Source organism: Saccostrea cucullata, unplaced genomic scaffold, assembly GCF_032062105.1.
Source record: "Saccostrea cucullata isolate Sc308-1 unplaced genomic scaffold, CSIRO_AGI_Scuc_v1 ctg1393, whole genome shotgun sequence".
In the NCBI taxonomy this organism is placed as follows: Eukaryota; Metazoa; Mollusca; class Bivalvia; order Ostreida; family Ostreidae; genus Saccostrea; species Saccostrea cuccullata.
Genome location: NW_026920387.1, coordinates 21485 through 165663, shown reverse-complemented (window position 1 = coordinate 165663; position 144179 = coordinate 21485). Strand labels below are relative to the sequence as shown.

At 34.3% G+C, this 144179-nt stretch overlaps 4 protein-coding genes, 1 non-coding gene and 1 pseudogene across 5 annotated transcripts; 4 read left to right on the top strand and 2 right to left on the bottom strand.

Moving 5' to 3' along the window:
- The first annotated feature begins 6989 nt into the window (after window positions 1-6989).
- Window positions 6990-18835, top strand: LOC134248046 (toll-like receptor 3). Its single transcript, XM_062730471.1, has 2 exons — window positions 6990-7099; window positions 16673-18835. The coding sequence occupies exons 1-2, from the start codon at window positions 7085-7087 to the stop codon at window positions 18758-18760; spliced, it is 2103 nt and encodes a 700-aa protein (XP_062586455.1). The 5' UTR covers window positions 6990-7084; the 3' UTR covers window positions 18761-18835.
- Window positions 18836-28909: 10074 nt separating this feature from the next.
- LOC134248035 (zinc finger protein 521-like) lies at window positions 28910-51188 on the bottom strand. Its single transcript, XM_062730459.1, has 13 exons — window positions 50638-51188; window positions 49981-50076; window positions 48308-48487; window positions 39566-39813; window positions 35311-35450; window positions 33813-35084; window positions 33497-33676; window positions 32459-32699; window positions 32061-32283; window positions 30008-31558; window positions 29609-29734; window positions 29334-29395; window positions 28910-29210 (listed from the first exon to the last, which is right to left on the bottom strand). Exons 1-13 carry the CDS (start codon window positions 50675-50677, stop codon window positions 29103-29105), a joined length of 4467 nt encoding a protein of 1488 aa, XP_062586443.1. The 5' UTR covers window positions 50678-51188; the 3' UTR covers window positions 28910-29102.
- LOC134248028 (uncharacterized) lies at window positions 51105-117504 on the top strand. The gene is made up of 49 exons (XM_062730445.1): window positions 51105-51168; window positions 52381-52434; window positions 55140-55271; window positions 55454-55539; window positions 56036-56196; window positions 56486-56589; window positions 58172-58224; window positions 59027-59224; window positions 60344-60482; window positions 60756-60969; window positions 61091-61452; window positions 61636-61814; window positions 62221-62348; window positions 63816-63985; window positions 66169-66296; window positions 67027-67140; window positions 67232-67325; window positions 68095-68205; window positions 68556-68754; window positions 68824-69024; window positions 70436-70497; window positions 74071-74147; window positions 74764-74902; window positions 83788-83956; window positions 87325-87462; window positions 87813-88096; window positions 88257-88388; window positions 88477-88613; window positions 88791-88899; window positions 89986-90166; window positions 98532-98751; window positions 99313-99472; window positions 99556-99687; window positions 100097-100271; window positions 100401-100637; window positions 100777-100964; window positions 101194-101406; window positions 101783-101949; window positions 104644-104794; window positions 104892-104915; window positions 105021-105272; window positions 105475-105720; window positions 107967-108158; window positions 108537-108753; window positions 109785-109984; window positions 110156-110302; window positions 110746-111002; window positions 112219-112368; window positions 116866-117504. Exons 1-49 carry the CDS (start codon window positions 51105-51107, stop codon window positions 116923-116925), a joined length of 7707 nt encoding a protein of 2568 aa, XP_062586429.1. The 3' UTR covers window positions 116926-117504.
- On the top strand, window positions 63007-63079 carry Trnas-cga (transfer RNA serine (anticodon CGA)). The gene has a single exon. It is a non-coding gene; the product is annotated as a tRNA-Ser (tRNA).
- Window positions 117505-119914: 2410 nt separating the features above from the next.
- On the bottom strand, window positions 119915-127247 carry LOC134248017 (uncharacterized). Its single transcript, XM_062730437.1, has 6 exons — window positions 127106-127247; window positions 125929-125948; window positions 122776-123028; window positions 122442-122642; window positions 122109-122282; window positions 119915-120120 (listed from the first exon to the last, which is right to left on the bottom strand). The coding sequence occupies exons 1-6, from the start codon at window positions 127245-127247 to the stop codon at window positions 119915-119917; spliced, it is 996 nt and encodes a 331-aa protein (XP_062586421.1).
- Window positions 127248-141660: 14413 nt separating this feature from the next.
- Window positions 141661-142800, top strand: LOC134248006 (uncharacterized; annotated as a pseudogene).
- The last annotated feature ends 1379 nt before the right edge of the window (window positions 142801-144179 follow it).

The following is a 144179-nucleotide window of genomic DNA, read 5'->3' as shown; positions in this document are numbered from 1 at the left end:
AGTCTTCTCACATGGGGGCCAATCTGGGCAGAAGAATAATGAGGGGCAGTGTAGAGTCTTGTTTTCAAGTGGGTATGGCGGTAACCCGTTGAGATTTTCCCCCGGCCAAAGTGTTGGTCAGGGGAATGGGGGTAGTCACCCTTTAATCATTTGGACTCAGTCACACACCAGTAAGGGGGCAGTGTCCTGGGGGAGCCCCTATATAGTTTTCAAGGTCCATTAACTCTGGTTAGGTCAGATTACACTATGCCTCAGGAGGCATATAGAAATACAAATAGGGAATCTCCCGGGACTCTGAGTCACTCATGCTCTGCATCGGGGTAGATGTGTGTTAGGGGTCAGACAGGCACGGAGGCTGTGCCAGTTGTTTGTTTGGCGAGTCCAGCTGTGGAGTTTAGGCCAATAGATAGTTATATTTCGGGTGCATCATGCGGTAGGGAAAATACTTTTCTTGAAACTCCCATAAGACTCCAGGGGCCATCTCCCAGTGATTCCTCAAGGGCAAGCCGAAATATCCCAGCTGAGGCCAAGAGTCTCAAGTACACTGGTGACTTTGAGTGGGGTCTGTTCTATGCAAAATTTAGAATGTTAGCTCGATATTATAGGTGGGATGATGATGATAGTCTATTGGCTCTGAGTGTCTCCGTAGAGGGACCAGCACTAAGGTATTTCTACCTGCTCTCCTCACGGGGTGAGCATATGACTTTTCAGGAGATAGCATCTCGATTCGAGCAACGGTTCGGAAAGGGTGCATCGCAGGCCGCGTCGCAAGTGGAGTTTAACTCCATGACTCAAGGGACTGAGGAGAGTCTAGAGCAGTGGGGTGACCGGGTCATGGAAACCGCGCAACGTGCTTTAGGGGCAAGGGTCCCAGGACAAGTGCTCCAGGAGCAAGCAGTCCTGCGGTTTGCGATGGGCTGTCTGGATGTGCGCGCAGGCAGACGGCTAATCGACAGCCCCCCTGTTAATTTAGATGAGGCTGTGAGGCGAGTAAAGACTTACCAGTTAAGCCGTCAAGCCCTTACTCCTCAGCACAGAGCAGTGCGCTCTGTCTCATTAGGCAGTACACCGTCAGGTGTGGAGAAAAAGTCTCCCCCACAAGCTCCATGTAAGGGGTCCTCGGAGACCAGAAATTGGAAGCCACGGAGGGAAAATTCTGGTGTCACATCGAGATGTAGTCGTGACCAAAGGGTCCCCCAAGGCAGGGGACAGGATTTCCCCTGGCAACGCAGGCAAAAACGCCAGAGAGGTCGTTGCTCTAAATGCCATCAGCCTGGGCATTTCCGTCGTGAGTGCCCTGAACGACTTATAGGGAGTGGTAAGGACAAGTCAGAGCCGCCGAATAGATCCCAGGCCTCTACAGGCCAGGGGCAAACAATGTGCACAAGGTATCACTGTACAGTGCTGGAGAAACCAATTCCACCAGACTAGTTAGATGCTAGGTTTATGCCCCTTACTCTTAGAGCGGGGGTATTATCAGGCGACTCTTTGCCTTATTTTTAAGTTTATGCTTGCTGTTCTAGTCCAGATTGTCTGATGGTGTCCTGTGTTCAGAGCCCGGGGAGGATCCATGCAGGCGTGTTCGCGAACACCGCCTGCTGCAGCCATTCTAGAGGATCCAGAATTTATGTTCATTTGGACTTGTTTTAAAGCTATCTGTTATTTGGACATTTTATATTGAAACGATTTATTGTGGATTATATTAAATAATTCATTTGTGTTGTAAATTATAGGATGTTAACTGTAATTATCTTTTGTGTAAAAGTGTTATTTTATATTGTAAATGGCACTCCACTTTGTCGGATTGGGACATTCCTCCACAAAATAGGGGGAGGATGCAGTGTGTTTGGGGGGGGGGGGTGTTTTTTAATTGTAATTGGGGGCTCGAAAGTCTATCGATCTCTCTCTTCCCGCGTTTCCGCCAAGCCAGGTGCAGGTCATGATTTGAAAGCTCCCTGATTTTGTTATATTTTCTAATCAATTGTTCTTAATTAATATATTATTTTTATTCAAAGTGATTTAGTTGTTTAATACTATTAGGAAATCACTTTAATCTCCAATAATGACGATGGAGAGTCTTGTCGGATCAAGTCCATCCATGAATAGGGACAGTAATGACTTTGGATGGTGCTTAGAAGTCTTTCAGACGGCATGTGAAATTTGTGTTTACCAGCCTCTTGAATCGAAATCCGAACCATAAAAATGTGCAAACGTGATGAGTTGGGTAGAAGATAAAGGTCGTATTGTCTTTGCTACATGGAACCTGTCACAGATGATCGAAAAAGGCTTAGTTTACACTTGTCTACAAGAAGTTTAAGTTCAGGAGTATGGAAAGCCGCAAACTAATGTGATCTATAACACGTACAGATTTCAAACCAGAGTTCAGATTGACACAGAAACATTTGATCAGTTCGTTACAATACAATGTATTAAAATTACTTGTTCGTTATTGCAACTATGAGAAAAATGATGAAATGGTCCTTGGCCTTTCCGGGACGAGATTACCTGCAACGATGGTTTAATGTTCAAAGGTCATATAATCACAGTACCGACCACAATGCGAAAAGAAATGCTAGACCGCGTCCACAGCTCTCATCTTAGAATTGTCAAATGCAAGAGCCGAGCTCGTGAAACCTCATTCTGGCCATGGATGATTTCTTCTATTCAAGAAGTGGTGGAAAACTTCCCCATCTGTGCAGTAAAAAAAGCAAATAGAATCCTAAGGAACCTCTTGTGGAATCTAAAACTCCTCTTCTCCATGGTCCATTGTATCAGTTGAATTGTTTGATTTTTAAGGACACTCGTACTTGCTTTGCGTTGATCACTTCTTAAGGTAACACCATCTTACATTTGAGAAGCATATTTTCACGTTTTTGGATATCGTACAAATTCATATCGGACAACAGTCCTCAATTTTCCAGCGAATCCTTCAGACAATTTTCAAGGAATTATAGCTTCATTCACTTGACAACTAAAAGCCCACACTTTCCGCAAGCAAATGGACAGATTGAGCGCACTGTACTAACAGTTGAACAACCTCTAAGCAAGTGTTCTGATCCATAAAAAGCCATACTTACTTACAGAAACACTGCAAATGACATTCTAGGAATGTCCCCTGCACAAATATTCTTTGGCAGACGTCTCAAGACGGACCTATAGCATCAAAACTTTTTGAATCTACAACAGTTGGCATGCAGGATATTCAAGAACGCTTTAAAACCCGCAAATACCAACGAAAGCTGAACTTTGATGCACATGCTGGAAAGAAGTTGCGTTATCTTTATCCTGGGGAAACTACTATCATGCGCCATGAAAACAAAAGGACAGTTGTTGTGCAACAACACAGTTCTCCAAGATACTACTGTCTTGAAACACAGTCCTGGAAACACTATCGCCGAAACAGACGCCACATCCGTCCCAATTCCGCAACAACTTCTGGCGAATGCTTCAATTTTATGAAGAACCTCTTGATCTAGCTACAGAGAGTATGGATACCCCACACAATCCGAACAACAAAATATTTGACTTTAGAGCTTGGCCCACTTTTAACAAACTTAACTTTGACCATAATTTTGGACCGTTAGTACTGGGGTTTTCATATTCCACAGGTGTATTTCTTGTGACATCCTTTTTCTGGATACCGAAAATTTTGACCTTTTCACCTTGACCTTAGAATTTGACTCACATTTATAGAAATATTTAACCTTGACCCTAACTTTTCGTTCCTCTCACAGACACCTCTGCTATGGGCTTACGTCAAGATTTTTGACATAACGTATAAAACGTGATATTTGCAGGATTATTTCAGATATGAAATTAATATAGTTCTGGATTGATTTAATAAATATCTATCTTAAAACTCAAACATAAGCATAGAAATTGAATTATAGCGAGGCGAAGCGCTGCTAGCGTTGCGAGCTCCTTAGACAACGTGTACTAACGGAGGAAATTCGGGTTGAAATCTGCACATTGTTCCAAGAAATTTTTTTCAGTCCACTTGAAAAATTTCAAACTCCAAATAATCCTTTGCGATGCATAGCAACAGGGTGGTTTAAAAATAGTAACAACTTACTTAAAAAAAATACAAACAACGATTTAATGCAGTTTCCATGTCACAAACACTTTCGTTTGCGTCCTAAGTCACAGGATTTTGACTGTGATTAGACGATGATAAGAGCCGATGGTAGAGAATGATACACATATAGCTCATATAGTTATTATCTTGGTTCTCCTGGCGGCAGAACAACTCTGACTCGCACCTTTCATTAAAATAATTACCTATTGAATAGCACGGATGAGATCTGCAGGTCATATCTAGCAATATATATTTTATACGCATGCAATTAATTCTTATGTGACGTGTACCAGTTGGTATTGTACGATTGTCTAGCCGTTTGTTGTTAAGAGACTCTTCAGAATACCACATATCACACGTTCTCCGGTCCTTAACTTTTTCAAAGTTTTAGTGTTTCACAGGATATTCTTCAAGTGTTTGCTTAATTGAGTTCCAAGTGTAGTACACATTATCACGGAAGCTGGTGTATGCATTTGTGATATCAACTATGAACCTGATAAGGGTATACCGGTAATATATACCATGTCTATGACTGTTTCATTTGCATGTAAACGTACAGCAAAAGACAAGAAGGGTATGGAATTCAGATATATATAAGATGCTTTCAAAAGCGGTTATTATAGAGAGCGCATCGAGCTAAATAGACTAACGTGTAAGAACAGGGGAAATCCAGAATGAAATCTGTACATATACGTCATGCAGATTTATATGTGCAACATTCCCAGAATTCATTTGCTATTAGGTTTCCATGCGAAATTGTTTTAAAATTTGCGTTGATCGTTACTTTTCCTATTTGCACAAAGCTTAAAAGTGACACAAAATATTTTCAATACTCTACAACGTAATTCGTTGAATATTGCACAAGACTTGTAGTCTCGTTCAACCAAACACTCGGCTGCTTCCGTAAATTCGGACTTCACAGTTTAGTCTTTGTCTCATGCAGTTTGATTGATTGTGTATTGTTGAGCGTCCCTCTCGAGATTTTTCACTCATATGGATACGCAAATTTTGTCCTTTATTCGGCACTCAGGGCCATTAAGCAGGGAGGGATCTTTTTCGTGCCAGCACCTACTGCGACACGGGACCTCGGTTCATACGGTCTCGTCCCAAGGACCGGTCTCAAACGTCCCATAGTGGGATTCGAACCTTTGAAGTAAGGATTAACTCTTACTTCTCGACTCTAGAGCAGACGCTCTGACCACTGCGCCACGCGGGCGATTGCAGTTTGACGTTTGAAGAGGAATATCAACCAGAGATCTAATGTTATGTCTCTGCATCAACGATATAATTGTAAACTTTGTATAGAACTGCGCTCGCCCCAACGGTCACACCGTACATGTAAAATATATTAGCGGAATGTTTGAATTCATTTTTAGAATTAAACGGTTGGGAGGGGACCGAAACTTTACAATAGCCAAACTATTGCCGATTCCTGCTCACTTAAAGAAAGCCGCGTAACTTTATGCTTAAAAGCATGAGTTTCGCCCAGAAAAAAATGTATTAAAATATCAACCGTACTTGAAATTTTTTTTTTAATTTGCGTGGACACTGAAATTCACGTAGAAAGAATATAAGTAAGATTAAGCCAATGGATAAAGATAGGCAGCGGGTACAGAAATGCTTGTTAATTATATAAGTCATGCATAATGCAGCTCGTTCCTATGATAGTTCAAATCTGCCAAGTAGAGACATTGCCCCACCTTCGAATTCTCAGACATTGAAACATTCCCATATATATGATACATAGATGACTCCTTTTATGCTGAAATAAGTTCAAGGCTCCATTCAATGCTAACTGTTTTGATAAGTTTTAATAATTTTAAACTAGATTAGGAATGCTTTACGACAGTTTTTTTTGTATTCAATTTTAAGATATCTCTTTTGATATGCAGTTTCAATGAATGCCATTTTGTTTTCTCCAAAAAAATATAAATTTTAAAATAAAAATTGTTTAATTTATTTGCATGTAAAGTACATGGAGATATTTGCTATTTATTACCACATAATACTGTATAATCATCATTGTTCGCTCGGGACTAATGTTCATGGATTTCGTGGGTCAACCTTGCCCACGAATTAACATCCCCTCGAATGTTTATTTAATTTTGTTAACATATTGATTCATTGAACCATCGTATTTACAAAAAACCACGAAATTACGTTCCCACGAACAGGTAAAATGTTGCTAACCCACGAACATTGACCCCCACGAATTAAAATGATTCCTTATTATGAAGTAATAAATAGTAATTATCATTGTAGATTTTTAAACAGGTAAAAAGGAATCAGATTTACGTTTGAAATTTTAATAAAGGGAAATTAATGAATATTTTGAAAAATATATAATTCTATTACATATTTTAAATCTGTGGTTAAATTTTAGAAAAAAAAATTATCCGTAAAAAAATGGGTACTTTATGAAGAAATATTTATATAATAAAAAAAAGTTTAATTTATATCTGAATCAAGTGCAACGCATGTGAAGGGTTTATATTTATAAGAGATAAGAGATTGGAAAATGAATTAGTGTACACTTATAGGAGTCATGTTCAACTTTAAAAATCACTTAAAATAAACCTAAGTATACTTTGAGTGAATTCATATTTTGTGATAAAAATATGATGAGTAAAAGAAAAAAATATTACACATGTTTTCATATAAACCCAGATAAAAAAAAAATCTGTCGATACATGGGCCTTTTGTTTTCTTATTGCAGTCTTTTTTAAAAAAACAGCAACTTAGGTTTTAATTATCATCATAGATTATAATTACATGTACATGCATACCATATATGAAATCCATGCATCCAGATTAATAAAACTGAAACCAAAATTAAATGCAATTTAACAAGGAAGGTTGTAAGCATGCTTCAGGTTTGTGTGCGAGTTTTACGTACATGTATATGAATCATTCTCTCAGTCTGAGAAGTACGCTCGATCTTTCCTCTGCTGAAAAAAATTACACAAACTTTGCTCCCATTTAATTCAACGACAATTCCAAACTGGAGCAATGACAAGCAAATGGGTACGTACACGCTTTAACTTAAAAAAATTGTTTGAATTCGTTTCAATTCAAAATACAATTAAACCCCATTATCAATGCACATTGATAAATTTAGTTTAACTACATGTAAAACCTGGAATTCTTAAAAAAAAATAAATCAATAAAATAGTTTAATAAAATCTTCGATCAGAGAGAGAGTTTAAAAACTTCAGCTCTGCTACTTTACTTAGAAATTCCTCATTTGGCTAAATAAATTCTTAGCGCAGATTAAAATTAGGATTTATGCGTCTTGCCTTCGAGTTCAAATTCCTTGGTCGTCCAATCATATGTACAATGAGATTTTATCTCTTTTTAGGAGTGATAAAAATATCTAGTTGAATAACGGAATGTAAAAGACTTCAAACAGGGTTTTTCTCAGTAGGGTTTTTTTTTCATTTTAATTATTTTTATGCCCTTCGAAAAAAGGAGGGCATATTGCTTTGCTTCTGTCCATAGGTTGGTCCACTAAGTTTACGTTCGTTTTCTTCACAACCGTTGCACATACTGAAATGAAATTTAATATACAGATTTATCAAATGAAAATCAAGGTCAAGTTCTGTTTTTGGTACGATCGCGCCATTGCCACACAGGTACCCCTTCATCGAAGATTCGGAGGTATAGTTTTTGCCCTTTTCGTCCGTTGTCTGTCTGCAAAAACTAGAAGCTTGCCCATAACTTTTGATAGATATACGACATTCATATTTCACATGTGTATTCCTTGTGATAAGGTCTTTCTTTGGGTACCGATATAATTGACCTCTTGATCTTCAACTTGGAGCTTGATCCACTTTTGTCATAGCACTGTTTGTCAGCGAATCGTAAGAAAGATTGGATGGAGCTATGACTCTCATATTTCCCATTGTAATCCTTGTGATAAAACCTTCCTTAAATGTATCAAACTTTAACCCTGGCCATAACTTTCAAACAGTTGATGCTAGGGCTGTCATATCTCACATGTGCATGTATTTATCGTGATAAGAGACTTTTCCAAGCCAGGGCTTTTGAAATTATTTTTGACCTTGAACCTATACATGTAGTTTGACCAACTTTTAAAATCCTCCGACTTTTTCCATTACCTTTGAACAGTTTTTTTTGTTTTTGAATATGGTTTAATGTCCCTCTCGAGAATTTTTTACTTGTATGGAAACGCCACCACTTGCCGGTAGAGAGCTGCAATTTTTTCCCTATACTCCACACTTATGACCATGGGACAGCGAGGGATCTTTTTCATACCAGTGCCTACTGCGACACGGGACCTCGGTGAGGCAAGGATCGATTCCTTAAATCGCGATCCTAAAACAGACTATCTAACAACTGCGCCACGCGGGCGACCTTTTGAACAGTTAGCAGAAGGGCATTGCAATTTCACTGGTATATTTTTGTGACAAAACCTTCCTAAAGATACCAAAATTTTGACAATTTGAACTTGACCTTGGAGTTTGACTTACTTGTGAAAAACACACTATAACTCTTGTCGCTTGGGTATTTTGCATGTGCAATTCGTATGACAAGATCTTAGAAAACATTAACTTTGACGATAACTTTTGAATGGTTAATGCTTTGGCTTTCAGTGTATCGATTGACGCTTTTGTATAACGATATTTATCTCTTGACCATGTCCTTGCATTTTCGCCTTAAGGTGCAATACGGGACATCAGTATTTCACTCATACATCTTTTTTTTCTTTTGCGAATATTACTGGGTAGTTATTTTGAATGTATTGTAAATTAAAAATTTTCCAGTTTTTTTCATATATTGAAGTATAGTCATATAAAGATGCAAAGTGAAGCAAGCACCAAAAGATTTATACTTAGGAAAGAAAAGAATTTTTTTCTTATTCTTACTAATATCCGTTCCTAGATTGAAAGCTTTCGAGAGCTATAATCTTGTATATGACTAAATGTGTGCCAAATTTCATCTTGATTTAAACAGAGGTTATTCTGATACAGACAAAGTTCTCGAACTTTTTGATCATCCCTGATCATCTTTATAGAGGATCGTGGAGAAACGATAGACAATAGATTTAGACTGTTTGGCAGAAATAATATTAAAAGAAATTCTGTATTTTAGTACTAAGGATCAGTAAAATTTTGATTTTTTCCCTTGTACAGATGTAATCTTGTATATAATTTAGGGGAAACAAAAGCGGAAGTTTATACAAAATGTGCAATATTTATTCAATATGATTTCACTTCTAACGAGTTATACAGGAAACAAGACTTCAAGTTACTTTCCTTAACCAAACTGAGTAATTTTAATGAAAAATACATGTTTAATCAACAAATAAAATGCCGTATAAGCAGAATTTTTAGCGAGGATTTAATTTCGGCATTAATAGCGAGGGTCCTGAGATCGTTAAAAATTAATTGTGTTGTAGTTATTTTAGCTACTACATAAGTGAACATTTTAAAATCGCTAAATTGCTTCTCGATTAAATTAAAATACGTATTTTTATGGTCAAATCGCTAAATTTGCGTCTCGCTAAAATGTCCACTTATACGGTATAAAGAGAATGGAGGGGGTGGGGTTCACGGATGAGAAATGTATTATCAATCAGTATTTATATTTATAGCCGCATGGACTATTTGAAGTGTTAGAATGTGCACATGGGAATTGATTCGTTATTTTGTCATTGCCTCGATGAACTAATTCATTTTAAATAAGAACTACATGTACTGAGAGCAGTTAGCTCACAAAATGATACCCCCGCCTCTTATAATGACAGAGTCCCTGTTTTGCTCTTAAAGACCCGAAATAAGTGTCAGATCAAAAAGTAAAATATGTGTACAATGACATTTTGTAATGAAAGAAAAAGTGAGCTAGCTCACATACCCCACGCTCCCCCATAACTTGACGGTGAAACATATAATGAAAGGCACAGTGCAATTTAAAAACATAGTATAGATCAAAAAGGGCAATAATTGCAAAAAATCTTCACATCAAAATGTCTTGCATATGAGGACATTTAAATGTGGAATGAAGTTTCAAGAGAAAAAATGGAATCAAAATTTCTTGGCAATATACAAATCCACACATTAATTTGAAGTGGTTGGGAGGGGGGGGGGGAGAGAAAATTTCTTGAATAATAGGCAAAACTCTTTGGGATAAAGTAATGGAATATGTCCTAAATATCTGCATAGGTTGACGAAACTATGTACAACAGTTTAAGAGGAGTGGTGCTGACAAACTGTCCATCTCTTTATTCAAAATATAGCCAAAAAGTCTAAGTTGGAAAGTGTGGAAATTCCAGGAAAAATAAAGGAATCGGAATTTCCTGGTAATATGCACATCTACATATTGTGTCCTAAATATCTGCAAAGTTTAACGAAATTCTGTGCAGCGGTTTATGAGGAGTTGCGCTGACAAACTGTTCATCTCTATGTAAAAGGTACAGCCAAAAACCTAAGTTTTTAGAGCGGAAAGTCCCGGAAAAAAATAAAGGAATCGGAATTTCCTGGTAATAGGCACATCAACATATTGTGTCCTAAATATCTGCAAAGTTTGACGAAATTCTGTGCAGCGGTTTATGAGGATTTGCGCTGACAAACTGTTCATCTTTATGTAAAAGGTATGGCCAAAAACCTAAGTTTTTAGTGCGGAAAGTCTCGGAAAAATAATGGAATCGGAATTTCCTGGCAATATGCACATCTACATATTGTGTCCTAAATATCTGCAAAGTTTGACGAAATTCTGTGCAGCGGTTTATGAGGATTTGCGCTGACAAACTGTTCATCTCTATGTAAAAGGTATGGCCAAAAACCTAAGTTTTTAGTGCAGAAAGTCCCGGAAAAAATAAAGGAAACGGAATTTCCTAGCAATATGCAAATCTACATATTGTGTCCTAAATATCTGCAGAGTTTGACAAAATTCTATGCAGCGGTTTATGAGGAGTTGCGCTGACAAACTGTTCATCTCTATATTCAAGGTATGGTCAAATGCCTAAGTTAAAAAGTGCGAAAATTCCCGAAAAAAATAATGGAATCGGAATTTCCTGGCAATATGCACATCTACATATTGTGTCCTAAATATCTGCAAAGTTTGACGAAATTCTGTGCAGTGGTTTATGAGGATTTGCGCTGACAAACTGTTCATCTCTATGTAAAAGGTATGGCCAAAAACCTAAGTTTTTAGTGCGGAAAGTCCCGGAAAAAATTAAGGAAACGGAATTTCCTGGCAATATGCACATCTACATATTGTGTCCTAAATATCTGCAAAGTTTGACGAAATTCTGTGCAGCGGTTTATGAGGATTTGCGCTGACAAACTGTTCATCTTTATGTAAAAGGTATGGCCAAAAACCTAAGTTTTTAGTGCGGAAAGTCTCGGAAAAATAATGGAATCGGAATTTCCTGGCAATATGCACATCTACATATTGTGTCCTAAATATCTGCAAAGTTTGACGAAATTCTGTGCAGCGGTTTATGAGGATTTGCGCTGACAAACTGTTCATCTCTATGTAAAAGGTATGGCCAAAAACCTAAGTTTTTAGTGCAGAAAGTCCCGGAAAAAATAAAGGAAACGGAATTTCCTAGCAATATGCAAATCTACATATTGTGTCCTAAATATCTGCAGAGTTTGACAAAATTCTATGCAGCGGTTTATGAGGAGTTGCGCTGACAAACTGTTCATCTCTATATTCAAGGTATGGTCAAATGCCTAAGTTAAAAAGTGCGAAAATTCCCGGAAAAAATAATGGAATTGGCATTTCTTGGGAATATGCACATCTACATATTGTGTCCTAAATATCTGCAAAGTTTGACGAAATTCTGTGCAGTGGTTTATGAGGATTTGCGCTGACAAACTGTTCATCTCTATGTAAAAGGTATGGCCAAAAACCTAAGTTTTTAGTGCGGAAAGTCCCGGAAAAAATTAAGGAAACGGAATTTCCTGGCAATATGCACATCTACATATTGTGTCCTAAATATCTGCAAAGTTTGACGAAATTCTGTGCAGCGGTTTATGAGGAGTTGCGCTGACAAACTGTTCATCTCTATATTCAAGGTATTGCCAAATGCCTAAGTTAAAAAGTGCGGAAAGTCCCAGAAAAAATAATGGAATCGGAATTTCCTGGTAATATGCACATCTACACATTGTGTCCTAAATACCTGCAAAGTTTGACGAAATTCTGTGCAGCGGTTTATGAGGAGTTGCGCTGACAAACTGTTCATCTCTATATTCAAGGTATGGCCAAATGCCTAAGTTAATGAAAGAAAAAGTGAGCTAGCTCACATACCCCACACTCCCCAAAAACTTGACTGTGAATGAAAGGCACAGCTAGTGCACTTCAAATACATAGTATAGATCAAAAATGGCAATAATTGCAAAAAAATCTTCACATCAAAATGTCTTGCATATGAGGACATTTAAATGTGGAATGAAGTTTCTAGATAAATAATGGAATCAAAATTTCTTGGCATTATACAAATCCAAACATTAATTTGAAGTGGTTGGGGGGGGGGGGGGGGGAGAAATTTTCTTGAATAATAGGCAAAACTCTTTGGGATAAAATAATGGAATATGTCCTAAATATCTGCATAGGTTGATGAAACTATGTACAAAAGTTTAAGAGGAGTAGTGCTGACAATCTCTATATTCAAAATATGGCCAAAAAGTCTAAGTTGGAAAGTGTGGAAATTCCCGGAAAAATAAAGGAATCGGAATTTCCTGGTAATATGCACATCCACATATTGTGTCCTAAATAACTGCAAAGTTTGACGAAATTCTGTGTAGCGGTTTATGAAGAGTTGCGCTGACAAACTGTTCATCTCTATATAAAAGGTATGGCCAAATGCCTAAGTTAAAAAGTGTGGAAAGTCCCGGAAAAAATTTCTTGGAAATATGCACATCTACATATTGTGTCCTAAATACCTGCAAAGTTTGACGAAATTCTGTGCAGCAGTTTATGAGGAGTTGCGCTGACAAACTGTTCATCTTTATATTCAAGGTATGGCCAAATGCCTAAGTTAAAAAGTGCGGAAATTCCCGGAAAAAATAATGGAATCGAAATTTCCTGGTAATATGCACATCTACACATTGTGTTTTAAATATCTGCAAAGTTCGACGAAATTCTGTGCAGCAGTTTATGAGGAGTTGCGCTGACAAACTGTTCATCTCTATATTCAAGGTATGGCCAAATGCCTAAGTTAAAAAGTGCGGAAATTCCCGGAAAAAATAATGGAATCGGAATTTCCTGGTAATATGCTCATCTACACAATGTGTCCTAAATACCTGCAAAGTTTGACGAAATTCTGTGCAGCGGTTTATGAGGAGTTGCGCTGACAAAAAAAAGAGGACTGACTGACTGACGGACTGACTGACGGACGGGTCAAAAACATTATACCTCCCGCAACTAGTTGCGTGGGGTATAATAACGAATGTGGTAAAGTATTAAATTTTATTGGGTGGTATAGGAAAATTTGCGGATAAGAGATGTGTACCTTTCAATATAACAGAAAGTAGAGGTACTGTGAACAATGAGCTCTCTAAATGATACCCCCGCCTCCCATATGGTTATAATGGCAAAGTCCATGTTTTGCTGTGGCCGGGAACCCCAAAATATGTGTCGGATCAGAAAGTAAAATAGGAGGTGGCAATATGTAATAAAGTTTATTTGAAAGTTTCATTAATTTTCACTCAGTGGTATAAGAGGAGTTGCGGACAAGAGATGGGTACACCAAAGCGTAACAGACAGACGGACGGACGTACGGACATACCGATTACAGTATACCCTTCCACTTTTCAAGCTGGGGGTATAAAAATGGCAATGACAATGTTTTGCTCCTAGACCCTTAAATATGTGTCCGATCGAATAGTAAAATAGGAGGTGCACAATGGCACTATACAACAAATATTCTGTGAAAGTCTAATTAAAATTCATTCAGTGCTAAAAGGGGAGTCGCGGATAATCTTGAGATAGGTACCCCTAAGCGTAACAGGCGGACGGACGGACGGGTGTATCATATATTGAGCTCATTGCTTACAGTAGCTGCAGTTCTGTAGCGTTATGGTTTTATATATTTATCTTTGACCATGTTAAAGACAAATAAAACCACAACGCTACAGATCTGCAGCTACTCTAGTTACATATTGCCATTGTGCACCTCCTATTTTACATTTTGATCCGACACCTATTTTGGGTTCCCAATAGCAAAACATGGACACTGCCATTATATTCATATGGGAGGCGGGGGTATCATTTAGTGAGCTCATTGCTCACAGAACCTCTATAGTTTTATAAAGCATATAATATTGCAAGAACAGTTCCCCAATCTGGCCGTGCATAAGATATAGAAATAAAATGTATTGAGTTTTCGGATATGAATTACAGTACTGTAACAAATTGTAAACGTTTTTATGAAGATGTAAATTTTGGTTTTATTACATTTGTAAATGTTACAATGATTTTTGACTTCACATATTTTTAACTCTAGTTTTTAACTGCCATAATTGATTTAGCTGGTGTCTCGATAGTCTTTAAGACCCTTTGAGTATATAGACGGATTTCTTTTAACCAATCTGTTAGGGCTACTTTATTTTTGTTCCGACAACAGAATGAAGCTTTTCTTTTCTTTGTAGGGACCTCTTCGTCACTGAGGTGAAGAGAGGGGTGGTTCTCTACCGTTTTCAACCATATTTCTTGACTCGGTAATTGTACACTCAGCCTCATGATCAGTCCCTGTAATGCTTTCAACAAGAGGAAGTCTTCTTTTGTTATAACCCCATCCCCTCCCCCTAGTTGAAACGCGGGAGGGTATATAGTAATCGGGATGTCCGTCCGTTCGTCTGTCACGCTTTGGGGTTTCCATCTCTTATCCGCAACTCCTCTCATACCACTGAATGAAATTTGATGAGACTGTCACAGAATCTTTATTATACATATTGCCATTGTGCACCTTCTATTTACATTTTAATCCGACACATAATTTGGGTTTCCCATAGCAAAATATGGAAAATGCCATTATATTCATATGGAAGGCGGGGGTATCATTTAGTTTTTTTTTTTATTTCTTCTCCTGAGTGGCATCTTTACTACTGACTTAACAATGTGTTGATGCTGAAGCATTACGATCAAGTGGTTTTCCAAATTCCTTGCAAGAGTTTTCGCTATTCTTCGCCTGTCCCTACGTCTTCCGTGAAAGTCGTAGGTTGACCGTGTGAATGGCTTGGTCGTCCTTGTTGTGACCGATGAATTGTACGATTTCAACATGAGCACACCGTTTATCCGTGACGGTTTACGTAGAGAGCGAACCATATTCCTGAATGAAACCGTGTTGAGACCTTCATGAACCGTTGTGTTATCTTAAAAGAACCGTATGCATTATTTTTGCGCCAGAAAAATGTCAGCATCACAATTTCATACGGTCTTGAAAATCGTGGTGAAACATTGCAATCCGTGCCTACTAATGTGATAGTGTGACCTACTCTTGATAGAAGAAATCTAAAGGTACTGTGAGCACAGAGCTCACTAAATGATACCTTCCGCCTCCCATATGATTGTAATGTCAAAGTCCATGCTCTGGGAGACCCGAAAAAAGTGTCAGATCAGAAAGTAAAATAAGAGGTGCGCAATGGCGTTATGTTATAAAGAATCTGTGAAAGTAAATTTTATTCAGTGGTATAGGGGGAGTTGCGGATAAGAGATGGGTACCCTTCAATATTGTATTCAGTGGCATAGGAGGAGTTGCGGATAAGAGATAGGTACCCTTCAATAAAAGAATGGCAGTGTCCATTTTTTGCTATTTGAAACCCAAAATATCTGTCCGATCAAAAAGTAAAATGAGAGGTGTACAATGACAATATGTAACAAAGATTCTGTGAAAGTTTCATTCTATTTCAATCAGCGGTTGAAGAGGAGTTGCGGATAAGAAATGGGAACCTTAAAGCGTAACGGACGACGAACTTACCGACACTATATACCCTCCCGCTTTTCAAGCTGGAGGGGGTGTTTATAACAAGCATGCAATATATGGTTGGGTAGATAATTAGAAAACAATGGTAATAAACAGTTTGTCTTCGCCTTTCTTCTGAAAGTGTAAATGAGTGCGATTTTTAAGGAGGGGTACTGTACTTCATGTATAATTTGGAGTTTGATACCTTGTGTTATTATTTTATGGCATGGATAAACAATTATTACCGAATCAGGTACCCGTGTCAGGAGAGAAAAAGTTTGAAAATCCTCTGAGAAAGACTTTTATGACATAAATCTACCTTATGTTAATATATTCAACTAATTCGCAAAATTATTATCAATTTCAGTTAAGTGTGCAGTTTTGCATTATGTCACGATCTTTTTCGACAGATACATCAAGCGTAAACAATTCACGCCCCACTGTGTGATTGGTCAACTCAAATTATCAACATTGACACGGAAATAGTCTGTTGCACGAGCAAACAATCAGGGATTAAAAGAAATTTCCAGTCGTAAAGCTTGCGGTTAGGAGGCGTGTATTTACCTTTGGCGCAGCTGTCATCATAGGTTGTGACGTAATGCAAAACTGCACACTTAACTGAAATTGATAAACATTGATCACCCCTCCTGATTTTTATTATTTTTCAGATTGTCATGATGCGGTTTTTGTTCGCAGTCATTGTTGTGCAGATGGCGATGGGGGCTCGTTTGAAAATGAAGTCTTTCTGTCCCCACACTAAATGTTTCTGTCCTGTTAGAAACGTAGCTGATTGTTCATACAAAAACATTTCTGTTATTCCAAGAGGTCTGCCGATTACAATTCAAAGAATTCTTCTGTCGGGAAATAATTTTCTAGAACTCAGGGACCACACCTTTAACCATATAATGGACATGAATATTAAATATCTAGCATTAGATCATTGTAACATTCGCAAAATATCGCCATTAGCCTTTATTAATCTCAAAGATCTCCGCTTTTTAGATTTATCTTATAATGAATTAACATTCAAATGCATGGAAGAGGGTTTTATTCGCCTAGGAATATCGGAAGTCAAAATCTTAAATATTTCTGGAAACCTACGCGAACCAAGATCTCTGAAAAGTTTGTTCAAAGTTGCATGGCTTAGGGAATTGAAAGAACTTGTTATTCAAAAAAATAAGATATTGACAATAAATTTCAGTTCCTTTTCCGATTTACGGAAATTAAGAAGATTGGACCTCAGTGACAATGGAATGGTAACGGCTGGGTTCTCAAATATGTCAAGTTTGCGAGAAATTGACCTGTCCCATAATGTGTTAGAACAAACGCCCATTAACTTCTGTGATGAATTATATGGAAAATCCTTTTTCCCGAACTTGGCTAAGCTACATTTAAGGCATAATCGTCTTACCGAGACGTTCAGTTTTCTTCTTCACTGTCGATGCTTGCCTAGTTTAGTTTACCTCGATATTTCTTACAATCCATTTAACATAATTTTGTCGAACTCTTTTGTAACATGCCGTAAGCTAAGCGTTCTCATCATAGACTACATTCTGGAGTTAGGTGTTAATTTGGAAAATACATCCCTGACCTCTAATGTTTTGGAGACTCTATTCATAGGAAGCAATGATATTAGTAATGTAGATTACAGATTTCGATTTGTTTTCAACTACTGTACATCATTGAAACGATTACAAATTATGAATGTAAATTTTTCATCTTTTGAAAAATTCGATTTCTCGCTTATGTTTCATCCTCTAAGAAAGTTGAGGTCTATTTCCTTCATCAGATGTGAGTTGTACCAAGTTCCAAACATGAGGAATATATCAGGAATAAAGAAATTGAATTTGAATTTTAACAAAATAAATGTACTATATGCAGAGGAATTTGAAAATTTAAGAAAACTTGAAAAAGTATCCTTTACTGGCAATCAGCTTATTACCATCCAAAAGGCATTTCTCCCTGATTTTGTCTGGAGAAAGAAGGAAATCTCTATCGACTTTTCAGCTAATCCTTTTAGTTGCGACTGTAAAATTGAATGGTTTAAAACATGGTTAGAAAGCAACAGTGTGAAGATGAAAAGGTATCCTAATGACTACATATGTCAAAGTCCACAAAAATGGAAAGGGCGTAGTCTAGCTGAGTTTCAACTACGGGACTGCCATTTGCCTAACCAGTATGTGATCTTGTCCTTCATTTTATGTGGAATTCTCTTCATCTTTATATTTTCTGTTGTAATAATCAGAAAACTTCGATGGGATATTAAATATTACATCCATATATGTTCACACAGAAAGTCAAAGTACAAAAAGCTTAGTGAAGATGAAGCAGACTTTGATGGTTTCGTTGCGTATAGTTCAAGGGATCGAAGATGGATAATGGCCGAACTTGTCGAACACTTGGAAAAGGAGCATAATTACAGTCTGTTTCTTTATGAACGAAATTTACTTCCAGGAGGAGTTTTTATTGAAGACATACATGACAGCATCGACTACAGTAGAAAACTAATCCTCGTTTTGTCAAATAATTTCATGACTGATCACTGGTGTCAGTATGAAGCGGCTATAGCAAAGCACACAATCGCCGATGGAAAAGGTGACAAAATCGTCGTTATTTTGCTGGAAAACCTAAATTCAAAACACATTACCAGTTCCTTCAAAACCCTTTTAAAATCAACGCAAAATGCAGAATGGACAAATAGTGTAAATGGACAAAAACTTTTTTGGAAGAGAATTATCGAAATCATGTCGAAGTGATTTTATAGATGGAATTGTTGATCAATATAAACATGTATATTTTTTGAATAAAATACACTACTTTTTATACGAAGCAAATATGTACACATGTACACAGTAATATAGTTCGAAGTTATTTTTTTAATAACGCTATTGTACAGCTACAAGCTGTACAGTGAAATTACTATATTGAGATAACGAAAAGTATTCAAGCTCAAAAGTTTTTTTTTCTTCAAACAATAAAGATCCAAAGAAATCCGTATAAATTACGAATAAATAACAAGAGGCCCAAGGGCCTTTTAGGTCACATGAGTATCATGCAAATAACAAGAGGCCCAAGGGCCTTTTAGGTCACATGAGTATCATGCAACAACTTTTAAACCATTGAACATGTTGAATTTGGTTCATGTTTTCAAGCAGAGGCCATGATATTCACAATTGCACCATTGTTTATCATAATTATACACTTAGAAAGCTTACTTTACTTACTTAATACCCAGATGTAGATCAGAGTAACAAAGAAAAAAATGCATTTCCACTTTATAACTAGTTTTGCACCTACCTCACAGGAACCACTGACCCTGGGGCCATATGCCAGTACGTGTATTTCACAAATTTCGAAAAGGCACCTTCGCTCATCATAAATGGTTGATTAATACCGAAGAGCAGATTTCGAAGCATTAATTCATTTTCAGAATATGTAACCCCCTCCCCCCCCCCCCATTAAATAATCATTTCGGAAGAGGCACCTTTCCTCGTCATAAATAAGTACAAGATCATTGGCATATTTTACACAGGAGCAATGGAAAAGATTTTCAAAGAATTCATCCATTTTCACTATATAATCAATAGAAACTTGCTCTAACACTAAAACCCCTGAAGTATGGGCCATTATATTCATAAATTTGGAAGAGGCACCCTTCATCATCATAACAAGGTACATAGTTCATTGGTTAAATATCCGAGAGCAGAGGGGAAGATTTTTAAAGAAGTTGCGATTGCCGTAAACTTTGACTGGCCGAGAGCTTTCGGTAAACCTCGGCTGATTCCATTCCCTTCTTCAAACAAGAAAGGGGAAAAGAATAATAAATTGTAAAGCATGCAAGCAATAACATCAAATTTTACTTATAATGAATCTAAAGAGATCTTTTTATTTATTGCTATACAAAAAATCATGTTATTAGGAATTAATTACTGCTGATTTTGTTGTTCGTTTTGTTATTTTAGCTCTACTGGTCAGAGACCAGAAGAGCTTATGCGATAGTAATGCGTCCGTCGGTCTGTTTGTCTGTCCGCCTGTCTGTCTGTCTGTAAACAATTTTTCAAAATGCTACTCCTCCTACAGTTTTGGTCCGATTTCAATATAACTTGGCACACAAGTAGACTACACTAAGATACATAATTCTGTGCATCGGTTTTTGATTTCAATGAATGGTGTTGCCATGGTTACTATAAATAGAAATTTCTGTAAAATTCTTTCAAAATGCTACTTCTCCTACAGTTTTGGTCCGATTTCAATATAACTTGGCACACAAGTAGACTACACTAAGATAAATAATTCTGTGCATCGGTTTTTGATTTTGATGAACGGTGTTGCCATGTTTACTAAAAATAGAAATTTCTGTGAAATTAGTTCATGCTATCGGATTGACTCTGCATATCGTAAGAATCCCACAAATATCTCCTTAAACAGCATTCCAGTTAGAAAGTTAAAATTTCTTAGGTACTCGCAACGGAAGTGCATAGAGAATGTTTCACTTATTAGGATAACATCCTAGAGAGTTTTGGCCTGACGTGACCTCTATTGATTTTGAGGTCAAAAGGTCAAAGTTCAAGGTCATAAATATATACATTATGTTTGTGTGTAACACTATCGTTTTCGGGCGATATTTCAAGAGGATTTTGAGCTTTTGCAATGTAATTTTATACCAAAACTGTCCCGCCCCGTTTGTTTTATTAGTATTTATTGTATTACATGTCGCTTATTTGTAGCACAGGGGCATGAAGGAGAGTTATTACGTATAAAACAGGTTCTCGGCGGACTTTATATTCTTATCACATCTATTAGAACTGTTTAATGAAGGTTAAGTTAGACACCATGCATTGTGTAAACTTTTGACAATATCGAACGGGAATATATACATGTATGTGTCTTCATCTTTGCATATAATTTTCGATAGAGTACAGCAGTTCCGTGGTGTAGTGGTATGTCTCCCGCTTCACATGTGAGAGGTCCCGGGTTCGATTCCAGGACGATCCAAATTTTTTTTCCGAAATATTTTTTTTTACTAAATGATAGTATTAAGCATGTGAAATGAAAATTCAATTGTTGGAAAGTTGTTACATGATACTCAGGTGACCTATAAGGCCCGTGGGCCTCTTGTTTTGGTCCGCTCTACCCTCGGGGGTCATGGTTTGAACAGTTTAAAATCTACATTACCCTAGGATGCTTTCACATATGTTTCAGCTTTTCTGAACCAGTGTTTCTTGAGAAGAAGATTTTTAAAGATTTTCCTATATATCTAAATGTGAAACTTGGGTTCCTTATTGTGGCTTCGCCCTACCCCCAGGGGTCATGATCTGAACAATTTAGAATCTACAGTACCCCGCACATTTCAGTGCAGTCGATTCCGTGCTTGTGACAAGTACATATCCTAGAGGTGCAATCTCCTTTACAGTTTCAGTGGATTATCTGTAAAAGTTTTTCTGGAGCAGGGGAGAGATGAGTTTTGACTGCCTCTTTTTCCACCACTGGACAGTTCCCAACGCCACTCCAAGGGATTTAGTCTATCTGCTTTATTCATTCATTCCATTGCCTGATAATAAGAACGGAAACTGTGGTAGTTAGCAGTGCAGCCAATGTAGGTGGTAATATATTGATATGCAATAAAGAAATGCTGTTTGAAATAGCCCTTCGAGCAAATCGTCGATAACGCAGTGTCCAGGTTTTGTATTGTGATCCACCATAGAGAAAATAAATGTTTCCTTCTCAATCTTTTCTATTTAGGCATGTCATATAACATTGGCTTACTGAAAACTGAAACACCCCTACTAATGTTATTGTGATTTAAATTCAAGACACGTGGTTTAGGTTGATCTATTCAAAGGTTATAGGGTAGAACCGGTTTTATAAATAAAATCGGCAGTAAACATGTTATTGCTATAGCCTGTTTCTTTTGAAAAGATGTCCTGTAATAAATTTTTCCAGCCCTTTCTGAAAGACTTTCATGATTTTCAACAGAAAAAGGGTGACTGAAGGAGGCCCGGGTGTTTAAATAACAATATATCATACTTTTCGGCGAAAATTAGAGCTCACTAGTGACCGATTCGCTGGTAAAAGATGTGCATTATCATCTACACTGACAAACCTTTGTTTGCCTTATATGGCTATTGTCACAATATAAATTCGCACAGGGGATCTCACCACGAGCAACTGACCAATCGTTGAATGAATAGCAACGTTTACGCCAAATACATGTTTACATTGTACTTCGAACACGTAGTTCATGTCAATCTATGATCATGTTAATGGGCTGCAATATAAAAGAAATGAACAAAATACAAAGATAAAAAACTATGAAAGATGTTACGGTCGTTTTTAATTTGTTGTTAAATGGGAAAAAGAAGTTTAATAAAATGTACAATGAAGCGCATTGAAGTGGTAAAATTTTCCGTTCGAATGGAACGTTTTGAGCTATCTTTAGAACGTTTTTTGTCATCTTGTACCATAGTTAGGTGTGATTTCTTTTGTTAAAAGTGTGGGTTTTCTGTACATAACCCACACTTTTCTATAACTCCGCCCATCGAGTCGGGACAAAAGAACTATTTATAAAACGATCATGCACGGTTTTTAAATGAAACAATCATACGGGCTTGTTATACCAAATTTAGGAGAGTAAAAAGGAGTACAAAATTTTCAATTGTATACAACATTTTGTAATAAATAACAGTTAAAAACGGTCATTAATACTTTAACTTGTTAGAAGTGAAGAAAAAAAAACTTCAGAAATCGCTTGATTTTTTAAACATTTTTTTTAAAATAGTGTAATGACCAGGGTGACGTTAGCTTAGTAGATTTCAATATATCGTTCTTTTGATAACCAACAAAGGAAACACGGAACATACTTGACATAAAAACAAGTGTACATTACTGTACTTAAATAACCTTTTCGATTGCGGATCTAGCTGATCAAAGATCTAATTTTCATTAAATTGAAATATACATAACCTCTAACAAACATTTCAATCAACGTACCACTGTGCACGGCAAAGTTTGTATCAGGTTTACAAAAATTTGAGTTAAACCAAGTTCATAATAAATTCAAATTACTAGTATGTAATTTTGACGATTGAAATTTACGAGAGAAAAAAATCACATCAATTTATCATTGAAAACAAACTCGTTATTTTTTCAGTTATATAAATCAAACTTTTTAAACGGGCCTAGATATGTTTAATTTTTATGTCGCTTGCGTGGCCCAGTGGTTAAAGCGCCTGCCCTAGTCACGAAGTAAGGAGTTGAATCCCACTCTGGGACGTGGAGACCTATAAAGTATAAACAGAGGTCCCGTGTCGCAGAAGGTGTTGACAGGAAGAAGATCCCTCACTGTTCAATGTCCTTGAGTGCCAAGTATAGGGCAAAATTTGTAGCAAAATTTGAAAACTATTGTATACAAATCACTTACCCTATATTCAATGAAGGAGCGTAAAATCATATAAAATCCAAATGCATCTTTGAAATCAAACACTTAATGTTTCAATCACGCGAACCAGTCCGACCGATTCCTAAGCTGACTTACATATGAATGATTTTTGAAAACTATGGTACAAGTCATTTACCCAATATCACACTGTTGATTATGTGTAGATACCCGATGGGCGTAGTCATAATGACAACTCGGGAGCTACGCTCCCTCGTGTCATTATGACCACGCCCATCGGGTATCTACACATAACCAACAGTATGATATGGGGTAACTACTACTTATGATACGCCCATTTCTCTAGAAATGGATAAAACGGTCAACTTGTTTATTCGAATACCCGTGGAACAGGTTTTCCATAAATATAATAGCCAATCAAATTGACGGTCTAAATAAACACCGAGTAAACACGTGTTCGACCGAAACATGTGTTATGGTAACTTCAATAGACATGATAAGTTCAAAAATATGTACATATTCGTTGCAATTTGAGTTTTACAGAAGCGGGGAGTCTTTAATTCTTTCTTCTAATTTTTTTTAAAGCTCTATTTCGGTGTAACTCATATTGCTTGACACGAAGAGCGGGGTGTCCTTGGACATAACGATGAATATTTCTTTTTCGTTTCTAAAGAAATGGGCGTGTCATTATGTTATAATTGACGTTCAAAACATGACTCAGAACTTTTCATCGAAACAGAAAATTTTACCACTTCAATGCGCTTCATTGTAGTTTGTGTCTAGTTCAGAACACAAGCGCTTCAAGGGTAAGGAAAACGAGAAGCATCTCTTATGCATTTAAATGGACAAAACTTTTTTACGTTCGTGATCACGTGTTCGGCCAGGGAATTCACCTGGCAATTGTATTCACCGAAAGTACAACGAAGGAATTAATACAGACGCAAATCACTTTTGCAGTATGACTTCAGAAACCTAGATTTCCGCCGTTTATTTAACAAATGAATTGTTTGTTATTATAAGCATGAGAATAATATTTTTAAAAATGCTTTTCATTTACCATGAGATTTTCCTTTTTTTCAAACGTAAAATTCCTGTAGTATTCGTAGTAACCCATAATGCAATACTCATTCAGCTGATTGGTCAGTTAAAATCGTGCCGGTGCCTCATTTGCTAATCTGACGCCAAAAAATATAGTCCAGGTTCCCATGAAAAAATATTTGTCCAAAAAGAAATTTGAATTCATGACTGCAGAAAATTGTAGTATAGAGAATACTTATATAAGTTTGAATGAATATAAAAGAGATCGATTGACTGAAGTACATTTCAACAGACATTATCAGCTGATTCTAGGGTGGTGAAAACTGAAACGCAACATAACTTTTCTGTTTACCATGCCTCCACGTGCTAGTCACTTCCTAGCCACATTTCCGTGAATAATTTACCCTATCTCGCTGAAATCTCGCTAACTCTCGCCAGAGCCACTGCCAGAGCTACTCTGAACTCATCGGGTTTTATAATTTGCAGAATACCGAAAAATAAAAGGTTCCGAACACATTAGTAGGGGTGTGAAAGTAGATATTGAAATCGACAACTTTCTCTAGGTTTTTTAATGCATTACTTTTTCCGAGGCCCAAAAATCGAGAGGTATCGATCACAAGCTGTAAGTGAATGCATGGATGGCAGAAGATGGCAAAAAATTTCTCTTAGAACATTTCTTGTTTTGTAAATATTCCACACTTTTTGAGGAGTAGATTGTCGACATTGGTCTAATCGGAATTGTATGGGCTGACATGTTGGATCTGTCATGTATATCAATAAAACTAGGATATCTGTGTCTTCACCAATAGTGTGTGTTTTGATGCAGCTTTAATTGCAGCCTCTGCTATGCTGACATCAACATCATTTTTTCGCTTGCGAAGTCTTAATATGCCCGTTCTTAAGATTGAAATTGCGTTTGCAGACTAATAAAAATGTATTTTAGTACCGACAAGTCCTTTTGTAAATGCATCGAGTACTTTGTGCTTGGTGCATCATAACCATGAAAGACTACAATGGGGTTAGAAAATTTCTGGACCACACTAGTATACATATAATATGGCATGCCAAATTCACAAAAAATGAGCTAAAGTTGATAATCTAGGCTTATCGACTGTAAACTATAGTTTACAAACCGTGAACAATTCGTTAACTGTAGTATTCATCAGAACTATGTTTAACGGTTGTTAACTATAGTTTACGAATGATAATCTAAGTTTTTATGTCTGTAATAAAATGATAACAATAGATTTTGTTGATAATCCTAGATTCACTTCTGTAAACTATAATTTACAATCAAGAACTATAGTTAAGACTTGTTAATCATAGTTTCACAAAGCCTGACCGCTTTATTGTCACGGGTATCGGCGTGGAATGGCGATCGTGTTCGTGCTGGGTATTATGAACTACCTTTGTTTACATTTTATTGCAGTTATGCGTATCTCTATTTGTTTGTATACTGCACTGACCTGTACAACTATAATTGTAAGTTTCGTCAACTTGGTATCTTACTTTCCTGCATTAGACTTAGTATTACGTTATTATTGTCGCTACCGAGTGCTGTATAGCATACGTCCGTCTACACCAGTGTCGACTGATTACACTGAACTGTGACTAAGTCCTGCCCTTTATATATGGGTCTGCAGATATAGCGAAGATCGGAACAAAAATGGCGGACACATTTCTTTTACGAATCGTGTTCAGCTTTAACTATGGTTTACAGATGTAAAATATAGATTAACGTTGTTAACTATAATTTACAGTTCGTAAACTATAGTTAACAACCGATAAACATAGTTTTGACTGTGAAACTATGTTTAGCTCATTTTTGTGAATTTGGCGTGCCATATACATATCTAGAATTTCCTGAAATGTACTGTCCTTTGACCAAGGAATTCTGTGCAGCAGCGACCCACCGTCAAATATTTTCATTTCCAATTGTTTTCCCTATGATAAGCACTACAAAAGTGAATCTTGTTAATTTCTCCGTGATTCCTGTGGCATGTAAGTTTATCTATATTGAAATACTACTGAAAGTCAAATGTCAACCTGCATGTATACGTTTGGTATATGACTGAAGAAAAAATAGATGTTTTGTTTAATTGTTTACTAAGTAATTAGATATGATATACATATTTACAAACAAAATAATTAATGAATTATCTCTGGATCAAAAGCAAGTCACCAGTCCACTATCACTGAGGCCTCGCGAGACCGAGAACTCCACTTCCGTAAACATGGTAAACAGCCCATCTGAACCATGGCATCGCCACATAGATCTGCACTTCATCATCTGATACATACATCGTCCCTCGGTCATTACCATCCGACTTATAAAGCAACTCAACTTCCTCTGTTATTTTAACATCCACACAAATCTGTTTCCTGACCTTGCTGACCAACTCCCGTTCCATCAACGGCAACAATGCATTTGGACCTATACACGTGTTCGTGCTTCCGACAACCTAAATCTAGGTCACATATATAATTAAAGTTAACAAGATTGCTTTGATCATAATTTAAAATTCTTTTGTTGTTTATTCTATAAATGTTGATATTTGGCTACAGTAAGTAAATAATCATAAAATTTGGTTCGTGTTTTATGGGACTATTCTTTTTATAGTAAAATTTGACGTCATGGAGCGGGGCTATGGAAAATAACGTGGAATGCCTCGTGTATTTCAAATCTACTAAACTAGACGGTTTCCGATTTATTTTAAGATTGTTATTTCAAGTAAAAATGGAAATATAAGGAATCACTGTCTAGTTAGGAGGATATGCCAGGGACATCAACAATAGTGGGAATCATGGGATATAGTGGGAATCATGGGATTATTTTAGCATAACGGCTTCGCCCGTTATGAAAATTATCCCATGTTTCCCACTATTGTTGATGCCCTGGCATAGCCTCCTAACTAGACAGTGATTCCTTAAATATATGACTGATGTCCATCAGCATTGTTCAAAATATCACCAGGGCAATCACCACGGGTCTAAATAAAGTCAGCTAACTGCTACTTCTGTGTACTTCTCATGAGACCCGACAGCTCAAACATTGACGAAGGACTTCCACTTTACTCATAAGTAAACAGCTCTGAATTGTCCGGGAGTAGGTTTTCACCGAGAAGCAGCAACTAGTCGTTGTAAGAGTAATTGTGGATCAACATGGATATCGTTTTCGTTGACTTTGTCTGTACTCTTGCAGTTTAGAGTTACAACTTGATTTTTTTTTCTTGAATACATAATCATATACGTTTGATCCATTCATTGATTGCAAGAATTTCGCTCCGGCTAAATTAGCTTCATACACATTTACCCTGTTCACTCCCTGTTGTTGCCCCTGTCTACTCCCTGACATTATCTGATCTCCCTGACCTTGTCCCTGCCTACCCTGACTTCCCCTGATATTTATTTTGGTAAGGAAAAGGAGTTTAAAATATATTCTTGTTGCTAATGAAGAGTGAAAAATGCTATAATCTTGAAAATTCTTAATGGTTTTTTTTGTTGAGAAATATAGACTTAGTAATAAATGCCTTAACTAAATCCTCTGTATAAAGTTTCTATGATTTGTATTGATTTTAAGTTTGGTAGCATTTCGGAAACAAAACGGCAAGAAATGCATTGATTCTTAAGAAAAATTTATTTTATCTTTTGAAGTCAGACGGCTGTACATTATAAACCTTTTATCTATTTTATGCCCCCGTAAACGAAGTTTCGGGGGGTACCCTAAACAATACTATAGTTAACTATAGTTATAACTTTGACACTTTGAAAACTTTGGTTTGCTATAGTGATCACTTTGACATTTTTTCCTATATACTTCTATGTAAAACTTTGCTCAAACATAGTGGCCCCACTCCACCCTCAGGGGTCATGATTTGAACAAACTACCAAACATGCCACCAAATTTTCAATCATTCTGAATTCCTAGCATCTTCCCAGAATGCGGGTGTGACCCTTTATTTGAAGAAACTTGAATCCCCTTCACCCATGGATGCTTAGTGGCAATTTTGGTTGAGATTGGCCCAGTGGTTCTGGAAAAGTCAAAAATGTGAAAAGTTCATAGATGAAGGGACGGACAGACAGACGAACAAAATGTGATCTGAAAAGCTCGAGATTTCAGCTCAGGTGAAGTAAAAATGAAGATAGTCAAACAAAAATTTGACAGTCACAGTTTTTTTAATCTTGGAAAAAAGAAATGTATTAATATTACCCACTTCATTTTCTTTGTGTAAATTGAAACATGCGTTGATAAAATGATTTGAATTGACACTTTTTTCAATAAGAAATACAAAAGACATGACATTTATTTTTAATCAATACTGTTTTTCCTTCTTTATTTGCTCAAACTTTTTCTTACATAAAATAGACTGATTATGTAACATTTTCATCTACAAAACAAAAAAATAAATTTTATCATCAAATGCATTTACATGTATATGCCTTCATACATAAGTACATATATCCTAAAACAAAGTAAATTAATTCAATAAACATTAAATAAAAACATACTTAATAGCTTTGTCAGTACTTAAAACTGTATATGAAATGGAATATATCTGGTAATATGAATATTGTACATTTATATGTATATATTGGATTGGTTTATACATGTGAATCACAACAATATCAAAATATAGCACTATTATAATCATAACAATAACAAACTATTCAACACCATTCAAAGCCAATAACTCTGACTCTGATGCCAGCTCTGTAATTTCATTTTGTGTACTCAACATTTTTACAGGTTTTTCATTTCCCTCGGCCAAACACTGTGGAAAAAGTAAAAAAAAAATTACATTGACAAGAAAGGTAAAGTAGATTTTAAAATTACACATTTTATTTAAAAGAAAAGATTCCTTCTTTACAAATTTAGACAAGCAATAAAAATCTACCTGATATAATGTAGATTTCAGCCCTTTGTGTGTTTTCATGTGAGCCTTACGGTTTTCTTTTCCTAAATTGAGAAAAATAAAGAAAACTCAAAATACCTTAAAGGAAAAACTTAACTATAATCTGCACAAATTGATGTTCTAGAAATCTGTCTGACCTTAAAGAAAAATATGTTCCTTTTTAATTAAACCCTTAAAAAAAAAAGATATTTTGACTTAATATCTTAAAAGTACTGCAAGAAGACAAGTCTACAGAATATATAATTATTTTGACTTACTTGTGAACCTTTTGTGACAGATAGTACACTCATATCCCTTACTGGCACTGTGTAAACGCATGTGAAGTTTGAGTGTCTTGGAGTGAGTAAAAGTCTTCTTACAAATACTACAGATTAATTTTGTGTCTGAAAAAATACAATAAATTCCGTGGCATATATACATGTACTGTTGTTTTGTTTGAATGGTTATATAATATGATCTCTTTTTATTTTTTTAATCTATAGTGAGTTGTCAGTTAGAGGTGATTTCATTTGAAATCATTGGCCCCAAATTTGCTGAGAAACGTCAGCAAATCTTTGGCTCTAAATTTACTATAATTCCTACGACAACCAGTCTTTACCATTACAACAAAATAAAACAAATTATCTCCCTTATGTCAGTCTTGCATTGAAACTTACCGCTGTGATCCGTTTTTAAATGTTCTTGAAGATCTGTCAAGTTTGTGAACTGACTCTCACAGGCAGGACAACTCTTGAAATCTCCATTAGGGCTGCTGTCTGACTCCCCTCTCCCTGATTGTTCACAATGCTCTTGGATATGATTTGTCAATTCTGATAACTTGAGGAATATTTGTGGGCAGGCTGGGCAACATAGTTCTGTTGATTTACCATTTAGCTTTATATGTGAAGCATCATGTAACAGAGGAACGTTGTACAGGTTTTCTTTCTTAATTTTTATCTCATTTCCATTCTTTAATGGCTGTTTATTAACTATCTTATTGTCTCCATGTTGACTGATCTGATGATTCTCCAACTCTGCACTGAAAAAGAACTTTTGGCAGCAGTTTGAACAAGCATATCTCCTGGCACCTAGTCCATGCTCCACAGCATGCTGCTGTATATCAGCAGCAGTGGTGAAAACCAGACAGCATACGCTACATCTGTACTCCGAGTTCTGGTAAGTGTGCTCAATAAGGTGACACTGCAACTTAGCAGGCGATGTGAAGCTGAGGAAACAAAGCTTACACTCATGAACATTGCCCTCTTTCATGACATGGGTTGCCACATGCAGCTGAATTTCTTGTTCAGAGTCAAAAGATTCCTGACACTTGATGCAGGTGTAAGATTTTTTGTGTGTTTGAAGATGAGATTCCAGCTGAGAATGGGTGGAAAAAGAGGCTGGACACTGAGTGCAAGAAAACTCAGTGGTGGATTCAGAAGAGTGTTGGGATAAGTTGTGAGCCTTCAGTAGCAGACTTGACTGGAATGTAGCCTGACATTTGTGACAGGTGTACTCCTGTTTGTTGCCATGGTGAGTGACAACATGTGCTTCGAGCTGGAGTGGGTTCACAAAGCTATCTCCACACGTGTCACAATGGTACAATGACTTACTACCATGATAACACATCTTACAGACAAAGTAGTTACGACCACTACTGTTCACTTTGGACACCATGTTCTCCTTGGATTTGAATGCCTCAAGACAGACACAACAAGTGAAGGAGCTGTTGGTAGACTGAAAATGATGTCTGCCATGCATCTGCAGTTCCACCATTGACACCAGTGTTTGGCGACAAATGAGGCACTGTATGTAGGTGCTCTGGAAGCCATGTTCTTGAGTATGGATGTAAAACTGTTCCTCAGACTTCAAAGCTACCTTGCAGAGGACACAGACATTGCCCTCCTTTATCTTACAGTGAGTGAGCTTATGTTCTGCCAGGATGCTAGGTGTTGGGAACACCCTGTCACAAATATTGCACTTTTCATCTCCATTATTGAGGTGTATCTTCATGTGTTTGTCCATTTCATGTCTGTTTTTAAATGTCTGACTACAATACATGCAGGAGATGGAAATCCTCTCTGGGGAGATGAAGACTGACAGGGACTTAGATATGGGAGGGGATGTTTCAGCAGGGGACACTGATACCCTATCCTTACTGAGAAGGGGACCTGGGCTTTTATCTTTTTCATGGTTCAGGCAATTCTCTTGCAGAGGTTGGGGTTTGGTATCTGTAAAAAAAAAAAAGAAGAAATTTTCTGTGAAAAATCTGCATCCAATTTTTTCTTTGAAACACAAGTTATACCGTAAATCTGGAAATTTTTATGTCGATTTTATTTTGCGAATTCGGGTCAAAATGCTGTTGATTAATTTTTACGTTTCAAAATTTTGCGAATGACCATTGCTTTGTTTACATTTTCTTATTGGTGATTTATTTTTAAGAAAAATATTTTTGTGAATGCAATGAACTCGCAAATTTGCTAAAAATTTATCTACAGCAAAAATTTCCAGATTTACGGTATTGTTTTAACACTGAAAGATTGAATTTTTTTTTGGCTGCATTAAAGTAACCAAATTCACTGTAAATAACTTTTTGTTACCTTATTTATGCACTCATACATATAAAAGTGCTTTTTATAATAGTCCACAAAGTTTTTATTTTTTCTTCAAATGTAATTTGAAAGTCACATCCCAATAACAGGTTTTGAGACACCCTTTATCTCTTTCAGTTACCTTGATCCCCACTGACTGCCTTAAGAATGGCTGACAGACCATGGTCATGAGCTTTGTGACTTAACAGAGCGGGGTGATGAGAAAACTTCATGTCACAGATATTACAGGTGAAGGTTAAATCTGATGACTTCCATATCCCTGGACTAGCTCGGGGAGAAAAGAAACTCTCAGATAAAGGATCCTTACTTCCACCGTAGTTCAGGTCCATTATGTCCTTTTCAGTCTAGGCATTACACAAAATCAAACAATGAAATCTTACCCTAGAAGTATGATTGAAGAATGATAGCTTAAATATATCTTTATTTAAATAAAATACATATTTTTAATATTGGGTATACTAAAGTCAAACAATTAATAAATTAAAGATATATAACATTTGTAAGAAAAATATATTAAACCTTGATCTTGACAGATGGTGACTGCTGTGATTTGGGTGTGGCCCTTTCTGAGCTGTGCTGGGAGGAAGTCTGAGTTCTGTCCCCTTCCTCTGTTGAGTGGACACTTTGTACATGCTTATCTAATAGGTACTCGACATGGAATGACTCAGAACACATGGAACATTTAAATGGTCGACTGTGAGTGGTCAGGTGACACTGAAGCTCCATCTCCGATGAAAAGCTGTCCTTGCAGAACAAGCACCTGTCAACGGAAGTCAGTATTTAAGGAATGACTTTAATTCTTGGCCATATTATCGAGTATAATCTGGTTTGGGTCAGTTTACGCTTTATAATCCGCGAAGCGGATTATAAAAAAGCGTAAACTGACATACTTGATAATATGGCCAAGAATTAAAGTCATTCCTTATAATTTAATTTTAGAATAATTAAACAACTTTTGATGTAAAATTGTGTTGCTTTTTATAAGTTCAAATTTACCGCGCAATAATACAACCGTAGTAACGGAAGTGATTTAAAGCGAGGGGAGGTAATGACTGATACATAGATCTAGCAGCCATGATGTTTGTTAACATGAGGTAAGAACGAGTAATTGTTTAAAGTTGAAGGTACATTTATTAAATCTGGAATTTTCCATGGATTCCGAGGACTGAAAATGAGGGGATTGCATGGATATGATGATTAAGCTGGTCGTCAAGGGGGTGTGTCCCCATACCAAACCAGATTATACAAAATGTTATGCGTTCCTTTATGGAAATCAACCAATGAGAGGCGAGAATACAAATTAAATTATATAGCACAAACTATGAAACATTACAAGTACCTGTCAAAGAAATTCAAGTATAAAGGACAAATTACTAAACAATTCTTATTTTATTCTAAGTAAAATCATTGAATACATTTTATCTATTCTTTAGGAAAATGTACAGCCAATCACAATCAATCTGTGATAATTCAATCGCCAAGGTTACAGTCATTTTACTTCTCTTTAATTAATTAAAGTTGCAATCATGGTTATTTTTTCCCCTCATTTACATTTACCTGTAAGGTTTAGCTATCTGCAGATGATTGACTCGTAGATGGACACTCCATTCCACCTCTGTTCTAAACACTGCATCACACTTTGTACACCTGTACAGTTTACACTCATTGCTGTGTTTAATAGCAAAATGGACTTGAATATTAACCTTGGAATCAAAAATCTCCTTACACAAAGCACACCTAAAAATTAGAGGGAGAAAACATGTTGGAAAGATATCAATGAACTTCTAGAATTGTTACACTTTTTTTCAACTCTATGCAGCTTTAGATTTTGTTTCTGCAAAAAACTATCAAGTATTTCATTTCAACAGTTTACCTGTATAGGTGATGGGCATGTATGTCCATTAAATGTTTCTGAAGCTCGTCAGGCTTGGAGAACAGCTTCACACAGGTTGTACAGCCATACTCAGTGGACACACTCAGGTAGTGAGTAACACTATGTTTCTCCAGTTGTTCTTCATTTGGAAATCGGAGGTTGCAGTTTTTACATGGAATACCAGAGACACCTGGTGACAAAGCTGATGACACCGGTGACACACCAGAGGGCAGCACTGGAGAGGAGAGAACTTCCTGTAGCTTCACTGGAACCTTTGTTTCCAAGTGCATCTTCATGTGATTCTGATAATGGATATAATCATGAAATCTAGCATTACACTGCTCACAAGTTATTTCCTCTTTCCTCTGTTCAGATACTCTGTAGTTTAAGTTTGAAAAGTTTGTCTTTCTTGGAGTTGGTATTTTAAGGTTTGTTTGCTGGTGAGCTTTCTTTTGTTTTCCTATTGGCTCAGGTCTACACTGTTCCAACATAGCATGCTTCAGAAGCTCTGCCTTTGATTTGCGATGCTCATTTGGGTGTAGAGCTCTCTTGTGTTGTATGAGTGTCTCTATGCTACCAAACTGCCTTGAGCAGAGGGAACATGGATACTTGATGTCTAGACAAGGTTGATTCTGATGGACAGCCCTCATATGTTCATGTAAACTATACAAGTTCTTATAAGGAGCATTGCAGTAGTTACAAGTGTAAACCTCTGCAGGTTTAACAGAGTGAACACTTTGCATGTGAATCTCTAGGACTTCAAGGGTATCAAAGTCACTGCAGAAGCAATACGGACACACCAAAACCTCTCCTTGTAATGAGGATCCTGGCAATGGTTTCACTTGTCCTGTTCCTTGACTTTTGATTTCACTCCCATGAGAACTCATATGAGCATACAAGTCAAAAAGATTTAAAAAGACCTCTGAACATAATGGACATTTATTTCTTGATTCATCCAAATGTACTTTTTCCACATGGTTATCCAAGTCTTCTTGAGATGGAAATACACTGCCACAGAGAGAACAGAGGCAATTCTGACTAGGTAGCTTTTCATGGTCCATCAGATGATGTCTGAAGTCAGACAGCGTGGTGAATACAAGAGGGCAGTACATGCATTTCAGGTCCATGCCTTTCCTTTCTGGTGACTGCTCATGGGTGGCCATGTGTGACATCATGAGGTCAAGGCTAGGGAAGGTCAACTGGCAGACTTCACACTGGAAACTGACTTTGGTAGATTCATGAGTTTTCATGTGGCTTTTCAGATGGTCACTCCTGAAAATCAGTAAAAACACAAACTTTTTTATTAGATAGTAATTGTATGCTCAATAATATTCCTTCTTTTCAAAATGCTCTTTCAATTGTTGCACTTACAGCAAAAAGCTGCAATCAAAATTTATTCATGAAGGTATCTCATTAGAAGGTGTTTAACTTTATAGATCACAGGATAGCTTAATATGTTTTTTTTTATTTTGTAAGTCTATTCTAAATAAATATGTACCTAACAAAAGCTGCCTGACACTGGTTACATTTATATTTTTTTTCTCCGGTATGTAGTTTTACATGACGATCTCTGCTGCGTTTGTGTCGGAATCTTCGCCTACACACTGAACACTTGAAAGGCAGCTGATCACCGTGTATCTGTGATGAAGATAAATAAAATGCACATGTTAAAAAAATTATTCTATATTAACTTTGATCTTCTTTTCAACAAATACTTCCTCCTCTTTTGAAAAAAAGATGGATAAATTAAAAAAGAATTAAAATTTTAATGTACCATTAAATTTCTTAAAGAGTAACCAATAAAGTAAAAATTTAAATTGGATTCTTTTTATTGTTACACAGTTGACCAATTATTAGTGATTTATTGAATACCTCGGAAATGTTAACATGAGTGGCTTTTGTTCTGAATTTGAACCTTATATATTACTTAAGGTCTTTCCACCCTCACAATTCTAATGGTTCAAAGTAAAAAAACTGCATTTATTATCATTAAATATACTTTAAATTTTTCAATTATTGCAAAAAAAATGTAAAGGTCGCCATATTATTTAAGATTGGAGACACAATTAAACAGAAGTATATGTCAACAAAAAAAAATTGCATATTTTTTGTAAACAGTATTATGAAATATATGTAAAACTGGTTAAAATGCATAATTCTGATGCTGAATGTTTCTAATTACTTCCTACTTACAATATGCTTTTGAATTGTGAACATCGGGGAAGATATTTTACATTTGAAGTACAATAAAGCAAATGCCTGAATGAAAAGGCCTGAGAAGGAGTTATTGCCCTTGTCAACATTTTTAAAGATTGAATAATTGATTAAATAAAGAAAATATGCATTTTTCAAATTCTTTTACTTAACAATATTTATCAGTACACCTATTGAAAAACATTTCTCCAAGAGATATTGTTCTCTCAGATATAAATTTAAACTAAAAACAATTTTTTGCAAAAACCTATGACATCATAGGAGTGAGGAATTACCTTAATTTTGTGTCTCAAATCCTTGTTTTAATCTCATATTTAAACTCTTTGTTAATTTTTCACTGTTCGACTGTTCTATGACGCTGACAAGTAAACCAAATGGAGATGAATCCCCCCCCCCCAAAAAAAAACCCAGCTGTTCACATTTTATTAAATGAAGATTTACTTAAGAAAAAAAAATTCTGACACACTTTTTGAAGTACATGTATAGAATGACTTCTTTAAGAACTGTACTGAAATCGCCATGAACAGTAATGTTCCAGAAGTTACAACCACAGAATTGGGGATAGACTGATTGGAATAAGCGTTTTCCCAAGACAATTGATAGTGTAGCGTCTAATTGGATATATACTTCTGGGGGATGCTATGTGAATTGATTTTACACCTCTGGGAGAAGGTTAGACCTCTGTATGGTCCATGTGATAGCCATTAATGACACTCACAGTGTGCATTACTCAGAAAATGCTCCCCATGTCTGTGAATGTGTACAACACTGTACCTCCGGTAATCATTAAACAAAGACTTTTAATAAAGATAACTTAGTAATTATCTTTTTTATAATTATGTTCAATAACTTGGTAATTATCTTTTTTATAATTATGTTCAAAGAAAATATAATGTACTTTAACTGCATAAAAATTTAGTGTCTCAGGTTTGTGAAGGTATAATAGCTAAAGTTGCACATGACTTATAATCATGCAATTTTGATCTGAAAGGGCTTGCAGTTACTTGGGAATAGACTTTTCCAAAAACTTCGAACTATTGACCCATCAAGAAAATGCAATTCAAATCCAGCATATGAAGCAAGTTTGAAAGTGTTCTTCTCTTGATGCATCAGACCCACGCAAGTTTGGTTAAGATAGGCCTTATATTTTCTTGGTAAAAAGACCTGCATGCACCCGTAACTCTAACTTGGTACATTATCTGGAAAATGTATGTTGGATCCATTATCCGACACAAGCCTGGTAGTGACTGCATCCTTAGATTTGTCATCCATGCAAGTTTGCTCAACATAGGGCTTACAGTTTCTTAGAAATAAGACCTGCACCATAAACTTTGACCTGTTCACTTGTCTTGAAAATTCAAGTCAGATCCAATTTCTAAACCAAACTTGGTAGCATGCATCCTTAGATGCATCATTTATGCAAGTTTGGTCTCAAAGTTTGCTCTTATAGTTACTTGGAAATGAGACCAGTACCAAAAACATTAACTTAGCTGTTCAAAAAGTTAACCTGGTCATTCATTTGCTGAAATTACAGCATCTGAAACCTTATCTGGTACAATGAAACACACTAGAGGCCTTTCCCATGCATGTTTGATCAACGTAGGGTAATTAAGTACTTAAAGACAACTTCAACAGAAACCTTAACCTGGGACATCGACGCCAAGGGTACTTCATAAGCTCCCCAAACTTTGTTGAGGTGAGCTAAGAATTGCAAGCAATTTATACTGGTAAATAATTCATTACTTAGTATATTTGACAATTATTTTGAAAGGTAATAGGTAAAAACTAGAAAACTGACCAGTCAGCAAGGGCCCCGTCATGTGGGTTCTTAAAAAATGTACGAAGAATAAGCAACAGCAACTGTATTCTTAAAATTTCATATATTCAAAAACCCATTTACATTAGCAGCAAAGAACAACTTAACATTGATGTATTAAACAATTATGAAGCTTGTGTTATATAGAATGCCAGCCTTCAATGAATGAAAATATCATGAAGGCTTGACCTTCACTTCAATAAACAGCAGTTGCAGACAAAGGTTTTCATTAATCTTAAAGATAAAGAAAAGCCTACTAAATTTTCTGCAGCAGGCTAGATAATTGTACCCAAAGGATTAATTGTACCTCTCTCATCATTTTCTTCTAAAGTTACAATAAAAACTTTTTCAGTATTAATGATAGAATGGGGTTTTTATAAAAACTACCTTAAAAATTAACGTAAAGTGAAAAAAGTAAATCAAAAAATCCCTTAATCTATTTCGATTCAATGTTATAACATCAAAAATAAATTATAAAAAATTATATCTAAATCCACATTTCACAGTGTTCATAGTTCCAAATTGACTTAACTTCAAAACAAACTTCATTTGCAGACAGAGGTGGTAATTCATCTCAATGTGACAGATTTCTTTTCTTCAGAAATAAGACCATAGCCAGCATTCATTTTACAATGGGAACATCTTGACCAGTTATCTCTCTTTGCCAATTCAAGTTAAGGAATCTACCCCACCACCCCAGCTCCAAACCAGGGGACATCTAAACCAAACTTGGCATCAAAATATGTATTTCTGCCTAGCAACTACCATCCAAATTTGCATGCACATCATTCATGCAAGTTTGGAATCTACCCCACCACCCCAGCTCCAAACCAGAAGACATTGAGAACCAAACTTGGCATCAAAATATGTATTTCTTTTATAGAACTGGATTGGGCAACTAAAAAAAGTTATTAGAAAAAAACAGAAAATTTGTGGACGGAAATGATTACTACCTGTACCAAAAAAATTAACTGTTTGTTAAACACTTACCTTGGAATCTTTCCGCTCCAAAAAGTTAAAAATGGCGCGATTGTACCCAAAACAGAATTTGACCTACATATTCATCTGATAAATCTGTATACTAAATTTCATCTCAGCATGTGCGACGGTTGTGAAGAAAATGAAAGGAAACTGCAAATAATTGGAATTTTTGTTACATAACTGTCAAACACACAGAACTTGACCTAGATATTAATGTGATATATCCAAAATTTCTCCAGCATGTTTTGCAAAGAAAATGAACAAATAATTGGAATTTTTCTAAGTCCAAGGGTAACTTAAGGTGTGACTTAAAGACCTAACTTCAACAGATAACCTTAAAATTTCATCTCAGTATGTGCAACGGTTGTAAAGAAAATGAACGGAAACTGCAAATAATTGGAATTTTTCTAAGTCCAAAGGGCATAACTCTGTCAAAAATGGTGCGAGCTCCCAAACCAAAACTTTGATTTCATGTGATATATCTGTATACTAAATTTCATTGCAAGCAATTTATACTGGTAAATAATTCATTACTTAGTATATTTGACAATTATTTTTAAAAGATTATTGGTAAAAAATATTGCAGAAAAAAAAATTAATACTGGTAAATAATTTTTTTCAAATATTCTTGTATTTTACCGATTAAAAACTAGCTAGAGCTGTTAAATTTTGTGCTTCAATAAATTTTGTGCTTCAATAATGTTCACAATTCTCTTTAAAAACTAATTTCCTTAATTCAAACCTGTTCGTGAATCTTTAAGTAGCTCTGTCTGGGAAAAGCCTTGTCGCAGAAGTGGCACCCATAAGGATTGGTCTGTGATACACCTACCACTCCAGGTATCTCCTCGGGGGTGAGGTTCTCTAGCCCCGGGGACAGGGGCATTTCCAGACCCAGTCCCTCGTCCCCAGAATCCCAGGACAAAGGAGAATCCGGTTGTGCCATGTTCAGCGCCAAATTCTCAATGGTCCACTGAGCTTCACTCCCAGTTCCTTCAAAAACAAAATAACCTAATGAATTTGTGTGAATATTGAACCGTAAATTAATTTCTAATGTACATTAATAAATTCCACATCTACAAATCATTCACACATGTATTAATTTATGATACATCCTTGAAATAACTTTTTTTAGCTTTACGAGTACAACCTACAGAAAAATATTAATATTAGAGATTAAATTGCTGTCTGGTAGTCTCATATGTGTTGCAAAATATTTTTTTTAAATTCAATGAGAATTATTTATATTCTCAATTATCTAATATGCATCCAACTTTTTTGAAGGGTGCAATCAGGAAAGTAGAAAGCCATTACGATTACTACCAGGAATTAATTGTGTTGACAGGTATTACTGTTTTCAATGCAACATTCACCTGGGAAATAATATAGTTATTGTTCTATGCTTTCTGATTATTTTTGCTTCTTTCCTTAATTGTCTTTCAAAAATGATAATCAAAGTATACACTACATAAAGCTTAAAACAGATACCTTCAAAGAATATTTAACCTATATAGAACTAAAGTAAATCTGAGAGCATTCAACATATATATCCCTAAGGTAAAACTTCCAAAATCCTTTAATTAATTTTTGCAATAAATTTTTGGTCACCGATGCAAATTAAAGCTACATGTAATAAAAAAAAATATTACTGGATTTCACAACTTTTGACCATAGACCTAGGTCATGGTCATAATAAAGAAACCATAAGCTAGGTAATGCACAGAATGCAAAGAATGAAGATTTGGACAATTTATTCTGTCAAAGTTGTTAACCCTAAATTATCTACACTAGCTTTTTTTCGCAATCAATAAAATGACCTTAATTGTTTTGTTTGTTTCTTTTCTCAGAGGTGACCTTGTTAAGATGAAATTAAATGGATTATTTAATCCTTAAGTTTAACAACAAGCATCCCATTAAAGAACTATATGCGGTATATTGCATATATTTGCCCCCACAAAAGTCAAATTTTGAAAACTTCCTGAAATGTGCTGAATTCAATAAATTGTATGAAAAATATAAATCAACAGAAAATATTATAGTATCAAAGCAGTGTATTCACAATTTTTGTTTCTATGACGTCACAAACTAGTCCGATTTTATGTCCTTTTTCAGAAAGAGGACAAAATGGATAAAATTTCAACAATTTTAGCTTTAAAATTTTAAATTTGTTCAGGAACAATATTGACATATTTCATTGATATTATCATTCTACACATTATATCAAAATATTGATCCTGAACACACATGCGCTCAGTGACTTTTACTCAAAATAACGACAAAATATGTACATTTTTCTGTAAAATTCATAAAAAACTGAAATTTATGTTTGTGATCTTGATTACGTATGAAAATATTCAGTGCTTTGAAGTCAGCATATACTCCCCTGTTTAAGAACTCTCCATCAAAGTTTGATTTGGGGGGCAAATATTGGTTATTACTGAATAAAGTTCTTTGAAATTGATAGAATTACTGTTAGAATATTAAAATCTGAACTCATATTTTAAATTTATTTTTCGGCCAGTGGACCTGATTTTTCTAAATTTCTTTAAGTCAAGGTCATGATATCTGTGTCATATACAACAAGGAAGACAATAGATTAATGGCTTAAATTCATTTTTCAATTTAATAAAAAATATGGGACATCATTTGCCAAGAATAAAATGTTTCATCATAAAATCAACCAGAGCCACTGAAAATGCAATCTTCGTAAAATTGACACTGTGAAAAAAAAATCACTGCCAAATACCACACAATTTTACAGAGACTGTATGACTTTAAACCTAATTTTCTTGTGTTACTTTGCGAGCTGTATTTTATGAATCTGTGGATCTACAGCCCACAGTCAGCTACTGAAGCAGTCAGACTTCAGAATCAGGTTTATTCTATGGGGTAAAATATAATACTCAGTTTGTTGATGAAGAGAAAGGAGAGTGCCCATGGGGACATATCAATACTTGATTGGAGCTGCAACCAAGGTAGGCAGCAGGACCATAATTATTGCAAAAGGTCTCCTGAGAAATATGAAATAGTTCCTAGAAATTACTAGATCCTGTTTAGATACCCAAGAGATTTGTTAGATGTATTTTGTTCAAATTGCAAGAATTCAGAAAATGAGAGTTATTTAGCAGCAGGGGTACACAGTGGGTTGTAGGAAAATATCTCTAAGAGGCGAAAGAATAAGAAATAGCTATAGGAGGGAAACAAAAGGGCACTAATTCTGTCTGTGTTATATATCTGACTGAAGTTGCCTCCCTTTAACTATATGGAGATAAATCATTGATATGATGACAAAAAAGATGTGTACATTTAAAAAAAAAAAACTTGACAAAGAAAAATGCAAGGTGCACTGTAGTTCATCAAATATAATTTAAAGCATAAAAAATGACCAAACTGGACATCTAACTCTGCTAATTCAATATTTTTTTTAATCATGTAGAAAAACAAAACTTGCTAGCCTGCTGTGCTGCATTCACCACAGAATTAAAAAAAATTGACAATTGAATTTTTCCTATGAGGGACACCATGCTGAGTCTGTAATGGTGCACAGCAGGCACAGGGGAATTCAGATTGTTTGTTTTGGCACAGTGCTCAGTGTAGCATGCTGAGAGTTAAAGAGTGCTGGGTTCTAATCTTTCAGAATCAGGCACTTCTGTTTTACACACCCTTCCACAGATTAACTGAACTAAAGGTTGAGAATTCCTTGTATGACAGCATCATAAAGTTTCACTGATCCCTGATTTATCCCTAAATGGGGCCTCCATCGGCATTTGTAAGCTTGCTTGGATACAGAAACCACCAGGGAATAGCTTGTGAGTGGTGAAATCCCGCATTAATCTAACATAACAAAGAAATCCCATCAGTAAAATTTCACCTCCACTGCCTTCATCTCTCCTGGGACAGGACTGCAGAATATCTATTGATTTTTACAAAGTCTGGATCCCTAGGGAGACCTCCCAGTCTCCATCAATCACTTGTGAGATACTGTCCTTCTTAGGTTTTAAAACTTTTACAACACAGCTTTTTGTTAGATATCAGTACTTATACATGTATTATACTGTGGTAAAAAAAATCAAATGAATACTGACATGTTATCAGACTTTCTATACATTAGATTTCTCAATACATGTAGCAATAAATATGGAATATACAGGTGATATCGGTATTCTCAATATATAGAAGAAAAATTAAGAATAAAGAAACTCATTTCTTTCAGCCAGAATTATTTTACATCATTTTACATACAGTGCACTGAAAATAAGAGGGAAAGGGAATTTGAGGAACTAATGAGACCAATGAGCAATATTGCTAATCTTAACCATCATCTCAAATAAAAGTCCATGATCATGTTATTTTTCAATGATTGTAAATTTATTGTGTCTTTATGCTTATATTAGTGTGTGACTAAACTAGTTTAAATTTAAAATGTCACCAATGACTTTACTGTCTGACAGTGTATAAGTGCATGAATGGTCACAAATGACGTCACTTTCTAACATACGAGGGGTGATCAAAAAGTTCGCGAATTATCTCTATATTCACAAAACCACAATTCAGATTAGAATGAAATTTGGCACACCTAAAGTCATACACATGTTCTATAAAAAGCATATGTAATGGAACGTTTTTCCCCGTGCTTGTGACGTCACAATGTAAAAATGACGTCATAAGGTAGGCCACTCGTGACAAAAAATGGTTGACACAGGCTTATTCAAGAAACGAACGGCTGTTAAGTTAAACGTATATCTTGAAAATTCCTTTGTAGAAGTTTATAATAATTTGTATAAGGTTTATGAAGACAAAAGACTTGCCAGAAGTTTTGTCATTAATTGGATTGATTGTTTAAGTGAAGGTAGGGAGATGTTTAAAAATTATGTTTGTTCTGTTGCCCAGTGAAAGCAAACTGGAAGAGAGACGTGTCTTTTGTGAAGCAATTTGATATGAAAGATCGCCAACTTACAGTTAGAAAAATTGATGAATATCTTTACAATAATATGATGATAAAATCCCTAAAATATCGTTTACTTTAGACTTTAAACATATCAGATATGATAAAGTGAAGGCACTAATACTTTATCCAAGTGAAATAAATGACGCTCAAAAGATAGAGGACTTCGGTTTTGATGGTCACCATGCTCATTCTGCAAAAGGATATCATTATCCATCCATACTATTGCCGAAATTAGGCCATTTCTAACAAATAGACCGATTTTGATGCAAAAAACGACTTGCATGGTAAGAAATATAAGAGTTGGAAACATTTTGAAGGTTCTGTGACAGAACGCTAAGGAGCATGTCACGTGACCGCCAATATCACGTGATCCGCGCATGGGCAGAATTATTGCAGATGCGCATTACAATCAGACAGGACTACTTTAAAACATTTTCAACACAGAAACCCTATATCATTTCTTTTTTGGAAGTAATTCAATTAGTTCGCGAACTTTTTGATCACCCCTCGTATATTACTGTACATATATAAATGGTCACCAATGACTTTACTGTCTGAAAGTGTATAAGTGCATGAATGGTCACCAATGACTTGACTGTCTAACAGTGTATAAGTGTATGAATGGTCACCAATGACTTTACTTTCTAACAATAGATAAGTGTATGAATGGTTTCAAGTGACTTTACTGTCTAACAGTGGATAAGTGTATTGAATGGTCTAACAGTGTATAAGTGTATTGAATGGTCTAACAGTGTATAAGTGTATTGAATGGTCACCAATGACTTTACTGTCTAACAGTGGATAAGTGTATTGAATGGTCAACAATGACTTGACTGTCTAACAGTGGATAAATGTATGAATGGCTTACAATGACTTTACTGTTTAGCAACATCAATAATGAAAATCAAAAATGATAAAGCCAATTATGTATTTTAATGTAGTCTACTTTTATGACAAGTTATTTTAAAATCAGACTAAACTGTTGGAGAAATAGTGATATGAAAATATTTCACAGAAATTTTTACTTTGATGAACCATGAAAACATTGTTCATCAAAATCAAAAACTGATTTACAGAATTATGTATATTGGTGTTGTCTACATGTGTGCCAAGTTTTTCTGAAATCATACTAAACTGTAGATGACTAGCATTTTTATTTTTAGTAACCATGGCAACCCCACTCATCAAAATAAAAAAAAAGACAAAAAGAATAATATATCATAGAATGGTTTACTTATGGGTAAAAGTCAGACCAAAACAAATAGTAGGAGAAGAAGCATTATGAAAGTATTTCACTGAGATTTCTATTTTATGTGACAATGCCAACACAATTCATCCAAATCAAAAACTGATAAAAAGAATTACAGTAAAACTCAGTTATAACGAAGTCACTGGGACCTACGAAATTACTTCGCTATATCCGTAATTCGTTATATCCATAAAAGAATTCGTTCAAATTATATAGCTGAGGATCCAAAATACCTTCGCCATAACTGTGAATTCACTATATATATATCTGTGTTCGTACTAAACGAGTTTTGCTTTATGTATCAAAGTGTTGACTACTTGTGTGTCATGTTATATTAAAAAGGGACTAAAAATATAGGAGGTGAAGTGTTTTAAAGTATTTCACAAAAAATTCATACTTTTGTAACCATGGTGATACCATGCATTGAAATCAAAACAACTGAATTTACAGAATTAAGTAAATTAAATTAGTTTTGTCTACTAGTGTGCCATTTTATATTGAAATCAGAAGAAATCTGTAGTAGGATTAGCATTTTCTATGTAATTCACAGAATTTTCTATTTTTTGTAATTATGGCAATACCATTTAACAACTAAAAAATTGATAAACGGAATTATGTAGCCCCATTTAGTCTACATGTACTTGTGTGTCAAATTATATTGAAATTAGACCAAAACTTTGGGAGAAGTAGCAATAGCATTTTGATAATTGCTAACAGATGAACACACAGACAGCTGGATGGACCACAGACACCTTACTAACACATGTATACAGGTAAAGGTCTTCTGGTCTCTGACTAGTAGAGCCAAAATATGGTTCTCCAATGACTGACCATGTTTTTCAGTAAGAATAAAGAATTACATTATCAGGATTATACAAAGTAAAGTTTATCCTATTGCTTATGGAACTATAATATTTTGAATGCACAATTTACAGTTCAAATTCGGCAACTAAATGGACCAGGAAGTTAATTTGAACAGTAACTTTCATTATTTCATCCTGAGTTTTGGCATGTTTAAATCTTTTTTTACATGGATAGTCTGAGAAATGAACACAGCAGGCGATTATTGATTCAGACACTGGGAATCCATAGAGAGTCTTCAGAAATCTCTGTCTGTCCACCTGGAGTAGGGACAATTATCACAACAATGTCATATTCTAATTAAAATCACTTTTAATTATTTACTTTGGGGGGATTTTTAAAAAATAACTGATAACAGCAGGGTACCTTTGAGATACATGTATGTCTTTTAAATGATACTTTCAAAGTAATACTTAGGGGAGATGTCTTCAAAAATGGAGAAAAAAAAACCTATAAGCCTGCGCGCCACATTAATTTAAGTGAAATGAATAAAATTAGCTACAGTGTACAGCCACTCAATATCATAATACCCTTTTCATAAAATACCCTAAAAAGTTGACAATTTTTTCCATCTTCACTTAATTTTTAAAGATTTTTTGAGATATTTGAATTATATGATTTGTATCTTGATCAGTGTCAATTATTTGTTTTTCCATGGAAAATGTTAATCAGATATTGTCAGGGTATAGGTGACTTTTAACACTAGTTACATCTACCATACATGCTATATGTCACCTATCCTTATTGATAATGTGACATATTCGGAACACAACAGATTATTACTGCTGAAACCCACTGGGCCCACATACAACCCTAGCTGCTTTTGTAATGCCAGTAACCATGGCAACTAAGGAAGGGTGGTGTGCATTAGGAAAGGTATTGTCAATTGTTGTAAGACTCCCTGCCGTCCTGCTCTTTTTAAAGTTGGTCATAATTATCAGACTAGCTGGAGGTATGCACAAGGATCTAGGGAGGCTTTATCGCATTCACCAAGATATGAACTGGTTCCCTGCTGGGCTTGTCTAGAGCGCAGCACAAAACTCACGTTTCACCTGGTTAATCAAATCCTGCCTCTCATAAAACATACATTTTATGGTCGATACCGTGTTGGGAAAGTTACCAGGAACAATGCTTTTAAATCAAGGATTGAAAAACATAAATATTAAAAAGCAATATTTCTAAAATAATTTCATGTCATATTGAAATGCTTTAAAATTAAAACTGTCAATCATTTATGAAAGACTGATACAGAAAAATGTAATTTTTGTAAAACATTTATTAATAAAATTTTATCCTATGCATAGACCATTGCTCTCAAGAATTTAATTTCAAATTAAATGTTACCTTAAAAACAATAATTTATACATTACTTAGTTAAAGGAGTTAAATCCTTAAGAAGTAAAAGCATCTAATCCCATCCACCCACACAAAATTAAAGATATATTTCACTTCAATAATCAATTATTAACATAAACTATTAATAAGTTAGAAGGAATTTGCATTTTAGTGAAATATAGGACTTTCAGAATAAAACTGAAAATCCCTGGCCTCTTAGGGTCAGTGGTTATTCAACTCATTGATGTACCATATATGAAAGAAAAGGACATTTAAAAAATAATTTAATATATTAATTTGATTTTTAGTAACTTTATTAAATTAAAATTTTTTTTTTCTATTTCAGACACAGCATATAAGTATGTTATTCCTCTTAATACTAGCACATAAATTATTAATAGGTTTGAAGGTTAATATTGCAAGAAATGGCTAACTTTCTTAGAAATTTGACTGATTCTGTACAGAATTTACCATATTTTGAATTATTCACTTTCATATGTTAAAATAATTTCTTTTATTCCAACTGGCCATTCAAAACTCTTTTTCCCTCTGTGTTTAGGATCAATGTGTGCCTTGGATTTTAAGGCCACATGCAGATATTATGAAATGAAAGCCTCATGGGCCATTATATACTCATCTGAGTTACTTAAGCCTCACTGTTCTTCATCAGGTTTAAAAAGATTTTCACATACCCATAAAACATTGTGATCTTATATAAAGGGCCATAGACCCTAAGAGTTCTCTGAGTCCAAAGCATGAGGCTGTTTCAATATTAAACTATTAAAATGACAAACTTTCAAGTTAATCATGTGCTGATATTTGATGTTGAAGATTTTTTTATGTATTGAACAATTTTTTTCATTTACAAGGATATCTGAATAAATACAGGGGTAACTTTTAATTAATAAAAGTTTAAACTATCAATTTTACAATCAATTGTAAAATATGACTCTTTGCTATTCAAATTGATAGTAATTTGATTGAAGTTTGAAACGCTACATCCAATATGTGTCATTTAAAAATGAAAGAAATACTCTAGAGCTGAGAATTAGCATCATATATACCAAAAATATGGAGTCGTGGTCTTAACTCACCAGGTGAACACTCAAAGTTTCGGTGATCCATGAACTGGGTCAGGTTACAGAAGACGGCCCCACAGGTGTCGCAGCGTAAATCCGAGGATTCCTCCGAGTCAAATTTGACCAGTTTGGCCGCTGGACCATTCAGGTCAGGGTCTGACTGGACGTCATCTGGTGAGCTGTACCCTGTAACTCCTGAAGGAAAGAAAAACATTCTCAGAAAATACAGTCAAACTTGTATAATCTGAATGTTGTGTATTCCAAAATCTTGATGATTACTGTGTTAACTTAATTTCTTTTCAGTAATTTCAATTATTTTAAAATGTCTGGAAAAGTTGTTTGATCTGGCCAATTTCTTTTAACAGGGGTGGCCAGATTAAACTAATTTTGCTGAACATTTCACTTTATAAGCACAGGAAACTTCTTGAGTACTTGGCGATTTGGACCAGGAATATTAGTCTGGATGGCACAGTGGTACATGTAGGTCACCTGATTGTAGTAATGAAAGGGTCACTTTTGATTTGTATTCTTTTTCTCCTAGTAGGCTACTACACTTCATAACTTGATTCCTAGGTTTCTGTTTTCTTAACTGTTACATGTACATGTATGGCTTCTAAATATATTATGTTATACTGCTTAGCAAAAAGTATGAGCATCTGAAAACTTATTCTTTGTAAATGAAACTAACACTCTTTCATAAAGGCAGAATTTGGTTGAGTGAGAGGTTGTTATAGACATGCCATTGCAATTTTGAAACTAACACTCTTTCAAAAGGGCAGAATTTGGTTTAGTGAGTGGTTGTTATACAAATGCCATTCAGTAATATTGTAAAGGGTTGCATATGTGGTTCACTTTTACACCTGTGGTTTTTATACAGTTTGAGTTTCTAATTGGTAAGAATTATAAATCATTTCTACATGTATTCAAACAAGAATTCTGAGTACATTATAGCCCCCCCCCCCCACCCCCACCAGCAAGTGTAATCCAGTTCCCCATAAAAATTAAAAAGATTTTAATTCTGAAAAAAAAATCATGAAAGAAATGCAAACTATATACTCATCTACCAAAAATTAGCTCCACCTAAGAGTTTAAAAAAAATTAAAAAAAGAACAACAAGTAAAGCCTGTCAGACATACAGACAAGGAGGAAACATAATCCCCTCATCAGGTTTCACTGGTGTGTGTGTGTGTGTGTGGGGGGGGGGGGGGGTTATAGTCACAATAAGAGATAATTTTTCACAGTTATGCACATTAGAGGACGTACCCTCTGCTTTTCTGAAAGCTACATAAAAGATCAACCTAATGTAATATATTCACAATTAATTATATCAAGTGTATGAAAACTGCAGAAAAATGACTTTTGATTTTGAATATTTTGAACTGGATATAGAGGCCTTAAAAATGCCTTGCAGTGGAATGAGATATTATTGACAGAAAATTTGTATTTAGCTTTGTAAAATATATCAGGATAAAATGAAAGGAAAATGTATGTCAATAATTCCCCTGATAAATAGCTTTTTACAAAAATAAATAAAATTAATAAAGCTCTGTCCTTGGACAAGGTTAATGTTAAATTAAAGGGCAGGCTCTGAACATCAAAGAAGCAATATAAAAATCTTAACCTAAGTACATGTAAGGTCATGACCTAGTTTAAGAAGTTGACCTTTATGTATAATTCAACAGTTTTACCTTGTTCAGGAGACTGGCCTTTCTGCGATGAGATGGAAGCTCTACTGGTCTCCTCTTCACTTCCTGCTGGTAGATTTTCTCCTTCTTCATCATCACCTGCAACAAGGTTTTTTTTTTTTCTTTTATTCAAAATAAGCTGAAATTGAGGTGAAGTTTTTCACACAAGTGTCAAATGGAAACAATGGTGTATAGAATAAAAATTAAACATCTAGTTCAGGTTGTCTACTGGGTTCCCTCTACAGTAGGGTATTTACACAGTGGGAGGGTTGACCCCATACACTGGTCTTTCATAAATGAATTAGTTTGAAAAGTAATTAACAAAAAAAGGTTTGTAACTAACCAAATTTTATTATAAAATCTTTGAAAATTATATTTTATATCATGTTCTTAAAATCAATTTATCTTTATTTTTTTAAATTTAAAAATTATTTTTCCTTTATCATTTTTACCCCCCCCCCCTCAACAAAATAATTAGCATCAACTTTTAATACCTAATTGTGTTGTATCCAATGCTTAATTACTTATATTCAATGGTGACATAAAGAGAACTTCAATTTCTTATAGAGACAAAATTAAATTTGATGTCCGATTTCATTAAATCAATTAATTTGAAATAAAATGAACAATTATGAATATAAGTAAATTTACTTTACTTACGTTTGCACAGCCTTGGTCGAGCTTGTTTTCTTCGTGACATTTTAATCTACTGTATAAAAAATAGTGTCTTTTGCTGTTCAATTGTTTAAATCCCAAACAAAATCACCTACTCTGACAATAAATTCATTCTTCCTTTTTTTCTTTTCTCTCTTTTATGTAAAAGGACGTCTATTTGAACCAGCCGTCAGGAGAGGAAAGCGTTTGCACAAGTTTCCACTGAAAGCTTAAACACAGCATGTGGGATTTTTGCTGTCGACGTCAGAAATAAATATTGAATAGCTCTGTAACTAAAGCACCCCCTGGGGAGGGTCCATTGGGAGTTCGGCGCGCATCGACAGCTGCGCGGCTCGAAGTCCCGCGCGACCTAGGCTGATCGTAGAATCAATACTGGTAATTTCAGCCGCATTAGCTGGGTGTATGGAACTATAATAAATGATCCGATCCAGCTTTCCTGAGGGAGGCGGTGCATGCTGGCGGTCCCAGCAGGGTTCCTTTCAATCATCGAGTCGTCTTACCTAAGTCAAATTGAAAGTAGGTTTGCGCTAATTCTAATGAAAGGGAAATAACTCTCAAGTAAACACACGACTTTCGTTTTGATCATCTTTCAGTAACGTTATACTTTGATTTTCATAAAAATTGCATGGGTTATTTAAAGTCACGCAGCACCAAGAGGCTGGCCTCTTTCCCCCAGACATCTTTCTACTTTAGAAAATAATCATTGAAAGTCCGCCCCCCCCCCATTTTTTGTTCAAATATGGGTGTTGAAGTACATGTATGTAGTGGTAAGTATTACTAGCTGAAAGTAGTACAGTACCACCACCCTTTTAATGACTGGAGTTACAGAAAAGAACAGTATTGAGAAACCAATAAAGTTTTTGTTCATTATCTAAAGCTAAGAAACTTGTATGGAAATCTATTAATTAGATCTAACTAACTGAAATATTTCTCTTTTTATTGATGATCATGCCTTTTTTTTAACATGTTATCAAAAAATCAGATATTCAAAAATCTGAAAGTTAAATCATTTCTCTTACACACCTATCTTCTCAAAAAATTGCCATTCGTTTAATTTTCTTATTTTTGTATATTTGTGACATGACTATAAAACCATGTATGCACATTTTGGAATGTAGAGATTTTTAACAACTTCCTCTTTAACATTCAGTAATTTTCTTAGAGAAAATTTTTAAATAGCAAACCATTTAAACCTTGCATTCAAAAAAGCTTTTTTTTTTAAATGTTTCAAATTTACATTGGAAATTTTTATACCATTTAACACAAAAACAAATATTTTTTTATAAGACTTTCATCAAAATAATTTTTAAAGACCTAAAACTGAAAAACTATGAATTACTATAAGTCATTTATAAATAAAATGAAAACTTTTCAAATATGAAACTTTTTGTGCAAAAACCCCCCCCCCCCTAATTTTGGTACACACCCACCACCACCAGCAGCAGCAGCAAAAATAATTTTTGATTTTTTGTATAATTTTTGTACAGACATTTTGACTTTAATAGATGAGCATTAAAAATAGCTGAAGAAAGGACACATTCCAAACTGTCTATTCAAGGTACGAATTACTAAATGATAATACTTTGTTATATGCATTTACAAATACACACTAAAAAAATTAAATTCGGAATATTGCTTTTGCTCCATTCAAAATATATTAACTTACAAATTTAAAAGTTCTCATATGTAAAGCGTATTTAAATGTAGATTTTTAGCCAATTTTTGAAGACGACGAAGAAACGTTCATTTCCATTGGAACTCCTTTAGAATTCATTAATGAAGGTGAATGAAATACAAACACCTGAAAAAAATCAATCAATCAATATTTAACACATTTGTTGTCATAGGACTTAGATATTTTTTGCAAGAAAGTTTATAGATGTTTTTGTCGAACAGGTCCAGCACAATATGTAGCTTGATCAAGGTATTTTATGTAATGAAAATTCAAAAAAATTCTTTTTGTTAAATTACTGAAAGTTGATTTTTAATTTTTGTCATTAAAAAAATGCATGTAAAGTACTCAAACACAAACAAATCAGAATAAAAACGTAATTGTGAGACGTTATTTTATGCTTTCTTATTTCATACCAGTGTTTTTCATGCACGTGTAGACACACTGACAAAAATTCAGAACTCGACTTTCAGTATTTAATTTTTAAAGAATTTTTTTTGAATTTTCATTACTAAATTTAAAATGATCAAGGTATTTTAAATACCTTGATAAAGCTATATACCTTTATTGGGGTATTGTGCTGGACCTGTCGAATATGTCATACAAGTTGCAAGTTTATTTTTTTCTGATGGGTAAATGTATATGCAATCGAAGCCTACTTCTGGACTCTCGTGGAAAGAGTAAATAAAACTGAATTTGATATATTGCACTGTCATAGTAATGTGAAATTGAATTTTATACAACACAATGTTGTAATAAAATAAACCTGATTCTCATATAGGCCAACACACTGTCGTTATAAAATAAAAAATGAATTACATATAACTCACTGTTGTAATTAAAAAAAAAAAATTCTGATTTTCATATAACACACAGTTGAAATATTAAGTGTTACTTAGTTAGAATGATCTACATGTCTCGGTACAAGCCCTCACCACAGTTAGAATACGTCCCATATACTTGCAATGTAAAAAGTTTTTTTGTTTATTTATTGTTTTATTTTGAAGAATATAAAAGGATTTGCACTGGAAATAACTACCAAATTAATCAAAACTAGTGATGGAACGATTGTCGCCGACAATCGATTGTCGGTCGTTAGAAGCTCTTCGATGCTACTAATCGATTGTAAAATAAATGTCGCCGACATCGATCAACAAAAAATAAAATTGTCATACTTTAATTTTATTACCAAATCCAAGTGCAGAGAGCATAAAAGTAGTGATGAACTTTGAAAACATGGAAGGATTCCGTGTTTGTTGAAAAATACTTATGATTAAATATGGGGTTAGACTAATACCAGGAAACGCTAATATTGCAAGGTTTTACTATTCAAAGGAAAACATAATTAGTCTAGTCAATCTTTAAACGTAATTATTATCATAAATACAAGTCTAACTTCTTGATAATTACTTTTAAAACTTGCAATTTTATTATTTTAACTAAGTAAAACTAATGTTAAGAAAAATATACATGTATTAAATGTGTAGAAGTTCAGGCTTTACGAACCGTGGATATCGGCCTGGATAGCTCAGTGGTTAGAGCACCTGACTAACTAATAAATATTTCTCTTTTTATTGATAGTCATGTTTTTTTTACATGTTTTCAAAAAATGATTTTGGCCAGTGTGGGGGGCCTTGTTCAGGTTACAGTGTATGTGTAAAATAATTCCTGGCAGGGCCATTCTAAATCTTGTGTCTTGAGGTTAAAGACTGTTTTAAGGAGGGATTTTCTTTGATTAGAATTTTTAACAACTTCATCTTTAACATTCAGTAATTTTCTTAATTTCTGTTTAAATAGCAAACCATGAGTCCTTGCCATTCACATAAAGCTTTTTTTTTTTCGTGCATTTCTCCTTTCAAATACATTTGGTGGCCAGTGTGGAAATTTCAATATTACAGTGTATGTGTAAATTATAATTCTTTCTTTGCAGGTTATATGGATAAAACTGTGTCTTCGAGGTCGAAGACTGTTTGAAAAATAAAATGAAAACTATTATACTGTTACGAACCGTGGATATCGGCCTGGATAGCTCAGTGGTTAGAGCACCTGACACACACACACTCACCCACCACCACCACCAGCCATATGTTTTTGTTTTCTCCTTTCCTACTACAAATGAAAGGTGGGACTAATATCAGTAAAATACCCATTGCATGGACTTTATAAATAAAATAAAATAAATTCCCATTCTGTTTCAATAGTCTTATATCATGTATATAGTCTTATATTGTTTAAAGTAAACAAAATATTATTTTCCACTTTTTATAAAAGACATTTCAATTAACATTTTTGAATATTTTAGGTAAGTAAATGTTTTTTTTTGTAAAAGTCGACAGAAATCTGAAAAGTTTCAACTTTTCTATATTAGTTTTATTAAAGTTCATTAATTTCGATTATGATCGATTATTAATCGATTATGCCCAGCCGATTAAAAATTAATTGATTCTATTCATTTTTTTCGATTCTTGGATCACTTTTCAAAACAAACCTTTTTGAGATTGTTTATGCCTTTTTGAAAATAATCCATCTAAAGACGAAAATCCAATTAATTTTATTTTTTCTGCTCGCTTAAATTTATGCCATGTTTACATTCAAAGCTCTCTAGACTTTTCGTGAAAAGAGTAAATGCACTGAGTTATAGATATATTGCACTATCATAATAATGTGAAATTGAATTTTATACAACACACTCATGACTGTTGTAATAAAATAAACCTGATTCTCATATAGGCCAACACAACTCCCGATTTTCATATACACACAGTTGAATTATTATGGTAAGTGTTACTACTGAGTAGAAAAGTGAATCTTTCAGATGAACCCATACAGAAGCCACAGAAGGAACTCCAGGCAGTGGGGGTGGGCACGAAAGCCAGACCTCGCTTCCACGGGGCCTTTACTGGGGGATTCTCTGCAGGGTACTTCAACACGGTTGGCTCCAAAGATGGTAAAGTGTATTTATACATCATGCTGGATTTTGAAGCTTGGAATCTTGTTAACTATTTTATCTAAACTCAGAATTTATTAAATGGGACACATTATTGAAGGCTTTTTATTTGTTAATCATATACATAAAACTTGTTGATTAGTTATAAAGCATGTTAAGTACCTCAGTTATTTTTTTTATAGGATTCACACCATCCAGTTTCAGCTCCTCTAAGGATAAAAAGAAAGAGTTTACCACACAGAGACCCGAGGACTTCATGGATGATGAAGTTAGCAGCTCTCTTTTATATCTATACCTTATTTATAGCTTCTAAAAAAGAACATAAAAGGAAGAAATACAATTTATTTATGGAATCTTTGTCAACTGTGTCTCTGATCTGTTGTTCTCTTATAAGTACCGGTAAATAATGAATCCCTTGGCCATTAAATGTTTATTTGTTTTGAACATATTTTATTGACAATACTGTAGAAGTATTTTTTTCCGTGTGGTATTAATTTACGCTATGTCGCGGTCTTTTCCGGCCATGTAAATATAAATGTAAGGCATGTTGATTTGTTTTGAACATATTTTATTGACAATATATCAAAGGGATTAGACGCAAGTTCCAAAAACTTAGATGCAAGTCCTAATTTTAGTCTTTTTCAAAATGATAATATCATGCATGGCAGTGTTATTATTGATTATAACTAAACTATGCTTAATCAGAGGAACAGAAAATTTATTGAGTTAAGTTTTTAAAATACACTTTGTTTAAATGATTCCAGGACTTTACAGAGCATGGAATTGCCCCAAAGAAATTTCAAACATCGGAATCATTTTTGTCTGAAGACAGGAAGCGGAGGCGAGATTTGGCCATTAAATCTGCCACCACTGACACTTTATTTGGATCCACCACTGCCCTTGCTGACCTTATTATCCCAGAAAAGTTTGTACAATTTACCAAACTAGCACAAAATTGTATGAACTGATGAAAAAAGGAAATAAATTACACTGACTTGTAGATATCTGATAATCTGTCATTTATAAAGTAAATGCATGTATACATGTATATATCACAGGAAGATCCATATTGATATTAAAAATAAAATAGCATGAATAAACAAAAATTATACTATATCAATTACAGCATGTTTAACGCTACCTTTGTGAGTAAATTCCACTGGAGAATGAATATTCATGCATTTAGTGTCATGCTTATTATATATGTATGACAGGTTGACTATCGGAGTGAAGCTTCTACGCAAAATGGGCTGGAAAGAGGGACAGGGGATGGGTCCACGTTATGAGAGGAAGAAAAAATCTTCAAATGTCTCAAAAGGTAATGAAATGTAAAGTCTTAACATATCTCAATAATTACTCCCTCATAAAAAGTTGAAGAGAATATAGTGACAAATTTAAGGGTTGATAATGGAATCAATAATTTTTTATTGGGGTGGATGTGCTCCCTTGCAGGGGAATACTGTGCTCTGCAGTGTCCTCATCATTTTTAGCTCTACTGGTCAGAGACCAGAAGAGCTTATGCGATAGTAATGTGTCCGGCGTCCGTCCGTCTGTCTGTCTGTCTGTCTGTAAACAATTTTTCAAAACGCTACTCCTCCTACAATTTTAGTCTGATTTCAATATAGCTTGGCACACAAGTAGACTACACTAAGATACATAAAATAGTGCATCGGTTTTTGATTTCGATGAACGGTGTTGCCATGGTTACTAAAAATAGAGTTTTCTGAGAAATTCCTTTAAAACGCTACTCCTTCTACAGTTTTGGTCTGATTTCAAACTTAACTTGGCACACAAGAAGACTACACTAAGATGCATAAAATAGTGCATCGGATTTTGATTTCAATGAACGGTGATGCCATGGTTACTAAAAATAGAATTTTCTGAGAAATTCCTTTAAAACGCTACTCCTTCTACAGTTTTGGTCTGATTTCAATATTACTTGGCACACAAGTAGACTACACTAAGATACATAAAATAGTGCATCGGTTTTTGATTTCAATGAACGATGTTACCATGGTTACTAAAAATAGAATTTTCTGTGAAATTCCTTTAAAACGCTACTCCTTTTACAGTTTTAGTCTCATTTCAATATCACATGGCACACAAGTAGACTACACTAAGATACATAAAATAGTGCATCGGTTTTTGATTTCGATGAACGATGTTGCCATGGTTACTAAAAATAGAATTTTCTATGAAATTCCTTTAAAACGCTACTCCTTCTACAGTTTTAGTCTCATTTCAGTATCACTTGGCACACAAGTAGATTACACTAAGATGCATAAAATAGTGCATCGGTTTTTTTTCGATGAGCGGTGTTGCAATGGTTACTAAAAATAGAATTTTCTGAGAAATTCTTTAAAAGCTACTCCTTCTACAGTTTTGGTCTGATTTCAATATTACTTGGCACACAAGTAGACTACACTAAGATACATAAAATAATGCATCGGTATTTGATTTTGATGAACGATGTTACCATGGTTACTAAAAATAGAATTTTCTGTGAAATTCCTTTAAAACGCTACTCCTTCTACAGTTTTAGTCTCATTTCAATATCACTTGGCACACAAGTAGACTACACTAAGATACATAACCATGTTGCCATGGTTACTAAAAGTAGAATTTTCTGTGGAATTATTTTAAAACGCTACTCCTTCTACAGTTTTGGTCTGATTTCAATATAACTTATCACACAAGTAGACTACACTAAGATACATAATTCTGTGCATCGGTTTAAATTGATTTTTAAATACAAACCAGTAGGGCTACAGTCTCGACAGAGACTTCTGGTTATATCATGGTTCTTCTGACATTACTTGAACATATTATTTAATTGATGTTTTGATTTTTTGAAATTTATACTGCATATTTTTATAAATTCCTTTCTTTTATCATGATAGCTGGCTCTCAAAGAAAAGTATATGGCTGCCTTCTACCAGAAGAAGAGAGTGAGGTATGGTGTTTAAAGGGAAATAAAGCTACTTTCAATAATAGAAAAATTACAAATGTATAATACTTTATTCATGTAGGGAATTTATTCCAAGAGTTAAGTTTTAAAATATTTCTATCTCCTTACACAATTGGGGTTTGATGATTTCATAGATCAAGTTTAAAATAAAACTGAACTCCTTTTGTTTGCATGGTTACATTGTCTAGCAGGAATGATAACTCTGAATCAAATGTTTTACTCATGATGATTTAGTGTCTGTTAGCCATCACCATAAATTTTACTAAAGGAGTTAAACTCCTTGTGTTCAAAAAATATTTATCAGGTTGAAGTATAAAAAAAATTTTCAACCCCCCTTGATTAAATTTACTGTGCAATCCATGTGCAATCCATGGCAATGTTAAAAAAAAAACCAAGAGGGTAGTGCATTTCGTCTGACAATGAAATAATCATAGATAGAATTACTGAACATTTTCATCAATATAAAGTAAAGCATTTTATTGAAAACTTATAAGTTATATACCACTGTAAATTGCTTTTTGAATTCATGGATTAAGCAATGCTGTATTTTTTTTTACTGTAAATGTTTTAACTGTAAGTTATTTTCATCCATATAATAACAATTTTAGTGTCATATAAATGTATTTTATCAATGATATTTCATCATTTAAAATAATTGATGGATAAAAAAGGCTTAAAATATATAATTTAACTTAATTTTCATAACCAGAATTTGCAAGTAACTTTATGACAAATTAAATGATGAAATGGCCTTATAAAGTTAATCAAGATATTCTGACATTTTCAGGATTCAGGCGATGAAGTCCCAGAAAATGTGACTTTTGCCCCCCGTGATGTTAACCCCAGTAAGATACAAGCCAAGGACAATGTTCATGGTATTGGATACCGTGGCCTTGACCCCAGAAAGGCTCTTCCTGGCAGCCATGTTAACCTGTTTGCCGCACCCGCCATAACGAAGACAGGCAAAAGAGGCATCAGAGGAACGGTATGTAGTATTGTTAAAGGCATTAAATTTACAACATTCCATTTAATTTTGGCATTATTTTTTTGATACAAAGGGAAAAAGATATAGCTGTTACAATATTTCTTTAAAATACACAATTTAAAGCAGGCTATTACTTCTAGTAAATTTTAGACAAATTCTCTAAAAACACAGAAGACTAAATTTACATGTAGGAAAAACATTCCTCCTTGCTGAAAAGATAAGAGGTACCTTTTTATATGAAAATCACTGTTGCGGGCATTAAAAGATATATAGGTAGCTTTTTATGCAAAAACCACCAATACATGTATTGATTGAAACACTGCTGTACACTTAGACATTTTAGCACAAGTGAATGCATAAAATTATCACTGAGAATTTTTTTTGGTGACATCTTTTAGATTTAGAGTAACATTTCTGGCATATTATCTCAAGACAATAACATTTTTGTAATATGTACCTGGAGATGTTAAACATTAGATGACTGTTTTTTCTCATCAGGCATTTGGGGTAGGGGCCCTGTAATGTATAGCTGGAAATGTTGACATTTAAGGACTCTCTAAACACTGAACACTAAAGAGGTCTATTTATAAGGTACTTTTATGCACTTAGAGTGATCTGCCCTTCGATGTAAGATCAAATAAATTGTTATTTACAGTTAATTACATGATTTGTAATAGATTAAAATATTTTTAGCATTATATAAGACCAAGAGTAAGAAATTTAGTCAATTATTTTCATTTATTTTCCCAATGTAAGAAAATAACAGTGATTTCTGCTCACAAATAGTCCATTGTCTTTGGACATTAAAGCATGTACTATGTTCTAAATGAATGAAAAAGTCTCAATATATAAATCATTTTATGATATATTTTTTTCTGAGTCCAAAAAACAGTTTCTGTTAGTGTTTAGAGCTTCCTTAATGGACTGTTTTTTCTGGTCAGGCGTTTGGGGTGGGAGCCCTGTAATATCTGGAGATGTTAACATTATTGCTTTTTCTGGTCAGGCATTTGGGGTGGGGGCCCTGTAATATATACCTGTTAACATTAGATGACTGTTTTTCTTGTCAGGCGTTTGGGGTGGGGGCCCTGTAAGATGTTTACATTATTGTTTTCCCGGCAGGCGTTTGGGGTGGGAGCCCTGGAGGAGGAGGATGAGGACATCTATGGACAGGACCACCTCTCTAACTACGACATGACCATGGAGATGGAGGGTGACGATCACATGGGGTGGACAGCTCCAGGGAAGGGCAAAAAACATGGTAAATGTCTCATTACAGGTTGTTAAACAATGTATACATGTATCAAATAAATTCCACAATTTTTTACTTTAAGAAATTGTTCATCAGAAAGACAAATTGAAATTCATTGCATCAAGGATGAGAAAATCTGCACACTTATCATAGTGTTTATAAATGAATTTGCTATATTTTTAAAAACAATTTAAGAAATGGTTCAATTGTACCGGGTAATATGAAATTTTATAAATTCTTATTACATATAGTTATTACTGTTACCCATTCCTCAATTTATAGATGTTCCCCTGGGATATGTTGGTAATTTACTTGAGGGGTTCACCCTGTCTGGGAAGAGACTGCCTCCGAGGAAGATATTCTCTCCTCCACAAATTCCTAGAGACTTCAGGCCCGTCCATACCTTTATAAAGGAGGTCAACACGCAGGATACCAGTAAGAAAACAGAGCAAGATGCGATTTCAAGGGGGATAACTCTTGGAGAAACGCCTGTGTTTGGTAAATATAGTTTAAGATAATTTGGATTCTGTAAAAACAATAAATGATTTAGATATATTATTCTTTGACTTATAAGACTTCCTATATAAATAACTTCTGCTATGCTTTTTTCACACACACACCTCTGTCTTTGATTTGATTCCACAAAAAGACAAGGAAAGATTGAAAACAGCAAAGTCCAGAACAGATCAGCAGAGTGACAATGTCCAGACTCCCAGCATCACAGGGAATAATTCCTCCACTACAGATACCCAGACTGGTCACTCTAAGTCACCATCCATCTCCACTACTGTAGAGGGCAGGGAAGGGACACATCAGCCTGTCCCCACCTCTACTTCTGCCTCAGAAAAATCCCCATTAACCGTTAACCTCCGGACATTGTCAGCAGGAAGAGGTGCTGTGTTTAGTCCCTTCATAAAGGATCCAGACAAGCAGAGAAGATATGACGTGTACACCAAGCTCGTCAAAGAGGGAAATCCAGGTATGATGTGACATGTAAAACTCTGCAATGGTAACACTATGCAAAAACAGTATCTATGATGCTAGAAATTACACATGTGACCATCTCTTTCAATTTGTAAATCAAAAACCTTACAAATAATTTATCTACAAGCAAAAATTAAGGAAAACATTCAGACATACTAAAGATTTCTTTGATTTGTAGACGCTTATGAGGAAGTAGCAGAGGGTCACATGACCGAGTGGGAGAGGGAGAGAGAGAAGGAGGAGTTTGAGAAGGCTGCCAAGTTCTACAAACCGATGGCCGGTATGATGGCATCCCGCTTCACCAGAGCCAAGTACCACGACGACGATGATAAAGTGGAGATGCCGGCTCAGGAGCAGGTACAGAGGATGAATATAGATATTATAGACAGGACACCGGGTATATGCAAAGCTTAATGAGTTAAGATGCATGAATAGATCCTTCATATACACAGTTGTACTCAGTACATAAGCCATCAGGATTTTTAAATCCTATGAATGATTCTTCATGCAAAATGGATTAAAAATGTCATTGATAAACTTTCTGAAATACATAGATTTGTTCGAGTTTGAAGCTTGGACAGGTATGAAAAAAATACTATTCATAGTAATTAGGCTAAACAAAACCAATTCTTAAAATTTTAAGAATATACTTGGATGATGTGTTATTAAGAAATACATCTTAACAGAAGTCCATACAATCTTGCATTTGAATATTTAAATGGCTCAGTATTGTATTTAAAAGATTCTGTCCTTTCTTTGAAAGGGAGATAAGAACGACCGCCAGAGTGCTGCTAGAATGAAGATGTATGGACCATTAACTCGTGATACTTATGAATGGCATCCAGATAGGGTTGTCTGCAAGCGTTTCAACATCCCAGATCCCTACCCAGGGTGAGCAGATCATCTTTCTATCATCATTTTAATTCCTATGTTAATATGCTTTTTAGAAACAGTTTCTGTTAATGTAATTGATATGTTCATGTGTGATATCAGTAATGTCAATGGTGTGTGGCAATGCACTTTGAAAAAATATTTCAGAGTGCGTTAAGAGTGTACATAAACATTTTTTACCTTGGGGACATATATAAAATATGCATAAAACAAAAAAACTCTAGACTTAGATTATAGTAATTGAGAGAATCAATTTGTATTAATTATATCTTTCAAAAAATGTTTTAATTTACATGTACTCATTTAACCTCATTGGAAACAATGAGAAGACAAGTAGAAGAGCTCTCAGCCCAACTCTTTTTTTCTTATACATTGTACATAGCCATCTGTAGCAAATTGAAAGTAGACACCTCCCTCAAAGGTAAGCCCCAATTTTCTATGCCTATATATATCTTTGCAAAACATTTGTGTGCCTAAGACCCCTGTCCCGGTACCGATACCTATGCTACACCGAAATATTTACATTTGCAAATGTTTCCCTTTATATAACACTACTGAAAGCAATGCATATCTATAACTATATAAATAGAGGTTCCTCGTACGTCATAAACGTGCCACGTAATTTCTCTGTGGCGGTCAGCTGGGTTCGATCACCGGTGGCCAGATAGCTCAGTTGGTAGAGCACCTGACCCGACTTTCAGGGGGCCTGGGTTCGAATCCCGGTCTGGTCCACTGCATTTTCTCCTCACCTGTTACATTTGGTGCCGTGACCAGGATCTAAAAGGTGAAAGACCTGCTATGGATGAGCCTTGATTGGGACCAAAGACCTTTAAGGAGGGAGAAAATGCAGCGGACCAGACCGGGATTCGAACCTGGGCCCCCTGAAACTCCGTCCGGTCAGGTGCTCTACCAACTGAGCTATCTGGCCACCGGTGATCGAACCCAGCTGACCACCACATTAATGGTATGGGCCTTGGATATTGGCCTGGATAGCTTAGTGGGTAGAACACCTGACTAGAGATGCAGGGGTCTCAGGTTCGATTCCCGGTCCAGTCATACATTTTCTCCTTTCCTGTTACATCTCTGTGATCTCATAAATATTTGACGCACATGCTGTTGGGTTTGAAAAATTAAACATTTCCTGCATTAAAAGTCATAATCAGGCAAATATAAAATATGAATAAGTTACAAATGTAAATATAAGTTATAAACAAATTTTTCAGAGTGCGTTAATATGGTCGATATTAACACACTTTGTAAAGAAATTTTATTTTTTCAAAGTGTGTTGATTTGGTCTCAAATTTAACGCACTTTGAAAAATTTTTTCAAAGTGCATAATTTTTCAAAGTGTGTTGTAACAATGGTGTTTCCATATGACATATCAGTAAATGTCTATTCCAAATTTTAAAAAAATGTGGTTTGATATACAGTGTATCTAATAATTATCCACATTCTGTTTTCGTTTAGATCTACTATCACTGGTGTCCCCAAAATAAAAAGAGACAAATATACTGTGTTCAACTTCCTGAACTTCTCATCCAATGAACCAGAGGAGCAAAAATCCTCCCCTCAGGAACAGAGATCCATGCCAAAGGAGGGTGAGATCCGGGCTCTTCCTGCTCCTGAGGACAAACAGGGTGAATAGTTTGTATTTTGTTCTTAACTGATCCGGCAGTGTCTGATAAAGCTTTATGCTGATATTAAGGGTCATCGATACTCTGATAAGAGAGATAACTCTTAATGACATAAATGTCTATTATTCCTTTATAGATTTTTCAGGTTGAAGTGTCCTTTTTCCCCACTTTTGCCCCACAAGCTATGCTATAATTGTTTGTATTTTACTTATAAAATACATTTCTTTTGGAAAATCATAAAGGTTCAAGCATCATTTTATATGAGTGAGCAGAGGGTTTATGAACCTTAAAAGAAAATGTGTATAATTAATAAAATCATAGTTTTAATAAGTACATGTATCTATTTTTGAAAACTCTGAGAAGATATTTGAATTGATTTTGAAAAATCATGCTAAGCTTGTCTCTGAATGATGTTTTGATATTTTTAGCTCACCTCAACGAAGTTGGGGGGAGCTTATGTGATACCCTCGGCGTCGGTGTCGGCGTCCCAGGTTAAGGTTAAGTTTTTTGGAGCAGTTTTCTTTTTAATTACTTCTGTGTCCTATACTGATTAGACATGCAAGGAAGATGGTTTTAGTGTGTTTTATTGTACCAGAAAAAGTTTCAGATGCTGCAATTTCAGCAAAGGAATTACCAGGTTAATGTTTTTGGAGCAGGTTAACATTTTTGGTGCAGTTTTTGGTGTGGGTTTCATTTCCAAGTAACTATAAGCCCTATGTTGACCAAACTTGCATGGATGATACATCTAAGGATGCATACTACCGGGCTTGCTTCGGATGCTGAATCTGACCTACATTTTCCGGTTGAGTGAACAGGTTAAAGTTTTTGGTGTAGGTTTCATTTCCAAGTAACTATAAGCCCTATGTTGACCAAACTTGCATGGATGATACATCTAAGGATGCATACTACCGGGCTTGCTTCGGATGCTGAATCTGACCTACATTTTCCGGTTGAGTGAACAGGTTAAAGTTTTTGGTGTAGGTTTCATTGCCAAGTAACTATAAGCCCTATGTTGACCAAACTTGCATGGATGATACATCTAAGGATGCATACTACCGGGCTTGCTTCGGATGCTGAATCTGACCTACATTTTCCGGTTGAGTGAACAGGTTAAAGTTTTTGGTGTAGGTTTCATTTCCAAGTAACTATAAGTCCTATGTTGACCAAACTTGCATGGATGATACATCTAAGGATGCATACTACCGGGCTTACTTCGGATGCTGAATATGACCTACATTTTCCAGTTGAGTGAACAGGTTAAAGTTTTTGGTGCAGGTTTCATTTGCAAGTAACTATAAGCCCTATGTTGACCAAACTTGCATGGATGATACATCTAAGGATGCATACTACTGGGCTTGCTTCGGATGCTGAATATGACCTACATTTTCCAGTTGAGCGAACAGGTTAATGTTTTTGGTGCAGGTTTCATTTGCAAGTAACTTTAAGCCCTATGTTGACCAAACTTGCATGGATGATACATCTAAGGATGCACACTACCAAGCTTGCTTCGGATGCTGAATCTGACCTACATTTTCCGGTTGAGTGAATAGTTAAAAGTTTTTGGTGCAGGTTTCATTTCCAAGGAACTATGAGTTCTTTAATAATGACCAGTCTTGCATAGATGATACATCTAAGGATGCATACTTCCAGGCTTGCTTCGGATGCTGAATCTGACCTTCTTTTTGTGGATGAGTGAAAATGTTAGTTTTGATGCATGTTTCATTTCCAATAAACTATGAGCCCTATAATGAGCAAACTTGCATGGATGATACATCTAAGGATGCACACTAATGGACTTGCTTCGGATGCTGAATTGGACATACATTTTTCAGATAACTGATCTCAGATAGACAAGGTAAAAGTTATGGTTGCAGGTCTATTACCAAAAACTATAAGGCTTATATAACATTGTATAAACCAAACTTGCACAAATGCTGCATCAAGAGATGAAAACTCTCAAATTTGCTTCAGATGTTGGATTTTCATTACATTTTCATGAAGAAGAAGTAGTTTAAATTTTTTATGTAGGTCTATTTCAAAGTATCAGATCAAAATTGCTTTTAAAAATATTTTCATTTTTGGAATGTATACTTTTTGTTGGTTAATTGTGTGACTTTGCCTTACTGAAAGACAACATTCGTTGAGGTGAGCTCTGTAATCTCTGATTACCTATGTTTTTCATTCAGATAAAACAGGGGGAATATCTTTCAAGATAAATTCATCCCAATCTAAAGTGACAACATCGATTTTCTCTTCGTTGAATGAGGAAAAACTTAAAGATCAGCCTCCAAACTCCCAAACTCAAGACAAAGAGGTATACATGAATAAAAAATCCTGAAGTAATAAAAATCTCTGTTCTAAATTTTCAGGTGTTAAAAGATGTAAATATTGTACCAGAAAAGTAAAAAAAAAAAAACTGTTTTAAAACATTTAACTGAGTTGAGGACCCTCTCTACACCAGTGCAAAATATTTTGGGACATTGAGAAAAATATATTGTATAAAGGTGATAATATTGAGATTATCTATTTAATTTTCACTATATGGTATGTGTCATTGACCCCCAGGAAAAAGGTTCAAACACAACACAGTACCAGTGAACAGAAATCAATGTTCTTTACCTCCATCGAGACAATACATGTACCCTGGTAAATAACGTTGGATTAATTCATCTTGGCCTTTTGCAATGTGATGAATGTTAACAAACTGAGTAATATACTGCAAATTTCTATATTTTAGAATTAAGAGCTAGGGGCAGATCACTATAACTGCAGAAAAATACCATAGAATCAGAACTCTTTAGTGTGCATTGTAGAGAGGGTTCTTAAGTACACTGTATTTTAAAAAAAAAAATAGTGTAAGAGTTTTAAGCTGTAATTTATTTAGCAAAGCTTCTCTGATGACTTTTGGCATAAAATGTAAGCTTCTGAATTTATTATTCTTTTTTAATGCATTATTTTAGAATGCTGTATAAATGCAATAAATTATGTCACTTGAGATTTTTATTGATACATGATATTTGATTTGCACTTACAATCAATTATAGGAAGACTCTAGGCCCTGTATGGACCTGTTTGAGGCTATTTTTGGAAACACAGACTCTGAGGAGTCAGATGAGGAAAAACAACACTCAGTCACACAGCCAATGGACGCTGAGTCAGTCACACCAAATCCCAAACTATGACTGAGAGGCAAAGTATAGGAGAGTCTAGATGTAGCCAGAGTAACTGACAGCCAATGGACAATCAAAGGGAGGCAAATCTGATACAGAAGAGGCACCAGTAGTGAAAACAGCACCTCCAGGGAACTCCATCTTCTCACATTTATTTAAAAAACCAGAAAAAGGTAGTGTATAATATTAGATGTACTCCTCCTTAAATGATCAAGGTGTAGCATGAAATTTAAGAAAGAAATCTACATTTATCCTTTAAGACCGCGGAACATTAACTGGCAAAATTGGAAATATACAGCATACGTCATTTCTAGCTGTTACAATCAAAACATTCACTGATAGACAATGAAATGGGCGGGTACAATTGGAAAGGGAAAACATCGGAAATTGAAGATCTTTTCAATCCACCTGTGTTTTCAGAGCAAAGATTTCCAAAAATCAAAATTTCAACTCCCAAATACATATTGTTTGAAGTTCACATTAGGGAGGCAAATCTGAAGTAAAGATTATTTTTCAGAGATATTTGATTCTAGAAGGGGGGGGGGGTACCAGTCATGGCTTAACATGAAATATATTTTATTCCTAGGATTATAAGAGTGCAGGGGTTTTATACTTATTCTCACTGAAAACTGTTGGACAACTTTATGTAAAATCGTTCCCCCCCCCCCCCCAACTCAAGGATATACATATATTTACACAGAAATTTATTTCTCCCTTACAAAAAAAAAAAAAAAAAAAAAAAAAACTGTACCAAAATTGAAATTATTTGTCTTCTGGTAATGTAATAATATTGGATTGAAAATGTTTCGATCTGCAATTTCAATCCTTATATGATCAAAGTGTTTCATTGTCATCAAAATGTTTTGATTGTACAGATAGAAATGACATACTGTGTATTTATTTTGCCTTTATAATTAAAAAAAAAACCTTGCTGTTTTATAGAGGAACCTAACCGTTTGCCTGGTGCCCCTGTTGTCATAGAAACACTAGAAAAGAGGCTCTCAGGTGACAGTAGAGATTTGTTTGGTCCAGATCTTCCTCCCTCAATGAAAGGTAAATACTCATATTAAAAATAAATTTTTGGTAAAGAAAACTTTAAAAAACTTTATGTTTAGACAGAAAATATCAGAGAAAGGGAAAAATCTGAAGGAAATTTGAGAGAGAAAAAAAACATGCTGTATTTGAACTCTTGAACTTCATTGAAAGAGGAATGGTTTACATGTTAACTCATGTGGTATTCACATACATACATGTACTGAAAACAAATAGGGCAATTTATGAATAAATATTTCATCCTTTTTATTCTGCTTATAAGATGCCCTTATGGGAGGAGACATATTGCTGTGTTATTCGTACTTAAATCTGTATGATATGTGACCTTGTTTTTGACTTTGTATATATAGATCAGTCAAGTGGAAGCATGAATATGCAGTCACAGCACAGGTTTAAAGATCAAGAAAGGAGTGAAGAAAGTGGACACAAAGAACCCTATAGAGATAGAGAGAAGGATAGATACAAAGAAAGACAGACAGATAGAGATAGAGAGAAGGATAGATACAGAAATAAACAGACAGACAGGCATAGAGATAGGAGCAGAGACAAGTACAGAGGGAAGGAAGGAGAGGAGAAGGAATACCACAGAGACAAGTGGATAGAGAGAAAAGAACAGAGTTCTAGTGAGAGAGAGAAAAAGAAAGACAAGCATAAAAAACACAAACACAACAAAAGTAAAAAGTCAAAACACAAGAAAAAGCATAAAAAGGAGAAAAAGAGCCATAACAGGGATAAGTATACACAGGGCAGCTCATCTGATGCTGACAGTGAGAGTGATAGTGACACGCCCATAACAAACCTGGAACTGCTTCAGAAAGTCAGAACTCTCTCAAGATCGGGAAAATTATAGCATTAATACATACATATACAGAGAAATTACTTACATGAATGTCAATAAATAATTTTATTGTTTACAATGCATTTTGTTTGATTATGTAAAATGCTTAAGCAATGAATCATTATTTCTTGAAATACATAGTCTCATAACTGCAACGTTGTGTGCCAACAAAGTGATAAATGTGTGTTAGCATTTATGAGACTATATCTATCATAAAATGATTCATTGCTTAATTTACTTTATTTTTTAGGTGTGTGCATATACAAATTTAGTAATGCGCGCTTTTGGTCAATTGGAGGCGATTATTTTAAAGCAATATAAGCTGCATTTTTGGAAATTTCATTTTGTTGTTAAAATGTGTTATTATGATTAATCTATGTTATCTAAACCATTATGATCAAAAACCAGAATAAAGTTTAAAAATGTTTCATATGCTTATATTAAGAAATATAATTGTACATTTTTTAACTTTCTGTTCTTCTAGCAAATATGAACAAAAGAGGATTATAAACGTTCTATTTTCCTGTCATTGAAATAGTTAATAACAAATTTGAAATTTTTTTTTTTCGATGTCAAATATGCAGCTCATATTGCTTTAAATGTTAGCTTATGATGTTGCACTCCTCGGCTTTCATATGATCTCCATTCAGTTTATATGCAAAAAACATATGTAATGTAAATATTGGTTTATATCATAAAAACCAAAGGAATAAAAAAAATATTTAAAATATTAAGATTACAAGATTAGTAAATTTTCTCCCCTCATTCTTGTCTGGTAAAAGGAGGACTTGAAAGCTCTGTCTGTCGGTCTGTAATTGTCTTGTTATCAGATACGCAGGGATGTAAAAAAGTGTTCCTCTGTCAAGTTTGACACTTCAGTCCTCATACTGCAGTACGGCTAGAATAATATGTGTTATGAAGATAGGATATGTGGACGTTCAGACACTAATTAATGAAAAAGTTATATGAAATATTTTTGTATCATCTCTAATAATATATGGACGTTTATTATAAGTAATATTTTTCACAAAATTTGAATTATGAATTTCACATTATAAATAGCACATAAGTGCATGTTGATTTTATCTATCTTTTTAACGTCTTTTAAGTTATGTCATTATAAATTGTGTAACAACAGTATTGAGCTGTCGCGCAGGATCTACTTCCCGTATTCTTTTAAACCAGTTAAAAAAAAAGTCACAAGACAAACATTAATTGTTCACCCTTAAGAGTATAGGAGGCGATTTGATCGCGACAGGCCTGGTATTTAACAAACCGTGGCGTGTACACAATAGAGCTGCAGGTTTGAGGAAGTGATAATATTGGGCGAGTATCCAGACTACTAGTTAGATTTAGGAGAGTTTTTTTCGGGGGATAAAGAAGGCGTGTCGGGAGGATGTATCCGACACTGGTTATTATGGGGTGCCTCTTTTGGGCTGGAGTAAAATCAGAAGGTAGGACTTGCTCTTTTTCGTTTGTTTTGACTCATTCATGTGTGTTCACTGGTGTGTGTCATTGCTGGCCTATTTTTAAAACAGGTGTGAAAATAAACATACCGAAAATACCTTTGGGTTTATTCCGCATAGTTGGATTTAATTTCAATGATTCATTGAATTCTCATATTTATCACTTAATATTCGAAAAAATTAAATATTAAAATAACTGCAGTGTACGTAATAGCTAATTAAGTATATTCATTAAAACAATACCTATATATGTGAAGATGCTTGTAGATATATATATATGAAAACAGTCTGATTCTTGGTTTGCTTTATAACAGCATATACAAGATTCTCTCAAAATATTTTCGAAACAAGTACGTGTATGTGTGTGTGTTTTTGCTATAAAGTTTATATTTTTATTTAAAATCTATAAATGTTTTTCTGCCATTCATATATACATGTAAATTTAAATGCGTGTAATTTGGAACTATCTGTACAAGTTCAAAGTACGTTCTGCATTTCAAAATCTGTTGCTGGTATTTATAATAAAATATATATCATATCAAAATACTTAGTAAACAATTATACGCCAGTGATATACATGCAGGTTGACACCTGACCTTTCAGTAATAGAGAAATATACATACCACAGGGTATTATCATGAAATAAACAAGAAACACTTTTGTAGTGTTTATCATAGAGAAAACAATTGGAAATGGAAATATGTACATATATACACGTACTACATCTATTCTATTCTATGAGAGAAAGTAAATTGCTTTTCTACTGAAATAAACCATTATCTAGATAAGTCAAAACTTTCTCGAGTGACGAGACTTGTACTAATGTCCTTTCAATATCATATCCTTAACACTATTTCCTTATGAAATTCATTTATTGATAAAAATTTAAAAAAAGTCTAACAAAGAAGGGAAAATGTTGTAAAAATTAAAAAGATAATTTAAAAAGTGAAATACATGTATGTATTTTAGTGTATGTATCATATCTTTTTAGAAAAGTTATTTATTTTTTTTGATTGGTTGATTAACACACTTTTAAAGATTTATATTTAATCATAAAATTACTTTGCAGCATAGGTAAAACAGAGTAAAATAGAGAAGGGAAAATAGACTCACGTATTTATGTTTTAAACTTTTATTGTTCAGGTGTCCTTGAAATCTTTTCCATTGGAAAAAAATCGATAATGGATTTTAAATCATAAATGACAGACATTAAGGTGTTTAATCTCTTATTCTTGTCATGTACACAATATTTTAACCATCAAAAACTTTGATAATATATTTCAAACTTAAGTAATAAACTTGGTTTTCGATAAAAAAAAAAGAAGTTAAAAGTATAACATTTAATCATGTAAATGTAATTTATCGTAATATTTTGTTCGCAGATTGATGTTATAATAAAGAGAAAAGCAATATTTTTAAATTCCAACGAAGAATTTGACACCATAAATTAACGCGTTCTAAAATTGTTAGTACATATTCATCTGAACTTCAAATAATGTACAGTGCGTTGTAGCTCCAGTTCTTTATTGTTGGTTGACCAAAACTGCCTATTCTTAGTGAAAGGAATAGTTTTTAAAAACATCAATATTATTTTTATCATTTATTCCCAGCTCTCTGATTGGCTCAAACTTGATCACATGATTTAGTATATAACAGCATAAAGACTTGAGTTACTATTTATAGAATCTGAAATGCGTATCTTGAGGTTTCTTAAAATGGAGATATTTCCGTGAAACAAAATAGTACTGTATTCAATCAAAGCTAATACAGTGTATGATTTGATGTTTCTAGAAAAAAAATATTTATTTCAACTTTTACTAACTTTTACTAACTTTTTTTCTATGTTCTGTATTTGATGAGACAAAAGAAGGCATTGGATTAGGATTACTTTAAAACATATTTGATATGTGTGTCAAATATTGATACAAAACTTAATCAAATAAATGAAGTATTCTGAATAAGTAAATCGTCTAAATCACTCCATCAATATAAAGGAAACGCATTTACATTAAACGGTGTAATTTATTTTGATCTCTAGTCTCTAATTGTTAAAGGGAGAAAACTTTTCCAATTATTTTCTTAATGTGTTTTGTCAATCTATGTAAAAAATAATATAACAAATGTAGCCCTTTGATGAGGTCAATTCATAGATATATCACACAGAAAAGCATATCGACCTCGCACTTCGTGCTCGGTCACACTGTATATATCTATGGATTGACCTCATCAAAGGGCTATATTTATATAATATAAACTCACAATTTAAACATATATTTCATTTTTTTAATAACTTTGAAATCTTTTGCACATATATACTCCCCGTCAATGGAAACGCAACACCCTGTTTTTAGGGTGAAAATTATATATAGGTTATAACTATGTACCAAAAAAAATAAGGACATCTTTTACTTTGCCAAATCTGTTATTTAACGGTTGAATTAATTTCTTTCCATTACCGGAAGTTGCATTTAAGCCATCTTAACAGAATTCAAAATTTTGCATTTTTACTAAAATTTTAACAATATTTTGGGTTTTCAAGGTTTTGAAGCTGTTAACCATAAGTATTGTACCAAAAGGCCAGGATAAAATCCTTCTTTCTATACAGAAGCAATTGTGATGTGATGCCTATATTTCCTCAAAATGACTGAAATCAATAAGGGGGATGTTTTAGGAGTTATGTGTTACCTTCTAAAGTTTAATGATAGCATTAAAAATGAAAATATATCTTTAAAAATAATTTTACAAAACATGAATACTCAATTTAAACATTGAATGTTTTTTTTAATCTTGGAAAGAAACAAATACCAGGTAATTAAATCTTAAAACATCCCCCCTTCCGACCATTTAATTAAAACGTGCTAGTCCGCCATATACAACAAATGCAGCCAGATTTCTACCAAGCATTAGGTTTATAGACATCTTAATCTGAGCGAAAATAGTATTCTTGGGCATTTTTAAAAGCACGTTTTTCCGATACTCGGTCGAATTTTCTCTAACTTGGCGTAGTGTAGCAACTTTTGGACTTCCGGTCAAGAAACTTTCATTTATTCTATTGAAACACATGAGCCTGATGAGTAGTTATATAGTGTAAATTTGCATCTTCACTCTTTTTTTCTTTATTTTGAGAATTTTTAGCATCAGCAATGAAAATCAATCATTTTGAGGAAATATAGGCATCACTTCCGGTAAAGAAAGAAGGATTTTTTCCCTGGCGTTTTAGTACAATACTTATGATTAACAGCTACAAAACCTCAAAAACCCAAAATATTGTTAACATTTTTATATAAAATGCAAAATTTTGATTTCTGTTAAGAGGGCTAGAAAGCAACTTCCGGTAGTGGAAAGAAATTCATTTAACCGTTAAATAATTGATTTGGTAAAGTAAAAGTTGTCCTAACTTTTTGGTACATAGTTATAACTCGAATATAATTTTCAACCTAAAAATAGGGTGTTGCGTTTCCATTGACGGTGAGTATATAACAAGTATAAAAAGTCGCGTTTTGCAGGATTATACTTTTTATTGTCTTTCAAAGAACGTAATTCTAAAATTTTATAATTTAGAGTTGTACGTCTCGACTCCGACGACCATCTTAAGTGTAGACACATCAACTTTACAGACATCGACTATTATCACCAAGGTAATTCTGTCCAGAGCAGTCTTCTGTGACACACTGTAGTAAGGATGTGAAAAGCTTGAGATCTCGTTCCTTCACGGAACCTTAAAACATAAGCTAGTTTGCTAAATAAAAGCTGCAGAGCTTTTGCTCTCCGAAAAAATATATATTGATTGACCGGAAAGCTGGTCTATCAATATATATTTTTCGGAGAGCTACAGTTCTGCAGCTATAGTTAAATAACGTTTTTTTTTTATTATATCAGTTTGAAATTTAAAAACAAATGGTAGAACATATGAATTTCTGAGAAAAATGAAGTAAATTGTTTATTACTTTTATTTTGAATTTGGATTATATCGCTGGTAATTTGACCATAATTAAATCCACTGTCATTTCACAAATTTTAATTTATAAATTCTTGTAACAAATCTCAATAGGCTTTAAACTTGTGCACTCATTTTAATTGAATTTATTGGTCCATTTTTTAAAAATGTTATTTAAAATGAATATTTCTTGTGTGTGTTTTTTGATCTTTATTCTTTATGTGTTCATTTCTTTTAGGTTGACTTTAATCATTTTATCCATTTATTCTGTTAAATTTGTTCTCCATAAATAGAAATTCTTACTGTTTTTTTCGTAGGAGAACGGACGTTTGTTGGGATTGGCCGCAGACTGGAGAAACCAGAAACTTTATTATACCGACGTGTCATCTAATGGCGCAGGCATATACGAATCTGATCTACAGGGGAACAATGTCAAGAAACTAGTTCAGTACCCAGGTAAACGCTCCCTCATTTACAAACAGCAATGACAAAACAGCATAAGGGGAAATGCATGTAACCCTCTTTTTCTAAATAGCAGTGCATAAGAATTAAATAATTTGCAGGAAAATACTTCTTTTTCTAATATTAGCATTCAAGTTAGTAAATTATCAATAATGCTCGAAGGTTTTAAAGTTCATGGCTTAAAAAAAATCATACATGTATTTCGTGTGGTAGGTAATTTCTTGGCAACTAATGTTCCTTAACATATTGAATAATATTTTCAGCTAAGTTGTAGCTAGTTGAATTCTTGTTTTCTATTTCGTACATTTCATTTGTTTAAGAAATATATACTGCCCTAAAAAGAAAAAAACCTTTGCTCTGATCTAAATACCGGTAACATCAAGTTCTCTTATGAGATTAAGTAGCTTTGATGGCTTCTCTATAAGATCCACTCACAACATAAACCGCTGCTGAGTGATGGGGAACCCCAATGTCTCATCTCTTCTCTGTAACAATACTTAGTGTGTGTCATGAGAACAAGACGTGTGTATTCCCCGAAAATTATATACATTCTACTTAGTCCGACTCTCGAGCTTCCCGCGTCGTTATAAACCGCGGCCAAAGACAAGTGTGCAATCATCTCCCATTCTGGAAATGCCTAAATCGGACTTCGGACTATATTTAACAAGATGCGAGTTAACATTCCTTTTATGCCCCTAATAAGATTAAAGAGTATATATACTTTTTAGCTCACCTGAGCCGAAGGTAGTGAAAAACTGAATTGTAGAAATCACGACCCCCAGGGTTTGGGCGGGGCCACAATGGGGGGGAATCAAAATTTTACATAAATACATTTTGGTAAAATCTTTAAAGATCTTCTTCTCAAGAACCACTGGGCCAGAAAAGCTGAAACTTTTTTGTAGAAGCATCCTGGGGTTTATGTAGATTCTAAATTGTTCAAATCATGACCCCCGGGGGTTGGGCGGGGCCACAATAGGAATTCAAATTTTACATAGAAATATATAGGAAAAAACTTTAAAAATCTTCTTCTCAAGAGCTACTTGGCCAGAAAACTGAAACTTATGTGGAAGCATCCTGGGGTAGTATAAATTTTAGATAGTCCGAATTATGACCAGTGGGGTATGATGGGGTCACAATAGGTATTACAAGGGGGAAATATGGTTAAGAATAGCATGGTCAAAGCTTCTTAGGTGTGCGATGTGACCCATGGACCTCTTGTTTGCCATGTCTGTCCGTCCGTCTAGCTGTATGTCCGCAAAAACTTTAACGTTACCTATAGCCTTGAATCGTTGGAGCTATGACTTTCTACATTTATACATCACATTTGTATTCCACGTTACAATATCTTTGATCTCATGACCTTCGAGTTTTGCACACTTTTGCAACAAAAAAAGTTCAAGCTTTAACCTTGGCCGCCATATTTTTGGTGCTATATAGCTTTTGTATTTCAAACAGATATTTATTGTGACAAGACCTTTCCATGAGTATTTAAATATTTTTGACATATTGACCTTGACCCAACCCACTTAAATTCTGTAACCTTGACCATAACTTTTGAACAGTTAGCACCAGGACCTTTCTTTTGATAAGGTCTTTCCTTGGATACAAACAATTTTGACCCTAGGGTTGACACACGTTTGAAAAACTTTATCCCTAACCATAACTTTTGAACAGTCGTTGTTTACATGAGTATTTCTTATGACAAGGCCTTCCCTTAGGTGCATTTAGTTTTACCCTTTGACCTTAAAAATAAACTTTAACCCACATTAAAAAATACGGCGTTTTTTTAAATCTAGACCATGTAGTTGTTACGCTTTGCGCCATGCAAAATAGTAATTTTTTGATCCATGGGTATCAATCTTTTAAAGTACGGAGTAATATAAATAATGCAGTTAAAATTCAACAAAAGAAATCTCTAGTTTATATTCTGGTTATACGACTATTTATAAAACTTGACATTTAAGATGAAGTTCGACTTTTCCATTTACTTGTCATATTATCCCATAATGTCGTCTTAGTTCTGTTCATTCAAAATAGCACATATTTCCTTCCCTATTACTTAAAACTGTGGGTTTCAGCGTTATTTCTTCCTTGAAGGACAATCAATGGATCTATGGTGGCCTCGTCACGTGATTCTCAGGAAAACAAAACACTTTAAACACTTACAAACTGAAGAGAGTTTAATGTTGGTGTCCAAACACACACTCGATCTAATTTTACACTTATACTGATAACATCATACTACTTTTTTTTTATTAATAGATATGATTTAATTCAACCCAAAAAGTTAAGTGGTTGTAAAACCAAACAAAAAATAAACTTAAACAAGATGTGTTTGTAAATATTTGAAATGTGAAATATAAAACCCTAGCACCACCTGTTCAAAGGTTATGACCAAGGTTAACGTTTTTAAGGTAGGACAAACTCCGAGGTCAAGGTCAAAGAGTGAAGGTTGTTAGTTTCTAAAGAAAGGCCTTGTCTCAAAGATTCCAAATGGGAAGTATGAAAGTGTTGGCCCTTACCCTTAAAGTTATGGCCAAGGTTAAAGTTTGTAAAAAGTAGGTCAAACTCCACGGTCAAGGTAAAAGGATCAAAGTTGGTGATATTTAATAAAAGGTCTTCTCACAAATATTACATATGTGAAGTATTAAAGCTCTAGCCCTTACTGTTCAAAAGTTATGGCCAAGGTTAAAGTTTGTAAAAAGTAGGTCAAACTCCTAGGTCAAGGTCAGAGGGTAAAAGTTGTTGGTATCCAATGAAAGGTCTTTTCACAAGGATTACATTTGTGAAGTTTGAAAGCCCTAGCCCTTACCGTCCAAAAGTTATGGCCAAATTAAAAGTTTTTTCGTAAGTACGGAAATATCCAATATCAAAAATGATTGGTTTCAAATGAATGGTCTTGCCAAAAAGAATTGATTTTGAAATATGAAATACTAACTCCAAGGTCAAGGTCAAGGGTCACAGTTCTTGGTATCCAATGAAGCGTCTCCTCACAAGAAATACGTGTGCTAAGTATGAAAGCCCTAGCCCTTACGGTTCAAAAGTTATGACCAAGGTTAAAGTTTTTTCATAAGTACAGAAATCTCCAAGGTCAAGGTCAAAGTTGTTTGTACTCAATGAAAGGTATTGTCACAAAGAATACATATATGAAGTATTAAAGTCCTGGTATCTACTGTTCAAAAGATATGATTAAAGTAAAAGTTTGGAATTTTTGTGTAAAAGTGGGTCTAACTCCGAGGTCAAAAGGTCAAATTTGGTGGTACCCAAAGATAGGTCTTGTCACAAGGAATACACATGTGAAATATGAAAGTGATAGTTCCACTAAATCAAAAGTAATGGGCATGGTTAAAGTTTTTGCGGACAAACAGACAGACAGAGAGACAGACACACACACACACAGCTAGAGAGAGAGAGAGAGAGAGAGAGAGAGAGAGAGAGAGAGAGAGAGAGAGAGAAGTATATATACCCCGAAACATCGTTTACGGGGGCATAAAAAACAACAACAACAAATTTTATATGAACAGTGTTGATTGAGCAAAAGGACAAACTCTGTTAATTTAGTGTCATGCATCAAAGAAAATGAGTAGACAAGGCATGCAAAAGGACTATGGTGCGACAAACATGAAGGGAAAAATGAAATATCGATTATATGAAAATTTTCCATGATATTTTAAAGTATACTTTATGTAAAATCTATACAATTTACAAATATCTCACAAATACTGATTTCATTTGCCAGTGTTTTGATTTTTACATCAAACAAGGGGCCAAACTCGGCTGTTAACATACCTCGTCCTTTGAAATTACTAAAATCTGCAACATAAAAACTTTCAACTTTTTAACACTATACAACTGTTGCAACCACTATTGAAATAACGACCACTATTGAAATAATTATATCAATAGTGGTTGAAAGTGCATTTCAATAGCAAACATAGTTAGTAGCCACTGTTGAAATACAACCACTATTGAAATAATTATATCAATAGTGGTTGAGATTGTATTTTAATAACAAACATAGGTAATAACCACTTTTGAAATACGACCACTATTGAAATAATTATTTCAATAGTGGTTGAGAGCGCATTTCAATAACAAAGATAGGTAATAACAACTTTTGAAATACAACCACTGTTGAAATAATTATTTCAATAATGGTGAGAGTGCATTTCAGTAACAAACATAGATAGTTACCATTATTGAAATACTACTACTATTGAAATAATTATTTCGATAGTGGGTTAGATTCATTTCAATAAGAAACATAGGTTGCAACCACTATTGAAATAATGTTCACTTTTGAAATAAAAATTTCAGTATGGATTAAATTATTGATTTTAATAGTGCATTGAACAATGAATCCAATAATATATTGAAATAATTATTTCAAAAGTTGCTGAGGCGGTGAAACTTTTTTTCAATTCTGGTAGTATATTTCAATAGTGGTTGAACCCTATGGTTACCATATTGAAATGCACTCTCACCCACTATAAAACAGGTTGGGGGGAAACGTAAATTCCGCTATAATAGTGGTATTTCACTATTATAGTGAAATTACGCTATATTTCCAGTCGTGGATACCCTCAATTTCACCCGATACCATGCAAGGCGTTTGAACCGCACGTCATGGTGGGTATTACAATGAACAAAAACTGTCATGCTTGCATGTTTTGAATTTTAATAAATTTTCTACCGTTGCGTTTGAAAATGCGAGCACTCTTTTTTTAACGGAAGTTGCATTTTTAACATAGCAACCGATGATTGCGGGGATATATAATATAAGCCTGTTTGAATCTCACTTATTGCTCATTAATGTGCACAAATTAATGTTTGTTACAATTGTCAACTTAAACTGGAAAGGGTTTATTGAATTAAACAAGAAAAAAATTATTTCTGTCTGCATGGTTACGGGTATGGAGGCCCGTTATGGTAAACGGAAAGACCCATTATAGCAAACATGAAAAAAGAGTGTATTGATAAACTCGATATCTTTTCTCTTAACAAAATCAATTTATAATAAATAATCCAAAAATTACATATAAACGATCCCAGAAAATATATCTACTTTTCAATATCGGCTGGTTAATTGTTTATTTCAGAAAAAAAGACTCAATTTATTTCGGTGTCGGTAATATTTAACAAGAGTGTCTGTAACCTTATTTTAACACATGTTCAAATAATTATAATTCAACAATCTTTTTAACTCCGCACAAATGTATCTTATTTAACATTTTATGGTTATGCACTTAGGCAAAAATGATTTAACTTTAAAATCTGAGAGAAATAGCTATAGTTTTTTTTTTTTTTTTGTTATTTAAAAAAATATTCATATCTAATTATATTCATATGAAATGAAAGTATATAGCAAAAAATCACACTAAAAGTATTAATTTTTCAGACTTTTAGATTTATGCCATTGTATTATTGTTTAAACTACAAGGAAACTTCAAATAACAAATCATCACTGCTCAGCATAAGAAGTGTCTAAAATATCTTCGACTCAATTTATATTTTCCACAATTAAAAATTGATGTAAAACATCAAATTAGCCGCAAACAATTTAGCATTTGAAAAAGTACTTTCACAATTCTGAAAGCATATCCATGCAATGGAAGTGCAAGATATTCAAAGCTGAAGTAGAATCTTGAAAAGCGTATATTTTCATTTACAATCAATTCTTTTATCATAGACTTCATAGGCGTTAGAACCGGAGGGTGCTAGGGGCGCCTAGCCCCCACCCCCACTTTCTTGCAAGGATAGACATTTTCTTTGTATTGAAAATTGGGGTTTATCTTTTTTGTTGGTTTAACCCCCCCCCCCACTTTCAATTAGCCACCCTTTCAATTTGCTTCAGACTCCTATGGACTTTATTACATCGATGAATATATATCTGATGAGCAAATGCATTAAAATATGTATATCCGTACTTATTTAAAAAAAAAATTATTTGTATTGCTTCGAAGACAGTCTGAAATAAAAATGACCGAACCACGTGCACCCTGGATCTTGTGATAATTCCTATGTTTTTCTGCAAAATAGGCTATGCTGCAAGGCACTGTGCAAAATGTGGAAACGAAATTATTCTTGTATCATTGGCAGCATTCGCAGCTATAACATATTCAAAACAATTTTTACGAGTTGAAGAGTTTTTGATTTTTTATTAACCATGCACTTTATGCACCACGTCATTATGATGCGACCGGAAAATCAAAATTTCCTTTTATATATATGTAATACCTTTTGTAAACTCTTTTTACGAGTATATAGTCAAAAATTATCAAATAACTTGATGAGAAATGACAATGAAATTGAAACATTATAACAATAATATTTTAAATTTTACTGATGATTTTCTACATGTTATCAATGAAGAATTATTATACTGAACTTTTACAAAAATAACTTTTCATTTTCCATGTTCACTATTTAACAACCATGTACAAAAAGATCGGCTGCAGAAGCGGTCGATAATAATGGGTCTTTCCGTTTACCATAACGAGCCTCCATACCCGTAACCATGCAGACAGAAATAATCTTTTTCTTGTTTAATTCAATAAACCCTTTCCAGTTTAAGTTGACAATTGTAACAAACATTAATTTGTGCACATTAATGAGCAATAAGTGAGATTCAAACAGGCTTATATATCCCCGCAATCATCGGTTGCTATGTTAAAAATGCAACTTCCGTTAAAAAAAGAGTGCTAGCATTTTCAAACGCAACGGTAGAAAATTTATTAAAATTCAAAACATGCAAGCATGACAGTTTTTGTTCATTGTAATACCCACCATGACGTGCGGTTCAAACGCCTTTTATGGTATCTGGTGAAATTGAGGGTATCCACGACTGGAAATATAGCGTAATTTCACTATAATAGTGAAATACCACTATTATAGCGGAATTTACGTTTCCCCCCAACCTGTTAAATAATTAGTTCAGTAGTGCTCGTATTTCAATAGTGGTTGAAACCTATGGTTATTATATTGAAATGCACTCTCACCCACTACTGAAATAATTATTTCAATAGTGGTCGTATTTCAATAGTGGTTACTAACTTTGTTTGCTACTGAAATGCACTCTCAACCACTATTGATATAATTATATCAATAGTGGTCGTTATTTCAATAGTGGTTGCAACATACAGCTATTCCCTACGATAAAATAAGTCCAAGATTCTTGACATTATAGACAGCTGCCTTTTCAATAAGAATATACTAAACCTTGCATTTTTTTCATTAAAACATTCTGATGGTAGACACAAATACTCTGAAAAGGATATTAAAATGATATTTGAGTTTTTGTTTAACATGAATTAGATCTTCCAAGAATGTCGGAATTCCAATGAGAACAAATCGTGCCCTATTATAAAATGACTTTTTTTGTATTCATATGAAGCAGAATTTATTTAATCACTTATAGTATATGAGAAAAGAAACAACGGTTGCTGCTGCCTTCAATTTAATATTTTTAGATCACCTGAGCAGAAGGCTCAAGTGAGCTTTTCTGATCACATTTTGTCCGTCGTCCGTCCGTCCGTCTGTCTGTCTGTCCGTCCGTCTGTAAACTTTTCACATTTTCGACTTCTCAAGAACCACAGGGCCAATTTTGAACAAACTTAATACAAAGCATCCTTGGATAAAGGGAAATTTAAATTGTTAAAATGAAGGGCCAAGTCCTCTCACAATGGGAGATAATCAAGAAAAGACAAAAATAGGGTGGGGTCATTAAAAAATCTTCTTCTCAAGAACCACTGGGCCAATAAGGCTGAAACTTATGTGGAAGCACCCTGGGATAGTGTAAATTCTAAATTGTTCAAATCATGACCCCGGAGGTTGGGCGGGGTCACAATGGAGAATCAAATTTTTACATAGAAATATATAGGAAAAATCTTCTTCTCAAGAACCACTGGGCCAGAAAAGCTGAAACTGATATGGAAGCACCCTTGGGTAGTGTAGATTCTAAATTGTTCAAATCATGACCCCCGGGTGTAGGGCTGAGCCACAATGGGGAATCAATGTTTTACATAGAAATATATATATAGGAAAAATCTTTGAAAATCTTCTTCTCAAGAACCACTGGGCCAGAAAAGCTGAAACTGATGTGGAAGCACCCTGTGGTAGTTTAAATTCTAAATTGTTCAAATCATGACCCCCGGGTGTAGGGCGGGGCCACAATGGGGAATCAAAGTTTTACATAGAAATATATAAGAAAAAACTTTAAAAATCTTCTTCTCAAGACCCACTGGGCTAGAAAAGCTGAAACTTATGTGAAAGCATCCTGGTGTAGTGTAGATTCTAAATTGTTCAAATCATGACCCCTGAGGGTAGGGCGGGGCCACAATGGGGAATCAATTTTTTACATAGAAATATATAGGAAAAATCTTTGAAAATCTTCTTCTCAAGAACCACTGGACCAGAAAAGCTGAAACTTATGTGGAAGCATCCTGGGTACTGTAGATTTCAAATCTGTAAATTATGATCATTGGTGTAGGGTGGGGTCACAATATGTATTACAAGGGGGAAATCTGGTAAAAAACAATATGACAAAAGATTCTCAGGTGAGCGATGTGGCCCATGGGCCTCTTGTTAAAGATATCGACAACGAATTCAATTAACAATAGTTACTTCAAGTTATATGTTGACTAAATATAGGTCTGACATGTCTGTTTCATACTCAGACATTTTACTAGAAAAGTACATTTATTTATTTTAAGAACTTTAATGACCTTTGAGCTTGAATACTGTTCCATAAATGATATTTCATTATAGTAATGCCCAAGTTCACAAATAATCAAAGATTAAGGTAGAAATTCTTAAATTTTAGTAAAAAAAATATCTAAATTGATACCCATGTATAATATTGTACTTTATGTAATTGACAGACATGGAACCCGTGGGTCTGGCCGTGGACTGGGTTTACAGACACCTGTACTGGACAGACTCCGTCTACAGGTCAGTTATGATGTCAAACCTGGACGGCACGGGACGAATCACCATAGTAACGGAAAATCTCGTCATTCCTCGGGGCATCGCTGTGGATCCAAAGAATAGGTAGGTAAACGAAGAATCATATCACAGATGAAATTCCGAAGATACTTATGAATATTAATATATTACATATAATTCAAACTGCCATTATGGCTATTAAATTGAAAGCCAAATTATATATACATGTATAACAAATGTTTTCTTTTTGTAAAAAGAAGATTCTTGATCTCTGGTAAATGAGAAAAAAAAAGTGATATATCGAATCTCATAAACCAGTATATTCCAAGTCACTATTTGTAAAGATTTTAAAAACAAACTATATTTTAAATCCAAAACATTTTAACAGTATTGTTAAATAAGTATGAAACTTGCAGCCGATGCATATTTTTTTTAAACAAAGTACAAGTATAAATTATTTTTTGAAATGATTATCCTTCGCACAAATACCAAGGTTGTACAAATAACATAATAACAATTCTCAACGCCACGTTGTGTAAAATCGATTTTAAGATTAGAGACTATTTTTTAAAATGTTATAAATTTTGTGTGCCAATTTATAACATTTTTATGAACAGTTTCTATTCTTAAAAATCGATTTTACACAACGTATAATATGTAATGTTCTTATATAATTTGTGCAAGCTTTTAAAAGTGACTAATAATTTTTGTGCCAGGAAGGACAGCTATGAAAAAAATAATTTGATCCATACTTGTAATATAATGAAATAATTCCTAGCTTTCTGAATTAATACTTGTAGTTTCTAACAATGTAAAGATCATACCAATGCAAGGTTAAAATTTGAACACCCCCCCCCCCCGAAAAAAAGGAGAAAGAATATACTGAGAAATTCCACAGCGACACATGACCAAAAATGTTTGCATATTTAGGAAAATTGTTATGTTTATTCAAATTTATTGTAAGCCAACTTTTTTTACATCTGTACGAAGGCCCATTGAGCTCATTTTTGTAGGTTAATAAAATGAATTTTCGCGAATAAACGCAAAACTTTTGCGAATAAACGAGAAACTTCCGCGTTATATCGCGAAGTTATGCCATGTGTATATGCAATGTTACTTAGAGACCTTTGATCTCGAATGACAGATGTGAAACATGAAGGCAGACGGGAACTTCTATGAATTTATGATTGACTTTTTCTCAGAAGATTTAAAGGAGAAATGAAGCGAGAATAGGATAGATTAGTATTCAGATTTTTGAATTTTATTAAAATCCCTACTAATTAATAAAATGACTATTCCTTTAAAGATTTTCTTGTTTTCACGTGTTTAATTCAAGAAATTCTTAAGACTAATTTTTTTTAATGAATTTATGAATGACTTTTTCTCAGAAGATGTAAAGGAGAAATGACGCAAGAATAGGATAGATTAGTATTCAGATTTTTGCATAAGAAATTCTTAATTTAAGACTGATTTTTTTGAGAGATTGTACACTTTGAATTCATTGTGACAGTCAATGTTTCCTAAGCAATGGTATGGCCACTTGGCGGAACCTCAAAATACGAAGTTGTATTTCTACAGTGAGCCTTTTGGAGACAAATAAACATTTGTCATCCAATTTTCACATTACATCATCAATGTAAATTTCAAATTCTACAGAGATTGTAAAAAAAAATGACACGAGAAAGGGATACCTTTCCCCTAGATTCAAAACTATAAGTTTTAATTTTGGAAAACTCGCATATACTTTGAATTGTTTGAACAGCATTGAGTAACATAAAATTTGACGGAAAAAGGTTTAGAAATGTGAAATTGTAACAAAAAACTTAGATCATAAAATCAAACAAGAGCAATGAGCTCAATAAATGATACCCCCCGTCTCCCATAATGTCCATGTGTTGCTATTTATTGTTTTACGGTAATGTGTAAAGAGGAATAACTCGTCCTATCAAATGTTATCCAGAAGCTTCTATATGTGAGGTCATAGGTAAACATATAATGGCAATGTCCATGTTTTGCTATGGGAAACCTAAAATACGTGTCGAATAAAAAAGTAAGATAGGAGGTGCACATGGCAATATGTAATAAAGATTCTGTGAAAGTTTCATTAAATTTCACTCAGTAGTATAAGAGGAGTTGCGGATAAGAGATAAAGCGTAACAGACGGATGGACGGACAGATGGACGGACGGAAATCCTGATTACTATATACCCTCCCACTTTTAAAGCGGGGGGTATAATGAAAATTAAAAAATAACTTATGCAAATGTCTCTGTAAAACAACGAAAATTTCGCGGTATAACGCGAAAATTACGTGTTTGCGAAAATAAAGCGTTTATTTGCGAAATTCCACGTATGTTATTCGCAAAACTTTTGCGTTTATTTGTAAAAGATTCGCGTTCATTTGCGAAAGTTATTAGTAATAACGCGAGAGAGTCGCGTTATAAGTGAAATATAATTTGTAATCTACTAAAATGAGCACAATGGGCTTTCGTACGTTACATTTGACTATAGCTAGGACATAAAAAGAAGTCAAGGTTTACTCACTGAAATTCTTCCATTTTATTATTCACTTTGAATCATATTATAAATCATTTATTTTTCTTGTCAAAGCAATGCTTTTGCAACATTGGAGTACAAAATTCACCTCGCCCTTTGGACCCTGTGAGAATAACACACCCGGTTATTAACACAGAAAAGCATATTGGAAAAATGAAAAGAAACTTGTAGAAAGCCAATATATTTTTGACAATTACTTTTCGTTGCATATTTATTTTAGGGAGTGTTAGTAGTCAAATTCAAAAACGTTAGGTAATGTTTATAATGTTCATAATTAAAATTTAATAAATAAATAAAAAAGAAATAAGTAGATGAAAAAATAAATGAATAAATAAATAATTGAATAAATAAATAAATAAAGTAAACAAATAAAAAATAAATCTTAATATGTATATTTAAAAAATATAATAGATAAACATTAAACTAATAAATAAATAAAAATGAAAAATCTAATAAATAAATAAATATTATAAACAAACGAATACCGGTAAATAAATAAGTAAATAAAAATAAATAAAGAAAAATGCTCAGCCTAATATTGTCATTCTTTCATTCCCTTAGAGTTATGAGTGTCTTTAGGTATACCGTCATATTAAAGTACAATTACAGCTTTCCTTCTTATTGTATGGCCCCGTGTGGATCCGGGTTAGAATAGGTCCTCAGTACCCCCTTGCTTGTCGTAAAAGGCGACTAAATGGGGCGGTCCTTCGGATGAGACCGTATAAACTGAGACCCCGTGTCACAGCAGGTGTGGCACGATAAAGATCCCTCCCTGCTCAAAGGCCGTAAGTGCCGAGCATAGGTCTAAATTTGCAGCCCTTCACCGGCAATGGTGACGTCTCCATATTAGTGAAATATTCTGGAGGGGGACGTTAAACAGTATACAATCAATCAATCAATCTTATTGTATGACTTTAGAAAGCTGTACATTGGTGATCAGGGAAACCATGCGGTGCAGATCTGTGGTTTGGACGGAAGAAACTGCCGGGAGCTGAATGTAACCGATGCCAGCGCCACCTTCTGGCCAAATCAGATCACCATTGATCACGCATCAGGGTAAGAAATTCGCCAAGGAAGAACATATGTACTGTGTTAACTCAATTGTTGTTTTTTTCCCACTGTGTAATAGAAGAAGTCCAATTATTGGAGGATCTTTGTGCATTAAACTTTAATATACACACCTAAGTTTGTTACATACAGTATATGAAAACGTAAAAAATTATGCATATACAAACAATTAACAGAATTTCAAATACTACTTTCATTGCCATTTCTCAGTTCTATTGTAATAACTTCTTTCAATCACTTGTAAGTTCTCACAAAAACATTATTTAAGCTATAACATGCAAAATACCTGATAAATACATAATCCTCGCCTGTGTTTTTACGTTTATTTTCCCCTGTAGGAAGGTCCACTGGACGGATGGTTGGATTCCAGCTGTCTACTCCTGCTCAGTCGATGGTTCGAGTTGTGTGAGGAACACAGGAAATCTGTCCACAGATCTAGGCTCCAATCCCGTGTTTGGCATTGCAGTGGGCCAGAGTGATAAGTTGTTCTTATCCACGCTCCATAACCAGACCCTCTACCAATCCAGTGATAGCCTCGAACTGACGAATCTACAAATCCCTTCCTCAGAATCAAAGACGTTCTTCCTGCTCAGTAAAGACACAACAATCAGTCAACCTTCGGGTATGGAGCCAAGTACAAAAAAAGAACCAGTCGAAGACTCTTTTTTATTTGTTTGAAACTATTTTTCTTGTTCCAATGATACTGGAAAGTAATTGAAATGTCTATTTTCAAGAAGTTCAAAATAGTCAATTAAATTTCCTTGATTGAATTTTTATTTCAGTTTCAACAACAAATCCATGTATCACAAATAAAGGAGGATGTTCAGACATATGTGTTCCTCACTCTGGTAATGAGTTTACCTGCGCATGCTCAGACGGGTCGGGGAAGATTTCGATCAACAAAAGCTGCCAAAGTAAGCTATAGATTATAGAAAAGATAGCAAACAGTATTTATCAAATATTCTTTTCTTGATTTGAAACACTATTGAAATGCTATTGCAGCACCCAGTCAGTTCCTCTTGTTTACTGACGTGTCAAGAGGAATCGTGGGCATGGCCAGTATTGATAATCCCGATATTCAGACAATAATTCTGAGGGCTGTCAAACCACTAGCAGTTACTTATCACGTGGCGGAGAAGGTGAGTACTACTAAAGAACATCAATGGCTTTATCTAGTCTTGAAGGATAGACAACAAACTTAATGATAACAAAACGGATATAAGTGCAAAGCAATATTTAAACCAGACCCTTTTCTTAATAGTCTTCAGTTTCTTAATAGAACTTTATTCACATGTATTATGGAACTTCAATTGCAGAAAGTTTACTTTGCCGATGCCAGAATGCGTGCCATCTACAAGTGCAATTTAGACGGAACTGGTGTAGAGGCCCTGCTAAACAGTTCCCATGGCATTGGTCAAGTCGAAGGTTTACAACATTTATTATACCCCCCGCTTGAAAAGTGGGAGGGTATATATAGTAATCGGTATTTCCGTCCGTCTGTCCGTCTGTTACGCTGGTCAAGTCTGCACTGAAGGTTTACAACATTTTTTGAATTTTATTTTATAAATAACAGATGCATTTCTTTTCAAAATTAGGTAAGACCTGTTTCTACTAACATGAAACACCTTGAAGGTGCACGTTGTTGATTTTTATCGAAATCCACATACTCAGAAAAAAAAATATATGTACTTGTCTGAAACCAGTGTAAAGAGTATTTCAAGAAATAAAGAACTCTATATTAATATCATATTGATCAATTAAAGTTGGCAGTAGCCAAGAAGTAGGATGTTCACTCCATTATCAGGAGTTATCGGTTTTGATTCCCATTTCCGTCACCGCTCCAAACCTGAAACTACTAGTATTTTTATGTCATAAGACCGGCATCAGAAGTAAAAGCCACTGCTTATTCCGATGATTCCTTAATATATCACAGAAGGCTTTGGTATGATAAAGACCCTGAAGGTTACAGCAGGCATTGGAAAATTAAAGAAGGCTCAAACCCCAATTACACTGAATGCTGCGCGAGTAATGTTCCAAATTTAAAGCTCTTCACGGATACTTTTGGAAACGTCTTGAATGTACATCAGTAAAAATTCTCAAAGGAGACGTATAACGTCAAACAAACAAGAGACTGTATTGAAGACATGATGTATCATACTGTATGCCAAAAAAATAGGTGTGAAAGTTTCAATTCATTAAATGCTAGTACATTTATACCACTTCTAAAGCATCCCATGTCACAGCAGTCATGGTCATACTAAAGACCGCTCAATGACCCAAGTTCGGGGTATAGCCCTTCACCGGTGTTTGTTGACCTGTCACATGTTTGAAAATTCTCGCAAGGGACATAAAACTATCAAGCAATTTAAAAACTTTCACAGAAAAAAAAACCTTGGACCTTTTCTTAATCAATTTAAAGAATTTAATTTTTGTCTTATTTACAACCGTATTAGAATTTTAACCCAGTGATAATTTGACAATACTTTTTCATAATTTTCCAATATCAAACAGGATTGTCTATCGACTACAATCAGAATCGCCTTTACTTTTCCAACATGGGGTTCGAGGAATACTCTGGAGTGGTCAGATCGTGGCATGCCATAGAAATGATAGACCTCGGTACCCGCAAAAGAAGGACCATTGTGACAGAAGTTGAGAAACCAAGGGCTCTTCTTGTGGACTCAATTAATAGGTCAGTAATTGAAAAACATGTAATTTTCCAACATGTCCTATAAAAATACTCAGTGTGAAATTACATGATTTTGTTTATTGTATCGGACTTTTGTAAAAATATTTCCCATTCTCTCTTTTTGTGTACCAGTTTAATAGTGAGGTAATCGCTATATTTTCGGCCGTATTCATCCTCGATTTCATCAGATTACATGCTTGCTGTAAATCGTACACCTGATTTCCAAAATCCACATAGATATTGTCAATCAGAAACTCAAGCATCTTTTTGATGTCAACTTCAGAGTACTTGTGTGTGCAATCAGAATCTTTTTAAACAAAATAATTCTGCAAATTACCAATGAAAGGTACGTAAATTCACAAGTTTCATTTGCATTGAAAAAGCAGCTGTCGAGGATGTCAGAAAGTCTGAACATTTATTCATCGTGGGGAATGGTTGTGTGGAAAGTTGAAAAGTCGTAAGTTTTTAAGCTGTTGATCTTGGTAGAATGTAGTGATTTCTAATTTTCCAAAAGTTCCTTGGAATTTTTATAGTATTGACATCTGATTTACACAACTTCTCGAATAAATTTTCTCTTTCACTACTGTTAATATCTTAGTGAAGTGTAAGAAAGAGGCTTGGTAGAACATTCACTGGAACCCGCTATTTATCTTTGTAAGGATTTTTATGAAGTTTTATAATATATATATATATATATATATATATATATATATATATATATATATATATATATATATATATATATATATAAAGCACTAAAAAACCAACAACACTGTATATCCTAAATGTCGGATCTACCAAGTAGATACAAGGTCACGGATGGAAATTTATATAAAGCACTAAAAATGACCAACGACACGAACAATAAAAATTGTCAAATTTTCGGGACGCCCTGTCCCTTCCTCAGGACAAAGAAGAAAGTTAAAAAGTCATAAGAACAAAGGAAAAAGAGAAACAAAAACAACTAGCACTACTACTAAACTACTAAACACTAGATATTTACATACTTAATTACATGTTGAATTGGAAATTTTTAAGAACACTAATAAAGAAAGAAATCCGGACCGCTATGAAATGCGTCCGGTCTATCGGGTATACTCGGGTGAAGTGCGATTTACATAATTGAACGAATTAATTATGCTAATTAATTACGACAATCAGTAAATCGTACATTGTTTCATTCTCTCAAAATGGCGTAACTTTACTAAATAAAGAATAATCAAAGAAAAATAAAATAGCAGGGATATTTAAACATATGAATTATGATCAATTATAAATTTTGAAATATTTAAGGACTTATTATCGGGAAAAAAAATTAACAAAGGTGTAAGCAATACATAGTTATGTGGGTTGTTCGAGAGTTGGTGACGCAAATTAACTGTAAAGTTTACACTAAATTGAGAGAATAATCTTGTTTAGTATCATCAGGAATTGGGTCTAGTTTACGTTCATTCTGGTGAAGTCATTCAGTTTGTTAATACCATTAGGGCGGAATGACTTCAATCTGTGCATCCAGAACTTTTCTTTGCTTTTTCTTTGAGCATCTGTCCATCTTGGGTTATGGTCAATCACCACTACTGTCATGTCCTCCCATTTGTGACCCTCAAGGTTGAAATGTTCCCCAACGGGTTCATTGAGTTTTATGGTCCTAATTGTCGAACGGTGGTTATTGACTCTCCTGCGGAGATCTCCTGTTTCACCAATATACTGTTTGGAGCAAACTTTGCAACTGATGAGATAAATGCAGTTGTCAGTATGACAGGAAAAATTCCTTAGTATTTTGTAGCGGCGGCCTGTAACAGGGCTGTTAAAATTGTCTGTGTCAGTGCTGTGCTTACAAAGAAGACATCTTATGTCAGAGCAAGTTTTAAAGCCCCCGTTAGGTAATGGGTTGTCCAGTCTGGTTCTTACTACCATGTCCTTTAGGTTCCTTGGGCGTCTGTATGCAGCCAATGGGGGTTCCTTAAAGACCTCTGCCATTCGTTTGTTTGAATGGAGAATTGGTAGGTTCTTTTGAAGGATACCGCTAAGGTTCTTAAGGACGGGATGGTATGTGGTTACCAGAGGGACCCTGTCGCTATTGTCTTTTTCCTTGTAGCGATATGTAGCCATAGTCAGTGCAATTGGACACCCCACAGAGAAAATTTCTGAATTCATTGATTTACATCTCCGTCCACACGTAGAGAATTTGCCATCCTATCTCAAGGACACCACAGACTACATTAACAAGACGCCCTCTACTGGCCTCCCAGATCATACCCTCCTCGTGACTATTGACGTCACATCTTTGTACACCAATATTCCGAACGATGAGGGTATCGAAGCCTGTAGAGAAGTCTGGGATAGTAGATCCATACAAATTCCTTCTACCGAGTCCCTTGCTAAGCTCCTTGAACATGTTCTCAAGTTCAACAACTTCATATTCAATGGAGAACATTACCTGCAGGTTAATGGCACTGCTATGGGTACGAAAATGGCACCGTCTTATGCCAATGTCTTCAACTTGCTACTTCAAGCACCATTTAGGCCCCATAGCTGGTTGCGTTTCATTGACGATATAGAGATGAGTGGGTGTCGCGAGAGCCTCGAAGCATTCATTACGTTTGCCAACACCTTTCATCAGTCGATCAAATTTACAGTAGACATACCTAATTCGAAAAACGTATTCCTAGATACTACATCAACCCTGATTGATGGTGAAATCGAATTCAGTCTCCACACCAAACCCACAGACTCCCACCTATATCTTATGCCCACTAGCTGTCATCCCCCACACACTTTTAAGGGAGTGCCTAAAGGTCTAACCACCGGAATTCGACGCATCTGTTCGTCCCCTGCCTTATATCAGGAGCAAAGTGGTCTTCTTAAGTCCCACTTATGCAAAAGAGGCTACAATGCCCGCACCGTACAAACAGCTATTGATGAGATGGCGGAACATGACAGGCAAAACCTATAACCACCGTTCGACAATTAGGACCAAAAAACTCAATGAACCCGTTGGGGAACATTTCAACCTTGATGGTCACAAATGGGAGGACATGACAGTAGTGGTGATTGACCATAACCCAAGATGGACAGATGCTCAAAGAAAAAGCAAAGAAAAGTTCTGGATGCACAGATTGAAGTCATTCCGCCCTAATGGTATTAAACTGAATGACTTCACCAGAATGAACGTAAACTAGACCCAATTCCTGATGATACTAAACAAGATTATTCTCTCAATTTAGTGTAAACTTTACAGTTAATTTGCGTCACCAACTCTCGAACAACCCACATAACTATGTATTGCTTACACCTTTGTTAATTATTTTTTCCCGATAATAAGTCCTTAAATATTTCAAAATTTATAATTGATCATAATTCATATGTTTAAATATCCCTGCTATTTTATTTTTCTTTGATTATTCTTTATTTAGTAAAGTTACGCCATTTTGAGAGAATGAAACAATGTACGATTTACTGATTGTCGTAATTAATTAGCATAATTAATTCGTTCAATTATGTAAATCGCACTTCACCCGAGTATACCCGATAGACCGGACGCATTTCATAGCGGTCCGGATTTCTTTCTTTATTAGTGTTCTTAAAAATTTCCAATTCAACATGTAATTAAGTATGTAAATATCTAGTGTTTAGTAGTTTAGTAGTAGTGCTAGTTGTTTTTGTTTCTCTTTTTCCTTTGTTCTTATGACTTTTTAACTTTTTTCTTTGTCCTGAGGAAGGGACAGGGCGTCCCGAAAAGAACTATATGCGGTATATTGCGTATATATGCCCCCACAAAAGTCAAATTTTGAAAATTTCCTGAAATGTGCTGAATTCAATAAATTGTATGAGAAATATAAATTAACAGAAAATATTATAGTGTCAAAGCAGTGTATTCACAATTTATGTTTTTATGACGTCACAAACTAGTCCGATTTTATATCCTTTTTCAGAAAGAGGACAAAATGGGTAAAATTTCAACAATTTTGGCTTTAAAATTTATAGAGCGCAAGTTTGTTCAGGAACAATATTGACATATTTCATTGATATCATCATTCTACATATGATATCAAAATATTGATCCTGAACACACATGCGCTCGGTGACTTTTACTCAAAATATCGACTAAAAATGTACATTTTTCTGTAAAATTCATAAATAACTGAAATTAACGTCATGTTTATGACGTCATTACGTACATATGACGTCATAACTTTTGAAAATATTCAGTGCTTTGAAGTCAGCATATACTCCCCTGTTTAAGATCTTATTTAAATATATCTCCATCAAAGTTTGATTTGGGGGGCAAATATTGGTTATTACCGAATAAAGTTCCTTGACAATTTTTATTGTTCGTGTCGTTGGTCATTTTTAGTGCTTTATATATATATATATATATATATATATATATATATATATATATATATATATATATATATATATATATATATATATATATATATATATATGGTAATTCAAATTCATTTTGGTTCATCGGAATATTAAAGATATTCAAAACTGACATATAATTTTGAAAATTTGTTTTCTCAGAAATGGAACTATGAGTATAAGTTGGATTACCACTTGTAGAATTAAAATTTCTTCTAAAATACAATGTATATAATGAGCCTTACAAATAAGGGCAATGGTGGTTCCAGCTTTGTCAGCAAGAACCAGTACGTACTGATAATGTAATCTGGATTATTGAATACAGAGGGATAGATGGTTTTCATATTTCCCGTCAATCTTTTAATGTGCGATTATAACATGGATCTTATACATTTGATCCATTCTGATACAGTGTCAACGTCTTTTTCGTAGCTGGTCCATCGCCTGCGTAATCTTCTGCAAAATCCATTATATTTATAATATTCCGACGCCAGTTGATGGATCAAGGTTCCCTATATTAAGGACCATTTAAAATTAGTGATCGAAGGTCCTTATTATTAAATATATTTACGTCACCATTAATAATGTTTCCTGCAGGACTATAGTTATAGGGTGAAGAACATGAACACGATAGAGGATTATGTTTTCGACATTCGATATCCAGGCCCTATGTAGTTTTTCTGTAATCTGTTTCATATTTTGAAATTTTAATAGAAAAGGACGTTAATGATTATCAAACAACAAAACTTTATGATAAAGTTCAGACCTTTAGACATAGTGAGTACTCCGAAATATCTGACGTTTTCCAGACCTTCTCTATCCCCTCGAATTTAATATTTTAAGAGTCAGGAAATGTTTTTCCTGGCATATAAATATTAAAATCTTGAAAAAGTCTGGAAAACGTAAGATATTATGAAGTACAAATGACTACTGCTTTTCAATGAAAATGGAACTTGTGAATTAATACATGTACTCCGAAGTAGATATTAAAAGATGCTTGACTTACTGAAAATATAATGTAATATAATATAAACAATATTTTTGTAACTTATGGTGTTCAAATCAAATTTTTATTGACGCTTGGAATTCCTGTTATAATTTGCTATGTAGTTTGGCCTTCAAATTGCTGTTAAGATATATCGCAATATGATTGATTGATTGATTGTATATTGTTTAACGTCTCTCTTGAGAATATTTCACGCATATGGAGACGTCACCGTATGCCGGTGAAGGGCTTCAATTTTTTACCTATACTCGGCACTCAGGGCCATTGAGCAGAGAGGATTCTTTATCGTGCCAGCGCCTACCGTGACACGGGACCTACGTTTTTAAGGTCATATCCGAAAGACCCGTGACTTTCACTTCTAGTGCCGAGCGCTTGGCGAAGGAACAGTCACTACCTTTGTTTACGTCTTAGGTATGACGCGGCGCCGCGAACGAGAATCGAACCCGGGCCTCCCGATCACGTATCGCAATATGAAAACTATCTATCCCTCTGTATTTAACAATCCAGAAGTGAAAAAAGAATTACTTAGATTACATGATCAGTTTGTAATAGTCCCTGCTGACAAAGCAGGTAACAAGATTGTCTTCGTTTGTAAGGCCCGTTATATAAATTGTATTTAAGAAGAACTTGGATTTAGTGGTAATCTAACTTATACTCATAGTTCCCTCTCTAAAGAAAAAATTCTCATGTCAGTTCTGATTATGTTTTAGATCCCCAAAAAAACAAAATGAATTTGAATTACCTTATCGATATTGGATTCCGAAACTTCATAAAAATCACAAAAATACAAACAAAGCTACATTACGGGTTCCAGTAAATGCTCAACCAAACTTCTTTCTTTACTCCTCACTAAAATATTAACAGAAGTGAAGGATCAAGAAACTTCAAGAGTGCTGTGCAACAATTATTTAAGATGTGATTTAAATTAGATGTGAATACTTAAAAATTCCAAGAAACTTTTGGACAATTTGAAATCAAAAGACTTTATCAAAGCTAAAAAACGTAAGACTTTTCAACTTCATTCTCCACGATAAATTAAAGTCCATGCTTTTTGATATCATTGACTGCTGTTTTTCAATAAAAATGAAACTTGTGAATTTACTTACCTTGTCATTGGTCATTCGCAAAATTATGTTGTTTAAAAAATTCTGATTGTACAAACAAGTACTAAGTACTCTACTCTGAAGTTTACATCTAATGATACTTGAGTTTCTGATTGAAAATGCATGTCTTTGTGGTTTTTGGAGACCAGGTATTCCAACAATCTCTTGGAATTCCCATGGGTACCAAATGCGCCCCGTCATTAGCAGACATATTTTTGTATTCATATGAAGCAGAAATTGTCCAAAATCTTGTATGTGAAAAGAAGAAAACACTTGTTGTGGCTTTCAACTCGGCATTTAGTTATATCGACTACGTATTGTCAATTAACAATGGTAATTTCCATTCTTATGTCGATACAATATATCCTGGTGAGCCTGAGATAAATGATACCACAGAGTCTGACACATCTGCTTCATATTTTAATATTTTCCTTGAAAAAGACGTTAATGGTAATCTGACAACCAAACTCTATGATAGACGTGATGACTTTAAGTTTATATTTACAATCGTCAACTTTCCTTACTTATGTAGCAATAAACCTTCATAATCTGCATACAGAGTTTATATATCTTAGTTGATTCGATACGCAAGAGCATAGTCTACGTATGAATAATTTTTGAAACGAGGTATATTATTGTTTGATGAAAAAAGAGTATCAGAAGTCTTGTTTAAAGTCATCATTTTGTAAGTTCTATGGTCAATGCAATGACCCTGTAAGCAAATACAATTTGTCATTGAGTCAAATAATGACTGACTGACCGGTCGGCAGGGGATGCTCACTCCTCTATGGCACCTGATCCCACCTCTGATGCTTTAGAGGTCCGTGTTTGCACTGATCCTGTTTTGTATTGTTTTATGGACTTTGATCTTGAATACTGTTTGTTATCTCCGTATCCTTCATACTAATTGTTAGTCTATTATCTATACACTGAATTGACGACAAATTTTGCTGTTATTATCCAATCATAACAAGGAGCAAACGGCGGTAGTGACTGGTAGGCAGGGGATGTTCACTCCTCTACGGCACCTGTTCCCACCTCTGATGTTTTGGAGGTCTGTGATTGCTCTGCTCCTATTTTGTATTGTTTTATGGACTTTTCGACAATGTATTTACAGTAATCAATCTTCATTTTTCATTCTTATATTGAATAAATATATCCCTTGGATCTCAAAATAAAATAACCCACAGAGAACGGCCCAAGATTAATGTTCAGATAATTTACTAGGAAAAGATATAAAGTCAACATTTTGCAAATTCTATGGTCTGTACAAATGACCTTGTTAATTAACATTGCAATCTTGCGTTATTTTGTTTGAATGTTGACTAATAGTTTTCGTACAGATTGTTACACCGTCATTTTCACTATGAATTTTCAACGAATTTTTCTGTTTGCTTAAACATTCCCTCTTACTCCTTGGTATCCGATCCCACCTCTGATAGATTAGAGACCCCTGTTGTTCTGCTTTCCATTTTGAAATGTCTCAATGAATTTCTTGTGCTTGATTTCTGTTCTTTCTTTTCACATTATATCATACTACTATCCTTTACACTGATTCCATTCACGCCCATTTTCTAAAAACAACCAACATCTATATTTTTGGTAGAGACATTTTTCTATAAACTGTCCGTGTGCATGAATTGGCGTATTCTAAATTTAGCGCTAATATTCAGTGGATATTGAGTTGTTGGCGTACTTATGAATTAGTGCTACACTCTAACACGCGATATATAATATATTCTTGAAATATCGCATCTTTGTCTGTACTAAAACTGCCAATGCATGAGGTCCGTTTTTTTTTTCAGTTCACATACAGAACGTATCAGATCTTAAGTTTCATTACACATTCAAGTCAATAGTTCCTAATAAGGGACATTGTTTATTTCAGATTGCTCTACTACACGGACTGGGGTACATCCGGTCACGTGGGTAAAGTACAGTTAGATGGATCCAATAGAGAGGTCCTTTTTACTGCCGAGAACCCAAATGACCTGGCCATCAGTGATAATAAGTTACTGGTCGTCAATAATAAAAGTCCCTCCCCCGAGATGATAGAACTAACTCTTTCCAGTGGTAACAATCCAACTAGACGTCCACTTAGTGGCGTTGTAAGTATAGACCCTTTTCCTATGGCACATTTTGCCTTGGAGTTATTCCCCTTAGCCGCCATATTGTAGGGCAACATTCCCAGATCTCTTCATTATTCAACCAAGTTCAATTTGTTATACTGGTTACTGAGGTAACTATAACCAGTATAACACTATTTTTCTTATGAATACACATTTGTTATAGCCTCTATTACTAGTAATTCATGATAGTAAGATTGTAAATATGTTCCCGCATATTTTTCTTGCATGCATGTTTAAAATCGGTTGCTCAAAGAGGTAAATTCTCTACTTTGCCCTACAAGATGGCGGCTAAGGGAAATAACTCCTAAGCAAAATGTGTCATAGGAAAAGGGTCTATTGAAAGGGATTAAAGTTCTTTCTACCAATAATAGATTCTGTATTCGTAAATATTTGTTTTCTAAAGGAACACTATTGCAAAGAATGTTTATTTAATAAAACTGAAATAAGATTTATAATGAAAATAATCGAATATGTTGAGAAATAATGAAATAGTTATGATTGGTACATATGAAGAAAGCATACCTTTTGCTACTTTTATAGGAACCACTATCAATGGTCGTATCAGGGAATAACCGTCTGATCAGCTCATTCACTGGTGGTATGAAAAGCTACACTAGTAGTCTTACTGTGTCCTCTAGCTATAGCATCGGTCTGTTCACTCGGATGTCCATCGTCGACACCACTGTCATGAAACAGCAAGGTATCTAACATTTTCAAGTAAGAATTCTATTTTTCAACTCACCATTCTGGGTAAATATTTGGAGTGCACGTCTTTTGTTGTAGATGGAGGATTATGCTCGTCATCTAGTTCCTGCTCTGATATTTGTGTGACATCACCAGATTCCAATTATCTCACCTGTCTGTGTCCATCAGATCAGTTCAACATACAAACCAGTGACCGTCTGTCGTGTCAAAGTAAGCAACATCATATGTGTCATTTACAAGAGACCTGTCTATACTGTCAGAGAACCCAAAATACCTCCCTGTCATTAGTGTAGTGCCATCTGTACCTCTGAATGTTTTTTTTACCACCCAGCAAAAAAAGAACTTAATATATTCAAAGTCAAGAGGCAATGGTTCACTAAGCTCACACAAAGATCACCCCTCTCCCACAAGCCTTTGATGGTACATTGTTTTGCTATGGAAAACCCTTAGCATTAGTACATACCGGTATATGAATGGATAAAAGAGCAATAAATAAAATATATTTCCTTGCATATATTAATATGTTTACAATATGTAAAAACTTTAAACATTCAAATTCTATAAATCGAATATACATATACAAATTTGTTTTGGGAATAATATAAATGTTAAACTACAGAGCCAGAGGATTACTTGCTGTTTGCCGACATTGACGGGATCAAACTGGTTTCCCAAGGACCCACGAATGACGACCATGTTTATACCATAATTCACCCTAGTGCGAGCTGTAGCCATTTTTATGGTCTCGTAGTGGACAAGAACAAGGAATACGTCTACTTCAGTGCATTACAAGGGTGTGTAAAGAAAAAAGATACTTATAATTGTCTGTCTTAGCTATGAAGGACCTTTAATTGTCATAAGAGCTTCAGATATCTCTAAAAATCTCAGAATTATAAAATAATGTAACTTGTTCTCTGGTATAGAAATTCTGTTTTCCGAGCCAAAGTCGATGGTTCCGACATTGAAAAATTTGTAACTGACGAGAACAGTAAAATAACCAGCCTAGCTTTAATTGGAACTGATCTGTTCTGGACCTCTACAAACAACACAGATAACTCCACGGGGTCTATAGTTCACTGTAGCACGGCCGATACCGATAGAACACTCACAGTGTTGTCTACTACGACAGCGGAACCATTAGACATCGCAGCAGATGAAAGGTAAAAGTAGAATGGATAGCGTTAAGCTCTTTAATGATCTTAATGATTCTGGAAATACTCGAATTTTGCGGAATAGAACATAAGTATTCTACAGTGCATTCAGGCATTTCTTTGATCAACATGTACTTTTACTTCATAGTAACATTTACTGGACAGAGAAAAGTGTCACTGGAATTAAGAGGTTCGACAGACGTGAAACAAACACGGAACGACTCCCTATGCCCAGTGGTGAGGCAGTGGCTATTACCCTCTCTGATCCCTCACGTCATCTCCTCTATGCTACAGACTCCAATGTCAAATTAAGGCGGTTTCCAAATATCCAAAATGGTAATCCATTGTTGAAAGATTTTATTTACAGTAACAATTACTAGTATCCTGATCTCAGCCCGAAAACTGAACATTTATTACAATGAACTAAAGTTTCTTATCAATATGCCTTTGTTTACAGATAATGGATGGCTAGGACCAAATATAGGTGCTTACCGCACAGAACAACTATGTCTCGATCTTAATGGATTTGTTGTCTGAGTGAATTTATCCTGTACTTTATTTTTAGATGATTCTTCTCTGACTGACACTATCAACGAGGACGATGCGAGATCTCTGATGGCTACGAGTCAGTTCTTGTATCTGTCCAGGTGGAGAGACAACAGCACTGGATCTGTCTTACGTCATAATCTGATGACGAAAACAACAGAGCTCGTGACTAATGCTGCGGTACGGCCAGGACAGATGGTTTATATATCAAGACAGCCATCATCAGTACAAGGTATACAGAAATGGAAAACTGAATAAAAAAGAATGTCATTTACAACCAAGATACTTTATTATTAAATATAACCTACCAAAGACAAGGAATCTTAAAAACTTTTTTTTAACATGTGGTTTAGATTAATGTACCATAATTGATATAATTTTTTTTCACCCAATGTTTTTTCTTTCATTTCAGTAATTAAAGTTTTTTTTTCTAATGACATTGAATGTCTATTTTAACTGTGACAATATAAATGTGTAATTTACATGTATAGGGAGAGGGCGTTATAAGTATTCAGTACTTGTGCTCAATCCCTTTGTAATTATATTACAATAAAATATGTTCAAATCAATGTCTATTTGTGATCTCATTGTTTCCATTCCTTTTTTAGATAAATCTGGAATTTGTCCCTCTGCACTGTCGTGTTCTAGCATATCCGCATGTTCGTTAGATGTTGACTGTTACGGCAGCAGTAAGTGTTGTGGAACACGCACCTGTACACGGTGTACCACTCCAGACAAAGGAAGCGACTGCAGCAAAAATGGCATTTTTATACAGGTGGGTACCTAAATTCGACTTTATTACAAAAAGTAATACGATTATCAAATGTTCTTAGTGAATATAAAGGTAATGAACAGTGATCATTCTCAAATGTTTATTTAAAAAATCCAGATTAAAAGCAACCAACGTGGACCTTCGAAAAAAGATGAGGGTCCAAGCATATACAACCTGTATGTAACTCAGCGATTTAAATGTTGTAGAAAATAACGAACAGTATTCAAGCTCAAAAGTTCGTTTAAACAATACAAACTAGGATTAGAGGAAAGAATGACCACTAAAATATCAGAGGTGGGAACATATGCCACAGTGAAGGTATGCCACAGAAAAGTTTTCATTCCCTGTCGACTAATAAATTTTTTCTCCAGGTCTCCTAATAGTTGTGCACAATTTTAAAAATACCATTGGACATTCGAACACTTTAATTGAGAGCCTTGTCTCATAGAATTACATATATACAGCTCAAAGCTCACACGGTTTTTGCACAAATTAAGGTCACATTTTTGAAATAAAAATTACTATTTTCGAACTTCAGAACGATAACACAGCCCTACGTTATATTACATATATAATTTCAAGTATAAATGTTCTTTAAAATTATTATCTTAAGTTTCCAAAGTGGATTTTTAGAGGGGAATTTATCAATTAATGTTACGATGTTTCTTCTGTAGGCTTCTACCATAGGTTTTTTTTTTTTTTTTACAAATGATATAAAACCTGCTTTCATTGATACAATGTAATTGAAATTTTTGAATTTTCTTCTTAAAGGTGAGTATTTTTTAAAATTCTTTGCTCATTTACCATACTCATATTGGTTTTGTCGAAATGTAGCATCGAAAAGGGATAATATTGCAAAAGGAAAACACACTAAAGGGTAGGATAATGAAGTATTGTTTATTTTTTTAAATAGTATTTTTTTTTTCTATGAAAAGGAAATTTCATCTGCATTTACGGTTTGAAACGTTAAAATTCAGTTAAAAGGTTAAAAGTCAGAATGTACAGAAAATACAAGTTACAGTAGTATACTATGCCCGTGTCTGTGTTTCTGCAAAGAGCTACTGCTTTCAAAAGAATGGATAAAAAGACAGCTGCAATTGGCAATAAAACACAAAAAAAATTAATGGAAATAGTTGTTATTTTTCAGCCAAGAATATATCAAAGTTCTACCAATTGATTTGTATGAATTATGTTTTAGTAAATGAAATAAAACTCAAATAACGTAAACAAATACTTTTAAAATGTACTTTTATGTCTCAAAACACAATAATACATTATAACAATGTGACCTTAATTAGTGCAAAAAACCATGTGAGCTGTATACTATGAAAACAAGTAGGTGATACTTTAGTTTGTAATCAAAATGTTCACGTATACAAAGGGATAGGAAACCATGTCGTAAGTTCCTTTAAGAGGAAGCATTTTCAAAGAAATTCATCACCGAAACACATCCATCACACTCTCACGCTCTGCACGGGTCAAGGGTGTTGTGCCACAAATTTATGTGAAAACCACTCTAAAGAAAGATTTTGCAGAGAAAGAATCAGATTGTATCTGAATGAAGTCGTTATTTAAACAGAGACCACGCGCCGTCTAACACAGGATGAGAGGTTTCTTGCCCTTGGCATGCTATGGGTTGGCACTGTGGCAAGGGCAAATAATGTATCCCGGTCTGTTATCAGCAAATTATGGTCCAGACACCGTGCTAAAAAGTTTGTTCAAGATAGACCACGATCGGATCGACCAAGGGCAACAACTCATGATCAGGACAGGACAAAATCATCCGGGCTATATTGCCTTGATCATGAGAAATTGTCTGGATACTGGTTTGTCAGTGAGTGTCCAGGCAATCAGGGATCAACTGCATAGATTTCACTTCCACGCCCGCCATCGTGTCATTCCCTGTTTGAGGGATCGTCACATTTAGCTTTCGTTTCCACAAAAGCTTTCTCTCTCTGAAATTTAACATAACAGAATCCCTTTTTTTTGAATTTGGGGTCAAAAGGTCAACATTCAAGGTCGTAAAGAACTACGAACGATAGTATTATTCTATCTATAAGTCAATTCTCAAAAGTTAACATCTTGGAATGATTCTCAAAATTTTTATACATATTTATATGGCCCGACTCCAATGGTGTCATCACAATCAACGTTGGGATAATCGCTGATGGAAACACGTCATGTTCTCAGATGAGTCAATGTTCACTATAGCTTTGCTGGACAGAAATAGGTAGGTTTGTCATCGACGTAACGAATGTTTCCATTACGTTAGCATCATTATACATTGGTATGGGGTAGACCATAAAGACCAGGATCGTTGAAGATTATCACCTCATTACCATTGCCTGCACTCAGTCTTGATCTTTCCCCCATCGAGAATTTTTAGGCATGCTTGGACAGTGGCTACGCTAATGTCAACAACCTTCTGCCAATGTCCAAGAACTTGCTGAAACATTGCAACAGCAATGGAATAACTTTCTTCTAGGAATCTCAGCTTGTCTGACCAACCGAGGGGATTTTACCCGCTATTAACTCTGTTTAAGAGTGGTGGTAAATTTGTTGTGTGACCCTGTGTTGATGCTGACCCTAACTCTGAAGAATCTGTCCCTTTCTGACTGTAGACACTGCGAAATTTACCAATGAAAATAGAGAACTTATTATACATATGACATGTATGAGTTCAATATTTATTTATAGAACAATGGTGAGGCTGTGGTGCTGGATTGTGAGAGATGTTCCTGTGTCAACAGCAGTCTGACCTGTACAGTTCTATCATGTCCAGATCTTGGGTCCTGTCCTGCTGATAACCAGGTGAAGCTCGCCGGATCCTGCTGTTCTGAATGCACAGGTAACGCTTTTTAAGTTTATCAACTTACAATACCTCATTTTGTCTTGCTCACTCATTAAGAGTTTTTTTTTATCTATATAACTATTTTTATTTTCAGCAACAACTGTTTGTTCAAGTCCACGTAAGTAAAGACATTTCGTCAAAAATCAATCCAGTTTGTTTGTTTTTTTGTTTGTTTTTTTTTTGCTTTGAACACTTTTGAACATTTTATGTTTTACATTTTTAGCCACAATAGAAAACTGTCCATTGCCTTCCTCCATCGTTAGACTGCTGCTAACTGCTGACAGAGATACAGTAGATATCTTTCTGCATACTATTGTCTCGGAATCTACATATGGCAAAAGTTGTTCTGGCCAAAAGTTGGATTTAAAACTCACAACCAAATCGCTAAAATGGAAAGGAAATATACAACCTGTGGATATTACAGCAACAGACAAACATGGCACTGCGACGTGTAGTGTAAACGTTCATGTCATTGGTATATAAAAATAATCAATTTTCACGATGTCTTTCCTGTAAAATGTATTTTGCATCTCTCATATTATTTCATGCAAATGATTTCAAAATGAATATTTTAACGACAAATTCTTTCTATAATGTGAAAAATTAAATTCAATTCTGGAGATAAAATTGCTATGGCTTTGGATGATCATTTTAATAAGTGTCTCTGTCTGTTTCAGATAAAATCGATCCAGCTTTGACTTGTCCAAGTGGTGTACTTCAGGCTTATATAACAGAGTACAGCAAGGTGGTGACGTGGCCACCCGTGACTGCTAGTGATAATACGGGTAAAGTGACCTTGACCTCCAACAAAGAAAACGGAGTAGATAGACCAGTCGGTTCACACTTAATTCGCTATGAAGCTCGGGATCAGTCTAACAACAAGAGAGAGTGCTCATTTTCAGTGAATGTTACAAAGCTTGTAGGTAAGATAATAATTTATACAGCTTGCAAAGGAGGTAACAACTGTAATTTCAATCTGCAATTGGGATTATAGCTCCCTTTCTAAGGAGGAAATTCTTCAAAATGGTGTGTCAAATTAAAATGATTTGGAATTCTTATACTGGATTCCTAAACTTTGTAAAATCCCAATAAATGTACATATTAGAAGCTAGCGAAAGGAAAACTTCGGGAGTACTGTGCAACTATATGTGATGTAAATCAGATGTGGATATTTAGAAATTCCAAGGAAATTTTTGCAAAATCAATAACATCAAAACTTACGACTTCCCACTTTATACAAAAAATTAAGCACAGACATGTTTTTTTCGGAAAGACATTTGCCTCCTAAAATAGAAATGTAATTTACTTACCTTGTCATTGGAAATTTGAAAATATTATTTTGTAAAAAAAAAAAAATATCTTGATTCTACAAGCAAGTATTCTGAAGTCGAAATTCTGATTGAGAGTAACCATGTAGTTAGGTCACCGTCTTCAAATATTCTTTCGAAATTCTCAATTAAAAACCAACAGCTTTCCATTATTACCAAAAGTATTTTGTATTCACATTAAGTAGTTAAAAATATATAAATGAGACCATGGAAACACCTGCTGTGTTCTTCAACTCGACCTTTAGGTTGTTGACTACAAATTATCAGTTTTCAATTGTTACGTCCATTCATATTATCTACATCATGCATATCCCAATGGACTTGGAAAAAGATACCACAGAGTCTGACACATTTGTATAAGATTTGAATATTTTACCATTCGACCTTAATGGTAATCTAAGAACAAAGCTTTATAATAAACATGATGACTTTAACTTTTTCGTCAACTCCCCTTACTTATGTAGCATTATACATCTACTCGTGTCAAATGCATATGGGATTTGTTCCCTACTTGATTCGATATGCAAAAGCATACTCTACAAACGAACAACTCAAAACAATACAAAACAGGAGCAGAACAAACACGGACCTCCAAAACATCAGAGGTATGATCATGTGTCATAGAGGAGTAAGTATCCCCTGCCGACCGGTCACACCCGCCGTATCCTTCTTGTCATTATCGGGAAATAATCCGCTGTCAATTCAGTGTGTAAATAATGGCCTAACAACAAGTATGAAAAACGTCATTCAGCATTTGACTCAATGATAAATTGTATTTGCTGACAAGGTCATCATCGTATTCGACCATAGAACTTACGAAATGATGATTTTAAACAAGATTGCTAATATTTTTCATACGTACAGCATGCTCTTGCATATCAAATCAATTGAGATATATAAACACCGTATGCAGGTGATTAAAGTGTGAGGGAAGTTGTCGATTGAAAAGTTAAAGTCATAACGATTATCACACAGCTTGGTTGTTAGATTACCATTAACGTCTTTTCAAGTAAAATTTAAAAATATGAAATAGATGTATCAGACTATGTGGTTCCTATTATCTCAAGTTCACGGGAATATATCGAACCGACATAAGAATGGAAATAACCACTGTTATTTTACAATATATCGTCGATACATGTATATCTAAATTTTGAGATGAACGCACAGCAAGTGAATTCTTCCTTTCACGTACAAGATATTGGGCAAATTCTGCTTTCTATGAATACAAAAATAGATCTGCTAATAACGGGGTGCAATTGGTAACCATGGGAATTCCAATATATTTGTGGAAGACCTGGTCTCATAAAAACTACATCAGTACTTGAGTGTACAATTAAAATGTTATTTTTAACAAATTAATTCTGCAAATGACCAATAATGACAGGCATCTGTCAATGATATAAAAAATATGGACTTATTAATAAATTTATCGTCGTAAACGATTGTGTAAAATATTGAAAAGTTTTTAAGCTGTTGATATGAAAAAAGCTTGTTATTCAGGTCCAAATTTCTTGGAATTTTTAAGTATCCAATCTGATTTACATCACTTCTCGAATTCGTGATTTTTATGATAATTGCCAGGCCATTCTTAAAAAACTGAATTATTGACGGATTTGTCCCTTTTCCCCGATTATGGCAAGATCACACTGTGATTGTGACCGGTAAAGGGGTATAATTTCTCTGCCTGGACACCTGATCATAACTCGTATTTTTAAAAGATCCTTGTTTGCTCTGCTTATAAAATGAATGGTTGTGATGGACGCTTGAGTTTTTAGTTTAATAACTGTTGTTATTTATATATACCTGTATTTGATAAATAAGAACGTCTATTAACACAGGCTGTGAGAATCCTCCGATTCCTTTTAATGGTCTCTTAAGATGTAAGGACGCTCAAACACTAACGTGTCAGTTGGAGAAATGCAACGCCGGTTATATCAGATCCACTTCACACTCTCAGAGTCATGCATGTGATCAAACTAAAGGACAATGGGTACCCCCTTTCCCGCAGAATTTTAGCAACGTATGCATAAGTAAGTATTAAAGTATTTAAAGAAATTGTTTATACAGTAAATTTATCCTTATCGAGAACACGTAGTTATCTTTAAGTCTGTTTAAAATCAATCTTTTTCAAAAAACGTTTTTGAAAAGATTTTCCAATGCAATTAGTTTTTTAAAAGATATAAAATGATGCTTAAAGCGTAAACGGTATTATTTCATATTAAAAGGTTCTAACGTCCTCAAAAGGTTGTAGAAAATAAGGGCCTCGAATTATTCTCTACTGAACAAAATGCTGTATGTTATGGTAATGATAATATGATTACTTTAACAAATATGCCATCATGGCCATGGTTAGCACGGAAGGGAAAAAATCTAACCATCAAGTAATCAAACAATTACATGTTTTTCAGAACCTGGACCCTCAATTATTCAGCGAGATTACACATTTGAATTTAATTGCCCAAATTCGGAATTTGACGCGGGTGACTTGAGAGATTGTATTTCAAATGCCCGTTTGTGTCCAGTTGGCAACATTACACTCTGTGACAGACCGTTCAAGAGGATCGGGAGCACGTCTGTTAGTGGAAGTCTCCTGAACATCACAATGAGGATGGATGGCACTCTACCGTACGGTCACACAAGCTTATCAAATCCACATTGCACTAATGCTTACTTACATTATAATAAATGCATTGGAAATCATTATTTTTATGCTAGGCTTTAAAAATTATTTGAGCAGATATTAATTAAAATATTTATAATATTTTTAAATCCCCCTAACACTAATTATTTGTCGAATCAAAACTCAATTCAATTCAATTCAATTCAATTTATTCACTCAAAAACCATGTAAATGGTACATGAGGTACAAACATATAAAACATATATACATAAAATACAGCGGGTCAAGCAAAAGGTGATAATTAAGGAGAACAGACGATACTATTGATTTTAGAAATAAATGTACATAATTGTTTCAAAGACGCAACATCATTTTGGCACATGACTTCACAAAACTTGATAATATTTGGATTAGAGCAAAATTTTTGGTTCAAATAAACTTTCCTTAGTTGGTTTAAAGCACTACACTCTAAAATATAATGATACTCATTTCCTATCTGGTTACTACTACATAAGCTACAAACTCTTTCATTTCTTTGAGTACCATTCCATCTACTGCAGTACCTGTTTCAATTGGAAGGTGGTGATTTGTGGTTCTAAACTTAACAAAAGTTTTTCTAAAATTAAATGATAATAGTGTTAAATATTTTTCGCACTCAAAATTGGTTTAAAAAATTCTATAATTTTTTGAACTTTTTGAAGATTCTTGAACTTCACTATTCCACTTTTGAATATATTGATCTTTTAACTCGAATCTAAAGCCAAAGGTAATGGTAACACATAATTAAACTGTAATAATTAAATATGGGGTACTGTATAATGATGCGATGACGATTTATAAGTTAATATCACATTGTTTTGTACTAAACTGTATGCTGGTATTTTAATTATAAAAGCCATGTTAAGTAAGGATTAAAAATGTCATATTTACCTCATTTTATACGAGTAGTCTTTTACTAAAAACAAACATAACGATATTCCGTAATTGACCTCTTGTATAGATTGGTGTAATTGTTGTTTGTAAATCATACCCGTAGGTATGGTGAAGATAAAAGCAGTCTTGTACAGAAGATGGACGCTGCCGGCACTGCCATTGAGCTGTTCTTTCAGTTAGGTTCTTTCAAAACAAGATGTCCAAAAATTTCATGTCCGTTCAGGAAAACCTTTTCCACTAGAGACATAGGGACTTGTGAAGTCGGTTCCGTGGTATACAAAGTTGGAAACCAAGATGTATGTGGTAAGTTTTGTCAAGCCTTATAGTTCTGTGTACATGCATATGTATGAAGTAAACGAATTCTGAGGCAAGCTGCTGCATTAAGAGTACCTGATACAACTTATTTAATGACTAATGCTTATGCATAATAAAGGATGCATCACCAAAAACGTCATCAGTACTTTTGTTTTGCAGCTCCATGTCCTGCTGGATGGTTTTATGAGGGAGGCAAATGTACGGAATGCTTGCCCAATACCTATCAGGATCGACCGGGTCAAACATCCTGCAGATCCTGTCCGGATGGAACCATTTCCTCATCTGGCTCTTTTCTTGATTCACACTGTATGTCTGAATTAAGCTATTGTAATAATCATGATATTGTTTGAGTTAAATGAGCACATCTTTTCTGATTTTCAAGATTTAGCGGAGATATGCAAAAGTTTTCGAAATGTTTGCGGACATCGATCATCGCATTTCAGAAATCAGTAACAAGATCAACCATGAATCATATTGAATAAATCTTAGCAACAAATTAAATATTTTACGTTTGTAAATATTCTCAAATTGAATATTATTGTTAATACAACTGTGTATGTTTTTTTTATATGAGTTTAACTTTCTCCGAAAATATTTTGAGCAGCCCTTATGTAGTTCGTTTCTGTGTTTTAATTTATATTAGTTTTATTTGAAATAAAAAAGAATTATAAAACTAAAATTAACAAAAATTATCAAAATCAAATAGAAGACGCATATTAGAGCTTATTCCTTTATGATTAATTTTTCAGGCAAAGCTATGGAGAAATTAGAGGGCCCTCAGAAGACCTCGGATAATACGCTCGTGATAATTGTGGCGGTGGTGGCGGTAGTGGTTATCGTCCTTATAGCAGTTATCGTGGTTATATGCTATAAAAGACAAAAATCCACAGGAAATGACGCCAAAATGGGTAACTTTGAAAATCCCGCGTTTACAGGTCACAGGAACTCTGGCTTGATGATGGCGGAACCTATGCCGGAGGAATATGACCAAATTCCTGCAGATAAGGTACATCTATGTAAAAATGTACTAATTACAATATAGAATTAACTATCTTAATGGTAACATTATTTATTTCTATATCTTTAAAATAGATTACTTCTTTTTTAAAAAAAACAAATTAATGTTCAACCCCAAACCATGTTACATTGTTAAGTAAATACGGATTATCAAAGTATGGCGCCAAACCTTATACAAATCAATACTCAATTTACAATTGAGAACAGAGCAATTTCAAAATCAGATTAAGATTATTCTAAACTTTCCAAAACCATAATTCAATGTTATTTCAAGATTATGCTCTATTTCCTAAGATAACGATGACATCCATCTCCAATTTGCATTTGAACTGATTGAATTGGTTGAAAGAAATCATCAACATTTTTGCGACGCTTTTGTCATCGGTTTACGTGAATTGCCTGCATAATTGACGAAATAGTTGAGCTAACTGAAGCTGTACACGATTTGTAAAAAGTATTTTTCCGCCATTTTCCATCAGACTCTCGCTATATCTGAGGACCCCTATATAAAGGACCTGACTTTGTCACTGTTCAGTGTAAACAGTCGACACCGGTGTAGAGGGACTTATGATATACAGCACTGGATAGCGAGAAATATAACTATATTATTATTCTAATGCGGGAAATAATGATACCAAAGAAACTTACAAAAGTTGTACATGATTGTGCAGTATACGAACAAACACAGATACACTTAACTGCAATTCATTGTAAACAAAGGTAATGCATGAAAACCAGCACGAACACAGGTCGACATTCCACACCAATACCCGTGTTAATAAAGCAGTCAGGTGTACGAATACGATGAGTATACTCTCGTGTTGACATCCTACATAATTAATTTATATTGAAAATTAAGTATGCCTATTTACAAGTCGTGTTGAGCAGTTAAACAATAAAATGCTTTCTTTGGTTGTTAGAACGGAGAATTATTGTTGTTTCATTGATGAAACATCCACTGCTCAATAAATCTGTACAAGTAACTAGTATATCCTTTTTGCTGTTAACTGAATGATAAACCATAATAATTTCCATAAGAAATAAAGGAGATGATATTTAATGAATATACGTATATATAAATAAGTCAATATTTCTGGACAGGAATAATCACGAAGTGATATTTTTAAACTTCTCACACCAACAAACACAGAAGAAGACAATTTTCTAATTCAAATATGTAAATGTAATATTCTTTGGTCACACAGATGTTGTCAGAATCGCAGCTGCAAAATCACAGCAAAGGAATGTATGAAAGTTCAGGAGCAGTCTCAAAGAATGAACACACATACCAAAGTCTGAGCGGGGCCTCCAACAAGGCATACCAGGAACCGGACTACGAAGCTCCGAATAAAAGAGTGAGCAGTAATTACATGACCCTTACGGAATGACTTCCTTTATATTTACATTCCCTTGCTTTCATTTTCTATACAGATGTCTTGTGACGAAAATGATGTAAAAACTAACATTTATCTGTGATAAAAAAAAATTGATGATACATTTGGGTAGAGATCTAGTAAATGATTTTAGACTGTTTTTTTTTTGGTGCCAGTTCTATACTGAAGTTTTCAGTTTTGTGTAAATTCAATCATTTTTAATGCATTTATTGAAATTCATATAAAAAAAAATTAATTGGATACCCGTATAAAATCTATATTTTAAAGGAATGGACATCAACATATAAGATGTCATTTTCTTAGATTTTTTAGTCAATCTAGACACATTTTATTTACATTTTATTCAAAATTCATTAAGTTCATGTTTTTATCATTTTTATTGAAAGTAACTCTTATTTTTTTCCTGTTGTTTTCCGAAAAAAACCCCTCAGAACAGCTTATAAGAGAGTGCATTTTAAAAATCATGAATAAAGGAATTCTCATCTAACATAACGAAAGCCTCTAGGTACCTTCATTTACTAGTTCTGTACCTTGAGTGACTTTTATTTCTGATACAGCATGTATTTTTATGACAGAGTTTTGTACATTTTCCTGACTACTCCTGGAATGCTGTAACTGTTTTCTCTTTTAATGTTACATTTTGTATGTTATTTTTTTATATTTTGTTATTAAATTCTGTCAGCATGAAAAAGTTTGTGAAACATTTATTGTCCTTGTAATAAAGAATTCAGGGATATTTGGCCTACCCGTCTGTCTGCAAAAAGTATAACCTTTTGAATGGTTTGTCCTACATTTATTTTTATTTCACGATGTGAATAACTTGTTAGAAGACCTTTCTTGTGGTATAAATACATGTAGTTTTTATCTCATGACTGACTATGGACAAGTGAGTTGGTTTTACAGGAATTTCAATAAATGCGGTTAAAGTCATGAGTTCTTTGCCCTTGTTAGTTAATCTAGTTTATCATTTGGTCGTCTTTTGTTTGATTTGTTTAAAACTGATTGTCAAGCCTTATTTGAATACTGAAATTGAGTAACTGACCCGGAAAGCTTCATCTATCTGATCAAAATATACGGCTCAATTCGGGTGTGAACGGGAAATGCTTAATTCCCTTAGGTATGTGAATTTCCAGCCCTTTGTGATTCAAGCCCAATGGAATTTTTCATAATGAACATACTAAACTGTAAATACTAAATAAGTAAAAAAAGTATTTCAATAGAAATCTGAATAATTAATTGAAATGCAGCTAAATGTGATACCTTATACATGTATATTCTTTACGGTGACGTAGTTCTTCAACCTCAAACATTTCCTTCTATTAATGATGAGTCGTCGTATTTTTAAAAAAAAATTAGACAGTGACTAAAATCAGAACCAAATTAGGACCAGGAAAGGTGGTTAAATTCATCCACTTTTGGAATGCATCATATAAGACAATACTTTGGAAACATTAACTTGATAAGGAGATGCACCTGATATGATTCTTTTTCCCCAATCCTTGCATGTCGTATATGTTGATGCTATGAACATATATAAACACCCGCATGCTATGTTACACTTGAATATTGTATGATTACTTAAATATTTACTAATCTACGGTGTATTACTTAAGATTTTCTTGATATAAAACATAAATATCACCATTTGTAAATAAGCAAGAAGTCTTCACGATTGTTCAATTAAACTTATGGTAACCAAGTGAATTCTTACCCTGTATTGTTTGAAGTGTATTTAATCTTCGGTATTTCGATCACTTTTATATCAAATAACACGGATATATTTGCCAAATAAAAAAAAAAATTATCTTTTTCGTCTTTAGCTCTGGTATGAAACCATAAAGAGGTATTTGAAAATCGAACGTTTCGACAAACTCCAAATTAAACTTTTTTATTGTGACACTGAAAAAGATGGTCTGACATCTGACTTTCAATATTTATAGGATTTTGGAGACCAGGTCTTCCAACGGTCTATTGAAATTCCAATAAATACCAATTGTGCCCTGTTATTAGAAGACCTATTTTTTTTATTTATACGAAGAAAAATTTGTTCAAACCTTCATACATGAAAAGAAGAACACACTTACTGTAGCCTTCAACTATAAATTTAGATATATCGACGACGCATTGTCAATTAACAATGATTATTTCCATTGTTATGTCGATACGATATATCCCGGTGAGCTTGAAATAAAAGATACTTTAGAGTCTGACACATCTGTTTCATATTTTTAATATTTTACTTGAAAAGACGTTAATGGTAATCTAACAACTAAGCTCTATGATAAACGTGATGACAAACTTTTCAATCGTCAACTTCTCCTTACTTATGAAGCAATACACCTTCATCGCCTGTATACGGGGTCTTTATTTTCCAGTTCATTCGATATCCAAGAGCATGCTTTATTTATGAACAATTTTACAAAGAGGTAAATGATCGACAAACAAGTTGATGAAACAGGAATATTAGCAGTCTCGTTTAAAGTCATCATTTGGAAAGTTCTATGATTGATACAACGATTATGTCAGTAAATACAATTCGTCATTTAGTCAAGTGCTGCCTCTTTACATACTTATTGTTAGGCCATTTAATACATGAATTGTCGACAGATTTTCCCGTTACTTCGCGATCATGACGAGGAGCACATGGCGGGCGTGACCGGTCGGCAGGGAATGATCACTCCTCCATGGCACTTGATCCCAGCTCTGAGGTCCGTGTTTGCTTTTCTCCAATTTTGTTTGTTTAATAGCTTTTTGAGCTTGAATACTGTTCATTATCTCCATATACCCGACATTTCATCTGTAAATTATAACCAAAGAGGCTTCTTTCATTAATTCTTATGAAACGAGTGACAGTCGTATTCCGCAGCTGTGGCTGTCTTCTTCAGGGCCAATATGACAGAACAGGAAAGGTTTATATTCACAAGTAAACAAATAAAGTTGATTTTCCATGGACTTTTGAGCTCGATTACATTCACTCTATTTCATTTTTGAAAAAAAAGAGATGACTGTGAATAACGTACAATACAAACAAATACACACAGTGTAAATAATACAGCGAAAGTCATATCTGAGATATTCTTATCCTGCTGAGATCAGCTGGCAGAAAAAAATCATAACATTTACAATATGTCAGTTTGTTTGCTAACATTTCTATGGTGCGTCAAAATTTTGACAGATATGTCAAAAGGATGTTCTTCCTATTCCAAAAATTACAAAAAATAGTCAACCAACGGGCAAGGGCGTAAAACGAAGGTGACAATGCCCAATACCATTATGTATACATGTTGTGCATCAATTCTACAAGGCTTTAATCATTGTCACCGATATAAACATTTTTCTGATATTCGAACAATTTCTAAAACAATGTAACCTTTCATTAACAAAGAGTTGATGAAACAAGGATATTGACAGTCCTGTTCAAAGTAAACATTTCGAACGTTTTACTTTTGGTACAATGTCCTTGTCAGATATAACAAAATATGTCATTAAGTCGAACGCTTTTAATTGACGTTTTTCATACTAATTGTAAGACCATTATTCACATACTGAATCGTCTGTGGATATTTTTGTTTGTCCGATCACGAGGAGAAGCATACAGAGAATGATACCAGTCGACAGGGGATGCTTGCTTCTACATGACATCTAATCCAAGTTCATGATTTTATAGGTCATAGTGTTTTCTCTACACACTGCGTGCATTCAATGGACTTTTGGAGATAAATAACTGTTCGATATCTCAATTGTTTACAATAAGCTCTTACATCCAGAGTTTTTACCGATATCAACATTTTTTCACTTACCTCCTCCTTTGTAACAATTATTCTTTAGTGTTATAAAACATAATTTCAATAAGCAATTTAGACTTGATATATAACAACAACCAAGAAGTATGTATAACAACATCCAAGAAGCTGTTTAAAAAAAACTACTAACAGCATTATTATTATGATTTCCTCTAACAACTAATATCATACTTAAGTGGAATCTCTCTTTCCAATAAAATGTTTTTGCTTTATTTTTCCACAAGTTTCACCAAATAAGTTAACTTTTTAGTTGTTAATACAAGATTTCAAATTCTGAGATATATATACTAAGCCATTATTGTATTGCACAACTTTTATATGTTCCAGCTTACTGTGTCCCAGATAATTTTAATAACCTTGATTTCTTTTAATTTCCCTTTGAAATCTTCATCCATGGATACTGATAAGGCTTGTTTTTTCTTTTCAAGCATAAACTTTCATGTTAAGTTTTGTTTTATTAATCAAGAAACATATATTTTCAACATAATTTATTTTGATTTAAGAAATTACATTCACTGTAGAAGATCATATCCATTTTATAAGCTAACTATTCATAGTAGCTGGCTAACTTTCATCGCAACTTAACCAGGAACCAGCCAGCTCTTCTACATTTTTGAACTGTATTTAAATTAAATGTATATCATTATTTTATAAGCTATTGGATCCCGGCATGGTGGATGATGATCATATGTACAGCAAAGTGAAAATGCAGTGAACGTCAATGACCTTCAGTTACTTTCACTCCAAGGGACTACATTCATAATACAACAAAATTTTTGTAATTTTTAAAAAAGTTTTAATTGTTAACACGAATAAAAATATTCACTGTTTTCGAAGCAGAAATACATAATTTACATGTATACTTTTTCTTTGAGTTTCCAACAACGGAAGTTCAGTATGTATATATCATAAACATTTATTTTGGATATGTATTTTAATATTTAGCACTTTACATGTTATATTGTTCAAAATAAATGTTTCGCTGAAGTCAGCTCAATTTAAAATGTTTGTTTGACCTATCCCGACTCAGAATACTAGTAAATAAGTCGGTAGATAGGTGAGAAAATTATTTTTCTCATTGAAAATTTCAGTTTCAATGCTAAGATTTTAAAATATATTTTCTAGAATACAAAAAATGATCGCTTGGCCTGTAGGAAAAAAAGTTTTGAGTCGAGCCATTTTAAGCAAGTTTGGGAGAGAGCAACCAAAAAAATTTTTTGATGGCTTAGTAAAAGAGAGTTGATATCAATTTAAATTCAGTGAAATAAGTACGGAAGCGTAAATGGCTCTACACTTGTTGTGTTATAACTTTGTATATTGTCTTATATTTTAAAATTTATCAATATATAAAGTGTTAATATCCGTTATTCCTTATTTATGTACATATTGTTTTAAGATTTCTTAACATAGTAGAAGGCAACTTCTTTTGTTCAATAGATTTTATTGCTTTAAGTTTTATCGACTGAAATAATATATTGATTTTCAGATATCGATTAAAACAAGATATTTAATCATATCGATATAAAATTGTTGATATGATAAAATAAAGATATAGTCATATCAATTTTAATTTATTAATATTTGCGATAAAGAAGTCAGAATAAAGTGTTTTATAATTAACTTGGCGGGGGCTGTCTTAGATTAAATTGAAATTTTCTTCCTTTTGTCAGCTTTACATGTAGAAAGCTTATGTATCATGTCAGCATGTACGATTAAAGGCAAATAAAAATCAAATTAAAAAGTATATTTAAAAAAGGGAGATGGAGACAAATTGAAAGTTATAGATCACCATAGTGAAAATCTGGCTATTGCACCGATCACCACTTTTGAAGAAGGGGAGACAAGAGTATCTTTGTGCCCCTCATCCAGCTATAAGCCCCCCCCCCCCAAAATAAAAAACTGAGTACAGCAGAGATCCACTGATATGTCCCCAAATTTAAGGTTATTCTCGCACTTAGATTATTAAATCCCTTGGGTGTTTTTCTTGTTATAAATTTATTTTGGCTGACACTACACTTTCCTCCTTTAAACTTTGTGACTAAGCTTATACAGATTGGCTGAAATAACAAATTATTTTATATTATTTAAAGCAATAAGAAGTTAGATCTGGTGTTATTATATTTTTATGCAGGGGGGAGGGGGGCTGTGACAAAATGGCTACACTATTGAGGTTGCATTGATTTCCTGTATCCTATGTATATCACATTTAGTTAAACATCATTTAATATTCTTTACAAAATACATATATAATTAGTGTTACTTTTATAATAGTGTTACCCGGTACTTTATATTTTCAGTGACTCATTAGCCATATAACAAAATTGAACTCAAGAGAAGCTTTCCTAAAAGCAGTGAAAAGTAATATATATATCAATATATTAATCCCCCTTAAAATATATGTACTAAAAGATTTCCTATGACAATGCATATAATTTAACTGTTATGTCTCTCCATCTCCATTTTTTCATGAATATTTTTTGTTTCATCCTATAATCGTACACGATAGCAAATACATGGTACATAAGCTTCCTGAAATGAAGTGAAGGTTAAAAACTCAACCAAGTTAATTCAAAAAGACCTTTTTCTACTTGTGCCCCCTAAATTTCATATATCTATATCGATATAACTGCATTTTTTTCTTTAAATCGCGACAATAATTGATTAACATGAATAAATTTTGTTTATATGAAATTTGAAAATTAGTATAATATTTTAATGCTATTTTAAAGAAAAATTTAAAATTATTTATTACTTTGGAAACATAAATAATTTCATTTTTAATTTAAAGTAATATACACCTTTAAATACAATTTCGAAATTTGCGACATAAAGAGTTAGATATTATAGTACCAACAGCGTGCGCAACGTCAAAAAGTTTTTAGTCGAGTCATTTTTGCAAGTTCGGGAGAGGGAAAGCATAATAATTTTTTGAATGCCTTATAACACAAGAGAGTTGATATCAATTTAAATTCACTGAAATAAGTAATAAGACAATCTAATATTTTTAAAACAAAAAATTAGAATTATCGAATGTAGAATGCGAATTCTTCTGATTACATCAAAGAAGGTAAGACTGTAAGAAGAAATTCTTACCAAAATTAGTTATTTTTTCTATGGAGCTGAAAACTTCAAAATGTAATTTTCCTTGCTGATCTTTGTGCATGTTTGTATATGCTTTTATTTTATTATTTCCTTAAATTGAATTGTCATATGTTCACATATTCAAATAAAATATTTTTTCCCGATTTATTGACAAAAAATTCTTTTTAAACTGAAATAAATCGCTATCTATACATTTCGGCGATAAAGATGCTAATGATAACTTGAGGAAGCAACAGACAGCGAGATACAGAAAAACTAATCTAAGCAAATAGCTAAAAATATCAGAACCTTCCCTGAGAACATAAGTCATTTTCTTGCTACAGGAAAGATCACTCCCACACACACACCATCAAAACATAAAGAAAGAGGTGCACAATGAGATTGACTGTATAAAATACAGATTGTATGAATTTTTTTTTCGTAGTAAAGTAGTTGTGGAGATGTAAGGAGTGGCAACCTTTACAATATAGAAAGAATGACAATGTCCAGATTTTGCAATTTAAAAAAATCGAAATATATGTCTAACTCAAGATAATATATTGTTAGATTTATCCTCGGCGAAACAGAACTGACCACAACCTTTATGTGACCACTTACCTTGCTCAAAAACAGCCACCACCCTGCCCCGAGTTTAATTGTGCCGAGGGTCGAACATCGGTAGCACTGATTCTTTTCCTGATTGCTTTTGACGTGGTATTCTTTAAAACCTTCAGGTTCAATTTTAATTCCTCCAATCGCTGATGTAGTTTATCTATTTCGTGTTCCTCGATTGGTATAGAACCGATCATTCCGCAAGGACACGTACACTCTGTAAAAAAAAATGTTACTTCTATTAATATTCTTTAGATATTTAGAGATTCAACTTGGGAAAGACGTTAATTGTAATATAAGAACTAAGCTTTAAATATGACAAACGAGATGACTACTCTCGACGATATGTCATCTTCCCTTACTTACATGTGTGCAACAATATAAGGACAGGTCGACAGGGGAGGCTCACTCGTCCATGGCACCTGATCCTACCTCTGAAGTTTTAGAGGGCTTTTACTGTTTGTTTTCTTCATATATTTTATTGTATTCACAAAATGTTCTTGACGTAAGATAGGAAATAAAAACAAAAATGACTCAGAAGTTATATTTAGGATTAAGCCAGGTTCTTGGCGAAAGCAAACGCGTCGAATTCTCTAATATAACTGTAATGCAATTTAATCAAATAACGCACATCCCACTTTTGGACTTAGGCTGCGCTAATCGAGAAGAATGTAACATCATGATTTGTTTCGACTAGTATATGCGTCGATTTCTTAAAGCTTAACACGATTCATAAAAGGAATGTGTCGCTTTATCTGAGAACCCCTATATAAAGCGGCTGACTGTCGATGTTCAATATAATCAGTCGTCACCGTTGTACCCGGACAAATCTTATACAGCACTCGGTAGGACAAATAGTAATTATGTATAATTGTGTATAATTATTTTCAAATGCAGATGAGTAAAATACCAAAGAAACTAACTAGAATTTCACAGGTCAGTGCAGTGTACAGAGTAACAAAATACACATAATTGCAATACAATGTAAATAAAGGTAAAAAAAAATGACCAACACGAACACGGGTCGCCATTACACGCCGGTATGCTTGATATTAAAACAGTCACGGGTAACAAATGCGAAAAGTACATTTATATTAACAAGAGGCCCAGGGGCCACAGCGCTCACCTGAGCACATCGGGCTTGAATGTACTCCCCCCCCCCCTCCAGGTGTTCATCATTTAAACAAACTAGAATCTACACTACTTGAGGATGATTCCATATATATATCACTAATCATAGCTTTGAAGTACTTGAAAAGAAGATTTTAAAAGGTTTCCCTATATATCCCTATGTAAAACACGGCGGGTGTGACCGGTCCATTTTGGCCCCACCCTAGCACACCTCTGAACTTTTAGGGGTCATGATTTGAACAAACTTGTTTTAATCTACACTACCTGGGGATGATTCCACATGAGTTTTATCTTTCCTGGCCCAGTGGTTCTGGAGAAGAAGATTTTAAAGATTTTTCCTATATATTCCTATGTAAAACTTGTGTTTAGCCATTTTGGCCCCACCCTTGCCCCGGGAGGCGTCATGATTCTGAACATAACTGTGTTGCGACTACTTAGGATCAAATTCCACATGAGTTTCATCTTTCCTGGCTCAGTGGTTCTGTAGAAGAAGATTTTTAAAGATTTTTCCTTTGTAATCCTATGTAAGACTTGGGTCGGCCATTTTGGCCCCACCCTTGCCCCAGGGGTCATGATTTGAACAAACTTGAATCTAAACTACCTGAGGATGCTTCCACATGAGTTTCATCTTTCCTGGCCCAGCGGTACTGGAGAAGAAGATTTTTTTAAAATGCATTTAATTCTTAACAAATTCATGATTATCTCCCCTTGGAAAAGGGCGTGGCCCTTCATTTGAACAAACTTGCTTGAATCCCCTTTAAAAAATGATACTTTGTGCCAAGTTTGGTTCAAATTGGCAGTGGTTATATGTAGAAGAAGATGAAAATGTGAAAAGTTTACGCCGACGACGACAACGACGACGACAACGACAGACGACGGACAAATTTTGAAAAGGCGTATGTCTAAAAATTACAAGTCATCTTCAGCTTTATACTCACTGAGAGATGCCGGTACATTATTTGTGTATGATTATTAGGGTAAGATATATATTAACCTTTAATTTGATATATTTTACCCATAAATATTAGGGATGACGCCTATAAAAAATACCAAGAAGACATTCTTAGTTCTTACTTTTACAAACTGGCGGATCACCATTCCATTCTCCTTCTATGGTACATGTTTGATTAAGGTTCCCCTCTTCGTAATAACTTTCGGGGATACATTTGTAATTCACGGTTCCTCCAATGCTCAAGTTTTGGTGAAGAATTTCAACATTGCTGATATTGGTCTCTGCGCACGTTATAACTTTAAAAATAAATATATGTACATAAAATGCAAATAATAAAGTTCACAACAAAATATAAATAGATGATTATTATTTTTTGCTGTCGCAGAACAATTTTAACCGAGAAATTAAATTACAATTACTGCATTCCTAATTATTAATGAAAATCAGAAAATCACCTTCGCATATAAGAATTTCGCCATTCCAGTGCCCAGCATCATTACACGTCAGAGTTGTGTTTCCTGACAAGTAGCGATATCCCGGCATGCATTGTAGATGAATCTCATCGCCAAGAGCATAGATTGATTCATTACATTTGTTGTACTTCTTGATAACTGATACTTCGATATCAATGTATGGTCTATAAACGCAAATCGGCACTATGGTGTAAAAAAAAAGATAACATTATTGCTAAAAATGATACTTTTCACTTGATCAGAAACAACATACTGTAGCACGAAATTACAATATACTGCAGCACAAAATTAATATTAATTGTAGAAATAAACTAACCCGCTATATCGTGAACGCTGATTAAGATATCCACATTGTCGGTCATTTGTTTCCTATAGCCCCATCCCCACATTTCCCCCATCATAAAGATTGCAGCTTCCTTCATTTTTCTCTTGTATGGGTGGGGAATCCAGAAAGCCACTGATGTGTCATTGTATCCATAAATTAGTCCTCCATAAGGGGCAGACTCAGTCATTACAGAACCTATACCGTCAAACCGAAAATTCTTGTTAGGACCGTCCCGCACTTCCATCTGTAAAACAGAGATGGAGAAATTTGATAACAAGTATTAGAATTCGATTTCACCATCAATCAGGGTAGATGTAGTATCTAGGAATACGTTTTTCGATTTAGATACGTCTACTGTAAATTTGATCGACTGATGAAAGGTGTTGGCAAACGTAATGAATGCCTCGAGGCTCTCGCGACATTCCACCCACTTCATCTCTATATCGTCAATGAAACGCAACCAGCTATGGGGCCTAAATGGTGCTTGAAGTAACAAGTTGCGTTCCAGTCTGCCCATGAAGACATTGGCATAAGACGGTGCCATTTTCGTACCCATAGCAGTGCCATTAACCTGCAGGTAATGTTCTCCATTAAACATGAAGTTGTTGAACTTGAGAACATGTTCAAGGAGCTTAGCAAGGGACTCTGTAGAAGGAATTTGTATGGATCTACTATCCCAGACTTCTCTACAGGCTTCGATACCCTCATCGTGCGGAATATTGGTGTACAAGGATGTGACGTCCATAGTCACGAGGAGGGTATGATCTGAGAGGCCAGTAGAGGGCGTCTTGTTAATGTAGTCCGTGGTGTCCTTGAGATAGGATGGCAAATTCTCTACGTGTGGACGGAGATGTAAATCAATAAATTCAGAAATTTTCTCCGTGGGGTGTCCAATTGCGCTGACTATGGGGCACCTGGCATGCCTTCTTTGTGTATTTTAGGAAGCAGATAGAATTGTCCTGGTCTACAGTCAATAGGATTTAAGGTCTCATAGACGTTGATACCAATCTCATTTTTCTCAAACATATCGTCAAGAGATTTGGTAATGGCGGTGGAGAATTCTTTAGTGGGGTCAGAGTCTGCACTTATGCAAAAGAGGCTACAATGCCCGCACCGTACAAACAGCTATTGATGAGATGGCAGGACATGACAGGCAAAACCTATTACGCTACAAGGAGAAAGACAATAGCGGTAGGGTCCCTCTGGTAACCACATACCATCCCGTCCTTAAGAACCTTAGCGGTATCCTTCAAAAGAACCTACCAATTCTCCATTCAAACAAACGAATGGCAGAGGTCTTTAAGGAACCCCCATTGGCTGCATACAGACGCCCAAGGAACCTAAAGGACATGGTAGTAAGAACCAGACTGGACAACCCATTACCTAACGGGGGCTTTAAAACTTGCTCTGACAGAAGATGTCTTCTTTGTAAGCACAGTACTGACACAGACAGTTTTAACAGCCCTGTCACAGGCCGCAGCTACAAAATACTAGGGAATTTGTCCTGTCATACTGACAACTGCATTTATCTCATCAGTTGCAAAGTTTGCTCCAAACAGTATATTGGTGAAACAGGAGATCTCCGCAGGAGAGTCAATAACCACCGTTCGACCATTAGGACCAAAAAACTCAATGAACCCGTTGGGGAACATTTCAACCTTGAGGGTCACAAATGGGAGGACATGACAGTAGTGGTGATTGACCATAACCCAAGATGGACAGATGCTCAGAGAAAAAGCAAAGAAAAGTTCTGGATGCACAGATTGAAGTCATTCCGCCCTAATGGTATTAACAAGCTGAATGACTTCACCAGAATGAACGTAAACTAGACCCAATTCCTGATGATACCAAACAAGATTATTCTCTCAATTTAGTGTAAACTCTACAGTTAATTTGCGCACCAACTCTCGAACAACCCACATAACTATATATTGCTTTCGCCTTTGTTAATTATTTCTTATTTTTTACCGATAATTAGTCTTAAAACATTTCAAAATTTATAATGGATCATAATTCATATGTTTAAATATCCCTGCCATTTATATCTTTGATTTTTCTTTATTAAGTAAAGTTACGCCATTTTGAGAGAATGAAACAATGTACGATTTACTGATTGTCGTAATTAATTAGCATAATTAATTCGTTCAATTATGTAAATCGCACTTCACCCGAGTATACCCGATAGAACGGACGCATTTCATAGCGGTCCGGATTTCTTTCTTTATTATTGTTCTTAAAAATCTCGAATTCAACATGTAATTAATTATGTAAATATCTAGTGTTTAGTAGTTCAGTAGTAGTGCTAGTTGTTTTTGTTTCTATTTTTCCTTTGTTCTTATGACTTTTTAACTTTTCTTCTTTGTCCTGAGGAAGGGACAGGGCGTCCCGAAAATTTGACAATTTTTATTGTTCGTGTCGTTGGTCATTTTTAGTGCTATATATATATATATATATATATATATATATATATATATATATATATATATATATATATATATATATATATATATATATATATATATATATATATATATATATATATATATATATATATATCCAAAAGAAATGAAATATCTCAGTGTCCTAATCAATGTTATAATAAAATAAAAAGAAAATATAAAGGAAATAATAGGTTGCTTTAAAAAATATGTCAAAAACTTGCTTTTCGATTAAAACTAGAATCTGCGGCGCTATCATACAACTATCAATTATTTGAGAAAATTTAGTGAATTTTCTATTCCTGACATTTCAATTTGATGGATATAAAGGTTCTGTCTGTCTCTTAAATATATTGCATGAAGATTGTTTTATATATATATATATATATATATATATATATATATATATATATATATATATATATATATATATATATATATATATATATATATATATAAATATATATAAAATATATATATATATATATATATATATATATATATATTGTGTGTGTGTGTGTGTGTGTAATCTGTAAAAGTTCATAGAGAATTAGACCTTTATAAAATTAATATACATTTTTCTTTTGTCTTTAATTTTAATCAAGAAATTCTTTTACGATTAATGCCTCACTCCAAAAAAAGCCGGTGGAACCTGAAATATTTTGCCATGGCTTTTGAAACAGAAGGAAATGTCATTTCAAGGTACAATCAACTTCTCCTGATTTCCTGCAACATATAATTTATGTAAAGGTTTTTTAAAAATTAAAAATAAGGCTTTTTGTTTTCCAAGTGTAATGGAAATAATTGGAATATAAGACACTGGACACAGGCAAAAACGAATATAACACCTCTATCCAGAATACATCAACGATTTCAATGACACCAATTAATTTCAACTCCGCTTCACGACGATGCTCTAACTAGAGGCCCATTCTGGTACCTCCACCACCCTTTCCAAAATAGAGGGTGGGTGGGTTATTTTTTGCAAGTCGTATATGGTACATGGAAGAATAAGGGCTACCACATAGATCCTTTTAGGTAATGTGGATTTTAAAAAAAAGTCAAAAGGCAAAACCGTCTTCATGGTAAGTTAGGGCAATTCGTCTGCAACTTTATGACCGACCATAAAACGGTCAACGTTTCGAAATGATATTGCCAAAGAAAAGTTTTCCGTAGTATATATATTTATATATTTACATTTCCAATAAATTTCCCCATGATTCTTTACAAAATAAAATGCAGTATATTTTCTCATGAACTACATCACATATGTACCACGAATCAGCATGAATATCTCCATTGTTACATCATATTACCGCACTTGACGTCAAAAATATAGTCCACACTTATTTGCTTTAAAAATGACAGTTGAATGGCAAATATCTATGACAAGAATAATAATGGGTTAATTTTTGAAGATGCAAAGTGTAGAACTACAACGTGGCCGGTATATTTAGTTCATAACCTCATGAATCTTCAAAAATCAAATTCATTTCTTAAATATAATAGCACCAAGACAAAAAGTCCACTTATACAACACAAACAAGGAGCAAATCAAATACAGTTCCAAAACATCATAGGCGGGTTAAAATTGAGTAGTGGGAATCCACTAATTCGTCCACATCCGCCAAAAATCGGGAATCGAAATAACAGGAAAATCAGTCGATAATGGCCTAACAATTAGTTTAAAGTAAGTAAACATTTGTCTTAATGATAGATTGAATTTGACCACGAGGTCATTGTATCGACCATAGACATACAAAATGAAGGCTTTTAACATAGAGCTAAAGCAGTTTGCTCTAGGTCTATGCTTTTAAAGAAACAGTTGGCTTTCTTGTTCAGTTACTCGTCATATATAAAACCCAAGCCACCATATAAGACACCTCCATCGTCATCCTTCTGAGCGGATCCAAAGCCAGGAAAGACCCACCCGTCTCTTGGTTTGGCTTCGACCTTAACCAGGAAAGGAAGGTCACCCAGACCGCGTGGATTTAATTTCCCAGAGCTTGACAAGTCGGCTGTCATGGTGATCCACTCACTTATAAAGCTTGGTGTAGTAGACATATACTCTGCCTCTGATAAAGAAATATTGTTGCATATTAATTTTTATTTTCATACGAATTACCCTCCTGCTTGATTGAGAATGAATAAATTTGTAGGGAATATTTATTCTGCCCTTCATTTTCTATATATTTTTTTTAATTTACAAGAACGCCAAAGCGACTCCTTAAAGGATTACTAATTATATTTTAAATCGATTTATTAATTCAGTTCAAGCTTTAAGTTATAGATCCAGTCTCCAGTAATCTGAAGCCTTTAGAAAAATATATATGGCATGTGTGTGGAACCATTCGAATTTATATAAACAAATTAATTTAAGTAACCTGGAAGCTTCATTAATGTGGACAATTTGCTCCTGAACACAAATGCCCAGATTAAGAATCTGTAGTTCTTACCAGAGGGAACAGAAATCCATAAAAGAACTATTTGTAATTTTCTTCAAATGTCTTCGTGTCCTATCATTATTTTCCTTCGAAGACAACTAGAACTTGTATTAACATGTAATCCTTAAAAGACACTTTTATAATATTATTGAATTTCTTGATTGGATCACTTTGGCAATTTAAATTATACATTAAAAGAATAAAGAGAAGGATAATTGTTAACATTCATATAACTAGGTGCATATGCAGATGGTTATCCTGAATATGTAAAAACCCCATTTGCTTTTTCAAAAAGTGCCAAAAAATCATTGAAAATATACTAAGTTAATTGACATTTTTCTAGTCCGTCTAAATCATTTTGAACCATTTTTTTTTAGTTTTAAGTGTATGGGAATCCGAAATAATGATTTCTTGACACCCCTTTGTCTGACGTGTGTCTCAGGATCTATTACATCAGAAAGAATAAAGACAGAGCTTTGTAATTAAACACCTGATAGACTGCAACTTTCTCTTATGATCTGTTTCAGATATGCATGGATTATAAAATCCTCCCCTTGGGTCCAGCACACATGATTAGAATTCCAAATTTGGTTTGTAAGAATTAAAATGAATTGAATGTGTGGCGGATGTAATCATCAAACACGTGAGTATGATCTCCTTTTCAAAACGGAAGAAACAGGTACAACAACTTAACAAAACCAAAGAGAAAGACATTATTGAAGAATTCCTTATTAAATCCACGTCTGTATTGATACTAGAAGAACAAGTTAGGCAGTATACAAGGACATTCTACCAAGAGTTGATTACGTCACGTTCATCTGATTCTGAAGGGGGTGAGCGGCTGGCAAATTATTTTTAAGTTAAGATTATTTATTTTCATGCTAGTCAAGGACATTTTTTTATTTTCAAGAAGTTCAAAGACAGTTAGATTATTGTTTTATTATTCACTAAAAAAGCTTGATAAGAAAATTAATAAATGAAAAAAGAGAAATACTATGTAAATTAAAAAAAATTATTCAGAAACTTAATGACGTATGGATGCTTGCATAGGGAATATTTTAAGATTTTCAAGGCGATAAAAATGCAAAAAGAAAAGAATGTCTTTGCAAATGGAAGAAATCATGTATTGATTAATTTGGTACCCTAAATATGTTTTTTTTTTAGTTTTTACAGATTTCTCTGCACAATTGAGAATGTTGATTTCATCAAATTTTTTTTTCAAACCGAATAATTCATTTGAATTTGTTACTCTTTTATTTTCCCTTCATAAGAAAAAGTGAAGTTCGATAGTTGAAGACACCAGTTGAAAATTCTGCGTATAAAAGGTACATTCTGAAAATAAACTTTTAAAAAAATATTTAAATGATCCTCACACATACATGTTGTCACCTAATAGTAATGAGTTAAATCTAGCTATAAATGCTGTTGCAAGTTTTCTGATCGAGACGCAAAAAGCTATAAGGAAAAATTATTTTACCAGAACGGTTTTAAAATATATTTTAGTGATTGAAAAATGCACACACTATCACAGTTTAGAAAAAGATATACGAACATAAATCAAAACTTGTAGTTTGTTCGTAAATCAGTTTCTCGTTTTTACATTTTCGTCGTTTACGGCAAGTTTTTCGTATTTTCAAGATCTATATGTAAGCATTATACTTAAAAAATATAGTATTATGAAATCATGAAAACTATCCTCTGGATTAGCTGTCAAAGGTCTGTTGATAGACGTATTGTTTTGAATATCAAATAGTATCAAACATTTTTTTCAAACTATTTTTGACTAAAGAAAAGTTAAGGAGTATTGCTAATTATAAAGCAGTTTTGCTGCACTCCTGACTGCAGTAAAATCTAAAATTAAAGCAAAGATCACAAAAAATGTTGGCAACATCAAGTGTTCAAGAAATTGTGCAATATTATTGTGCAATATTCATAATCAAATGGTCAGTGTCATAATTAAAAGATATGAACGTATTTCATATCTCGGTAAAAGAAAAACCTTGCTGATATTTATAGTTGTCAGATAAAAATATATTTTCCTTTATAGGGCAATTACAGTGAACAACCAGAAACATTCTACTGACCATTTTTTAAAAGTGTTTATTCAGTTGTAATTCTAACATATTTGTTGCGCTCCTGACCAAGAGCATGGGAGTCTTAAAAGTAGAATTGTGAAGTGAAAATTAGTATGTATATATCGAGTAGGTATCCATGGGAATTTCAATAGACCGTTGGAAAAGCCAGTCTCCAAAAATAAAAATCATGCACATATTGTCAATTCAAAACTCAAGCATCTTTTTAATATTAATTTCAGAGTACTTGTATAAACAATTAGAATGCTTATAAAAATGATTTTGCAAATGACCAATGGCAAGGTTAGAAAATTTACGGGTTCCACTTTTGTTGAAAAAGCAACTGTCAATGATATCAACAAGCATGGACTCTAATTTACCTTGGGGAATTGTTGTATATATAAAATTTTAAAAAAGGACAAGAAAGGGTAATAGCCGAATCTGGCCCCTTTTTTGATGTAAAAATCAGAAGACTGGTAAGATTGTGATAGTTTGTAGTTAAGAAGTTAAACTGATGCTCACTTCAAAACAAGCACTAAGTTAGATTCAAAGCTTACATGGAATCCACTAGAGGGGGCAGAAATAGGACATTTTCTAGAATTTCCTCAATTCTGGTGGAATTTCATCATATTTGAGATACTTTTCTCTTCGAAAAACATAGAGCACAAGCTTCCCTATCTGAGATTTTTACACATAAACTGCATCTGATATTAGTGTATAAAATATATTAATTTGGTAGATAGGCAAGTGTGTGCTGTATGTTTTTTCAAAACAAAATGTACTGTAATATCGATGAAAATTTGCATAAAAATAAGAAATTGTGAAAATTGACCTATTTCCTGACCTCACTGTGACTTCTGTATTATTTTAAATCTTAGAACCAATACCCATTTTGTGGCAGGGGTGACAAGAGGTTTTTATGTATAAAATGTTGCATTATTCTGAAAGACACCAAAAATCGGGGTGCCAAATACTGGACTTACCCTATATTGTCCTTCAATGCTGTGGATCTTAAAAAAAGATGTATCGTAAGACAAAAAAATATGGTCAGGGTCCCTTTTTCTACGATGAATTACATATATTAAATCTACAATTATTTTGGTTATTGTCCGCGCTTTCGCGAAAGCGTGGTGACATAAAATCTCATTTGTATGTCCGTCTGTCAGTTTGTCCGTCTGTCAAAAAAACTTTAACCTTCATTGGTAATATCTTTTGAATGAGAAGAGATAGGGCTTTCATGATATTACATATGTGTATTACCTGTGAAAGACCTTTCTAAATACACTTTTATTTTAGACCCCGTAACCTTGACCATGGGGTGTGACCTACTTTTTTTTTAAAATTTAAACATTACTATGAATTTACCAAAAGTTTTGAATGAGAAGAGATAGGGCTTTCATACCGAAATGTGCATTACCTTTGACAATAATTTTCAAAATATACCATGATTTTTGACTCAGAGACCTTGAAGTTTGAGCTACTTTTCAAAAACTTTAACTTTGGCCATAACTTTTGGATGTGAAGATTTAGGGCTTTCAGCTTTCTCATGTGTATTACCTGTGACACGACCTTTCTAAACACCCTATGATTTTTGAGCCCTGTGACTTTGACCTTGTCGGTTTGATCTTCTTTTCAAAAATGTTATTTTTTTCGTATAACGTTTGATAGAGAAGATGCTTTCACATTTGAAATTTGTATTACTCGTGACAAAATACTTCATAGCAAGCTATGATTTCTGATCCCTTGAATTTGACCTTCATTTTTGACCTAATTTTAAAAAAATCAAATTTGGTGATAACTTTTGAATGGCATATGATAGAGCGTTCATATTTGACACAAAGTGCCATAAATAATGACATCTCACCCACAAATACACCGAAAAGAAGATTGTAGGAAAATAGTGAATAGTGTCTATAGTTTGTTGTGTGTATAACTTTGAAGAATACTGCATTATCCACGAATTTTTAGACCCTATGATAGCAGAGTTCGGTGTAGCTTGTTACCGTTTGTTTTTTATGTAGAATAAGCGGGTCTTAGTAGTGAAGGATATGCATGTCAGAGGAATCTTTCTTATATGGCTATTTTTATTATTTCGCACATACATAGTCACTAAACAGAGAACAATTGTCCAATCCGATGACTGAAAGACAAAACTTGCTGGTTTACTAGATATTATATTTTATCACAGCCACGTGAATAATGTCAATTAACACATTATTTCCACTACATTTCATACTTTAAATGTTCAAAGAAAATCTTTTTACGCATGACAATACTGCAGTACCAATGGAACCTCAGCGTCTATCGTTTTGGACTTTTGCATTGAAATGCATATGAAAATATCCTCAGATCGAAAAGCAAGTAAAAGAAAGCCTTTTTTCTTTGGTATTTTGTATATCCTCTATCTGTATATAATGGGAAATGCCAGCAAAACTTTACAATATTTCAAGCATAACAAATGAGCGCAATTAGGTACAATGTTCTCCTTTCACATATAGGTAAATTTCAATGAAATACAGTGACCAGCCAAAGGAGGACAATTAAAGGCGCTAAGGCATGCAAATATTAGAGTAAAATTTATACATGTACATTTAATTTTTTGTCAATTTTCCGGGGCCTGTATGTCACATGATCCCTTCGCCACCTTTTAAGATGCCTTTTACCTTGAAAAATAAAAGATTTTATTTACTTGCCATTGGTGAAATACAAAGTACATTTGTATATGCTCAACAGTAGTGTAATGCCTTCAAAAGATAATCAAGAAACCAGTTGGATGCCAGATTAGCGTACATTAAACAATGCCCCCAAAATAATATAACAAACAGGAGTTTAAAAATTGATGGGCTTTTTTCATAATAATAACGATGTACCTAATCCATACACAGCTATATAATCATTTTTGGTCTAATGCACAATCGAATATTGAAAAAACATTCATTCAGGGAATATGAATAAAAAACCATATATTATTCATGAAATGAAGGATCAAAATACACACAAATTTCTATACATTGAATGAATACAAGCATTATAAACAAGATAAAAATTATATATGGTGATGCTGAATATTTTTTCATCGAGTTGATCAATAAACATGTCTTTTTAGTAGGACTACCTACACTACATGTCATACTCTAGAATAATGCATATATAATAAGGCTGACATGTATCAGCTCTAGAACAAATCTTCCCTCATATATTAAAATATGTAAGGCTTAGCGTACTTGTATGTTTAGTTTTTAAATTAAAAATTAAAATTTCAGACCCCAGGGTAGGGGACTTCGATGTCCCGCCCGATGTTTATTCGTATAGTATTATGATATAAGGCTAAAACTGCAGTGCCATATCTCGGAAACTAGAGATGGTACCATCGGCATTTTTTCATAGAAGTGTATCTGACCCCTAGTACCCCACCCTCAAAATTTCAGACCCAACGCTTATGTTTGAATTGTGAATTGCGAACTGCGTTCTAGAACGCAGTTCACTTTTGAATTGCAAATTGCGAACTGCGTTCTAAAATCTGAACGCCCTGTAAAAGTTCATATTAGTGTCCACCTAGACCTTTTTAAAAATAAATATACATCTTTCTTTTGTCAGGCTAATTTTCATCAAGATTTTAACCAGTTTGTTACCTTCTCTTACGTCTAATGCCTCACTCTCAAAAGAAGTCGGTGGAAAGTCAAGAGATCGCCAGGCTTTTGCTCGAACTAGAACGGAAATGTAAGTTCTTCCTATCTGAGCTGGTACAATCTACAACTCTTTATTTACTGCAACATATAACTTATGTAAAGATATTAAAAACTGAAAAACAATGCTTTCTATTTTTCAATTGTAATGGGATTAATTAGAATATAAGACACTGGACAGTGGACACAGGCGAAAGCGAATATTACACCTCCATCCAGAATACATCAACGATTTCAATGACACCAATTAAATTCCACTCCGCTTCACGGGTGTGTGTAGTCCATACGATAAACACTCACAGGTGTGAGGTGGATCTATACACATGGAATTCAGGCATCATCGATGAAAATCGGACGGCTAAGCAAAATTATATTCCAACATATAGTTTATTCTGTTAAATGTTATAATTGAACTTGATAAGAACTTGCTAGTGTGATTTTAAATGTAAACAATTACATTGTATCATGCATTATTTTTTATTTCTTTATCGAGATACAAATGTCAAGCTTGTTCACGGTAAATATGTGGGGAATACCGTATTCTTCAAGAGTTTTCATCTTACTTCTAAATATTTTTTGTTAAAAAAATCTTTTTGAGGAAAAAAACAAAAACACCCGTTATCTCTTTGTTCTCTTCAAATATGTTTTGGAGTGTGTAAAAATGCTGTTGTCTGATTGGACAGAAAAATAATTACGTGTACATGGTGTATATTTATAGCAACTTTCAGTTATCGTTCTTGACTTTCGTATTTGGAAATCGTCCAGACCTGATAAATGGTGTATATTTACAGCAACTTTCAGTTATCGTTCTGGAAATCGTCCAGACCTGATAAATGCATAAGAGATGCTGCTCGTTTTCCTTACCTTTAAGAGCTGGTGCTTAAAACTAGACAAAAACTACATTTTTTAGCCCTACTGGTCAGAGACCAGAAGAGCTTATGCGATAGTAATGCGTCCGGCGTCCGTCCGTCCGTCTGTCTAGCTGTCCGTCTGTCTGTAAAAATTTTTTCAAAATGCTACTTCTCCTACAGTTTTGGTCTGATTTCAATATAACTTGGCACACAAGTAGACTACACTAAGATACATAATTCTGTACGTGTATCGGTTTTTGATTTCGATGAACGGTGTTGCCGTGGTTACTAAAAATAGAAATTTCTGTGAAATACTTTAAAAATGCTACTCCTCCTACACTTTTGGTCTGATTTCAATATAACTTGGCACACAAGTAGATTACGCTAAGATACATGATTCTGTGTATCAGTTTTTGATTTCGATGTAAGGTGTTGCCGTGGTTACTAAAAATAGAAATTTCTGTGAAATACTTTAAAAATGCTACTCCTCCTACACTTTTGGTCTGATTTCAATATAACTTGGCACACAAGTAGATTACACTAAGATACATAGTTCTGTTTATCGGTTTTTGATTTCGATGAACGTTGTTGCCATGGTTACTAAAAATAGAAATTTCTGTGAAATACTTTAAAAATGCTACTCCTCCTACACTTTTGGTCTGATTTCAGTATAACTTGGCACACAAGTAGATTACGCTAAGATACATAATTCTGTGTATCAGTTTTTGATTTCGATGTAAGGTGTTGCCGTGGTTACTAAAAATAGAAATTTCTGTGAAATACTTTAAAAATGCTACTCCTCCTACACTTTTGGTCTGATTTCAATATAACTTGGCACACTAGTAGATTACACTAAGATACATAATTCTGTTTATCGGTTTTTTAATATGGATGAACGTTGTTGCCATGGTTACTAAAAATAGAAATTTCTGTGAAATACTTTAAAAATGCTACTCCTCCTACACTTTTGGTCTGATTTCAATATAATTTTGCACACAAGTAGACTACACTTAGATACATAATTCTGTGCATCGGTTTTTGTTTTCAATGAATGTTGCTTTGGTTACGAAAAATAGAAATTTATGTGAAGTACTTTCAAAATGCTACTCCTCCTACAGTTTTGGTCTGATTTCAATATAACTTGGCACACAAGTAGACTACACTAAGATACATAATTCTGTACGTGTATCGGTTTTTGATTTCGATGAACGGTGTTGCCGTGGTTACAAAAAATAGAAATTTCTGGGAAATACTTTTAAAATGCTACTCCTCCTACACTTTTGGTCTGATTTCAATATAACTTGGCACACAAGTAGATTACGCTAAGATACATAATTCTGTGTATCAGTTTCTGATTTCGATGTAACGTGTTGCCGTGGTTACTAAAAATAGAAATTTCTGTGAAATACTTTAAAAAATGCTACTCCTCCTACATTTTTCGTTTTTTAATTTTGCACACAAGTAGACTACACTTAGATACATAATTCTGTACATCGGTTTTTGTTTTCAATGAATGTTGCTTTGGTTACAAAAAATAGAAATTTATGTGAAGTATTTTCAAAATGCTACTCCTCCTACAGTTTGAGTCTGGTTGTAATATAATTTGGCAGGCAAGTAGACTACATTGAGATACATAATTATCAGTTTTATGTTTTTGATTTTGATGATTGATGTTGCCATGGTAACTGAAATTGAAAATTCTGCAAAATTTTATTAAAAGCTTCTCCTACATTTGTAGTCTTATTGCAATCTTGCCACAAAAAGTCACAGGTACTTGTGGACAGGAACCCCCCCCCCCCCCGATATTCAACCCCGGGGCTTATTGGACATTTTTTCAAAAATTATATTTCTTACACTTATTCACCATGTGTACAATACGAAAAAATCGTCAAAACCCCAAAACAATCGCTCCACAAAAAAAAAATACCCCACTATACATTATGAGGGAGATAATGTATAGTGGGGGGAGGGGGGTCCTGTCCACAAGTACCTGTGCAAAAAGTGACTAAATTAAGGATCATTATTCTATTTATTGCGTTTGTAAAGATATAATAGTCCCAACTGCTACTTTTTTTCCGGTGTCATAAGTACAACCAGTAGAGCTACAGTCTCGACAGAGACTTCTGGTTTCTAGTTAACAACAAATCTTTCATAGATTCTGATCTTTGTATTTTGTTCATAAGAACATTTCTTTTATTTTTCACTCCATTCATATGATCATAGATTGACCTGAAACACGTGTTCGAAATAGAATGTAAACATGTATTATCGTTTTACTAACAGTGTGACAGTTTGCCTGATAGGGCCTGCTCAAATTTTGTATGCTGATTATCATTTTACTCATCGATTGGATGTTTGATTTTTGTTGGAATCAATAATACTTTGCATAAGAAACACAGAACCCTGACCAATCGCATTGAATAAACAACAATAACACGTGAACGGACAAAGCAAGTTTTACTTCCTATAATGATGATATTGATAGAGCAACGTACATATATAGTACAACAGAAGCAGAGTAGCCTCACTAATTTTCTTATACGTATTTAAAAACCCATTCGGTTAAATCACAACAAATATAATACATGCTTTTTTGAGGACAGAAAACGGGCTTTGACTCCACGTTTTGCTGCTGACTACAAATGCCGTACTGGTAAACAATCATTCAATGTGATTGGTCAGTATTATCAGGCTATTGTTGTATTCCGAGTCCCATATGCAAATTAGTATTGATTTCATTGATCCAATCGATGAGCAAAATGATAACCAGCACAAAAAATTTTAGCACGCCCCATCAAGCAGACTGTCACGCTGTTTGTAAAATGATAATATTTGGCCTGTACGTTCAACGATTGGTCAGTTGTTCGTGGTTAGATCCTCTGTGTGCATTTATAACAATAGCCATATAAGGCAAACAAAGGTTTGTCAGTGTAGATAATATTATACCTATTTTTTTTTTACCAGCCTATGGGTTACTAGTGAGCTATTATTTTCGCCGTAAAGTATGATAAGATATATATTGTCATTTAAAGGTACTTGGACACAGATTTGAAGTTATTATTTTCTCTGTAATATTACGACATATATATTTTAATAGCATTTAACACAAAAATTAATTAAAAATCTTATTTCATATAAAAGATATTAAGATTTCAAATTTTTTGGCGGGTTTGATTGACACATCCTTGCACTTTCACAAATTAATTCTATTCTTCATCCTTAGGGAAAGTGGCAATTTCGTTGTGTATATATGAAAAATATTAATACTATAATCCAGAAAATTCAGAGTAGACATGTTCGAAAGCAAAACAAACACACAATATATTGTCAGTCCGTGCGCATTGAAGTGGTAAAATTTTCCGCTTGGTTGAAACGTTCTGAGTCATGTTTTGAACGTCAATTGTTACAGAATGACACGCCCATTTCTTTAGAAACGAACAAGAAATATTCGTCATAATGTTTAAGGACACCCCATTCTTTGCGACAAGCAACACGAGTTTCACTGAAATGGAGATATTTAAAGTTATAAGAGAGATTTAGAGAGTTCAAGCTTCTGTAAAACACATATTGCAACGAAATTGTACATAATTATGAATTTATGTTTATTGGAGTTTCCAAAACACATGTATTGGTCGAACATGTGCTTACTCTGTGTGTATGTAGACCGTCAATTTGATTTGATATTATATTCATGGAATACCTATTCTACAGATATTCGAATGAACCATTTGACCAATTTTTTTTTCCTTTCAAAAGAAATGGGCGTGTCATTTTATGACAATCAACGTTCTAAAGATATTATCGTTTTACTAACAGCGTGACAGTTTGCTTGATAGGGCGTGCTAAAATTTCGTATGCCTGATTATCATTTTACTCATCGATTGGATGTTGGATTACAATGGAATCAATAATACTTTGCATATGAAACACAGAACACAGCAATACCACTGACAATACTGACCAATCGCATTGAATAACAACAATAACAGACAAAGCAAGTTTTAATTCCTATAATGATAATATTGATAGAGCAACGTACATATATAGTACAACAGAAGCAGAGTAGCCTTACTAATTCCATTCTTTAAATTTTCTTATACATATTTAAAAAACCATCCGATCAAATCACAACAAATATAATACATGCTTTTTTGAGGACAGAAAACGGGCTTTGACTGATCACGTGTTGCTGCTGCCTACAAATGCTGTACTGGTAAACAATCATTCAGTGTGATTGGTCAGTATTATCAGGCTATTGTTGTATTCCGATTTTCATATGCAAATTAGTATTGATTTCATTGATCCAATCGATGAGCAAAATGATAACAAGCACACAAAATTTTAGCACACCCCATCAAGCAAACTGTCACGCTGTTTGTAAAATGATAAAAGCTCAAAACCTTCCATTCAAACGGGAAATTTTACCACTTCAATGCGCTCCATTGTAGTAAGCACGTGTTCGACCAATACATGTGTTATAACTCAAATAAAGATGATAAATCCGAAATTATGTACAAATTCCTTTCAGAACGTCTTTTACAGAAGCGGGAACTCTCTAACTCTCTCTCTTTTAGCTATAAAAAATCTCCATTTCGGTGTAACTCGCGTTGCTTGTCACGAAGAGTGGAGTGTCCTTAAACATTGACGAATATTTGTTTTTTCGTTTCTAAAGAAATGGGCGTGCCATTATGTTATAATTCACGTTCAAGACATGACTCAGAACGTTTCATCCAAACGTAAAATTTTACCACTTCAATGCGCTTCATTGTACAATATATCATTAGCTCAAATACATGTATTGATGGGCGTTCTTTATTTTATTGGAAAGCCATTATTTACGCACCGAGTTGTCGACGAATTTTTCCGCTATTCCTTGAACAAGGAGCGCTCGGCGGCTTTGACCAGTCTGAGGGGATGCTCACTCCTTATGGCACCTAATCCAACCTCTGATGATTTGGAGGTTCGTGTTTGCTCTGCTCTTGATTAGTATTGTTGAAACTTTCAAATCAATATTTATTTTCACTAAAACTGATCTTGTCAATTTTAATTTTTTTTTCAGATTTCGTCATGTTAAGCCTCTGATTTCTGAGACTGAAAATCATCCATCTATTGAGAACAATTTGAATTTTCAAATCATTTTTAATTAGAAAATCATCGGTGTGAGCAGCAGATAAACAAGGGATAAAAAATAATTTTGTTCATCTTCAGAACATTCACAGTAACACCTGCTTTGTGTTTTTGTTTTTAGTTTGTGTGTTTGGTATCATTTCGAATAATTTAGTTGGCTCTTAAAAGTGCCTTTAGTGGCGGTCGTTATCCAATGCAGTAATGGTTGGGGGGGGGGGGTTAAGAGTGACTTGCATAACTCACTCAGGGTACATCTACAGCAAAAATGATTACGCAAATTGGTTCTATACGTAGTTTTTGTGACAGCCATGGCAATTTTCTCCTGATAAAAAAATATTTGGATCTTTCATCCTTTCATCTGATAAAAAATTATGAGAATACATACAAGGTCCTTCAAGGTAATTTTTATACCCTCCTTTCCTTGATTTGGAAAGCTGAGCGTATCTAGTGATGGAACACCTTCCATCAGTAACACTTGAGAGTATCAATCTTTTATCTGCAACTCCCCCTACACCGCTTAAGGAATAATATAAACCAATATAACAATTAAAAAGTTATTTTATTTTCTATTGTATAAGTTTTCTGCGTTAACATGGATACCTGGATATTTTTGGGTAATGTGGATATTAAAAAAGTGAAAAAGCAAATCCGTCTTCATGGTCAGTTAGGGCAATTCGTCTGCAACTTTATGACCAACCATAAAACGGTCAACGTCTCCAAATGATATTGCCTAAGAAAAGTTTTCCGTAGTATATATATTTATATATAATCGCACCCAAGCCCAAAAGTCCACTTATACAGCAAACCAGGAGCAAAACAATTACAGGTCTCCAAAACATTATAGGCGGGTTAAGGTGCAATTGAGTAGTGGGAATCCTCTCGCAATTCGTCCACATCCGCCATGTTTTCCTTGTCATTATCGGGAAATAACGGGAAAATCCGTCGATAATTCAGTGTGTAAATAATTGCCTAGCAATTAGTTTAGAGTAAGTCAGCATTTGCCTTAATGATAGATTGAATTTGACCACAAGGTCATTGTATCGACCATAGACCTGCAAAATGAAGGCTTTTAACATACAGTAAAACACGTTTAGTACGAACACGGATATAGCGAATTCACGGATATAACGAAGTTTTTCTGGGTCCCCGGCAAAATTCTTAACAAATCTTTGTAAAATTTTACGGTTATAACGAACTCTGATATAACGAATTTACGGATATAGCAAACTGATTTTGAGGCCCGTTGAGGTTAAATATAATGAATTTTACATCTTTTATAACGAACTTTCAAAGACCTCAACATTTGATAAATTGAACTGACTTTATTTTCTTTCAGCATTTGTATATACAATTCAATTCATAATAAAACCTTAGTTATCGAAGGTATGTTTTGTAATATTTGCTTCCCTAACATATTTGATATTAACACTTGAAGGAAAACATGCACATTGCGAATTCGCTATATATGGTTATACGAATTCGTAATACGGATATAACGAATTACGGATATAGCGAATTAAATTCACAGGTCCCCAGGACTTCGCTATAACCGAGTTTTACTGTAGATCTAAAGCAGTTTCCTCTAAGTCTATGCTTTTAAAGAAGCAGTTGACATTCTTGTTCAGGTACTCGTCAGATGTCAAACCCAAGCCACCATATAAGTCACCTCCATCGTCATCCGTCTGAGCGGATCCAAAGCCAGGAAAGATCCATCCGTCTCTTGGTTTGGCTTCGACCTTAACCAGGACAGGAAGGTCATCTAGACCGTGTGGAATTAATTTCCCAGAGGTTAACAATTCGGCTGTTATGGTGATCCACTCACTTATAAAGCTTGGTGTGGTAGACATATACTCTGCCTCTGATAAAGAAATATTGCTGCAGGGAAAAGAGTGCGCATGCTCGACATGTAGACGTGCATATATTTTCTGAGAGGGAAGTTTTTACCTAAAAACTCGAAATCATCGAAAAAACAGAAGCCCAAAAATGTAGCAACTTTAATTAGGATAACTCTTTAAGTATTATGTGACAACCTATGGAAGAAATATAACGCCAAACATCGGAAAAACCTTCTGTGTATTTTCGGTAAGTCAATGGTATTTACCTGGTGATTGATACTCATTCTGTTCATGAACGTACATTAAACAATAGCGGATATCTCCAAGAAACGAGGACTAGATAAAATGGACAGTACTGAAGAGAGTATGGAACAAGGTGATCAAAGTAATCAGAAACCGGAAGATTTTCAGTTAAGGGATATAATGCAGGGTATTGCAAGTATTCAGACTACTTTGGCGAATTTTATGTTACGGCTCGATGGACAAGGTCGACACTTAGATGAAATTACGAAAGAAATCAGAGCAAAAAACGGCATCCAAGAAAGACTTGAAACTGTTCAAGAGCAGGCAAATGACACAATATAACTTGTGACAGAACTACAGGATAACCAGAAAAAAATGGAACATGAAATGAACAGACTCAAAGATTATGTAATTCGTCTTGAATACCGTGTAAATTCACAAAGTAACCAAATAGTTGATCTCAAGGCAAGGTCAATGGAGAATAACATCATCGTTAGTGGTCTGCAGGAAAAAAGCCCGGAGAGGAAGTCACCAGAAAACCTAGCTCAAATTCTAAGAAATGTATTAATATCAGAGATGGACATTGGAGTGACAGAAGCTGATGAATTAAAAATACAGAAACTCTTCCGAATGTAAGAATATGATGCTCAACGAAAATTTCCAAGACCGGTTTGTGTGCAATTTGCCGATAAAGCCCAGAAAGATTTTGTTATGAAGAACATAAAAGTTTTGAAAGAAAAGAATTCGGACATCAGAATTGCCCAACAACAACCAGAGATACGGGAACGACGAAAACAGTTGTATGAAGTTCAAAGAAAATATGCAGAACGAAATATTGAGACGAAAATGAAGGGGGACAAGCTTATCTTCTACAGAGAGAAAGTAGGATCTCTTCCAACGGCAGATGAGGTGATTTACAGCGACGCAGTCAAGATTACCGTTAACCTTGGAAAGTCAATTGAGGACAACAGAAGCCGGTTTATGGCGCATTCCACCCAAGTCGATTCTTATAAACAGATTAAACGATCATTAGTGGAAATCATGCGTATCGAAACCGTACCCAGCGCGAGCCATAACGTTTATGCTTATCTCTTCACAAGCAGTGATGGGATAATCCGTGAAGGGTCAAATAATGACGGGGAACACGGTGCGGGAAGGCTATTGTTAAAACTGCTAGCTGAAAACGAAGTTAACAACGTACTGGTGGTTGTCTCTCGATGGCATGGAAACAATATTGGACCTCTTCGGTTTTCCCACATTAAAGAAGCAGGTCTTAGTGCGGTAAAAAAAAAAATTACCAACTTCAGTTTGAAAACATGAAAAATAAACACAGTGTCATCTTTGATTCTAGAATTGGTTTTGGTATTGATCTGAAATTATTTCTTTCTTCCAGCCCATAGCATTCCGGCAATTTTTGAAACATACTATTTCCTGTTTCTGCTCATGGCTTTTCCCGAAATATGTTGTGTATTCTTCTTATCAGCTCAAACTGTGGGCGATATGTAAGTTTAATTTTTCTTCTCAACATGTCACATAATTTAGAGGGATTTGTATACATTGTCTCTTTTGTTACTCGTAGATACATAACCTAATTAATGAAAAAGACGGACAAGTTGTGATTACACTATACCAGTAGTGGTTTCCCTAATGAGAGAATAAAATAAATGTTAATAAATTTTAATTCTGATCTCTGTACTTTTTGTGGTATGCATCCTGAATCGATCACCCACTTGTTTTGGGAATGTTTATATGTTGATATACTATGGAATAATCTAGTAGAATGGATAAATGATAAAACTGACCAGAACATTGAAATAAACCTTATAGATGTTATACTTGGTAGAGATGGTAAATACCATATTATACTGAACCTTTTAATATGTATAGTAAAAAGACATATTTATAAGAAAAGACTTTGTAAGACATTACCAACCATTGATGGAGCTAAAAACAGAAATTAATTATTACTATAAAATTGAAAGATTTATGTATAAAAAAAATAATGATTTGCCTATATTTGAAAAGAGATGGGGTGTTTTTTCCTCATTGTTTTCTAATGGTTAAAATTGTTCTTGCACATGCTTATAATAATTATGTACTTGTTTAAAATCACTATGCTATCCATTTTTTGTTTGTTTTTTTGGATAACTTATCTGTCGATACGTACACATATTGTATGAATGCGGTGTGAAAGGATTTGTTAGTTGTCTTTTTTTTTTTCTTTTTTTTTCATTGAAAAATTGTCCTGGTCGAATTTATAGTGTTCATATCGAAATTAGTTCATTAACAAATAATAGTGCCATGTAACATGTTCATACATACTTCCCGATAAAGTGAATAGTCATTTGATCAGCATTATCATATATCATAGAGATGTTAATGTCATTTCTTGGAAATATTTTTCATCTTAAAAGTATGACTACAATGTACATCATAAGATTTCATAATTTTTTTTTTTTCATACATATATATTCTATGTATATGTACTATGCACTGTAATGTCTTTAAATTCCTCTGTTTGTCAGTTTGGTGAGTCCAGGGCTCCCCAACCCTGGCACCATTCATGTAATCATATACTGCTGGGGCAATTAAAAAAAAAAAAAAAAAAAAAAAAAAATTTAATTCACAGCCTGTTAGGGGGTTTCACATATTCCACAAATAGAACAGACCATGTATATTGTATTTCCTACACCTGTAAA

Excerpts from the sequence above, each read along its gene's own strand:
- LOC134248035 (XM_062730459.1), bottom strand. The coding sequence starts at position 50,677 with ATGTCACGAAGAAAACAAGCTCGACCAAGGCTGTGCAAAC. Across the intron at positions 48,488-49,980 it reads AGGCCAGTCTCCTGAACAAG|GAGTTACAGGGTACAGCTCA; the intron begins GTAAAACTGTTG and ends TCTTTCCTTCAG. Across the intron at positions 29,211-29,333 it reads TGAAATCTACATTATATCAG|TGTTTGGCCGAGGGAAATGA; the intron begins GTAGATTTTTAT and ends CTTTTTCCACAG.
- LOC134248028 (XM_062730445.1), top strand. The coding sequence starts at position 51,105 with ATGCTGGCGGTCCCAGCAGGGTTCCTTTCAATCATCGAGTCGTCTTAC. Across the intron at positions 68,206-68,555 it reads TCTTCCTCCCTCAATGAAAG|ATCAGTCAAGTGGAAGCATG; the intron begins GTAAATACTCAT and ends TTGTATATATAG. Across the intron at positions 88,614-88,790 it reads CTTATCACGTGGCGGAGAAG|AAAGTTTACTTTGCCGATGC; the intron begins GTGAGTACTACT and ends CTTCAATTGCAG.
- LOC134248017 (XM_062730437.1), bottom strand. The coding sequence starts at position 127,247 with ATGACAGCCGACTTGTCAAGCTCTGGGAAATTAAATCCACGCGGTCTG. Across the intron at positions 125,949-127,105 it reads TCAGAAGGATGACGATGGAG|GAAATCAGGAGAAGTTGATT; the intron begins GTGTCTTATATG and ends TATATGTTGCAG. Across the intron at positions 123,029-125,928 it reads GAAATCAGGAGAAGTTGATT|ATGGAAGTGCGGGACGGTCC; the intron begins GTACCTTGAAAT and ends TCTGTTTTACAG.